This window comes from Populus alba, chromosome 12 (genome assembly GCF_005239225.2).
Source record: "Populus alba chromosome 12, ASM523922v2, whole genome shotgun sequence".
Taxonomy (NCBI): Eukaryota; Viridiplantae; Streptophyta; class Magnoliopsida; order Malpighiales; family Salicaceae; genus Populus; species Populus alba.
Genome location: NC_133295.1, coordinates 1,605,970 through 1,750,148, shown reverse-complemented (window position 1 = coordinate 1,750,148; position 144,179 = coordinate 1,605,970). Strand labels below are relative to the sequence as shown.

Genomic DNA, 144,179 nt, shown 5'->3' with positions numbered 1-144,179 from the left:
ACATGATAGAGGAGTTGGGGATCAAATGCCAAGAAAGGGAAGGATAGTGTTTCAAGAACACCCAGTCTATCTGATCCATCTACACAACCATTCTAGTGTTGGTGGGAGAAACCACTGGTGGTGGCTTTGAAACACTTAGAGGGGATAAAACACGAAGTTTTATTACAAAAACAGAAGCTTAACAATAACAACAAAGGTTTACAATACATGCCCTCTCTCTTTCTCTCTCTATCTAGTGTTTTTCTCTTCTCTCCACACTTATAATAACCTTAGCTTAGATGCCTATTTATACACAAATTCAGAACAAGAAAATTCAACCGTCATGGTGTGAAAGCTGTTGGCGGTTGATGCTGTGAATGCGGCTAGGCGGTGGCAGCTAGTGGCTGGCGGCTGGTCGGTGACAGCTGGTGGCCGGTTGGGCGGTGGTTGCCTTCCTTGACCTTCTGGATTGATTGAGTTTAGGTTCAACATCTAGGAGGATAGGAAACCGATTTCTATAAAGTTCCTAACTCTACTGAACTTTCCTTTCATTGTATCTGGCCATTGATGTTTCCCAAGGGATCGAACACAGGTCAAATAGCATTCCCAGTTTTACAAGAGCTCTTTCTCGAAATCCAGAGGTGGGCTTAATCAGTTGAGGGAAATACCTGCTTCTAAGATTCACATACCATCCATCAATGATCTTTTTCTTCTGATCCTGTGCTCCATGGAATCTAGTGCAACTTTTGAGTACTGTATGTGTTTAATTTATTTTTCCTTCACAAGTTCTCTTAACTTTAACCAGCTAATCTTTTCATTACCTAGACTAGATGTTTCTTCAATATAAAAAAACCACTGTGTTTCCATTGAGGAAGTGAGTTGTCGAAACTCTAGAAGTGGTGTTACAAGTAACTTGAAGGGAGTGGAAAACATTCCGAATTGCATTTCTCAGATTTTTCAGCTCCAATTATGAACTTCGATTTCCTGGGAAGTTTCATTTATCAATGAATTGTTTTTGCTGTTGCCGGAATTCTAGCTCGGAGTGCCCAAGCAAAGAATATCAAGTCCAAATGACATGAGTCTAGCTTGTTTTCAAGCTCAATGCCTTTCGACGTGGTTAAGAGCAGAGCCCAGGTGGACATAAGTCTGGCAAGCTTCAAAACAGACATGGGTATGGAGAGTTGCTAGATCTAATATTCTTGGGCTCAGCTACACGGTGAGCTCAAGCAAAAATAAATATGGTGATTTGCCAAACTCAACGTCCTTGGTTCAGCTATGCACTAAACCCAAACAAATATGGATTTGGCGAGCTGCTAAACCCAACATCATTAAGTTAAGCTATGTGTTGAACATAAATTAACATGGATCTGACAAGTTGTCAGTCCAAACATCCTTAGGTTCAGCTACACACTTAATCTAAGTGGACATGAGTTTGGCGAGGTTCCAAACCCAACATTCTTTAATTCAGGTAATCGATGAGCCCAAGTGGACGTAAATATGGCAAGCTATCAGACACAACACTTTTGGGTTTAGCTACTTGTTGAGCCTTTGATGAGTTGCTAGACCCCATATCTTTGAGTTCAACTACTTGTAGAGCCCAAACAGATATGGATCTAGCAAGCTGCTAGATCCACCGCTCTTGGACTTGGCATCATGCCAAGCCAAAGTGGGTTTAGGTATGGCGATCATTATAGGCCCTATGTTAGACTAAAAGGTTTCATTTGTTTATTTTTGTGATTTTTAATATAAAATGTTAAAGTTAAGGATATTCATCTTCCTATATCCTTAGGTATATAAAAGTTTTCTAAAAACCTATCATATTTTCATTGCCATTAATATTTTGTAATGGATATTTATCCCTCACTAATATTGTGCAAGGGGTATTTGTTCATCACTTAATGTTTTGTAAGAGATATTTATCTTTTATTAATGCTATAAAAAAATATCTTTCCAGTCCCTCAACTCCATTAACATAACAAAGTTCAGGGGTTATAAATACAGGTAAATGGTTTACAATCTTTATTTTTTATTTTTTATTGTATACATATTTTTTAATTATTTGCTTACAAAATCTCATTGTTAAATTATTTTTTTATTTAAAATAGATAAAGGAAAAATCAAAGTATATAAATTGAAAGATTGATAAGCAAGAAAAGTGTTTTTTTAAAACAATTATTATTGAATTAAGCATGATTAAAATAACTATTTAATTACTTTTAATACTAAAAGGATTAGTTAATTTAAGGAAAAATTAGCAACCCATGAAACACTATTTAATTCATTTAGGAAATCAATATTGCCGTGTTTCTATTCTTAGAGTATGTTAGTGTGGTGGAAGTTATTTTTTAAAATATTTTTTATTTGGAAATAAATTAAAATAATATTTTGTGTTTTTTTATTTTATAAAATTTATTTTTTACAAGAAATCAATATTGTCGTGTTCTTAGCATGTTTTTTACATCGTATTAATATATTGATATCAAGTTTTACATATTATACTCTTGTTTAGTAATCAACTAAGGGAGCTCACCTTCGTGGAGATATCTGCAAATGAATAACTCAACCCTCAGTTCCATACTTTCTGAGAAAATGAAGATTGGTTTTCCTTGTTGATGCTGACAAAGACTTTTTGGGTTGATACACATTACCAACCAAGTACACAAGGAAGGTTGATAACTTTTGGATAATTCAAAAAGATTTTTTTATTCTTTAAAATTTATTTTTAATAAAAAATAAATATTGTCATGTTTCTAACTTGTTTTTACATTATTTTAATGTAATAATATAAAAAATATAGTTACCACAAAAGAAGCTACAAAGAAAGTTCGAATGAGCACATTGACTTGCTGCACATCACTCACATGGACTTTGTTAATTTCAGAAATTAATTAATATTGCCGTGTTTCCAACGCTCCTCAGTACTCTTTTTTCGGTCGTGAAAAACGATTGATAACAAGTGCAAAGTCATTATTATTACTTTGCCTTTCATTTCATCAGATCTTGTTTGACACTGAATTTTAAAAATATTTTTTTAAAAAAATTAAAATTTTTATTTATTTTAAATTAATATATTTTTTTATTTTTTGAATTATTTTGATATACTAATTTAAAAATAAAAAAAATATTATTAATATACAAAGTAAAAACATACTATAAAAAATATAACAACATATTTCCAAACAATCTTAATTAGCAACAATTGCTTAGTAGGGGCATGATGGCTATTTTTTATTTTATTTTTTTAGCATTCTGATATATTTTTTTTTACTAATATATTTTTTTGATTTTTTTCTAATAATCTGTTTTTTTTAGTTTTATGAATTGTTCTTTTTTCTCTCTTCTTTATTTAAATAATTTCGGGAAATTAATTAATATTGCCCTGTTTTTCTACGCTCAGTACTCTTTTTTTTTATCGTAAAAAACGATATATAAGTGCAAAGTCATTAGTGCTTGGCGTAATTAGTGGGGGCATGCTTTTGCACAATTTTGAGTCAACAAGGGAAAGTGGACAGGAACCTCTTACCTTCCGTAAATAGTGATTGCTATTTTTTGAGCATTCTTTTTTTTTTTCCTTACTGATATATTATATTAATTTTTTTCAACAATTTTTTAATTTTATGTATTTTTTTTGTTAGGAAAAAATAAATAAATAATATAAATTATAATTTTTATATAATTCATATTATAACTAACAACAATGTTAATTTTCAACACACTCTTCAGTACTCTTTTTTCGGTCGTGCAAAGTTGTTAGTGCTTTGTGTAATTATTACTTTGCCTTGATGTCTTTAAAAGCATGTTTAAGGTGATGTGGTTATAATTATTTTTTAAAGTAATTTTTTTTTGGAAATATATTAAAATAATATATTTTTTATATTTTTTAAAAAATAATTTTAACATCAAATATCAAAATGATATGAAAATATTAAAAAAAAATATTAATTTGAACAAAAAAATTAAATTTTTAAAAAGTTCTTTAAAAACTTAATCCAGCAACAACACTTAGGCGGCATGATTTTGCACAATTTTGAGTCAACAAGGAATACATATTGCTTTTTGTTTTAATTTTTAAATCCTGAAAGAGGTATTATTCTCACTCAATTAATCAGTATAGCATTATGGTTTTCAATCATGGTTCGACCTAGTGCGTAGTTTTTGCAAACTATACATTTAATCTCTATAATTTTAATTGTATTTATGACTTAATTAATTATTATTTGTATTATGATCAACACTCGTCAAGTGAGTGGATTTAGCCCATGTTATGATTGACCCGTCAATACCAAACTTTAGATTTTCTATATTTTGATGGAGGTTACATGACATTACGTAATATTTTAATATTTAATCTGATTTTTTTTCACTTTCATCCATTATGTATTGTACTTAGTAGTTCATCATTAGAGAGCAATGGACTCCAAGTATTTAATTATTCATTTATAAATTTTATAAAAATATATATACACACACAATTAATATTATTTTAAAAACATGACATGGCATATGATCCACTAAAAATATTTTCTTACAATGTAGAGAAATCTAATGAAAGATAAAAATAAATTGTAAGGAAAACCAAACTTCAAAGATGCAATGAAACCAAGAAAAACCAGACATAGAGGGTAGAAGTCTCCAAGAACAGTTGTTATAATTAGAGCACAAAGTGCACGCACGTAGACTTGCTGAAAGATGTCAATTTTGGAAATTAAAATTGCCATGTTTTCCAACATTCTTGCATAGTCAACAAAGGGACCTAATTGTTATGGAAATATTTGCAATTGAATAATTCCAACCTGCAGTTCCATTTATATTGAATAATTGTTATGGGTTGCGAAGATTTGAGGTCAAAGGAGGAAAAGGACAGAGCAGAATGAAGATTGGTTTATCCCCATGTAGATGCTGGAAAAAGAAAAATCTTTTAGCACGCAAGAACCTTGAAACTCCAATCTTGAGGGCTCTGTTTTCCTGGGTAATGGTTCAGTAATGTTATTCCTACCTTTTTCACTAAATATTTTCTTTAATTTCCGGTACCGCTGCTCTGAAATTCCTTCAAGTCTAACTTGTAAATAATAGATATACTATATTTCTGTTATTCATTAATATTTTAAAATGGATATTTATTTCTTATTAATATTATACAATAAATAATTGTTTCTTATTTTAATGTTTTGTAAAAAAATGTTTATTTTTTATTATTGCTATAAAAAAAATGGCTCTTCATGTCTTCACTTGAACAAAATAAACAAAATTCAAAGGTTATAAATACTCCTTAAAATTATCAAGGTAAAGGGTTTATAATTTCATCAATTTACTGCATATATATTTTTAATTATTTGTTTACATAATCTCAAGTTAAAATTATATTTTTTAAAAAAGATAAAGGAAAAAGAAAAAAGAAAAAATCAAAGCATATAAATTGAAAGACTGATAAGAAAGAAAAGTATTATTTAAAAAATATTACTGAAATAAGCATATGATAAATGGTCAAAATAAACTATTTAATTATTTTTTAATACTAAAAGGATTAGTTAATTAAAGAAAAATAGCAACCCCTAAAACACTATTTAATCCTTTTAGAAAATCAATATTGTTGTGTTTTTATTCTTAAAGTAATGTTAGTATGGTGGAAATTACTTTTTAAAGTGTTTTTTTTTTATTTGAAAATATAATTAAAATAGTATTTTTGTGTTTTTATTTTTTTTATTTTTTAAGATTTATTTTTGACAAAAAAATCAACATTCTTGTATTGCTAACATATTTTTACATTGTTTTTAATACATTGATGTCAAGAACACAAGTTAACGCTAGACGATGCTACAAAGGAAGTTCTAATTAGCACATAGACTTGCTGCACATCACAGACTTGATCTCAACAAAAATGTTAATTTTGGAAATTAATTATTATTGTCGTGTTTCCAACACTCAGTGCTCCTGTTTAATCACCAATCCTTGCGAGGAAATATTCGCAATTGAATAATTCAACCCTTAGTTCCATATTCAGCACCACATGAAGATCAGACAATATCTAAATATCCAAGTTCCGAAGACTTTTCTGTTAGCTGCCATCAGACGAGCTGCAAAGGAAATTCTAATTAGAGAATGGACTGTATCTGTTAGCTCAAAGACTTGCTGCCAAAATGTCAATTTTGGAAATTAGTATTGCCGTGTTTCCAACACTTACTCTTTTGTGGAAATATTTGCAAGTTCCAAAGACTTGGAGGTAAAGGACAGACCAAATGAAGAGTGGTTCTCCCTTGTTGATGCTGAAAGAGAAAGACCTTTTAGGACGACCAATCCCACAGCATCCTAACTGAGTGCAGAACCTTCAAACTCCATTTTAATTTCTCCATTGTTTGGTCTGTTTTCTAGCAACCTGTTCAATAAAGCTATTGCCAGAACGTGTGTTGACTGTAGACTGGATTGAAGTGGACATAAGAAGGTGAGGATGACTCTTTAACTCTGCATTCCCCCTTCCTTAAGCTGTGAGTAAACTACGATCGTAATCTATCAGTGCATGCGAAGGGGGGTCCAATTAGTATTAAGTTTATAAGACAGCAAGGAATAATAGCGGGGTAGATGTCCCCGAGAACAGCTGCCATTAGACGAGCTACAAAGGAAGTTCAAATTAGAGCATGAACTGTATCTGTTAGCACAAAAACTAGCTGCAAAATGTCAATTTTGGGAAAATTAGTACTGCCGTGTTTCCAACGCTCACTCTTGTGTGGAAATATTTTCAAGCGAACCTTCAGTTCCATCTTGTGTGGAAATATTTGATGCCGAAAGAGAAAGACCTTTTAGGACGACCAATCTTGTTTGTCAGTTTTCTTGTAGTAACGGTTCAATAAAGCTATTGCCAGAACGTGTTGACTGTAGATTGGATTGAAGCGGACATAAGACGGTGAGGATGACTCTTTAACTCTGCATGCCCACTTGCTTAAGCTGTGGGTAAACTACGATCGTAAATTATTAAGAAGTTTTCTTCCCGATTTTGTGGCTTGAATTTCTTGGAAAATTATATATTAGTGGGGCAAACAAATCTTCGCATAAATTTCTTTGATAAATACAATTTGAAAAAACGTCTCTGAACATTCAAATTAAGCAGTCACGGATTTTATTTTTTTGATAAATACAATTCCATAACAATAAGTAATTTTTCCAATTAGAGCATGAAATGTATCTGTTAGCTCAAAGACTTGATGCCAAAATATCAATTTTGGAAATTAATACTGCCGTGTTTCCAATGCTCACTCTTGTGTGGAAATATTTGCAAGCGAACCTTCAGTTCCATCTTGAGAGCAAGAACCTTGGAACTCCATTCCTTGGTTTCATCGTTTGTGCCCTGTTTCCTGTAATGGTTCAGTATAATGTTATTCCTAAACATTCACTAAATATTTCGGTACGCTGCTCTGAAATTCCTTCAAGTCTAACCTGTAAAAAATTAGTTTGAGCGGTTCTACACCACCAAGTCTAACCTCTGAAATTTCTTTAATTTGCAAGCTGAAATTCCTTCAAGTCTAAGCTGTAAAAAATAGTTTGAGGAAACTTAATCGAAAGACTTCAGCGAAAGACTCTTAGTTTTACATTTAAGAATGAACAATCGCATGCAAAACAATTCTAGGCAAAATACATGCATGGGACTGATGAGTCAGCCTGTCCCATGCAAAGGGGAGCCTAAAAGGAAGCGAAAGGGCACAGCTGATTTCAGCTGAAAATGATTATCCTTTTCTTCCCACAACTTTCTATCCCCCACAAGATTTTTAATAGTAAAAGGATTAATTAATTTTAAGCAAATTAACAACCCTCAAAAGCATATTAATCCATTTAGAAAATTCAATATTGTCATTTCCTATTCTATTCTCATTAATAAAAATATATGTTTTGACATTCTCATTAATAAATCAATATTTTAGCCATTTTTATTTTATTTATTTATTTGACTAACCTACCTAGTTTCTTACAATAGCCTTTAAAGCTGATGTGCAACTAGAAATGTAGACTAAATTGTAAATTATTAAGAAGTTTTCTTCCGATTTTGTGGCTTGAATTTCTTGGAAATTATATTTTAGTGAGCATAGCAATCTTCGCATAAATCTTTTTCTGTATTTTTATTTTATTATAAAATTTCATAATATTAACAATTTTATTTTTTTTAATTAACATGAATATCCAGCACCTCAATTTATGAACACTTGTATTAGTGAATTAAAGGGACTTTGATTATCATTTTAATTCCATAGTTTAAATTATTTTTTATATTTAGTGCGAAGTCATTGGTACCAAGAAACAACAATTCAGTTTGAAGTCAACAGGGAATCAAGTTGATAGGAACCTTACATATTGCATATTTCCATCGATTTTTATTTCTTACTTTATCTTTTTAATTATTAAATCCTGAAAAAGGTATTTAATACTAACAATTATGTGTTCATGTACAAATTAGTCTTTCTTTGCTCCGATTCTCTTCCAGCTAAGGAAACTTGTTTAGTGCTTCAACCACTGACTTTGATTTCGTCTATAAATACTACTAATAATGCCTTTCTTTTCTTCTCATCTTAAATTCCCAGTTAATTATACTTTGAATCCTGTAAGGCCAGCCACCATGGGGTTTTCACCAATTTGTCCTCTCTTCAATCTCTCTCTTCATTCTGTTTTCTCTTCCATTTCCACTCAACAATTTCATCTCCACTCTCCTCAAATTACTCCTCCTCCTCTTCTCATTTGTGTGCTCATCGCCAATCTCTTTCTCTCCTTCAATTCAAACAATCCTTCTCCATTCAGAGTTCTCCTTTTTGGTTAGCTAGAAACTATCACTATGATCAATATCCCAAGACAGAGTCATGGAAAGAGGGTACAGACTGCTGCTTGTGGGCGGGGGTCTCTTGTGACTTGAAAACCGGGCATGTCACTGCACTGGACCTCTCTTGCAGCATGCTTTACGGCGCCCTCCTTCCCAATAATTCTCTCTTCTCTCTCCATCATCTTCAACAGCTCGACCTCTCCTTCAATGATTTCAACTCCTCCCATATTTCTTCTCGATTTGGCCAGTTCTCCAATCTAACACATCTTAACCTGAGTGGTTCAGATCTTGCAGGCCAAGTCCCGTCAGAAATCTCTCACCTCTCCAAAATGGTTTCTCTTGATCTCTCTTGGAACTACGATCTTGTGAGTGTAAGAAAGCAATTTCTTTTGACAAGCTTTTCTTTTGACGAGCTTGTTCGAAACCTAACCAAGCTTAGAGAACTCCATCTGAGCTGGGTGAACATGTCACTGGTTGTTCCTGATTCCCTGATGAATCTGTCCTCTTCTCTGTCATCGCTCAAACTCAATTACTGTGGATTGCAAGGAAAACTCCCATCCTCAATGGGGAAATTTAAGCACCTGCAGTACTTGGATCTTGGAGGGAACGATTTTACTGAACCAATTTCATTTGACAAGCTTGTTCGAAACCTAACCAAGCTTAGAGAACTCGATTTGAGTCGGGTAAACATGTCACTAGTTGTTCCCGATTCCTTGATGAATCTGTCGTCTTCTCTGTCATCGCTCAAACTCGATGACTGTGGATTGCAAGGAAAACTCCCATCCTCAATGGGGAAATTTAAGCACCTGCAAGTACTTGGATCTTGGATTGGAACAAATCTTACTGGTCCAATTCCGTATGGTTTTGAGCAACTCAGTGAGTTGGTTTCACTTGATCTCTCTTTAAACTTCTATCTAAGTCCAGAACCATTTTCTTTTGACAAGCTTGTTCAAAACCTAACCAAGCTAAGATATCTCTTTTTGGGTTTTGTAAATATGTCTCTGGTTGCACCTAATTCCTTGACGAATCTGTCCTCTTCTTTGTCATTTCTTTCCCTCATTGGTTGTGGATTGCAGGGGAAGTTCCCAGGTAACATCTTTCTCCTACCAAACCTTGAATTACTGGGTCTGTCATACAACGAAGGCCTCACTGGCTCTTTTCCTTCGTCCAATTTGAGTAATGTCCTCTCTAGGTTGGCTCTTTCTAATACAAGAATTTCAATTTATTAGAAAACAAACTTAATTAGTAATCTAAAGTCATTAGAATATATGGTTCTTCGTAATTGTAATATTATAAGCTTAGATTTAGCTGTGATTGGTAATCTCACAAACCTCACTTCTTTATACCTTTCAAGTAATAATTTTGAGCGGTCATATCCCATTCTCAATTTAAAAAAACCTAATTAATCTTTCAAATTTAGATTTATCTAATAATCAACTAGTAGGCCCTATCCATTCTCAATTAAATACCCTTTCAAATCTAAAGAGTCTATATTTATACAATAACTTGTTCCATGGAACAATACCATCCTTTTTGTTCGCTCTTCCTTCTTTACAATATCTTGACCTTCATAACAATAATCTCATAGGCAATATAAGTGAACTTCAACACGATTCATTAAGTTACCTTGATTTGAGCAATAACCACTTGCATGGTCCAATCCCAAGTTCGATTTTCAACAATGAGAACTTGCAAGCCCTTTATTCTTGCTCCAATAGTAAATTGACAGGTGAGATTTTCTTCTTCTATTTGCAAGCTGAGATACCTTCGGGTCCTGGACTTATCCAACAACAGCTTGGGTGGGTCTATGCCACTATGTTTGGGGAACTTCAGCAACATTCTTTCAGTGTTGCATCTAGGCATGAACAATCTTCAAGGCACTATCCCTTCAACATTTTCAAAGGATAATATCTTGGAATATCTCAACCTCAATGGAAATGAATTAGAAGGGAAAATACCACCGTCTATCATCAACTGCACAATGTTGGAAGTTATTGATCTTGGCAACAATAAGATTGAGGATACATTTCCCTACTTTCTAGAAACGCTTCCAAAGCTCCAAATTCTTGTCCTAAAATCCAATAAACTCCAAGGTTTTGTGAAGGGTTCGCCTGCATATAATTCCTCCTCTAAATTACAGATTTTTGACATCTCTGGCAATAATTTTAGTGGGCCATTGCCTATTGGGTATTTCAATAGTCTTGAAGCAATGATGGGCCTCGGATCAGAACATGATTTACTATGCGGGACAACAAATTACACTAGCTATGTCTATTCCATAGAAATGGACATGGAAAGGTGTAGAAATTGAGTTTACGAAGATCCGAAGTACTATCAGAGTACTTGATTTGTCAAATAACAATTTCACCGGAGAGATTCCAAAAGTGATAGGAAAGCTTAAAGCACTCCAACAGCTCAACCTTTCTCATAATTACCTTGCAGGTCATATCCAATCATCATTAGGAAATTTGATCAATTTAGAATCATTAGATCTATCTTCAAATTTGCTTACCGGAAGAATTCCAATGCAGCTGGGGGGTCTAACATTTCTTGCAATCCTAAACCTTTCACATAACCAACTCGAGGGGCCCATACCAAGTGGACAGCAATTCAACACCTTTGATGCAAGCTCATTTGAAGGAAACTTGGGTTTATGTGGATTTCAAGTACTAAAAAAATGTTATGGTGATGAGGCACCATCATTACTGCCATCAAGCTTTGATGAAGGAGATGATTCAACATTGTTTGGAGAAGGATTTGGATGGAAAGCTGTGACAATGGGGTATGGATGCGGGTTTGTGTTTGGAGTTGCAACGGGATACGTTGTGTTTGGAACAAAAAAGCTGTCATGGTTTATTAGGATGGTTGAAGATAAATGGAATTTCAAGAACAGAAAAACAAAGAAGAATGCTGGTAGATATGGTGCAAGAAGAAACTAAATAATGCAATTGATATTTTCAAGTAAGTTTTTGCAAGCATTGAGTTTTCAAATTTTATGTTCACAGTTTATGTTTAGGCTATCTTTTCTTTACTATTTCATTTGACCAATCTTACCTTTCTAATTTTGCAGTACAAACAAGATATCAAGTGGATCAACAATAGGGTGACAAATTCATAGTATTGGATATTTCTTTTTTGTAGTTTACATAATACTTCTATGAAAAAGAATTCATGCATGTAAACAAGTTTGTGTTAACTATAAAATCACTTAAATATAAATCTCTGTTTCTGGGAGTATTTTTGAAAGTTATAGAGTTACGAACGGATTGAAGTAATTCTTGTAAAGTTAATAGAGCATCCAACAAAATCTTGCTGCTAATATAGATCCTTCAATAAGGACAAGGTAGGAATGTTTAATCTTAGTTAGGAATGTTCACAAAGTACTACCTTGCTTTCATTATTAGAGTGAAACTAAATTTCACTCAACATAATCGGTGGGTGACAGCAAGTTTTAGAATAACAATGCAATAATTTTAAACCATCATTGTTTTGCTAATGCAAGACAAAGCTCAAGCACATGAGAGGCAATGCAAATGCGATCTATACTCACAGAGCTTTTGCGCATCGCCAAACCATTTGCTCATCAAATTAGAGATCCTCACATTTATAAAAACAGCTCCAGAGTCTCTGACAATAGCTTTTGCAAGCATGGTCTTCCCTGTGCCTGGAAGTCCATGTAACAATACCCCTTTTTGTGGACCAAGAAGTTTCCCGTGTGAGAAGAGCTCAGATTTCCGAAGAGGGAAGAATCACCAGTTATACAAAGCTTGCTTTGATAGATTCCAATCCTCCAATTGATTCAAAAATAAAAATACACAATTGCAGCATATTGATAAACCATTAAACCGACCATAAATTCTAAAGCCTCTATCCCAATCAATTACATTTTCAACATGAGAACATGGCCATATTCAATAGTGTTTAGAGGACAGGCTAGATTGTTACGAAGCAGTTTAAATCTTCTACAGAGCAATTGCAACCAGAAGGTTTCATAATTGAAAAGTTGGTTTCCGAATCCAAATTTCATCAGGCATAGAAAGAACTAATATCTATATTTTCCAGTTATAGCAATTATAGCAATCATGTGCCATTAGTTTATGATATAGCAGAGACTCAAATCCACTCCATATGATGGATATTTTCATATATTCAGCTGACATTAGAAACAGAGTATTTGTTGCTTGGTAGCAGCCATCAATGTATAGACAGCCTAGAAAACAAATAGCAAGTTTGAAGACACCAGGAAATATTATAACTGGATGATTGAATAAACAATGACAACAGTACTATAGCACCAGCCCAAAAGTTCCAATATATCCGAAACGAACTTGGTCCTCCAGTTTCCACCAAGCCATAATAACTCCATGCATCCAACAATAAGAAACCTAACCTTATAGTTTTTCCTCCTAGAAACAATTCCTAATGATATCTGAGAAAGATCCTGTTTTCCATGCTTCTTTCTTCTCCCTCCTGCCATAGAGTAGGTTATTTTTCCAAATTGCCGTAGATTTCATTAGAATTCAGAAAATTTGTAGAAAAGGTGTCTCGCTCTTACTGCACACCTGACACTTTCTTTCGTGTGATTAGGATTAAACTACCCTGCATCTAAATTTATCTATAGCTCAGAGCTGACAACATGGTTTAAGATGTGGCAAAAACTCAAGAACTCACGAGAGACTGGAAGAAGCTGCAAGAGATATTGAGCTGAGATGGGTACCATCATTATCTGTGAGTAAATGAGTGACTAAATCGAACCCCCAGCAATCAAAAATCTTAAAAAACAAATCAGTAGCTGCCTAAACTGTTCATTTGCTAAAACTACGTCTTTGAGGATAAAAAACTCATGTTTATATCAGATAATGCACTTTATATTCCATCATCTGGAGAATGTTGAAAGGCATGATGAAGACCAGTACATGAGGTCTCATGGCTGTGGTTGTGTCAACAAGAGGTTCAACAATGGATAAACACCACTGTGGCAGGATTTTACAAATACAATTAATAATGATCATGCTCCATGTTCAATCAATCAAGGGTTAGAATCAGGGCATCAGATTCAGGTTACTTTAAAGGTTTTACTAATACAATTAATAATGATCTCTCCTTTCTCTCCTTTCTTTTTTGACATAGCAGTTCAGGGGCTAATAGTTATATTCAACAAGACATCAGATTCAGGTTACTTTAAAAGTTTGCAGACTTCGCAAGGACATCAAGTAACCCATTTGCAATATGCAGATGACACTTTGATTTTCCTGCCAAATGATTATACCTCTCTACTGCATGTCAAGAGAATCCTCCGCTGGTTTGAGATCATTTCAGGATTGAAAGTTAATTTCTATAAAAGCTCACTTATAGGAATTAATTTGGATATCGAATACACTTCAGGTCTGGCTAACACAATTTTCTGTCGCAGTGACTCCTTCCCAGTCAGATACCTTGGGTTGCCTCTTGGTGCTAACCCAAATAGGCTCTCCACTTGGAAACCGGTATTGTCCACAATCAGAGCAAAGTTAAGCAAATGGAAAGGGAAGTTTTTAAGCATGGCTGGAAGGATATGTCTTATTAAATCTGTCTTAAATTCTCTACCTCTATACTATATGTCGGTCTTTACTATGCCAAAGAGCATTGCAAAATCAATATCCTCAATCAACTGCTGTTTTCTCTGGAAGGGCTCCTCAAATTCACATGGTATTTGTAAGGTTGCTTGGCATAAGGTAATTAAGAGTAAGCCACTTGGAGGTCTCAGGCTTGGTTCTATGCACAGTTAAAAATTCTAGCTATGATGTTTAAATGGCTTTGGAACCTTGAACAAAGGAGTGACAGGAGGTTGGCAAGAACTCATCTTATGAAAGTACCGGCCACATTTTACAAATGGCCTTCCTGTGTTTGCAGGTTCTTTATCTCTAACTTGGCGTGGCATGGTATCTGCAATTTCCTTAAATCACAGCATAGCCGCTCCCATCCAATCCAATGTTGGGTTTAAGGTGGGTGATGGAAGAAACATCAGGTTTTGGTCTGATTCTTAGCTAGGTTATGCAGCCCCTCTCCAGTTCATGTTCCCTAGGCTCTACAACCTCTCCCTACAACAATCTTTAAGCGTTGCAGAAGTTCATAACCCAACAGATAACTCAATAAATCTTTCTTGGAGAAGACCCCTTCCATCCCGAGAACTATGCTTGTGTGAAAGCTTGATAGCAGAAGTGGAACGTGGCCTAGTCTTCTCTGATGGTGAAGACAACTAGATTTGGAAACACCATAGCTCTAACAATTACACAGTCTCTTCTGGGTGTCATCTCTTTGATGGTTTTAATGTTTCAGGACATCTTCACTCCCCGCTTTGCTTTGGAAAGGGTTTGCGCCTCCAAAAATAGATGTGTTCATATGGCTTCTTTTCGATGGCAGTGTTTGTACAAAGGATTTCTTAGCTGAGAGGAGAATCATCAATTATGAGGAAGCTCTTTGTCATTTCTGCTACTATGGATTTAATAAGAAAAAGGCATAATTTTACAGTAAATTTAATACAAAACTTGGCATAAATGGATAAAGGGGTCCGGTTTATAAACCCTTAGGATCTAATTGATGAAAGTATTGTCCGGTTAATATATATATCCTGCACGTTGTCATTTTACTTACTGCTATACAAATTATTGTCCTCAGAAAGTCATTAATTTGTTTATTTTTATCTAGGTTTTGGTGCTTAAAACTCTGCATGTCCACATGCTGGAAAAGTAAACACCCGATGAAAATTGGTTGATGCTGAGAAAGAAACTCCAATCTTCTTAATTTGTCTGTTTAATTTCCAGTAGTAATTGCATAAATCCATAGTAGCCGACGATTATGTGCCAAATTGAGAGAAAGGGGCCGCTCGCCTCCGAATGTATCGGTTACTTAATCTTGTTTTTTTAATCTAAAAAAATATTAAGTTAATTTTTTAAAATGATTTTTTATAATTATGATGTGTTAATGTAAAAAAATAATATTATTTTAATATATTTATAATAAAAAAATATTTCAAAAAAATACACTCATCATTCACATGACCAACCAAGTACACAGGAAAAGTTGATAGGAACTTTTGGATAATTAAAAAAGACTTTTTGGGTCGTGAAAAACAATATATATGTGTGCAAAGTCATTAGTGCTGCTCCATTGCTTGGCGTAATTATTACTTTGCCTTGGTTTCCATCCAAGTAATTCCGATCGAAGACTTGGAGGTCAAGGACAGACCAAATGAAGAGAAAGACCTTTTAGGACGACCAAACCCCAGCATCTAATTGAGTGCAAGAACCTTCAAACTCCATTAATTCTCCATTGTTTGTCTGTACTTTTCTAGCAAATGTTCAATAAAGCTATTGCCAGAACGTGTTGACTGGAGACTGGATTGAAGTGGACATAAGAAGGTGAGGATGACTCTTTAACTCTGCATGCCCCCTTGCTTCAGCTGTGAGTAAACTACGATGGTAAATTATTAACAAGTTTTCTTCCGATGTTTTCTTGGAAATTACATTCTCAAAGTAATATTATTTCAATAAATTTGAATTATCAAAATAGAATACTCCATGTTATATTAAAGATAAAGGATAACATAGAGTATTAACTAAACTTATAATATTTGATGTAAGATTAGACATGAATAGAATTCCACTTTGTATATATTGAGTCTTTAATTAGTAATTTATAAATAAAGATTTGCTGATTTTTTCTTGAAAAAGTTGGATTTAGTATCTTGTCAGACCTATATACTCTTGAATCTAGCATGCATCTAAGTAAAAAAAAAATTGGATTTGGCATTACCCGGTTATGAACAGATTGCTGTACAAATCTACGTGTGCAAAGCAAATTAAAACAATTCTTATAAATTAAAGCAATATTTGCAAGCAAAATAAAGTAATTTTGATGACTTGTAAGTCATAAATAACTAGTAAAAAGTGTAACAAACGTACCCATCAGACGATTCATATGGTGTGGAATGCGTGATAAGAAGCAAGGAGGTCTTGGCATAGGCTCCCTAATGTAAAAAAACAGGGCTCTGTTATTTAAATCACTACAAGATTTAACAGTTTTACCGACGGAATTTTTCCGTCGGCGTAAGACACATACTCCATCGGTAATTAATTTACCGACGAAATCACCGACGGATAATTTCCGTCGGTGAATCTTTTGTCGGTAATTTTTTGTCCGTCGCTAAATCCGTCGGTAATATTATTACCGACGGATTTACTGGGCGGAACAGACGCGTCGGTAATTTTTTTTATTACCGACGGATTTTACCAACGGATTTACCGACGGAAATTTCCGTCGGTAAATCCGTCGGTAATTATTCAAAAACATTTTAAAAAAAATTCATTTTAATAAAATTATAAAATAATTAAATTAACATAAATCAACATTGTATATATATACTCAAAATGCTTGGAAAAAAGAATAAGAAAATCAACTCAAAAAAATAAAACAAAAAAATTAATTCAACTAAAAAAATTCATATGAAAAAAATGAAGTTGCAATTGCTAAAAATTTAAAAATCCTATAAATGAATCAACTAAAAATTGATCTCATATGAAAAAAATAAATCTCACAACAACATTTATACAATTATTATAAACAAAATCAATTAAAATTAAATAAAAAACAAATATAGTGAAAAAAATCATGAAAAAATAAGAAAAAAGAAAAATCTTACCTTAATATACTTGCAAGTGAAGCTAAGGAAAAAAAAATTCGTAAAGCATATTAATTAAAAAAAACTAAGAGGATAAAAGAAGAAAGAAGAAGAAGACATACCCGAGCATGGAGGAAAAGAGAAGGAGATGAGGAGAGAAAAGAAGAGAAAGAAATAGATATTGATGTTTTTTACATATAGTGAAGAAGAAGAAGAAGAAGTAGAAGTAGAAGTAGTAGAAGAAGAAGAAGAAGAAGCAGTAGAAGAAGCAGTAGAAGAAGAAAAAGAAATAATGAGTATGTCTCTTGTGAAATAAGCGGATTCAGGTTTTTTATTGGGGCGCGTTACCGACGGATTTACCGATGGATAATTTAATATTAATATTTTTTAATTATTCCGTCGGTAATATTTAATTTAAATTTTCAATTTCGTAAAAAGTTTTCAGAAACCGCCAAAAATTACCGATGATTTTTCAATCCGTCGGTGATTCCGTCTGTAATAATTAAATGAAAATTTTAAATCAATTGAATTTTTTCAGAAAACCGCCAAAACACACCGACGCATTTTCAATCCGTCGGTGATTTTGTCCGTAAAGTAAAACAATTAACAGTGCAATTGGAAGATGAACAGTTCTGGAGCTCTCTGGAAAATACCGACGGAATTTTCCGTCGGTAATTCCCTTTGTAATTGACATGAATGAACAGTGTTCACATTTTTACCGACGGATTTTTCCCGACGGAATTACCGACGGATTAATTCCGTCGGTAATTCCGTTGGTAAAAAATGACACGTAGTCATTTTTTTTGCTTTGTTTTAATTTTTTTGTTCCCACGGTAATTCCTCGGTATATACCGAGGGATATTTCCGTCGGTAAAATCCTCGAAAATTTTACCGATGGAAATATTCCCTCGGTATTTCCGTTTGTATTTATTGATTTTCTGGCAGTGAATGGATATGGAGACTTTCTTCTCCGAGCTCTGCTCTATGGAAATCCTTAATTATTAACCTGTACAGACCAGATTTCATAGAAGGGTAGAAGTCCCGAAGAACGTACAATTCCAATCAGACGAGCTGCGAAGGAAGAGCACAGAGTGTACCTTTAAGCACATAGACTTGCATGTAGGGGATTTTATCTACTCTCAACAAAAATGTCAGTTTTGGAAGGTAATTAATATGCATAATTGAATATTTCTTTAACCCAATTTGGAACAAAAGGTACGTGAAAAGAAAGTTTAAATTTTTTATTAATATTAAAATGTACTATTGAGGGATATATGCATCACCACAACCCACGCAATGCTAAAACCACCACCCCACTATAAAAATTCTATTAACCATTTGAAAAGAAACATTCCTTCCTGCTTAAAGAATATTTCTGACTCTAGCGCTAGTGAATATTCGAGCTTCAACAAGGCAAACTCTGGCGTTCGTAAAAATTCGTAGCTACAAAAAAAAATTGGTATCAATATTTTTATTCCCTACTCTAGCACCGGGTGAATGAATAAATAAAAATAAATTTATTTTTATGCATGCACATATTTTTCTATTTTTCTAGCTAAATAAAATAAAATACAACGAATAAAAATAATATAAATTTAAACCGGTATTTTTATTCCTGACTCTGGCGCCAGTGAATAAACCAATAAATTTACATTATTTTTATTTATGCATGCACATTTTTTTATTTTTTCTACTTTTTTTTATTTTTCTGTTTTTTCTATTTTTTTTTGGCTGGGTCCAGCTCAACCCATGGGGCTGGGCTGGACCCAGCAGGCCTAGTCGGGTCATAGGCTTGACCCGGCTGGCCATTTACTTTACCAGCAGGCGTGCGTGAGCAGTTCACGCACGTCAGCTATAGGAACATATAATTAAAATGCAAAAAGGGGAAGCGCAACTAACCTGGTGCTGGAAATGGCGATCCGGATTTTGCAGTCTTTCTTGATCGTCTATCCTTGCCTCAAGATCCTGTGTTCGTTCGTTTCCCTTCTGTATATGTATTCCTGCTGTCAGCTGCTCGTTCCTCTCTCCTTTTTATCTTCTTCCTCTGGCTGTGGAAGCTGACGCTGGAGAAGAGGAAGCCGATGATGATGCTGGTACTCTCTGGTGGTTCTTCCTTTCCTGCTTGTTTTTTTTCTGTCTTCTTTTGTTCACTTTGTTTGCGTTCTGGGGACTAAAGCAAAGCCGGGAACGCTGGCGTTTTGCTCCTTCCTTTTCTTAGCTTGTGCTTTCGGTCCTCCCTCTCTCGGTACCCTCTGTTTTGTTCTCTGCTCTCTCTCTATCTACTCCCTGTCTATCCTCCTGTTTATTTCTCTTCGTCTCTGTTCCCTGAGAAGAAACAAAAATTTGTTATTCTGATTCGTTCTTCTGTCTTAGTTTTCTGCCGTTCGTGGCCTTTTCTTTTTCTTTCTGGTCCCTCCCCTTGCGCTCTCTCATCTTCTCTGGCTTTATAGCCGGAGAATACCAACCATTTGAAACGGCTTCAAAGCCTTTACTGCCAGAAACGGCTCCTGAAGAAGAAGGCGAAGAAGGCGATGAACAGCTTCTAAAAACGGTGCCGTTTGTGTGATGGGAATGACCATTTTCAATCTGGTCACTAAAGTTCTGGAATCGTGCAATCAAGCCCCTGTGTAAATGTAATTAGATCCTTGCATTTCCGTGTCATTTTCAAGCTAGTCCTTGAATTTTAATGTTTGCAATTCGGACCCCAATTAAACCCCAAACTTTGATATTTCTTCAATTAAGTCTCTGATTACATTAATTAAATTAATTCCAAGCTTAATTAAGTCTCAAAACTTATCAATTTTCCGATTAAACCCTTAATTGGATTAATTAAATTAATTCCAAACTTAATTAAGTCTTTAAAACTTATCAATTCTCCAATTAAACCCTTAATTGGATTAATTAAATTAATTCCAAGCTCAATTAAGTCTCAAAACTTATCAATTCTTCTTCAATTAAGTCTCTGATTACATTAATTAAATTAATTCCAAGCTTAATTAAGTCTCAAAACTTATCAATTTTCCGATTAAACCCTTAATTGGATTAATTAAATTAATTCCAAACTTAATTAAGTCTTAAAACTTATCAATTCTCCAATTAAACCCTTAATTGGATTAATTAAATTAATTTCAAGCTCAATTAAGTCTCAAAACTTATCAATTCTTCCATTAACCCCTTGATTGAATTAATTCCAAAGTTTGATTAAACCCCTAAACTTCTAACCATGATGCCCTTAACCCAAATTTTAATTCATTCTTTATTTATTTCATTTTACTTTTTTTCATCATTATTATTTTTTTATCATCAGTTTTTATCATTTTCAGTAAATAAAATAATAATAAAAAAATGGTCAAAAATTGGGTTAGGACAAGAGTTGTGGTTGATGGAAAAGATGAGGATGATGACAAACATGTCCTCAAGTTGGAAGATGTCACACCTACACGGATATGACAAACATGTCCTCAAGTTAGAAAAGTTGAGGTGATGCTCCAGATGTGTACACGAGTGCTCCATACCTTTCTATGAGCTAGATAGATTATTAGATATAGTTACATGTTATTATATGTTATGAAAATTTTGAATAGATGTATAGTTAGTTTAATTTTTTTTTAAAAAATTATGTTGTGTTAATCACCAGTCTAAATTTTTTATTTACGATTGAATATGTTATATGTTGTTCATGTAAATTGTGTTTTGATGTTGAAAAACTAGTTATTTGTGATTGTGCGAAATGATGTTTTTTTTTTGTATGAAATTGATAACATAAAAGTCTTTCTCTATTAGAGAAGTCATAGATATTATCTCCGACATGCAAGTTGCAATTGACGTCTGAATAAATTTCTTTTTATTTTGGGTTAATGATAACTTAGTCATAATGGTTTTATAAACTAAACATTTAATCTCTATATTTTTAATTGGATTTATAACTTATAATTTTTATATATTTTCATACTATAATTTTATCTATTTTTTTATTTAAAATAGAAAAAATAAAAAATCAAAGTATATAAATTGAAAGATTGATAGAAAGAGATGTGTTTAAAAAAATATATTACTAAATTAAAGTATATAAATTGAAATACTGATAAGAAAGAGAAGTATTTAAAAAAAAAACAAAATATTACTAAATTAAACATGATCAAGATTTGTCAAATAACTATTTAATTATTTTTTAACACTACAAGAATGAATTAATTTAAGAAAATCAGCAACCCGTAAACAGTAATTAGGAAATAAAATACTGTCGTTCCTGTACATATATAGTCTCGTCAATGAAGACTTTGTAAATAGTGATGGGAATACATATTGCAGTTTTTTTATTTTTGCTTTTATTTTTAAATCCTGAAAGAAGTATTATTCTCACTCAATTTATCAGTATATCAATGATTTCCACAAATTAATATTGCTGTATATCAATGCTCACTCTTATTTATTAGTTTATTAGATATTGCAGTCTAACCGTGTTTTTAAAAAATTTTAAATATTATTTGCTTCAGATTAATTTTTTTAATATTTTTAAATTTTTTTAAAGTGTTGGTGTTAAAAAAATTTAAAAATAAAAATACATATTATTTGATATATTTTAAAATAAAAAATACTTTAAAAATCAATTTCTATATAAAAACACCAAATGACCTATGGTCTTATGTTTAAAATGTGGTCGGTCAGCATTCAGCTAAGGATGTTTCACCCTCCCATGCATAAAGCTTCCTTAGTGCTTCTCCCAGCAGTGAGAATAATTAAAGAAGTCAGTTTCCTTTAGCTTTCTTAAATATAGTTTAGTCCCTGAACTTTAAAAAAAATTATAAATTAATGCCTTGATTCTGAACAGAATTAAAAATAAATTATGAATAAAATTCCAGATTGATCCTTGAAGCATCATTAGAAATTCTTATTAGTATTAAGATTATAAGCCAACAAGGCATAGAAGGGTGAAAGTCCCCAAGAACATACAGTTTTCATCAGACGAGCTGCGAAGGAGGAGCACAGACTATATCTATAAACACATAGACTTGCTGGACATCGTATTTAATTTTAAAAAATAATTTTGAGCCTGAGTATATATTTTTTAGAAGGTTTAAAAGTAGGGTGATAATTTAATGTTTAAGTATGAGTAAAGTTTATCTTCGTATCCAAATTATTCTAGGCTTGACAAAATATCAATTCCAGATAATATGAGTTTAGCTCATTTCCAAGCTCAATGCCCTTTAAAAGCATAGCCTAAATGCAGTTCTACTAAGCTATTATTTTACATGTTGTTTACACAAATCATTGTTGTTGTTGTTTATTTTAGTTTTTTTAATAGTTTATATTAGATGTGTTGTCTGTGTTACGCCGCAGTGGGCTTGGATTCGTCTCAATAGCTAACCATGTTCTCTCTTGATGTTAGTTTTAGAGTCTGTTTAATGGTGATTATATTGTAAAGTATTTTATTTTTTAAACTATATTAAAAATAATAACTTTTTATTTTTAAAATTTATTTTTATATCAACACATTAAAATAATTTGAAAACATTAAAAAAATCAATTTCAAATAAAAAATATATATTTAAAAAAAATGCTTGTCAAGCTATTATTTCTAAACAAGTGATTCTGAAAGAGTAGAGATACCATGAAGGAGTATGTCTAAACATTCAAAGTTATAAACATATTTATTCAAGTTTGGTTTCGAGCAGAAACTTCGTTCATCGTTTCCACTTTCAAGCACCCCAACACGATTCCTTAGCATCCCAAAAGAGACAGCAACGATCTTTTTATTTTATCCATTTAGCCCCTAAAGCAAGTTTTTTATTAATATTATTGTTGTTGTTGTTTTTTTGTGCGGGGAAAACTAGAAAATACTTGCGTCCTATTACCTTATTGGCAATGCGCATCACTTCACTTTTTCAATGTCATCCTTTTATCCACTCTGTGTCAAAAATAATTGATATAATCTTCAATTTTTTTCAAGTAATGAAGGGAAAAATCCAACACTCTAACATCTAAAAAATGGCATATTTGATATTAGAGCTAACTAATTTTAGTGAAACAGATGTATGGTATATGAATTATTTAGACGTATGCAAATTAACCATTGTGGTTAAACTTATATCTCAATACTCAATTAAGCTCGATACAATATCTTTTATTAATTAGGTCCTAAATATTTCAAACATTTCTTAATTGGATTCTTTTATCAAGTTCCTTAATATTTTCTATCTACTATGCCTATTTTAATAAGAAAAAGGCATAATTTTACAGTAAACTTAATACAAAACTTGGCATAAATGGATAAAGGGGTCCGGTTTATAAACCCTTAGGATCTAATTGATGAAAGTATTGTCCGGTTAATATATATATCCTGCACGTTGTCATTTTACTTACTGCTATACAAATTATCGTCCTCAGAAAGTCATTAATTTGTTTATTTTTATGCTTAAAACTCTGCTTGTCCACATGCTGGAAAAGTAAAGACCCGATGAAGATTGGTTGATGCTGAGAAAGAAACTCCAATCTTCTTAATTTCTCTGTTTAATTTCCAGTAGTAATTTCATTGCAATATATTCACTGAACGAATTTATCGGTTACTTTTTTATCTAAAAAAATATTAAATTAATTTTTTAAAATGATTTTTTATAATTAGATGTGTTAATGTAAAAATAATAATATTATTTTAATATATTTTATAATAAAAAAACTATTTTAAAAAAAAATACACTCATCATTCACATGACAAACCAAGTAGACAGGAAAAGTTGATAGGAACTTTTGGATAATTAAAAACGACTTTTTGGGTCGTGAAGAACAATATATATGTGTGCAAAGTCATCAGTGCTCCATTGCTTGGCGTAATTATTACCCTGCCTTGGTTTCCATCCAAGTTCCGATCGAAGACTTGGAGGTAAAGGACAGACCAAATGAAGATTGGTTCTCCCTTGTTGATGCTGAATGAGAAAGACCTTTTAGGACGACCAATCCCACAGTATCTAACTGAGTGCAAGAACCTTCAAACTCCATTAATTCTCCATTGTTTGTCTGTACTTTTCTAGCAACTATTCAATATAAAGCTATTGCCAGAACGTGTTGACTGGAGACTGGATTGAAGTGGACATAAGAAGGTGAGGATGACTCTTTAACTCTGCATGCCCCCTTGCTTCAGCTGTGAGTAAACTACGATTGTAAATTATTAACAAGTTTTCTTCCGATGTTTTCTTGGAAATTACATTCTCAAAGTAATATTATTTCAATAAATTTGAATTATCAAAATAGAATACTCCATGTTATATTAAAGATAAAGAATAACATAGAGTATTAACAAAACTTATAATATTTTGATGTAAGATTAGACATGAATAGAATTCCACTTTGTATATATTGAGTCTTTAGTAATTAATAAATAAAGATTTGCTGATTTTTCCTTGAGAAAGTTGGATTTAGTATCTTGTCAGACCTATATACTCTTGAATCTAGCATGCATCTATGTAAAAAAGAAATTGGATTTGGCATCGCTCAAGAGTTTCATGGGTTTGACTTCCTTGATCTGAAAGAAGATTGATTCTCCCTTGTTGGAAATTATAAAATCATTATGTTTTGGGTTCTTTTTTTATTTGTCCATTTTTTTTATTCTTGATCACTTAAATCAATCTCCTTTTCTGGGAGTATTTTAAGATTTATAGAGTTATGAACAGATTGCTGTACAAATCTACGAGTGTGCAAGCAAATTAAAACAATTCTTATGAATTAAAAGAATAACACTCGACTGATTCTCACAACAGCAGCAATATTTGCAAGCAAAATAAAGTAATTCTGATGACTTGTAAGTCATAAATAACTATTAAAAAGTGTAACAAACGTACCCATCAGACGTTTCTTATGGTGTGGAATGCGTGATAAGAAGCAAGGAGGTCTTGGCATAGGCTCCCTAATGTCAAAAAACAGGGCTCTGTTATTTAAATGGATATGGAGACTTTCTTCTCCGAGCTCTGCTCTATGGAAATCCTTAATTATTAACCTGTACAGACCAGATTTCATAGAAGGGTAGAAGTCCCGAAGAACGTACAATTCCAATCAGACGAGCTGCGAAGGAAGAGCACAGAGTGTACCTATAAGCACATAGACTTGCATGTAGGGGATTTTATCTACTCTCAACAAAAATGTCAGTTTTGGAAGGTAATTAATATGCATAATTGAATATTTCTTTATCCCAATTTGGAACAAAAGGTATTTGAAAAGAAAGTTTAAATTTTTTATTAATATTAAGATGTACTATTGAGGGATATATGCATCACCACAACCCCCGCAATGCTAAAACCACTACTATAAAAATTCTATTAACTATTTGAAAAGAAACATTCCTTCCTGCTTAAAGAATCTTGAGCGGGTCTAAAATCCATTTGAATGGCTGTTCTTTTAGCAGATTTTCATAGACTTGCTGAACATCACTCGCATAGACTTGATCTCAACAAAAATGTTAATTTTGGAAATTAATTAATATTGCCGTGTTTCCAACACCTCTGTTTAGTCATTATTGTCTTTTGTTGGCATGGAATTTTATAGAAGACGAGGACGAGTGGTAGAAGTCCCCAGCAACGTACAGTTCCCATCAGACGAGCTGCAAAGGAAGAGCACAAACTGTATATATTAATTAGCACATGTTCATTGCTATTTTCTGAGAAACATATAAATTGTTTAACCCTTCAAGTAAACAGTCCCCTGTTCTTGTTAATAATAGCAATAATAATCTATCAGTACATGCGAAGGGTAGATGTCCCCGAGAACAGCTGTCATCAGACGAGCTACAAAGGAAGTCCTAATTAGCACAACGACTAGCTGAAAAAATGTCAATTTTGGAAATTAGTACTGCCGTGTTTCCAACGCTCACAGCTCTCCTTGTGTGGAAATATTTGCAAGTGAACCTTCAGCACCACATGAAGAGTGGACAATATCTATACATCCAAGTTCTCCCTTGTTGATGCTGAGAGAAAAAGACCTTTTAGGACGACCAATCCCACAGTATCTTGAGGGTAAGAACCTTCAAACTCCATTAATTATGATCCATTGTTTGTCAGTTTTATAGTAACTGTTCAATAAAGCTATTGCCAGAACGTGTTGACTGGAGACTGGATTGAAGTGGACATAAGAAGGTGAGGATTAGTACTCTTTAACTCTGCATGCCCCCTTGCTTAAGCTGTGAGTAAACTACGATCGTAAATTATTAACAAGTTTTCTTCCGATTTTGTGGCTTGAATTTCTTGGAAATTATATTTTAGTGAGCATAGCAATCTTCGCATAAATCTTATTGCTAAATACAATTTGGAAAAACATCTCTGAACATTCAAATTAAGCTGTCACGATTTTTAATTTTTTTTATCTTACTATAAAAATTTCACAATTAACTACCTTATTTATTAGCACTTGTGTTAGTGAATTGAAGGACTTCTCCTGGTGTGAAAATATTAGCTGAATGAATTTATTGGTTACTTAATCTTGTTGTACAGCTGCGGATTGGACATAATAAGGTGCAGATGACTTTGTTTATCATTTATTTTTTCAGTTATGCATACATAATATTTTCAATCTGCAGGCCTATAAATCTTAAAATAATCCCAGCAAAAGTATATTAAAACAAGATTCCTTGTCGACTTCAAATTGCGCAAACTGAATTGTTGTTTCTTGGCAAAGTAATAATTACGCAAAGCAATGATTTTGTGTGCGCTCGGTAATTGAATGTTTAGAGATGTTTTTTCCAAATTGTATTTAGCAATGAGATTTATAAGAAGATTGCTTTGCCCACTAAAATGTAATTTCCAAGAAATTCAAAGCCACAAAATTGGAAGAAAACTTCTTAATAAGCCACAAGTGGGCTTGCAGAGTTAAAGAGTTAAAGAGTTTAATTTTATGCAAGGGGTATTTGTTCATCACTTAATGTTTTGTAAGAAATATTTATCTTTTATTAATTAATACTATAAGAAAGAAATGACTTTCCACCCCTTAACTCCATCAAAATAACAAGGTTCAGGTGTTATAAATATTTTCTAAACCATTTACAATTTTTATTTTTTATTGTATATAGTTTTTTTAATTATTTGTTTTACATAATCTCATTGTTAAATTATTTTTTATTTAAAATAAATAAATAATAATCAAAGTATATAAATTGAAAGATTGTTAAGCAATTAAGAAAAGTGGTTTTTTTTAAAAAAATATTATTGAATTAAGCATGATCAAAATTTGTCAAATAACTATTTAATTACTTTTAATACTAAAAGGATTAGTTAATTTAAGAAAAATTAGCAACTCCTGAAACACTATTTAATTTATTTAGGAAATTAATATTGTCGTGTTCCTATTCTTAGAGTTCGAATTAGCAGATAGACTTGATCTCAGTACTCTTTTTTGGGTCGTGAAAAACGATATATAAGTGTAAAGTCATTAGTGCTTGGCGTAATTAATACTTTGCCTTGCTTTCCTTTAGTCTAGCAACAACTACTTAGTGGGGGCATGATTTTGCACAATTTTTAGTCAACAAGGAAAGTTGATAGGAACCTCACCTTCTGTAAATAGTGATGGCTATTTTTTGAGCATTTATATTTTTTTTTTTACTGATATATTATTTTAATTTTTTTCAACAATTTTTTTTATTTTATGAATTGTTGTTTTTTTTTTGTGATGACCAAAAAATAGATAACAACATAAATCATAATTTTTATATAATTCATATTATAATTAACAATAATGTTAATTTCCAGCACTCAACACTCTTTTTTCTGGTCTTTGCCTTGGTGTCTTTTAAAGCATGTTTATGAATATGGTTGCGGTTACTTTTCTTTTCATTCATAAATATATTAAAATAAAATAATTTTTAATATCAGCACATCAAAATGATATAAAAATAATAATAAAATATTAATTTTTTAAAAAAATAATCAAATTTTTATAATTTTGGAAATTAATATTGCCCTGTTTCCAACATTCTTGCATAGTCAACAATGGAAATATATTTGCAACTGATCAATAATTCAACCTGGAGTTCCATATTCAGAACCACTCACTGGTTGCGAAGACTTGGAGGTCAAGGAGGAAAAGGACAGACCAGATGAAGATTGGTTTTCCCTGGTTGATGCTCTGTTTTCCTAAACTTTCACAAAATATTGTTTTAATTTCCGGCACGCTGCTCTGAAATTCCTTCAAGTCTAACTTGTAAAATAATAGTTTGAGCGGTTCTACACCACCATGCATATTTAGGAAACTTCAGCGAAAGACTCTTAGTTTTGCATTTAAGAATGAACAATCGCATGCAAAACAATCTTCATTCATTATTCGCAAAAGAAAGGAGGCCTATTATATACATGCATAATTCAGCGAAAGAGGGGAAGAAAAAAGGACAGAAGGGCACAACTGATTTCAGCTGAAAATAATTATCCTTTTTCTTCCCACAACTTTCTATCCCCCACAAGATTTTTAATAGTAAAAGGATTAATTAATTTTAAGAAAATTATCAACCCCTCAAAAGACATTTAATCCATTTAGAAAATCAATACTGTCATGTTCCTATTCTTATTCTCATTAATAAATCAATATTTTAGCCATTTTTATTTTATTTATTTATTTGACAAACCTACCTAGTTTCTTATAATAGCCTTTAAAGCTGATGTGCAACTAGAAATGTAGACTAGAATGGTGTGCAGCTGAAATGTGGTCTAAACTCCATATGAATGGCTCTTCTTTTAGCAAATTTTCATAGACTTGCTGCACATCACTCGCATGGGTTTGATCTCAACAAAAATGTCAATTTTGGAAATTAAGTAATATTGCCGTGTTTCCAACACTCCTGTTTAGTCATCAAGTAATTAAGGGAGCAGATATTGCCTTGCGAGGAAATATTTGCAATTGAATAATTCAACCCTCAGTTCCATATTCAGCACCACGTGAAGATTGGACAATATCCTTACATCCAAGTTCCGATCGACGACTTGGAGGCAACGGACAAATCACAAAATAAAGTGTTGACGACCAATCCCACATTTCATCCAAGTTCTGATCTTATTATAAATATTTCATAATTAATTAAATATTTCATATTTCCTAAATATTTATTTTTTTTATATTCTTACTATACTAATGTTAAAAAAATCTAAAAAAAAATAATATTAAATATATTTTTAATTAGAAAACACCTTAATTGTTACACACAATTAAGGAGTACTTTTGGGCAAGGAGAAACGGGATATAAGTGCAAAGTCATTAGCGCCCCCATTGCTTTGCGTAATTATTACTTTGCCAATAAACAGCAATTCAGTTTGCACAATTTGAAGTCAACATGGAATCTTTTAATATACTTTGCCGCGTTTCACTCACTCACTCACTCTTGTTTCGTCTTTACATGTTTTAATATGTCAGTCAGTATACAATCTAAGATTACTTTGTCTATAAATACTGCTAACAATGTCTTTCTTCATTCCTCATCCCTCCCAAATATACTCTGAATCCTGTAAGGCCAGCCAAAAATGGGGTTTTCACCGCCGTCCCTCTCTTTCATTCTGTTTCTCTTCCATTTCCTTTCAACAATTTCTTCATCTCATTTTTGTGCTCCTGACCAAAGTCTTTCTTTGCTCCAATTCAAAGAATCCTTTTCCATTAATAGCTCTGCTTCATGGCGTTACCAGCATCCCAAGACAGAGTCGTGGAAAGAGGGTACAAACTGCTGCTTGTGGGATGGGGTCTCTTGTGACCTGAAAACCGGACATGTCACTGCACTGGACCTCTCATGCAGCATGCTTTTTGGCACCCTCCATCCCAATAGCACCCTCTTCTCCCTGCATCATCTTCAAAAGCTCGACCTCTCTGACAATGATTTCCAAAACTCCCATATTTCTTCTCGATTTAGCCAGTTCTCCAATCTGACACATCTTAACCTAAGTTTCTCAGTCTTTGCAGGTCAAGTTCCGTCGGAAATCTCTCATCTCTCCAAATTGGTTTCACTTGATCTATCTGACAATGACTATCTGAGTCTAGAACCAATTTCTTTTGACAAGCTTGTTCAAAACCTAACCAAGCTTAGAGAACTTGATTTGAGTCGGGTAAACATGTCACTAGTTGTTCCCGTTTCCGTGATGAATCTGTCTTCTTCTCTGTCATCGCTCAAACTCAATTACTGTAGATTGCAAGGAAAACTCCCATCCTCAATGGGGAAATTTAAGCACCTGCAGTACTTGGGTCTTGGAGGGAACAATCTTACTAGTCCAATTCCATATGATTTTGATCAACTCACTGAGTTGGTTTCACTTAGTCTCTCTGACAATGACTATCTGAGTCCAGAACCAATTTCTTTTGACAAGCTTGTTCGAAACCTAACCAAGCTAAGATATCTCGCTTTAGGTTCTGTAAATATGTCTCTGGTTGCACCTAATTCCTTGACGAATCTGTCCTCTTCTTTGTCATCTCTTTTCCTCAGTGGTTGTGGATTGCAGGGGAAGTTCCCGGATAACATCTTTCTCCTACCAAACCTTGAATCACTGGATCTGTCATACAACGAAGGCCTCACTGGCTCTTTTCCTTCGTCTAATTTGAGTAATGTCCTCTCTCTGTTGGATCTTTCTAATACAAGAATTTCAGTTTATTTAGAAAACAACTTAATCAGTAATCTAAAGTCATTAGAATATATGTCTCTTCGTAATTCTAACATTATAAGGTCAGATCTAGCCCTACTTGGTAATCTCGTAAACCTCATTTTTTTAGATCTCTCAAATAATAATTTAAGCGGTCACATCTCATTTTCACTTGAAAACCTAATTAATCTTTCAAGTTTAGATTTATCCAATAATCAACTAGTAGGCCCTATCCATTCTCAATTAAATATCCTTTTAAATTTAGAGAGTTTAAGTTTATATGGTAACTTGTTCAATGGAACAATACCATCCTTTTTGCTTGCTCTTCCTTCTTTACAATATCTTGACCTTCATAACAATAATCTCATAGGCAATATAAGTGAACTCCAACACAATTCATTAACTTATCTTGATTTGAGCAATAACCACTTGCATGGTACAATCCCAAGTTCAATTTTCAAACAACAGAACTTGAAAGTCCTTATTCTTGCATCCAATAGTAAATTGACAGGTGAGATTTCTTCTTCTATTTGCAAACTGAGATTACTTCAGGTCCTGGACTTGTCCAACAACAGCTTAAGTGGTTCTACGCCACTATGTTTGGCGAACTTCAGCAACATGCTCTCGGTATTGCATCTAGGCATGAACAATCTTCAAGGCACCATCCCTTCAACATTTTCAAAGGATAATAGCTTGGAATATCTCAACCTCAATGGAAATGAATTAGAAGGCAAAATATCACCGTCTATCATCAACTGCACAATGTTGGAAGTTCTTGATCTTGGCAACAATAAGATTGAGGATGCATTTCCCTACTTTTTAGAAACGCTTCCACAGCTGAAAATTCTTGTCCTAAAATCCAATAAACTCCAAGGTCTTGTGAAGGGTCCGACTTCGTATAATTCCTTCTCTAAATTACAGATTTTTGACATCTCTGACAATTATTTTAGTGGGTCATTGCCAACTGGGTATTTCAATAGTCTTGAAGCAATGATGGCCTCCGATCAAAACATGACTTACATGAGAGCAAGAAATTACTCTAGCTATGTCTATTCCATAGAAATGACATGGAAAGGTGTAGAAATTGAGCTTCTCAAGATACAAAGTACCATCAGAGTACTCGATTTGTCAAATAACAATTTCACGGGAGGAATTCCAAAGGTGATCGGAAAGCTTAAAGCACTCCAACAACTCAACCTCTCTCATAATTCCCTTACAGGTCATATCCAATCATCATTGGGAATTTTGGCCAATTTGGAATCATTAGATCTATCTTCAAATTTGCTTACCGGAAGGATTCCAATGGAGCTGGAGGGTCTAACATTTCTTGCAATCCTAAACCTTTCACATAACCAACTGGAGGGGCCAATACCAAGTGGAGAGCAATTCAACACCTTTAATGCAAGCTCATTTGAAGGAAACTTGGGTTTATGTGGATTTCAAGTACTAAAAGAGTGCTATGGTGATGAAGCACCATCATTGCCGCCATCATTGCCTCCATCAAGCTTTAATGAAGGAGATGATTCAACATTGTTTGGAGATGGATTTGGATGGAAAGCTGTGACAATGGGGTATGGATGTGGGTTTGTGTTCGGAGTTGCAACGGGATACATTATGTTTAGAACAAAAAAACTTTCATGGTTTCTTAGGATGGTTGAAGATAAATGGAATTACGAGGTTAGTTGGGCGTTACTTCTATGAAAAAAGAATCCATGTATATAACAGGTTTGTATTAATTGGGAGTATTTTGAAAGTTATAGAGTTATGAACAGATTGAAGCAATTCCTGTAAATTTAAAAGAACACTTGGACTGACAGATTCTGTTATCACACCAGCTGCAATATTTGCAAGTAAAATAGAGTAATTCTGGTGACTTGTAAGACATTAATGACTATCATCTCAACAGGTACAAACAATGTTCTAAAGCATTTTTTATATCTAAAGCAAAAGAAAAGCAACATAGGTTTATACAAATGCAGGGAAAACATTAAACATTAAAATAATTTTTTGTAAGATATTATCACACTTTCACAAATCTTACAGTAAACACATTGCAAGTCACTGTATAAGAAGACCGCACAAATGCAGCTTGTTTCAAGACTAAGAACTCACGATCTGTAGTACGAAGCTGCCCCAGAAAACTGTCAACCTCATCCATAAATATAATAGCAGGCTGAAGTTTATAAGTCAGGCTAAAAACAGCAGCAACTGCAACAGCATAGAAGAGAATCAACAGCAGTCAGATTATGAAAACTTCGATAGGAGCAAAAAAGCAACTATGCAGACTTAGTTAATTACTTCTAAAACTGTTTCTAGTCAGCACAGAACCAACAAGATTTGCATGGATTTAGATGCATAAAAGAATGAAATGAGGGATGGTTTCAACACAAAGATGTAGTTGCAAAATACAGTAATGACCACTTTCACAATTGCCATTCAGTTGCTTTTGCTATATCCCTGATGCAGGATACATAGAAATACCACGCAGCAACAAAAATACCAATATTGTGATCATTTCACAGTCTCATTTATCGGAGTAAGATCCATTAAATAAGCAAGCTACAGTGCCCTGTTTCTTAAAGTTAATAGAGCATCCAACAAAATCTTGTTGCTAATAAAGATCTTCAATAAGGACAAGTTAGGAATGTTCAATCTAGTTAAGAATGTTCACAAAGTACTACGTTGCTTTAATTATCAGAGAGGTCCATATAACAATACCCCCTTTTGTGGACCAAGAAGTTTCCCATGTGAGAAGAGCTCAGGTTTCCGCAGGTGAAGAATCACCAGTTCATACAAAGCTTGCTTGACAGATTCTAATCCTCCAATTAATTTAAATTCCACATCTATGTGATCAGGATTTATAACATCACATGCTATGACATCCTGTTCAAAAATAAAAATGCTTTATAAGTGAAATAATGCTTAACACACATACAATAACATTGCTAAAATTGCTAAGAAACTATACCATTCCAGTTTAGACCCACTCCAAATACTTTTGACTACGGTGTTCGTATAATTAGAAATTTTAGTTTCCAAGAAACAAAAAGCTTCAATATCATTGGAACTAACATACTTTTGCGCAGCCCCTCTTCTACAAAGACTGCCTAAATCTCTATAATTCCATGGTAGCATCTGCTTAAGATTAGAACAAAACTCATAAACTGGGCACCAGAGCAAGAACTTAGAGGGAGTCCAACCATTCCTTCTATTTCGTATCAATCTGCCTCCGAATATGTTCAGCAACCAAACCATCATTTGTATCTCTATGAATCCCTAAAACCTTGCCAAGGTGATGTGTAGCTGCCACCTCTCGTTCAGAGCTATAGCTATTGTGGGTTCAGTACAAGTTGCCAAATTTTCCAACCTTCCATTGACATTGGCAAGAGTAGAGTCCATAGAGTTGTCACTAACCTCCTTATCCATCTCTGTCAAAGTGCCTCTGGCATTCAGAAACCTAACCTTATACTTTTTCCTCCTTGAAACAATTCCTAATGATACCTGAGAACGATCCTGTTTCCCTCTGTCCAATACTCTTGTTTAGTCATCAACTAGTTAAGGGAGCTCTCCTTGCGTGGAAATATCCAGCAAAAATCTGTATCAAGGGTTGCAATATTGCCTTTTGTTGGCATGGAGTTTTATAGAAGACGAGGACGAGTGGTAGAAGTCCCCAGAAACGTACACTTCCCATCAGACGAGCTGCAAAGGAAGAGCACAAACTGTATCTATTAGCAGATATTCATTGCTATTTTCTAAGCTATGAAATGCTTTTCTTCTTCTGGGAAACATATAAATTGCTTAACCCTTCAAGTAAACAGTCACGTATTCTTGTTAATAATAGCAAGAATAATCTATCAGTACATGTGAAGGGGGATTCAATTAGTATTAAATTTATAAGCCAGCAAGGAATAATAACGGGGTAGATGTCCCCGAGAACAGCTGCTATCAAACGAGCTACAAAGAAAGTTCTAATTAGAGCATGAACTGTATCTATTAGCACAAAGACTTGCTGCAAAAATGTTAATTTTGGAAATTAATGCTACCGACGCTCACAGCTCTCCTTGTGTGGAGGTATTGTGGAGGTATTTGCAAGTGAACCTTCACTTCCATATTTAGCACCACACGAAGAGTGGACAATATCTATACATCCAAGTTCAGAAGACTTGGAGATCAAGGACAGACCAAATGAAGATTGCTTCTTCCTTGTTGATGCTGAAAGAGAAAGACCTTTTAGGAGGACCGATCCCACAGCATCTTGAGTGCAAGAACATTCAAACTCCATTCTCCATTGTTTGTCAGTTTTCTAGTAACGGTTCAACAAAACTATTGCCAGAACGTGTTGACTGGATTGGATTGAAGTCGACATAAGAAGGCGAGGATGACTCTTTAACTCTGCTGTGAGTAAACTAAGAGTGTAAATCATCAAGAAGTTTTCTTCCTATGTATTGAGGATTTTGTGGCTTGAATTTCTTGGAAATTATATTTTAGTGGGCAAAGCAATCTTCGCATAAATCTCATTGCTAAAATACAATTTGGAAAAGCTTCTCTAAACATTCAAATTAAGCTGTCACGATTTTTAAACTGTTCTACATTACCGAGCGCACACAAAGAGTAATTTTGGGTCACGAGAAACGATATATAAGTGCAAAGTCTTTAGTGCCCCCATTGCTTTGGCGCACGTATTACTCACTCTTGTACTTGAGATTTGGTCGGTCAGTGACTTCGATTTCGTCGGTATACAACCTAAGATTGCTTTGTCTATAAATATACTACTAAATATACAAACAATGCCTTTCTTTATTCCTCATCTCTCCCAAATATACTAAATCCTGTAAGGCCAAACATGGGGTTTTCACCACCGTCCCTCTCTTTCATTCTGTTTCTCTTCCATTTCCTTTCAACAATTTCTTCATCTCATTTTTGTGCTCATGACCAAAGTCTTTCTTTGCTCCGATTCAAAGAATCCTTTTCCTTTAATAGCTCTGCTTCATGGAATTGCCAGCATCCCAAGACAGAGTCGTGGAAAGAGGGTACAGATTGCTGCTTGTGGGATGGGGTGACCTGTGGAATGCAAACCGGACATGTAACTGGGCTTAACCTTGCTTGGATTCAGGTGCAGAAAAGAATGTAATGAGGGATGGTTTCAACACAAAGATGTAGTTGCAAAATACAGTAATGACCACTTTCACAATTGCAAGAGTGCATGCCATTCAGTTACTTCTGTTATATCCCTGATGCAGGATATATAAAAATACCACACAGCAACAAAAATACCAATATTTTGATCATTTCACAAGCTCATTCATCGGAGTAAGATCCATTAGATAAGCAAGCTACAGTGCCCTGTTTATTAAAGCTAATAGACCATTCAAAATAATCTTGCTGCTAATAAAGATCTTCAAAAAGGACAAGTTAGGAATGTTCAATCTTAGTTAAGAATGTTCACAAAGTACTACCTTGCTTCTATTATCAAAGTGAAACTAAATTTCACTCAACAGAGTCGGTGGGTGACAGCAAGTTTTAGAATAACAAGGCAATAATCTTAAATCATCATTGTTTTGCTAAATGCAAGACAGCTCAAGCAAATGAGAGGCGATTCAAATGCGATCTATACTCACCGAGCTTTTGTGCATCGCCGAACCACTTGCTCATCAGATTAGAGATCCTTGTATTTATAAAAACAGCTCCAAACTCTCTGATAATAGCTTTTGCACGCATAGTCTTCCCGGTGCCTGGAGGTCCATATAACAATACCCCCTTTTGTGGACCAAGAAGTTTCTCATGTGAGAAGAGCTCAGGTTTCCGCAGAGGAAGAATCACCAGTTCATACAAAGCTTGCTTGATAGATTCCAATCGTCCAATTGAAAAATAAAAATATACAATTGCAGCATATTGATAAACCATTAAACCGACCATAAATTTTAAAGCCTCTATTCCAATCAATTATATTTTCACATGAGAACATGGCCATATTGGATAGTGTTTAGAGGATAGGCTTGATTGTTACGAAGCAGTTTAAATCTTCCACAAAGCAATTGCCATCAGAAGGCTTCATAATGGAAAATTTGGTGTTCCATCCAAATTTCATTAGGCATAGAAAGAACAAATATCTATGTTTCCCAGTTATAGCAATCATATTGGTTCAAGGCCAAGTCTTCAAATTTAATTTCTTCCTACTACGAACCTGTCAAGTCAGTCACGCACGAGGCTATTACTGAACATAGCAGCCATCTGCGTTCACATAGTATCATTTTCAAAAAAGGTGGACTCATATAAATTTACCTAATAATCATGTGCCATTAGTTTATGATATAGAAGAGACTCCAATATACTCCATTTGATGGATATTTTCATGTATTCAGTTGACGTTAGAAACTTTGAGCATTTGTTGCTTGGTAGCAGCCAACAAATTATAGACGGCCTAGAAAACAAATGGCACGTTTGAAGACACCAGGAAATATTATAACGGTTTATGGTTGTATAAACAATGACAACAGTACTATAGCACCAACCCAAGGTCAACACAATAGTACAAAAGTTCCAATATATCAGAAACGAACTTGGTCTCCAGTTTCCACCAACCAAAAATAACTCCATCCATCCAACAAAACTTGAAATTTAATCATATCCCATTCAGCATGAGCAATCACTCCCCAACATCCCCAAAACTGATGGAAGCACCTATCTTCACCAAAACACCCTAATTCTCCAATCACTGTTCCCTACAATAACCCACCAAACCACACACATCCCTTATTGAAGTCTTACCCTTATGGTCCTCATCCTATTCTCACACAAAATTCAAAATTCTAGCGAATAAATGACAACTCAAGCATGCTATAACATCGACCCAGAGGCCTAAACTCCAGCACTCCAGTACAAAAGCTCAATATACAACTCAATCAGAATTGAACTTAGTTTCTACCATCACAAAACAACTTCATGCATCCCAGCAGAACTGGAAACTTAAACACACCCTATTCAGCACAAGGAGTCACTCCCCACCGTTCCAAAAACTGATTAAATTACCTATCTTCACTAAACCACCAAGATCCCTCATCGCAATCTTAATCTCATGGCCCCCATCTCCATTGTCACGCAAGAATTTGAACTTTTCATCAACCAAGAGGCCTAAGCTCCAACCCATCAGTTGAAAAGTTCAACAAATAACTCAATCTGAAATGAACTTAGTTTCAACTACCAAAAAGAAACTTCATCCATCACAACAAAACTGGAAACTTAATCCCATTCCATTTCGCACAAGCAATCACTCCCTCATATCCCAAACAACGATTAAAGCACCTATCTACATCAAAACACCCAGACCCCCCCCCCAATCCCTATTCCCTACAATAAACCACCCACATCCCTTATTGCAATATCAACCTCAACACCACTATCACAAACAAAACTCAAACTTTTGCAGATAAATGACAATTCAAGCATATAATAAAACCAAAAGCACATAATAAAAACAAAGCCTATATGCCATTAACTAACCCTATAATCCAAATTCACAAAATTCTTCGTTTCATTATCTGACCATATAACCAAAATTCACAGAATCCTCCAGAAAACAATAAACCAAAACAAACCTAAATTCCATTAATTACCCCTAGAACCAAGATTCACATAATCCTCTAAAACCAAAAAAAAAAAGAAGCCTAAATCAAAAAATGCAAAAAAAATCCAATCTTTTCTACAAAAATAGAAACTTTGACACACACACACACCTCATAAGGGTTTGTTTGGATAAAGGGACGACCCAAATGCTTAGTGATTTCTTTCTTATGTTCAAGGGCTTTCTTTGATGCTTCACGATTCGAATCAGGTTTCCGGAGCTCAGCAAACAATACCAAACACCTTAAAGCTGCACTTGCTACATATAACACTGGTTCTTGCAAAAACATGGTCTCTGAGACTCTGACGAAACCCCCTCTGATTTTGTATTTGTGTTTAAAGTACAGTGATCTCCTTGGGTTGGAGTTCTTTTTGGGTGGTTTGTTAGGGTTGTGTCGTAAATTTATGTGCTATTAGACCTGGTGGTGGCAGTTAGGGTTTGAGCTATGTTGGGTGGTTAGGGTTGGGCTGGGAAAGGACAAGATGAATTTTTGGGGAGAATCCTCAGTAAAGCCAAGCTCTCTTTCTACTTCCAGGATTAGGCAATATTTATTTTTTTAAAATTAATTTTTAAATTTTTTTGTGTTTATTTATCATTAGTAAAGTTGATTAACGAAAAACACTTTTTAATCAAAGAAAAATTTAGCTTGATTTTTAGAAAAGTGTTTTTCAAAAAAATTTAGGCGGAAAATACTTTCTAGAAGTTATGAAAAATTTAGAAATGTCCTATTATTTGCTGATTATATTAAATTTGATTCTCAAACTTTTAATAGCTATATATATTTCATTTTGAATATTTATTTTTTAATTTCATCTATTAAAATTTAATTTTTATATTAATTTTAATCCTCGTTTTTATAATTGTTATTTACTTTTCCCTTATCATTTTTTTATTGAAATTTTTCATCTATCAAATTTAATCCTTATTATTTTTATTGTTACTTATTTTATTTGAAATAATTTATGAAATGTTAATTATTATTATTTTAATTTCTTCATCTTTTATCTTTTTCATTTTTTAAATTTGATTTTTATTATTTTGATTATTATTTATTTTATTTGAGATAATTTATAAAATTATATTTTTTTTTTCAATTTCATTTTCATTCAACTTTTTAATTTGTAAGATTTGTTTCTCATTATTTTAATAAACTTGAGAAAAATAAAACATTAATAAGTTATTTTTACAGTTCATTTTCCATGACATAATCAAACACTGGAAAGTGTTTTTCAACTTATTTTTCATTACACTACCAAATATCAGAAAATAATTCACTTTCTCTGAATTCATTTTCCAAAAAAAAACTACTTTCCAGCAAACAAACGAGGCTTTAATGAAGTTTCCTTAAAAGCCTTGGGATGAATTAGTAATAATAATAATAAATAATAATAATAATAATAATAATAATACTTTTATAAAAAGAAATGATATAAGGCCAAATTTAATTTTAATCAACTAGGCTATATTTACCAAACCCAATGTATATCATTTATGGTATGGAAATTTTCTAGAATTCCATAGAAATCATATTATAAATAATAAAAAATTACAATTGACTTTCCATGTGGTTCTGGTAATCAATTTTCTTTGAACAACTTGATCTCAAGAGAAAAAACACATATGTACCCATTTATCATTTATGTAACATTTTTTTTATAGTTTTGGTTACAATTTTTTTTACAGTCTGCCAGCAGGGATGAAACGGGACAAAAAGAAATTAATCTCTAGAATAATTTGATAATGAATTTATGTAGTTTTAAAATAAAAAGGTATATGGAAACATATCTCATTTGCCCCGCTATCTCTATTTTTTTATATATAGATATAATATACATACTTTAATATTTATAAAATTATCCAAAACACTCCCGAGACATAAATTATTATTAATTACAATAATATAATTATTATATATTGTCCCTTGTTTATTTTATCCTTTGTCTTTACTTCAAGGGTAAGGTAGTATTTTTACCATGATATAAATATCATTTAAGAATTGCGCAGAGTTATTTTGATAATTGTATTTTTTTAATGCACATAAAAATTACTAATTTAACCCTTAAATAAAATAATTCAATGCTTTTTGCACAAGGATGTTTTTGTATTTTAATTTTTTATAGAACAATTGAATTACTCCATTGTCAATACAATTTTTATTTTTTAACCTTGGCTTTAGGGATTTAGTTGTAATTTCACTGTGGTTTATTTGTTAATATTATTTAGTCCAAAGGACATTTTCAATATTTTCAACTTCTAGCAGTGCCCATGGTTGACTCGAGCGGTTGCAGCCGTGATTCTGCAACATCATTTCATTCATCTTGACATTCTTTTTCTTTTTGGATGACGCGTGTATTGTGGTTCGACGTGATTTGACTGAAATTATTTTTCTTTCTTTTTTTTTCTTTTCTTTTACTCTTTTTTCTTTCTCGGATTGCATGCTGGCAATAAAAAAATTCATTCCAGTCCTTCAATTTATTTCTTCTTTTGATTCAGTCCCTCTTCTCTTATTTGTAATTATTTTATTTACATTGATTATTTCTAATTGGATTTTATTTTATATTTTATTTCTGGTCATTTGAGTTTTTTAATTTTGTTGTCAAATTTGATCCTTATTATTTTAATTTCTATTTGTTTTTTAATCATTTTCTTGATTGATTTACTCTTTTACAATTTCACCCCTATGTATTTATTTTCATAGGGTGAAAAGTGGTGGTGATAAGTCAACGAGACGAGGATCAAAATTATGAACCTGACATCTGTTCAAATGTATAGCAGCCATCGTTGGAGTTCTGATGAGTGTTGTACTACAACGCAGCCTTGCCTTGTACTTCTTTGCAGTACATAGAAAATGCTGGTGGGTGGGCTGGTGGTGCTTGAATTTAGTATAAATAAGAAAAACAATTGCTGTGTTTTTTTGCCATATAAGAAGCTTGGGTTTTTGTTCTCTTGGCCTGACATTTAATGCTCTTGATTATTGCTTTGGAAGAAGCAATATTTATGGTTTTTGGGTTTTTCTTGAAGGCCTCGAATCAAGTTCGTCTGCTGTCGTCTGTTTTTCTTGGAGAGTTTCCTTAAGTCATCTTAGAGGCTGGCCCTTGCCCATGTGTTGATTTGAATGTTTTGTTGTCTTTCTGAAGGAAGCTATATGCTCTTGCATCTACTTGTATTGATTGATGGAGACTTGTTAGTAGTTGACTGAGGAAGTTGGATTCTTCGTGTGCTTTTTGAAGCTGTGGTCGAAAGAAGAAGAGGAGCAAGAAAAAAGGAGGAGGCTTATAAGGTAATATAACTCGTGACGTTTTGTTTTTATTCAATTTTTTGTAGTTTTATCAGATTTTCTTGATGTGTGTTTAGCTTCTATAAATCATTCTATTGGATTCAAGATGATGAGTTTGGTTTGTTGATTGTATTAGTGAGAAGATTGTGATGAATATGAACATGGAAGAAATGAAAAAGATTGAGAAGGTTGGGGGAGTGGGCATGGAAGAAGTTAGAGATGAGCCAGAGGATATCAAGAGGATTGCTCCATGGACTAAACAGATTACAGTTAGGGGAATTGTTGCTAGCATAGCAATTGGGATCATATACAGTGTTATAGTTGTTGTAACCTATTTTTGGATCCCCATAAAAATAAAAATAAAATAAATAAATAGCCAAAGGAGGTTAGAAAAATAACAAGAGGCAGAAGCGCTCAGAAAGTGGTCAGAAAAATCGGTCAAGGAGGATAAAAATACAAAGATGGATTTTTGACAATATATTCTTGAATGATAAGAGCCTTGGTGGATAAAAAAATTTGATTTTTGAGGAGAAAAGTCCAAATTTGGAGGTTTATGGACAAATTTATTTTTAAGTCAATTTAGGCTTTAATTAGAAGAAATTTAAGTTCTGGGGCCAAAATATATTTTTTAGGAATTTATTGGGTCAAATCAGGGGCTTAATTGCATAAATATTGAAGTTTAATGACCAATTAGGGACTTAATTAAGAAAATCCGAAACCAGGGACCAAATTGGAAGAGGCGCGTAAATGGAGGGGCTGCAAATATTCAGTTCAGGGGCCTAATTGAAGAAATTGAAAGTTTATTAATCAACTAAGGGCTTAATTGCATAAATCAGAGGCCAAGGACCAAAGTGAAAAACGCGGCCAACTATGGGGGCGGGGACCGAATTTGGCAGGGATACAATTGAAATGAACAAGAAATGATGGAGGACTAATTTGAAGTTTGGCTCATTTAAATGAAACGGCGCGTTTTATCCAAAACGACGTCGTTTCATACATATATATATAAAAAAAAAACCAGAACGGTGTCGTTTTGAACGACACTGTTCATCTTCCACCTTCCCGCCGAATGAGCAGCAACAGGAGACGAAAACATTTTCAAACCTTCCCGCCTCTCTCTCCTCGCCCCCACCGAAGCCCCACAAGACCACCGAACGGGTCACTGGCCGACCAGCCGTTGCGTGATTGAAGACGCACTAGCAAAAGGCACACCGGTTTTTTTTTTTTTTTACTTATAAATAGAGAGAGACCGAAGGAGAGAGGAAGACCCGAGGATAGAGGGAGAAGAGAAATAACGCACGAAGGAGAGGGGAGAGCAGGAACAAACCGAAAACAAAGAAACCCAAACCGAAAACAAAAAGAAAAAAAAGAGAACCGAAACAAGGAGAAGGGAGGAGAGAGAGAGAGCGAACCGAACACTTGGAAACAGCCGCAGCGCCGCCGTCCACAAGCCACGCCACCGCAGCACCGCCAGTGCCCGCCTCCTCCACGCCAGGTAAATTTTCTTCTTCCCCCTTCGCTTTCGTTGCAGGCGTTACCTCCTCCATGCAGAGTTCTGCATGCAGGAGGCGCGGAGAAGAAAATTAATTCTTCCCCCCGCTGGGCCGAGGGTGTTGGGCCAGCCCGATGCTGGCCCAGCCTTGCAAGTCTGGGCCGGTCCTGGCCCAGACTGTAGAAGTTTTTGGGCCGAGATCGACCCAATTTCATTTTGGGCCGAGGTCGGCCGGTTTTTATTTTTTTTGGGCTGAGCCTGGCCCATTTATTTGGGTCGGCCCAGCCCCATAATATAATATATTATATATTATATATTATGATATATTATAATATATGTGTGTATATATGCTATATATATAAAAATATTTATATTAAAAGAAAATATTTTGAAAAATCTTAAAAAATATTGTTGATTTTCCTGCATATTTTTTGTCAAAAATGCTTTAATGTTGGTTTGTATTTTTATACCGTAAAGATACAAAATCAGTGTTAAAAATACTCGGTTTTCGTCAAAATATCAAAGATTTTCAGAATAAAAAATGTTTTTGCTTTTAAAAAAAAAATTCTAAAAAATCCCTAAAAATGTTGTTGATTTTTCTGTATATTTTTATTAAAGTTGATTAATATTGGATTGTATTTTTATATCGTAAGGATACAAACTCAGTATTAAAATACCCGATTTTCGTCAAAGCATGAAAAATAATATTTTCCAAAAAAATTTGTTTTTTGGTTTTAAAATACGGCCTAGTCTCTCCAATATATATATATATATTATAACATCATATTTTCACACAACAAAGGAAATTTTCAAAACAATATATGTATTAGCATGCATTTTGGCTTTAATAACCAGTTTATTCAAGCCATGAGAACTAGGCCAATATTTCAAAAATTATAAAACATTCTTTTTGTTTTCTTTTAGTATTTGGGATTACGAATTTATACGTAAAACGTATTCCTAAATATTATTAATAAAGTTTTGGGTATAGACGTTAGAACGGTTAGGATTTTACCCAATAAGATAAAGATCTCCTTATCGAGGAGGTTTTTTTCTTGAACCATACACAGACCAACAACTAGGAAAACACGAAAATACCTTAGATTTTATCAGACAATAAAACAATGTAGATTACCTTAGGTAGGGCGTATTTGGGGTGTTAATACCTTCCCTTTACGCAACCAGTCCCCGTACCCGATCTCTGAGACCAGTTAGGGTTCCTAGTGACCAAAATACTAGGTGGCGACTCCAAAGAACCAAATCAAATAAAAAATTTGCCAGTCGAACGTCGCATTTTTTTTTTTTGGGTGCAACAGAATGACGACTCCACTGAGGACATCTGTAGACTAAGCTTTGTTTTTGTCTGATTTGTTTGTGTTTTCGTGTGTTTATTGTTAATATGCCTTTCCGTTTATTTGCATATTTGTTTATTTTACGCATATTATTTATGCATTGTATAAAATTGTCTCATGCATCACTTGCTTTTATTTTGAGAAGCACACACAGGCCTTAAGTTAAGTGGGGAATTAGCGATTTACCCTAAAACTATTGGTCAGGGTTTAAATGCGTGAAACACCCAACTCATATCTGAGTGCCTGCTTGGTAATGGTGGGCATACGTGTCTTAACTGTTCCTTGCAACGCCCCCATACTGTCTTTACGAAGAACGTCACTGGGCAGATATGAGACCCTTTAAGACCAGATAGAAAAACTACCCACTCTCACTTAATAAATAGAGCTGGTCCTTAGGTTATGTATCTTATTTGCAATATTATACTCATCACGCATCACTTGTGCATCACATTTTCATCACGTATTTTGTTTTTTAATTTATCATATGCACGCCAGATCGTGAAACATAGGTCCCACACCCAGAGTCCACCAAACCCGGTCCAGATCAAGAATGGAAAACGAAGAAAGAGCCCATTTAGAGTCGCACTACCAGACCGAGTTGGAATCTGTGAAAAATAAAGTTTCTCAACTGACCAATCTGCTTGAGCAACTTTTAAGAGTCAAGAACGGGGAGGGAACGTCTACCCAACCACCTATAAGAGCACCGTCAGTTCATGTCTCGGGGGTATCTCAGAACTTGGGGGCAGATTCAGTGACGGGGCAGCACTTTGCGCCTTCCATTCCCATTCAGCCCCCTTAAGCTCACATCACTGTAGATTTAACAGCCGAGGGGCCTTCCGATAATAGGTCCATTGGTTTTATGAACGATGACAAGATATCAGCTTTGGAAGAAAGGTTAAGAGCAGTCGAGGGAAATGACTGGTTGGACCCCATGCGAGCGTCTGAAATATGCTTGGTACCAAACATCACGGTACCAAAAGATTTTAGGATACCGGAGTTTATAAGGTACACTGGGTTGGAATGCCCAAACACTCACCTTCGATCTTATTGCAATAAGATGGCTGAGGTGATTCATGACGATAAGTTACTGATCTACTTTTTCCAAGACAGTCTATCGAGGTCGGCTCTAAGTTGGTACATGAGGCTGGATAATGCCAGGATTAAGAAATGGAAGGATTTAATGGAGGCTTTTCTTAAGCAATACAAGTTCAATTTGGAAATTGCTCCAGATCGAACAAGCCTTATGTCGATGGAAAAGAGAAGCCAAGAGTCAGTAAGGGCTTATGCGCAAAGATGGAGGGACGAGGCCACGTATGTGCAACCCCCTTTGATAGAAACAGAGATGGTGACTTTGTTCGCCAATACATTCAAGGCACCCTACTATGAGCATTTAATGGGTAGCTCAGCTCAACATTTCTATGATGTTGTACGCATAGCGGAAAGAATAGAGCAAGGCATTAAAGCTGGACGCATAATTGAGCCATTAGAGACAAAGGGTTTTATTGGAAGAAAAATGAAAGGTCCCGTTAGCAACTTCGAAGGTGGGTCCAACGACAAGATAACGGATTCATATAACCCACAAATACCTACCTCTCACGTGGCCCACATAAACTTTAACAAACCTTTTTCCCCGAATTGAGCAAATGACCAGTCAAACACCCAAAACAACCACCAAAGACCAAACACAAGATACATTTCAGAACAACTACCGCCATTACCCATGCCTCTGAAAGACATGTATGCCAAACTACTGAGCATTGGACAAATAGCTCTTATCCCTACATTACCACTACAACCACCATTCCCTATCTGGTATAAGCCCGAGTTGACTTGCGAGTACCATGCTGGTATTCCCGGGCATTGTCTTGAAACGTGCTACGCTTTCAAGAAAAAGTTGTTGAAGCTCATCAATATAGGATGGGTGTCATTTGAAGACACACCCAATATCAATTCAAATCCATTGCCTGGTCATAGAGGATAAAGGATTGGAAAACCTTGGTCAAGAATCGTCAAGAAGGTGAGATCGAAGGAGAAGACAAGGAAACGCAAGTGGGGAAGGAAGATGAAGCATTGCCCCGGTTGACTTTCCACACACTAGAAGAAGTTTCAGAACGGGTTGACCCAAGAACTTCTCGTAGTTTTCAAAATGTAAAACAATTTTATTTGCCTTAGCATGTTTTTGTCATTTGCTTTTGTCATTGCTTTTATTTTCTCTAGTTGGGCAATCAGGGCTCATGATGTCAGCCAGATTTTGTATTTGTCTTTGAGCCTGCCTTTTCTTTAAATAAATGATGAGTTTATGCATTTTTTGAACAAGTTTGAGTGGTTACAAAGAAAGTATCATAAAATGGTTTAATATGAAATTTAAGAAAAGCTAACCCTAAGGTACAACCCTACATCTGATCGCATAATGAATTGCATGGATAAATGATTAAGTGGTCACTTTATAATCATCTGTAATTGTCTTTTAAAGAATAGAGTGTATCAACCATAACAATGTGCATTTTGAAATGAAAAAAAAAAATCATTATCTCTTCACTCACTAAAAAAGTTTATCACTGGCTGAATGAATTTCTTTAAATAAATGATGAGTTTATGCATTTTTTGAACAAGTTTGAGTGGTTACAAAGAAAGTATCATAAAATGGTTTAATATGAAATTTAAGAAAAGCTAACCCTAAGGTACAACCCTACATCTGATCGCATAATGAATTGCATGGATAAATGATTAAGTGGTCACTTTATAATCATATGTAATTGTCTTTTAAAGAATAGAGTGTATCAACCATAACAATGTGCATTTTGAAATGAAAAAAAAAAAATCATTATCTCTTCACTCACTAAAAAAGTTTATCACTGGCTGAATGAATTTCTTCTCTATATAAAAGCCTAGACTAGGATCACACCCCTACACTGGGGGCAAGACGAGATGTTTTATGAAAAGTTTTACGTGTTTAAAATTGGATGGAAGCCTATAGATTTGAAAACCAAGCTAAAGCATTTGACAAAAGCATGATAAAGAGGCAAATACAAGTCATACATTTTGAGAAAAGGACTACTTGAAGAAAGTCAAAGACTTCTTCTCCAAGAATATGATAGGCAACACGAGAGATGAATCCAGCATACGACTTCAAAAGCAAGTTCATGTTAAGAGGGAATCTCATGAACAAGAAGAAGAGGATGGGGCCTATGTTTCAAAACCAGGTACGAATGCATGCATTGCATCTAATCATAAATCATTGCATGTATGTTTTTTGGATCGTTACAGGAGAAGATCTTAGCGCATTCCAACAAGATTATGGACGAAGAAAGAATCATTGAGTTGATTCTAGAACAACAAGATAAGATAATGGTTTTCAAACCCTGCCAGCAGGAAGAACGACATCGATAGCATTCGGTAAAAAGGAATCACCAAATGGGATTCCAAGTTGTTGAGATCGCCAGAAGGGATCTCGTATTTCGATGGAGGTCGCCAGAAGGGACCTCAAATTTCAGCTTTTGTATAAAAGGAATCGCCAGATGTGATTCCAAGTTGTTTGGCTAAAGGAGATCGCCAGAAGGGATCTCATATTTCAATGAAGGTCGCCAGAAGGGACCTCATATTTTAGCTTTGGTAAAAGGAATCGCCCGATGGGATTCTAAGTTATTTGAGATCGCCAGAAGGGATCTCGTACTTCGACATTCATCAAGGAAGGTCGCCAGAAGAGACCTCATAGTGAAACCATTTCTTAGAAAAGCATGGAGTTTACTAAGAATTCTTCCCCCTGGGTAGGTCACCCATAAGAATGAGACCACTCTTTCCCCTTTCCACTTGGGTAGGTCACCCATCACAATGAGACCATTATATTTTCTAGGTAGGTCACCCATAAGAATGAGGCCATTCCTCCCCCTGGGTAGGTCACCCAAAGAATGAGACCACTCTTCCTTTTTCCACTTGGGTAGGTCACCCATCACAATGAGACCATTATTTTTTCTGGGTAGGTCACCCATAAGAATGAGACCATTCTCCATTTTTTTTTACCTGGGTAGGTCACCCATAAGAATGAGGCCATTCCTCCCCCTGGGTAGGTCACCCAAAGAATGAGACCACTCTTCCTTTTTCCACTTGGGTAGGTCACCCATAAGAATGAGACCATTCTCCATTTTTTTTTACCTGGGTAGGTCACCCATAAGAATGAGGCCATTCCTCCCCCTGGGTAGGTCACCCAAAGAATGAGACCACTCTTCCTTTTTTCCACTTGGGTAGGTCACCCATCACAATGAGACCATTATTTTTTCTGGGTAGGTCACCCATAAGAATGAGACCATTCTCCATTTTTTTTACCTGGGTAGGTCACCCATAAGAATGAGGCCATTTCTCCCCCTGGGTAGGTCACCCAAAGAATGAGACCACTCTTCCTTTTTCCATTTGGGTAGGTCATCCATCACAATGAGACCATTATTTTTTTCTGGGTAGGTCACCCATAAGAATGAGACCATTCTTCATTTTTTTTTACCTGGGTAGGTCACCCATAATAATGAGGCCATTCTTCCCCCTGGGTAGGTCACCCAAAGAATGAGACCACTCTTTTTTCCATTGGGGCAGGTCACCCATCATAATGAGACCACACACGCATTTTTGTTTTGGTTGTGGAATCGCCAAATGTGATTCCCAGTTTTGAGATCGCTAGAAGGGATCTCGTATTTCGATATTTGGTCAAAGGAGGTCGTCAGAAGGGACCTCATATTGCAGCCTTGGTTAAAAGGAATCGCCAGACGGGATCCCAAGTTTTGGTTAAAGGAGATCGCCAGAAGGGATCTCGAGATGACTAAATTTTGATTATAGTTTTTGGGTTGAGGAGGATTGTGATTAAGACAAAGTTTCAGAGCGATCAAGCTCCAACCAGATCGGTTTCGGGAGTTCAGTTGTGGTTTATCTTTATAAATCTTACTGCGCAAAACCCCTGCTCCGTAAGCTTTATAAAGAGGGGGCATCTGTTGTAACCTATTTTTGGGTCCCCACAAAAATAAAAATAAAATAAATAGCCAAAGGAGGTTAGAAAAATAACAGGAGGCAGAAGCGCTCAGAAAGTGGTCAGAAAAATCAGTCAAGGAGGATAAAAATACAAAGATGGATTTTTGACAATATATTCTTGAATGATAAGAGCCCTGGTGGATAAAAAAATTTGATTTTTGAGGATAAAAGTCCAAATTTTGAGGTTTATGGACTTAATTGGTTTTTTAATTGAATTTATAGAGGATTTGAGTGCAAGACAAATTTATTTTTAAGTCAATTTAGGCTTTAATTAGAAGAAATTTAAGTTCTGGGGCCAAATATATTTTTTAGGAATTTATTGGGTCAAATCAGGGGCTTAATTGCATAAATATTGAAGTTTAATGGTCAATTAGGGACTTAATTAAGAAAATCTGAAACCAGGGACCAAATTGGAAGAGGCGCGTAAATGGAGGGGCTGCAATTATTCGTTTCAGGGGCCTAATTGAAGAAATTGAAAGTTTATTAATCAATTAAGGGCTTAATTGCATAAATCAGAGGCCAAGGACCAAAGTGAAAAACGCGGCCAACTATGGGGGCGGGGACCGAATTTGGCAGGGATACAATTGAAATGAACAAGAAATGATGGAGGGCTGACTTGAAGTTTGGCTCATTTAAATGAAACAACGCGTTTTATCCAAAACGACGCCGTTTCATATATATATAAAAAAAAAAAGACCAGAACGGTGTCGTTTTGAACGACACTGTTCATCTTCCTCTTCCCCGAATGAGCAGCAACAGGAGACGAAAACATTTTCAAACCTTCCCGCCTCTCTGTCCTCGCCCCCACCGAAGCCCCACAAGACCACCGAACGGGTCACTGGCCGACTAGCCGTTGCGTGATTGAAGTCGCACTAGCAAAAGGCACACCGGTTCTTTTTTTTTCCTTATAAATAGAGAGAGACCCAAGGAGAGAGGAAGACCCGAGGATAGAGGGAGAAGAGAAATAACGCACGAAGGAGAGGGGAGAGCAGGAACAAACCAAAAACAAAGAAACCCAAACCGAAAACAAAAAGAAAAAGAAAAAAGAACCGAAACAAGGAGAAGGGAGGAGAGAGAGAGAGCGAACCGAACACTTGGAAATAGTCGCAGCGCCGCCGCCCGAAGCCGCCATCCACAAGCCACGCCACCGCAGCACCGCCAGTGACCGCCTCCTCCACGCCAGGTAAATTTTCTTCTTCCCCCTTTGCTTTCGTTGCAGGCGTTACCTCCTGCATGCAGGAGGCGGGGGGGAGAAAATTAATTCTTCCCCCCGCTGGGCCGAGGGTGCTGGGCCAGCCCGATGCTGGCCCAGCCTTGCAATTCTGGGTCGGTCCTGGCCCAGACTGTAGAAGTTTTTGGGCTGAGATCGGCCCAATTTCATTTTGGGCCGAGGTCGACCCGTTTTTATTTTTTTTGGCTGAGTCTGGCCCCATTTATTTGGGCCGGCCCAGCCCCATAATATAAATATATTATATATTATATATATTATGATATATTATAATATATGTGTGTATATTATGCTATATATATAAAAATATTTATATTAAAAGAAAATATTTTGAAAAATCTTAAAAAATATTGTTGATTTTCCTGCATATTTTTTGTCAAAAAATGCTTTAATGTTGGTTTGTATTTTTATACCGCGTAAAGATACAAAATCAGTGTTAAAAATACCCGGTTTTCATCAAAATATCAAAGATTTTCAGAATAAAAAATGTTTTTGCTTTAAAAAAAAATTCTAAAAAATCCCTAAAAATGTTGTTGATTTTTCTGCATATTTTTTATTAAAGTTGATTAATATTGGATTGTATTTTTATATCGTAAGGATACAAACTCAGGTATTAAAATACCCGAGTTTTCGTCAAAGCATAAAAAATAATATTTTTTCCAAAAAAATTTGTTTTTGGTTTTAAAATACGGCCTAGTCTCTCCAATATATATATATATATATTATAACATCATATTTCACACAACAAAGGAAAATTTTCAAAACAATATATGTATTAGCATGCATTTTGGCTTTAATAACCAGTTTATTCAAGCCATGAGAACTAGGCCAATATTTCAAAAAATTATAAAAAATTCTTTTTGTTTTCTTTTAGTATTTGGGATTACGAATTTATACGTAAAACGTATTCCTAAATATTATTAATAAAGTTTTGGGTATAGACGTTAGAACGGTTAGGATTTTACCCAATAAGATAAAGATCTCCTTATCGATGAGGTTTTTTTCTTGAACCATACACAGACCAACAACTAGGAAATCACGAAAATACCTTAGATTTTATCAGACAATAAAACAATGCAGCTTACCTTAGGTAGGGCGTATTTGGGGTGCTAATACCTTCCCTTTACGCAACCAGTCCCCGTACCCGATCTCTGAGACCAGTTAGGGTTCCTAGTGACCAAAATACTAGGTGGCGACTCCAAAGAACCAAATCAAATAAAAAATTCGCCAGTCGAACACCGCATTTTTTTTTTTTGGTGCGGCAATAGTCATGAAGCTGAATCTCACCACTGGTCTAGTCCCAAATCTCAATGTCTCTGCTGCTCTTCTTGCATTTGTGTTCCTCAGAACATGGACTAAGCTCCTCTCAAAGGCTAGAATTGTAACCGCTCCCTTTACCCGACAATAAAATACCATAGTTCAAACTTGTGCTCGTGTGTTGTTTATATTTTGAACAAGTTTTGCTAATCTTTTTAATACTTGTGTTCTTGCCAAGCGGACTAGCTATTTGATGGAAAAAGACACAACTTCTTTTTTTTTTTGTTAATAGTCGAAATTTTATTAAAAGGAAAAAGCTACAAAGATAGTAGCCTAACTTACATCAGAAGAACAAGCAGAGGAAAGGGAAGCACAAAAACTGTTGCATGAAACAGGGGATAGCAACAAAAGGAGAACAAACAAATCAAAAGAAACCAAACTCCTCCCGACTAAACATTCTCTATATTAAGCTCGAAAGAGTTGGAGTTAAGCCTCAACCATAAAGCAATACTTTGGCGCACCATGGAGAAACATATTTGAAGGTTAGGGGCAGCGTCATTAAAAATAACATCATTTCGATGAAGCCAAAGATTCCAAACAACGCATGAGAAAAGAAGTTGCCATGAGAGATTATGTTGCTTGCCTTTAACCATAGAAGACCATTGGTAGCACATATCATCAACAGATTTTGGAAAAACACTGCAAAAGCCCCGATTAGAAAGCAGTTTCATCCATATATTCCAAGAGAAGTGGCAGTGAATGAAGAGGTGACTTGAAGATTCCAAGCTTTTATTGCAGAAAGCACATCTTGACTCCTGAAGGGAGAGGTAGTCGCGTTGAAATAGGAAATCTCTTGTGGTTACTTTATCTTGGACAAGGAGCCAAAGGAAAAGCTGCACTTTTGGTGGGGTTAGTTTTATCCAAACAGAAGATTGGAATGGTTTGGCTCCACCGTAGAGTAACTGGTCCATCATTTTGGAGCAAGATTTTACACTGAAGAGGCCATCGTTGTTGAGGGTCCGGATTTTCTTATCCATCTTGTGGCAGAACATTGGTTTGGATTCCAGCAAGGATGATAAAAGTGATAGTTGTTCTTGTTCAAAATGAAAAAGAGGTTTGCGCCATTGTAGGGACCAGAGCCAGATTCCATTGCTCCATCTACCCATGTCAGCCACCAAAGCAGTTTTAGAGGAAGACAAAAGATATAGCCTTGGGAAGGCTGTTTTGAGAGGGTCGTCACCAATCCAGCTGTCTAGCCAAAAGGATGTTAAATTGCCATTCCCCACCATGAATTTGCAATGATTCGTGAAGACTTGGTGAACGTCGGTTTGAACGATGGACATAATATCCTTCCATATCTTGGATGGTGGGTTGTAGAAAATTGGGATCCCATTCTCATAAGATGGATTGTACATTGAAGAGATAATCATTTTCCATAAGCTTGTACCTGGGGAAGAGAGTCTCCAAATCCATTTTAGAAGCAGGGCTCTGTTTTTTTATATAAGGGAGCCTACACCGAGGCCTCCTTGTTTCTTATCGCGCATCACTATTCTCCATTGGATCTTGCTGAAAGATCTTTGCTTGGTACATCCACACCACAAGAAACGTCTTTGGATGGATGAAAGAAGCCTGCCTACCCCTTTTGGCATCTTGAATACAGACATAAAATATATAGGCAGGGAATTAAGGACACTTTTAATGAGACATAGACGACCAGCCATGCTAAGTAGTCTCCCCTTCCATATATGAATCCTTTTACGAAACTTCTCTATCACTGGCTTCCATGTGGAGATACGAGATGGATTGGCTCCTAATGGCATGCCAAGATATTTGCTTGGGAGGGAGTCTGATCTGCAGAAAATAGATGTAGCCAAGCGCAAGCACAAGTGATCATCGACATTGATACCAATAATGGAGCTTTTATGGAAGTTTATATGAAGGCCCGAAGACAGAGCAAACCATCTTAAAATTCTTTTGACTTGAACTAACTGATCAATATCTTCCGGGATGAATATTAATGTGTCATCTGCATTGAAGATGGCTGACGAAAATTCCTGATGCAAATTGCAGCCCTTTGATAATATTCCCACTAGATGCCCTTTGAAAGAGTACAGAGAGGCCCTCAGCAGCTATGTCAAACAGAAAAGGGGAAATCGGATCTCCTTGACGCAGCCCTCGCCGAACAAAGAATTCTTTTAAAGGAGATCCATTGATGAGAACCGAGAGTTTTGATGAAGAAAGACATTCATAAATCATGGTTCTCCATTTTCTGCCAAACCCCATATAAACCCATGATATCATCTAGGTAATCCAGGAGACTTGAGTCGAAAGCTTTATGAAAATCAATATTGAAAATCAAACCTGCCGCTTTTCGCTTTTTTAGATCATTCACCAGCTCATTTGCAATCATAAAGCCATCTATAATGTTACGGTCTGCTATAAACGTTGATTGGTTAATGCTAATGATATCTTGCATAACAGCTTTCAGTTAGATGCAAGGATTTTAGCAATGATCTTATAAATACCATGAATCATGCTGATGGGCCGAAAATCTTTAAACTCAATGGGTTCGACTGTCTTGGAGAGGAGAGTTACGTAGGTTGTATTGATTTCTTTGGGAAGCCTTCCTGTTCTGAAGAAGCTTAAGACTATATCGAGAATGTCTTGAGAAATAAAATCCCATGCTAATCTGTAGAATTTGAAGTTGAAACCATCTGGTCCAGGACATTTTGACCCATCACAACCCCATACACCGCGCTTCACTTCTTCCATTGTGATTTCTTGCTCCAACCATTCAGAGGATTCTTTAGAGAGACATTTGAAACCCAAAGGATTTAACTGCGGCTTTTTACCAGAGGGGGAGTCATACAGCTCAGAGAAATAATCCACAGCAGCCTGCTTAATTCCCTGCTGAGAGTCAAAAGTGTTGCCATTATGGTGGATTTTAAGTATTGATGATTTAGCCTTCCTGAAATTGGCAATCATGTGAAAAAACTTGTTATTTCTGTCACCCAATTTGCACCACATCTGTCTTGATTTCTGCCTCCAAATAGATTCAATGTGATTGTTGCGAACCCAGCGGTCTTTCAACAAAAAGTCTAAATGCTCCTGTTCTTGATCGGTTAAACCTTCTTCTTCACATTTTTCCTCTAGTATGTTGATAGCTGAAAGGGTTCGTTGAAGGCCAGCTTCTTGATTTCCAAATACAAGCTTATTCCATTGCCTCAATTTGACTGCAATATGATTAAGCTTTTTGAGAAATTTAAAGCGGCCAGGGTGAAGTGAGCATGCATCATTCCAGAAGCTTTCAATAATGTGCTTGGAATTTGGGTATTGAGTCCAACAGTCCAAGAAACGAAAAGGACGCCATCCATGGTCTTGCAAGAAGCTACATAGAATTAGAGGGCAATGATCTGAGAACTCTCTTGGAAGTCGTCGAAGAGATAAACTGGGGAAGTGAAGATGGTAGGTTGAGCTTGCGAACATTTGATCTAGTTTGCTCTTGGACCTTCCTCTGAACCAGGTAAAATAACCTTCTGCTAAAGGGTATTCAGTGAGCTCACAAGACTGCAGGAATCTGCTAAAAGAATTTGAGCCTGCAGGATGACAAATTCCATTGTTTCTGTCTTTCTGAGAGAGCGTTTCATTAAAATCTCCTGCTATTATCCATGGAACTTCAAAAGCATGCTTCAGAAGAATGAGATCCTCCCAAAGTTTTTGTCTGTCCTGATAGTTACAAGGAGCATAGATGCCAATAACAAAGTAATGAAAATCACTGTGAACATGTTTACCATATAAACCGATCCAACCATGACCATATTCAATATTAGAGACTTCAAAGTTAGTGTTATTGGAAAAAGACACAACTTAATCTCGATTAATGCATTATCCTCTCCTAGTTCCGAGGATTAAACTGTTATTGGCATTTAATTCTTCTAAAATACCAATTCACCATTTCTCACTCCTCCTCCTTCTCTTTTAATTCACTCATTCTTCTAAAATCTTACTCTCTTTTTTTATCTCTGTAATTGTAATCACTTTTATACAGTTTTCTATCAACGGGTCCTAAGAGGCACTTCTTCGTCCTTGAAACCTAGGAAACCCAAGCCTCTGCATAAATTTCTTTTTTATTTGAGTTAATTATAACTTAATCCTAGTACGTAGTTTTGCAAACCATACATTTAATCTTGAGGACAAAGCAGATGAAGATTGGTTTTCCCTTGTTGATGCTGGAAAAGAAAGATCTTTTAGGCCTACACTAACTTGTTAATCTTGAGGGCAAGAACCTTGAAACTCCAATCTTTGTCAGTTTTGGGAGGCTGCTCTGTTTTCCGGTAATGGTTCAGTAATGTTATTCCTAAACTTTCACTAAATATTTTCTTTAATTTCCTGTACGCTGCTCTGAAATTCCTTCAAGTCTAACTTGTAAAATAATAGATATATTATATTTTTGTCACCATTATATATTTATAATGGATATTTATTTTTTATTAATATTATGCAATAAATATTTATTTTCTCGTTTAATATTGTGTAAAAAATATTTATTTTTTATTATTGCTATAAAAAAGAAATAACTTTTCAGGCCCTCCACTTCAACAAAATAACAAAGTTCAAAGGTTATAAATACTCCTTGAACTATTCAAAGTAAAGGGTTTATAATTTTCATCATTTATTGCATGTATATTTTTAAATTATTTGTTTACATAATCTAATAGTTAAATTATTTTTTTTATTTAAAATAGGAAAAGGAAAAAGAAAAAAGAAAAAATCAAAGCATATAAATTGAAAGATTGATAAGAAAGAAAAGTATTTTAAAAAAATATTACTGAAATAAGCATGATTAAAATTGGTCAAATAACTATTTAATTACTTTTAATACTAAAAGAAGTAGTTAATTAAAGAAAAAATAGCAACCCCTAAAACACTATTTAATCCTTTTAGAAAATCAATATTGTTGTGTTTTTATTCTTAAAGTATGCTAGTACGGTGGAAATTACTTTTTAAAGTGTTTTTTTTTTAAAAATATATTAAAATAATATTTTATGTTATTTATTTATTTTTTAAGATTTATTTTTCACAAAAAAATCAACATTCTTGTATTGCTAACATATTTTTACATTGTTTTAATACATTGATGTCAAGAACACAGTTAACGCTAGTCTAGCTATAAAGAAAGTTCTAATTAGCACATAAACTTGATGTGCATCACTCACATAGACTTGATCTCAACAAAAATGTTAATTTTGGAAATTAATTAATATTGTCGTGTTTCCAACACTCAGTGCTCCTGTTTAGTCACCAATCCTTGCGAGGAAATATTCGCAATTGAATAATTCAATCTATATATCTAAGGTCCGAAGACTTTTCTGGACCATTACCTATTGCTTTCTGACCTTGATATAAAATTGACACTTCACGAGAGTCCCAATTTTACTGCAAGATCGGTTAGTACACTACAACAGCTATGCACTGCACTCCTTCAGATTTTTCTTCGTATTAACACAAAAAACAAAACGAAGGTGGATTTATCCAGCAAAAATCTGTACCAAGGGTTGCTTTGTTGTCTTTTGTTGGCACACAAAAAGTATGATCCATATGACGAGCTGCAAAGGAAGAGCACAAACTGTATCTATTAGCACATATATATTCATTGCTATTTTCTAAGCTATGAATGCTTCTTCTTCTTCTCGGAAACACATAAATTGCTTAACCCTTCAAGTACACAGTCACATGTTCTTGTTAATAATAGCAATAATAATCTATCAGTGCATGTGAAGGGGTAGATCGATGTCCCCGAGAACAGCTGCCATCAGACGAGCTGCAAAGAAAGTTCTAATTAGAGCATGAACTGTATCTGTTAGCCCAAAGACTTGCTGCCAAAATGTCAATTTTGGAAATTAGTACTGCCGTGTATCCAACGCTCACTCTTGTGTGGAAATATTTGCAAGTGAACCTTCAATTCCATATATATTCAGCACCACATGAAGAGTGGACAATATCTATACATCCAAGTTCCGAAGACTTGGGGGTCAAGGACAGAACAAATGAAGATTGGTTCTCCCTTGTTGATGCTGAAAGAGAAAGACCTTTGAGGACGACCAATCCCACAGCATCTTGAGGGCAAGAACCTTCAAACTCCATTCCTTGGTTCATCGTTGTGCTCTGTTTTCCTGTACGCTGCTCTGTTCACTAAATATTTAGGAAACTTGTAAAATAATAGTTTGAGCGGTTCTACACAATATACAAATAGGAAACTTGTAAAATAAGCATATTTAGGAAACTTCAGCGAAAGACTCTTAGTTTTGGATTTAAGAATGAACAATCGCATGCAAAACAATTCTAGGCAAAATTCACCATATACATGCATGAGGACTGATTTCAGCTGAAAATAATTATCCGTTTTCTTCCAACAACTTTCTATCCCCCCACAAGATTTTTAATAGTAAAAGGATTAATTAATTTTAAGAAAATTAACAACCCCTGAAAAGATATTTAATCCGTTTTAGAAAATCAATATTGTCATGTTCCTATTCTTATTCTCATTAATAAAATATCTGTTTGACATTCTCATTAATAAATCAATATTGTAGCCATTTTTATTTTATTTATTTATTTGACTAACCTACCTAGTTTCTTATAATAGCCTTTAAAGCTGATGTGCAACTAGAAATGTAGACTAAATTGTAAATTATTAAGAAGTTTTCTTTCGATTTTGTGGCTTGAATTTCTTGGAAATTATATTTTAGTGAGCATAGCAATCTTCACATAAATCTTTTATTATTATTATTATTATAAATATTTCATAATTAACAATTTAATTTTTTTTTAATTAACATGAATGTCCAGCAACTCAATTTATGAACACTTGTATTAGTGAATTAAGGGACTTTGATTATCATTTTAATTCCATAATTTTAATTATTTTTTATATTAGTGCGAAGTCATTGGTGCCAAGAAACAACAATTCAGTTTGAAGACAACAAGGAATCAAGTGCCAAAAAATATTTTTTAATTAAAAATACATTAAAATAATATATTTTTCAAAAACACAAAAATAGCATCGACATATTAAAAAACATTGAAAATCATATAAAAAACATCAATTTTGATGCTTTTACAGCCACCACTAGACGAGCTAAAAAGAAAGTTCTAATTAGCATTATAGGCCCCATGTTGGGCTACAAAGTTTTATTTATTTATTTTTATGACTTTTGATATAAAATGGTATAATATTGTGCAAGTGATATTTGTCCCCAATTATATAAAAGTCTTCCTAGATATTTGGCACAATCTCATGTTTAATAAATTTCAAATCATTGATAAATTTGATTTGAAAAATCAACTTTTGATGTCAACATCATGATCATCTTGTTCAATAGATGGGATTAATTCATCAATTTCAACTAACATCTTCCATCATTCCTAGGAGTATAAAAATATTCTAAAGGGTTACATTTTTTCATCACCATTAATATTTTATAATAGATATTAATCACTTATTAATATCATGCAAGAGATATTTATTTATCACTTAATGTTATGTAAGAATTATTTATCCTTTATTATTGATATAAGAAAGAAATGACTTTTTAGGTCATTCACTCCAGCAAAATGATAAGGTTTAGAACTGCGGAGCCAGGGGGTGGCAAGCAGGGGCCCGGGCCCCTGCAAAACATTTTAAAATTTCTTATTATTTAATATTTTTAATTTAAATAAATAAAAGTTTTAATAATATATATTATTATATTAATTTTTAGCCTTCCCTGTAAAATATACCTCGCTCCGCCCCTATTTAGAAGCTATAAATACTCATTAAACCATCCTGGTAAAAGGATTGCAATTTTTATTTTTTATTGCATTCATATTTTTTAATTATTTTTTTATATAATGTAAAAGTTATTTTTATTTATTTAAAATAGAATAAGGAAATAAGAAAAATCAAAGTATATAAATTGAAAGATTGATAAGCAAGAAAAGTATTGTTTTTTTTTTTTAAAAGTACTACTGAAATAAGCATGATTAAAATCAGTCAAATAACTATTTAATTACTTTTAATACTAAAAGGATTGGTTAATTTAATAAAAATTAGCAAACCCTAAAACACTATTTAATCCATTTTAGGAAATCAATATTATCATGTTTTTTGAAAATGCTTTTTTGTTTAAAAATGTAAATCAAAATAATATTTTTTTGTTTTTTTTAAAAATTTATTTTTTAAAAAATTTCAATATTCTCAATGTTCCTAATATGTTTTTGAAAATCAAATAACATTTTGATGTGTTGAAGTAAATAACACTTAGTTAACGTCAGACTAGATACAAAGAAAGATCTCAACAAAAATGTTAAAAGGAAATATTCGCAATTGAATAATTCAACCCTCAGTTCCGCATTCAGCACCACATGAAGATCAGACAATATCTAAATATCCAAGTTTTGAAGACTTTTCTGGACCTTTGCCTATTGCTTTCTGACCTTGATATAAAATTGACACTTCACGAGAGTCCCAAATTTACTGCAAGATCGGTTAGTGCACTACAACAGCTAAGCACTGCACTCCTTCAGATTTTTCTTCGTATTAACACAAAAAACAAAACGAAGGTAGATGTTGTATGTAACCGCAGATTTATCCAGCAAAAATCTGTACCAAGGCTTGCATTGTTGTCTTTTGTTGGCATGGAACTTTTGTTGGCACACAAAAAGTAAGATCCATAAGACGAGTTGCAAAGGAAGAGCACAAACTGTATCTATTAGCACATATTCATTGCTATTTTCTAAGCTATGAAATGCTTCTTCTTCTTCTGGAAAACACATAAATTGCTTAACCCTTCAAGTACACAGTCACCTGTTCTTCTTAATAATAGCAATAATAATCTATCAGTGCATGCGAAGGGGGGTCCAATCAGTATTAAGTTTATAAGCAAGCTAGGAATAATAGCGGGGTAGATCGATGTCCCCGAGAACAGCTGCCATAAGACGAGTTGTAAAGAAAGTTCTAATTAGAGCATGAACTGTATCTGTTAGTGCAAAGACTTGTTGCCAAAATGTCAATTTTTGGAAATTAGTATTGCCGTGTTTCCAATGCTTACTCTTTTGTGGAAATATTTGCAAGTGAACCTTCAGTTCCGAAGACTTGGAAGTCAAGGACAAACCAAATGAAGATTGGTTCTCCCTTCACACTCCATTAATTCTCCATTGTTTGTCAGTTTTCTAGCAACTGTTCAATAAAGCTATTGCTAGAATCGTGTTGACTGGAGACTGGATTGAAGTGGACATAAGAAGGTGAGGATGACTCTTTATCTCTGCATGCCCACTTGCTTCAGCTATGAGTAAACTACGATCGTAAACTATTAACAAGTTTTCTTCCTATATATTGAGGCTTGAATTTCTTGGAAATTATATTTTAGTGGGCAAAGCAATCTTCGCATAAATTTCATTGATAAATACAATTTGGGAAAACGTCTCTGAACATTCAAATTAAGTAGTCACGATTTTTTATTGTTTTTATCATGCTATAAATATTTCATGTAAAATTCGGCATTCATAATTATCTACCTTATTTATTAGCACTTGTGTTAGTGAATTAAGGGACCTCTCCTCGCGTGGAACTATTCGCTGAACGAAATTATTGGTTGCTTAATCTTGTTGTACAACTGTGGAATGGAATGGATTGGACATAAGAAGGTGAAGATGACTTTGTTTATTAATATTTTATTTCAATTATGCATACATAATCCCATAGTTTAAATTATTTATTATTTAGAATAGAAAAAGGAAAAATCAAAGAATATATCAATTGAAAGAATGAAAAGAATTTCTAAAAATCAAAGTAAATAACGCACCGATAATACCGGGCGAGCTACAAAGAAAGTTCTAATTAATTAGCACACAGACTTGCTGCACTTCACTCAAATAGACTTGATCTCAACAAAAATATTAAAGAAAATATTCGCAATTGAATAATTCAACCCTCAGTTCCATATTCAGCACTACATGAATACTCTTCTGGACCATTGCCTATTGCTTTCTCTTGTTTAGTCATCAACAAATTAAGGGAGCTCTCCTTGCGAGGAAATATTCGCAATTGAATAATTCAACCCTCAGTTCCACATTCAGCACCACGTGAAGAGTCGACACTATCTATACATCCAAGTTCCGATCGAAGACTTGGAGGTCAATGACAGACCAAATGAAGAGTGGTTCTCCCTTGTTGATGCTGAAAGAGAAAGACCTTTTAGGACGACCAATCCCACTGCATCTAATTGAGGGCAAGAACCTTCAAAATCCATTAATTCTCCATTGTTTGTCTGCACTTTTCTAGTAACGGTTCAACAAAGCTATTGCCAGAACGTGTCGTCTTACCTTCGGTGAAAACAGATCTAGGAAGTGTAATTAATGTGAATGAGATTGCAATAGTATAAGAAGGCATATTGTGATAAAATTATAAGAAGGTGCTGATTGGAAAATGAAATTAAAACATGGCCATGAATTCACGTGAATGAGATTATAATAGTATAAGAAGGCATATTGTGATAACACAAAAAAACAAAACGAAGGTGGATGTTGCATGTGACCGCAGATTTATCCAGCAAAAATCTGTACCAAGGGTTGCATTGTTGTCTTTTGTTGGCATGGAGTCTTATAGAAGACGAGGACGAGTGGTAGAAGTCCCCAGCAACGTACACTTCCCATAAGACGAGCTGCAGAGGAAGAGCACAAACTGTATCTATTAGAACATGTTCATTGCTATTTTCTGAGAAACATATAAATTGTTTAACCCTTCAAGTAAACAGTCCTATTAGCACATATTCATTGCTATTTTCTAAGCTATGAAATGCTTCTTCTTCTTCTGCGAAACACATAAATTGCTTAACCCTTCAAGTACACAGTCACCTGTTCTTGTTAATAATAGCAATAATAATCTATCAGTACATGCGAAGGGAGCATGAACGCTGCAAATGTCAATTTTGGAAATTAGTACTGCCGTGTTTCCAACGCTCACTCTTGTATGGAATTATTTGCAAGTGAACCTTCAGTTCCATGAAGAGTGGGATCACAAAATGCAGATTCGTTGTTTTTGCTGCCCAGATTACTTTCATGGAAAGGGAGTGATAGGGATAGAGGGGGAGTGATAGGTACATCCTGCACTCGTTTCTACACGATAAAAGAGTGGATGAAAGGGAGTTATCATTTTTCAGTCAATACGAAATCCTCAGCATCAGAAGGCAACCGCATCAAATAAGAAAGGCCATGTCTGCAGTGAGGAGCTTGTTACTAGCACTGTTAAATTGTTCTTTATACCCTATGAAACTTACTCCTACGCGTACCAGAAAGAGTACGAAAGCTGCTTAAAATGGTTGAGGACTTGAGGTCCCCTCCCCCTCTATCCCTATCACTCCTTTCCATGAAAGTAATTCCTTGCTGATGCTGAAATTAAGAGAAAGACCTTTTAGGAGGACCAATCCCACAGCATCTTGAGGGCAAGAACCTTCAAACTCCATTAATTCTCCATTGTTTGTCAGTTTTCTAGTAACAGTTCAATAAAGCTATTGCCAGAACGTGTTGACTGGAGACTGGATTGAAGTGGGCATAAGAAGGTGAGGATGACTCTTTAACTCTGCATGCCCACTTGCTTCAGCTGTGAGTAAACTACGTTCGTAAATTATTAACAAGTTTTCTTCCTATTTTGTGGCTTGAATTTCTTGGAAATTATATTTTAGTGAAAATTATAGCAATCTTCGCATAAATCTTATTGCTAAATACAATTTGGAAAAACATCTCTGAACATTCAAATTAAGCTGTCACGATTTTTAATTTTTTTTTTCTTACTTTAAAAATTTCACAATTAACTACCTTATTTATTAGCACTTGTGTTAGTGAATTAAAGGACTTCTCCTCGTGTGAAAATATTAGCTGAATGAATTTATTGGTTACTTAATCTTGTTGTACAGCTGCGGATTGGACATAAGAAGGTGAAGATAACTTTGTTTATCATTTATTTTTTCAATTATGCATACATAATCCATAGTTTAAATTATTTATTATTTAGAATAGAAAAAGGAAAAAATCAAAGTATATTAATTCAAGGAATGATAAGCAAGAAAAGTGTTTTAAAAAAAACAAAAATATTACTAATCAAGATTTGTCAAATAACTATTTAGTTATTTGAAAACTAAAAGGATTAATTAATTTAAGAAATATTAGCAACCTCTAAAACACTATTTAATCTATTTAGAAAATTAATATTAGTTTTTAATATTTTTTATGATTTTAATAAATTAATATTAAAAATTAAAAATAAATTTTAAAAATCATCACATTAATATATTTTAATTAAAAACATCGCTTTACGTTACCAGGCGCGCACTCATAAGGTGCCAATAAACAATTTAGTTTGCGCAATTTGAAGTCAATTTGATAGAACCTTGCATATTTCCATGGGTTTTACTCTTACGAGAGAGAATATTTGAGATTTGAGATTTGCTATAGTGCGGTTGTTAGTATGGTGAGTTGGTGCACCTGAAGCTTGTAACCCTCTTGATTACTTCTGGATTGATCATCCAACTACGGTTGGCTCGATCTAAAAGTAGATTTTCTATTAGTAGTTCTGCTTTCAACACAAAAAATAAAAAATAATAGAATAACATGCATATTAAATATATATTTAAATTTGCAATTGATATAAAATCAAAAAACCTACCATGCATACTAATATTAAAATTAACTATACTTAAATTAAAACAAGTATATAAATTGAAAGAATGATAAGCAAGAAAATTATTTTTAAAAACAACATATTACTAAATTAAGCATAGTTAGGAAATAAATATTAATTTTTTTTAAGTTTATTTGTTTTTTATTTTATCCATTAATATTTTATTATTTTTTTGTATTTGTTTTTTTGTGAATTTATTTTTGAAAGTGACAAAGATGTTATCACACCTTTTTATTTCGATCTTCATTGAATCTTACTTTTAAAAATATTTTATTTTAAATTAAATTAAATTAATTACATGAGAGGAAGCAAATTTTATTCAAACAAGCTATTGCCAGAACGTGGACATAATAGGTGAGGATGACTCTTTAACTCTGCAAGCCCACTTGTGGCTTATTAAGAAGTTTTCTTCCGCTTTTGTGAATTTGAATTTCTTGGAAATTACATTTTAGTGGGCAAAGCAATCCTCTCATAAATCTCATTGCTAAATACAATTTGGAAAAACATCTCTGAAGAAAGTCATTGCTTTGCGTAATTATTACTTTGCCAAGAAACAACAATTCAGTTTGCGCAATTTGAAGTCAACAAGGAATCTTGTTTAATATACTTTGCCGCGTTTCCAACACTCACTCACTCTTGTACTTGAGATTTGATTTCGTCTTTACATGTTTTACACATCCAATGTCCGTATACAATCTAAGATTAGTTTGTCTATAAATACTACTAAGAATGTCTTTCTTCATTCCTCATCTCTCCCAAATATACTTTGAATCCTGTAAGGCCAGCCAAACATGGGGTTTCCACCTATTTCATCTCTCTCTTTCATTCTGTTTCTCTTCCATTTCCATTCAACTATTTCTTCTTCTCATTTATGTGCTCCTCACCAAAGTCTTTCTTTGCTCCAATTCAAAGAATCCTTTTCCATTAATAGCTCTGCTTCAGAGCTTTGCCAGCATCCCAAGACAGAGTCGTGGAAAGAGGGTACAGACTGCTGCTTGTGGGATGGCGTCACCTGTGACATGAAAACAGGGCATGTCACTGGACTGGACCTTGCTTGCAGCATGCTGTATGGCACCCTTCATTCCAATAGCACCCTCTTCTCCCTGCATCACCTTCAAAAGCTCGACCTCTCTGACAATGATTTCAACTTCTCCCATATTTCTTCTCGATTTGGCCAATTCTCCAATCTGACACTTCTTAACCTAAATTACTCAGTCTTTGCAGGACAAGTTCCGTCTGAAATATCTCATCTCTCCAAATTGGTTTCACTTGATCTATCTGACAATGACGATCTTTTTCTAGAACCAATTTCTTTTGACAAGCTTGTTCGAAACCTAACCAAGCTTAGAGAACTCGATTTGAGTTGGGTAGACATGTCACTAGTTGTTCCCGATTCCTTGATGAATCTGTCCTCTTCTCTGTCATCACTGAAACTCAATTACTGTGGATTGCAGGGTAAACTCCCATCCTCAATGGGGAAATTTAAGCACCTGCAGTACTTGGATCTTGTAAGGAACAATATTATTGGTCCAATTCCATATGATTTTGATCAACTCACTGAGTTGGTTTCACTTGATCTCTCTTTCAATTACTATCTGAGTCTAGAACCAATTTCTTTTGACAAGCTTGTTCGAAACCTAACCAAGCTTAGCGAACTCGATTTGAGTTGGGTAGACATGTCACTAGTTGTTCCCGATTCCTTGATGAAGCTGCCTTCTTCTTTGTCATCACTCATTATCAATTCCTGTGGATTGCAAGGAATCTATCCACTTGGAAACCTTGTACAGCTCACCGATTTAGACCTCTCAAGTAACAATTTGAGCGGTCAGATCCCATCATCACTTGGAAACCTTGTACAGCTCACCGATTTAGACATCTCAAGTAACAATTTGAGCGGTCAGATCCCATCATCACTTGGAAACCTTGTACAGCTCACCGATTTAGACCTCTCAAGTAACAATTTGAGCGGTCAGATCCCATCATCACTTGGAAACCTTGTACAGCTCACCGATTTAGACCTCTCAAGTAACAATTTGAGCGGTCAGATCCCATCATCACTTGGAAACCTTGTACAGCTCACCGATTTAGACATCTCAAGTAACAATTTGAGCGGTCAGATCCCATCATCACTTGGAAACCTTGTACAGCTCACCTCTTTAGACCTCTCATCTAACAATTTGAGCGGTCAGATCCCATCATCACTTGGTAATCTCACACATCTCACCTCTTTAGACCTCTCATCTAACAATTTGAATTGTGAGATCCCATCATCACTTGGAAACCTTGTACAGCTCACCCATTTAGACCTCTCAAGTAACAGTTTTAGCAGTCAAATCCCATCATCACTTGGTAATCTCACACAGCTCATCTCTTTAAACCTCTCAAATCTCTATTCCAATAAATTTAGGGGTCAAGTTCCAGATTTTTTGGGTAGCCTAGTCAATCTTTCATATTTAGATTTATCCAATAATCAACTAGTAGGCACAATACCATCCTTTTTGTTTCTTCTTCCTTCTTTAGATTATCTTTATCTCCATAACAATAATCTCATAGGTAATATAAGTGAACTCCAACACGATTCATTGAGATTCCTTGATTTGAGCAATAACCACTTGCATGGTACAATCCCAAGTTCGATTTTCAAACAAGAGAACTTGCACGTCCTTATTCTTGCGTCCAATAGTAAATTGACAGGTGAGATTCCTTCTTCTATTTGCAAGCTGAGATTCCTTCGCGTCCTAGACTTGTCCAACAACAGCTTGAGTGGTTCTATGCCATTATGTTTGGGGAACTTCAGCAGCATGCTCTCAGTATTGCATCTCGGCATGAACAATCTTCAAGGCTCTATCCCTTCAACATTTTCAAAAGATAATAGCTTGGAATATCTCAACCTCAACGGAAACGAATTAGAAGGGAAAATACCACCGTCCATCATCAACTGCACAATGTTGGAAGTTCTTGATCTTGGCAACAATAAGATTGAGGATATATTTCCTTATTTTCTAGAAGCGCTTCCAGAGCTGCGAATTCTTGTCCTAAAATCCAATAAACTCCAAGGTTTTGTGAAAGGTTCGACTACATACAGTTCCTTCTCTAAATTATGTATTTTTGACATCTCTAACAATAATTTTAGTGGGCCATTGCCAACTGGGTATTTCAATACGCTTGAAGCAATGATGGTCTCAGATCAAAACATGATTTACATGGGTGCATCAAGAGGTGCATCACTATACGAAAGAGAGTACAATTCCATAAGTTATGTCTATTCCATAGAGATGACATGGAAAGGTGTAGAAATTGAGTTTACAAAGATTCAAAGTACTATCAGAGTACTTGATTTGTCAAATAACAATTTCACCGGAGGGATTTCAAAAGTGATAGGAAAGCTTAGAGCACTCCAACAGCTCAACCTTTCTCATAATTCCCTTATAGGTCATATCCAATCATCATTCGGAAATTTGACCAATTTGGAATCATTAGATCTATCTTCAAATTTGCTTACCGGAAGGATTCCAACGCAGCTGGGGGGTCTAACATTTCTTGCAATCCTAAACCTGTCACATAACCAACTCGAGGGGCGTATACCAAGTGGAGAGCAGTTCAACACCTTTACTGCAAGCTCATTTGAAGGAAACTTGGGTTTATGTGGATTTCAAGTACTAAAAAGATGTTACGGTGATGAGGCACCAGCATTACCGCCATCAAGCTTTGATGAAGGAGATGATTCAACATTGTTTGGAGAAGGATTTGGATGGAAAGCTGTGACAATGGGGTATGGATGCGGGTTTGTGTTTGGAGTTACAACAGGATACGTTGTGTTTAGAACAAAAAAGCCTTCATGGTTTCTTAGGATGGTTGAAGATAAATGGAATCTCAAGAGCAGAAAAACAAAGAAGAATGCTGGCAGATATGGTGCTAGAAGAAACTAAATAATGCAATTGATATTTTCAAGTAAGTTTTGCAAGCATTTGAGTTTTCAAATTTTATGTTCACAATTTATGTTAGTCTATCTTTTCTCTACTCTTTCGTTTGATCAGTTTTACCTTTCTAATTTTGCAGTACAAACAAGATATCAAGTGGATTTGACATTGAAACAACAGTAGGGTGGCATATTCCCTTTACTTTTTTCTCTCTTTTTTTTAAGTTTCAAGGTTAATTGGGTGTTACTTTAATGAAAAAGAATCCATGTATGTAATAGGTCAAGCATGCAAAGTTATAAAGCTATGAACAGATTGCTTACAAACTTACGAGTGTGCAAGCAAATTTAAGAATTAAAACAATTCTTATAAATTTTAAAGAACAAAACTTGATTGATCGATTTTGTTCTCACAACAACAGCAATATTTACAAGCAAAATAGAGTAATTCTGATAACTTGTAAGTCATGAATGACTATTAAAAAGAGTAACAAACCCATCTCAAAAGGTACAAACAATGTTCCACAACTCTTACACAAATCCAAAATCATCAACAAAATCAGTCAACATTTTTTATTGACAAGTTTATATCTAAAGCAAAAGAAAGCAAGATAGGTATTAATACCATGTTAAGAGCTCTATGCTACAACAAATCTACAATTCTGAGTCGCCTAAAAACAACATATTCTACTTAGAACATTTCAGAATTGGAAAAAATTAAAATAATTTAAAATACAATTTCTCTTGGCCTCATATTAAGGAAAAAAAAAACAAATGAATATTTCAAAGGTCCTGATTATCCAACTGAAGATTCAAGATTTGAGATACTACGAGTTTAGAGAGTCCATTAGTTGTGGCTTGAACCTGATAGTCATCTAACTGCCTTGGCCACCCAGGTGAATGAGAGCTTGACCTAGTCTTAGTTGGTGTGCCATGAACTCTCTGCAAGTCTGTCTGGCACAATGGCCTTGGATAGAGCACTGTTAGGATACTAGTATGCAAACTCGACAAGATAAAAAGTAAGGCATATGATAAAATGAGAAATAAGACACAAGAATTTACGTGGTTCACCCAATTAGGCTACGTCCACAGACAAGTATAAAATGATTTTACTAAGTAATATGGGAATTACAACCTCTTTCAAATAATAGGAGAACAACTAAGAATCTTTGTATTACTAAGAGAAAACACATCACTTACTCTCTCACAAATACCTCACAACTTTATAGGATTACTCTGTATTCACTCTTCTCTTCTTCTCTCTATCTTTGTATGCATTTAAGGCTTGGATGCATTGCCTATTAATTTATAGGCAAGAGTTAGGGGACAAAGACCAAAGATCATGACACCAATTATACCATAAATTATGCTAACAACTCATTTCCACTCATACTCCATCAATTATGCCAACAACTCATCTTCCATTTATTTTTGTCTAACAACTCATTTTCCACTAATTATGTGGATTTAATTAAATGAAATTAAGTGGCTTCACAAGCACAATAGGCAACAATTACCAAAACTTTTCCATGACACCCTCAGGCATGCATGGGATTTCTATGCAAATTTTACAAATCAATAAAAATACCTTGAAGAATTAGCTGAGAATATAACAAATCACAGATGAGAACTATATTGTTCAATATACTATAAAATAACTGATGGAAGCATGGAACAACACGATGATAAATATATACTTACACTAGATTTTTCCCCTTTGTTCTCCTCATCCAATAGGTCCCTAATAGGAAAATAAGCTGCTTTCTTGCAAGGTTCAAGAAGATCTGAACCAGTGGAGCCCTCACACAAAATTGCTATGCAGTCAAAGTCAATTTTGCTTTTGCTTTTCTCCCCTTTCAAAACAATCTTCAAGATCTCAGCCCTCTCTCTTTGATCAGGTATCCCAATTTCAAAGGCCTGAGGAAGACGCCGGAGGATTGCTTCATCGAGTTCTTAAGGTCAGCTGGTTGCAGCAAGTAACATCTCTTGTGCGTTCTCTGTAAAAATAGTATCACTGAGTCCACTCAGGCCAGGCCCATGAATAAATCACACTTCCACAAATCTTACATAAAAACACATTCTAGCAAGTTACTGCATAAAAAGACTACACAAATGCAGCACTTGTTTCAATAGTAGGAACTCACGATCTGTAGCAAACCCATCCCATAATGCCATGAACTCAGTCTTCATGTTGTTACAAAGCATTTGCAATCAGAAGGTTTCATAATTGAAAAGTTGGTTTTCGAATCCTAATTTCATCATAATAACCCAATTACAATCGATTTGATGTATTCAAAGTAATTTAATAATATTTTTTAATATTAATCTCAAAATTTGAATATATTAAACAACTTTATTATACTTAATCTATCTCTGACAAACTCCCTCTGGCGTTAACAAACCTAACCTTATACTTTTTCCTCCAAGAAACAATTCCTAATGATACTTGAGAACGATCCTGTTTCCCTCATGTTTACATCAGATAATGCACTTCATATTCCATCATCTTGAGAATGGCCTCCTAACGTTGAGAAGAATAGAGAAGTAACGAATTATTCTCACAATATTACTCTGTTTTACATGGATTTCCAATGCCAGAAGAATGTAGCAATGGCGAGGCACCACCATTACCGCCATCAAAGTTTATTGCAGGAGATGATTCAACATTGTTTGAAGATGGGTTTGGATGGAAAGCTGTGGCAATTGGGTATGGATGTGGGTTTATGTTTGGAGTCATAATGAATATGTCGTGTTTAAAACAAGAAGACCTGCATGGTTTCTGAAGATGGTTGAAGATCAATGGAGTCTTAATGCAAGCAGAACAAAGAAGAAAGCTAGTAGAAATGGTGCAAGAAGAAACTAAACAATGCAGTCAGTATCTTCAAAGTTCGTTCTGTAAGTTGTTTCCTTTCTGATTTTTTATAAGTAATCATGACTACAGTTATATATTGTTTTTATTGCAGTGTTATTTCAATGAAGGTTGTGCCTCAAGTGATACCGAGTGGAGTTGGCTTTGGAACAACACTAAAGTGGCAGATTCTACTAATAGTTAAATACTACTAATAATGCCTTTCATTATTTCTCATCTCTCCCAATTATACTTCGAATCCTGTAATGGGGTTTTCACAACTGTGCCTCTCTCAATCTCTCTCTTTCATTCTGTCTCTCTTCCATTTCCATTCAACAATTTCATCTCCACTCTCCTCAAATCACTCCTCCTCCTCCTCCTCTTCTTCTCATTTGTGTGCTCATCACCAATCTCTTTCTCTCCATCAATTCAAACAATCCTTCTCCATTAATAGATCTGCCTCATTGGAGTACTGTCAATATCCTTTTCCAAAAACAGAGTCATGGATAGATAGTACAGACTGCTGCTCGTGGGATGGGGTCACTTGTGACATGAAAACCGGGCCTGTCACTGGACTGGACCTCTCCTGCAGCATTCCTTATGGCACCCTCCATTCCAATAGCACCCTTTTTCTTCCTGCATCATCTTCAAAAGCTCGACCTCTCTGACAATCATTTGAAAAAGATAGAATTTGAGAATGTGAATCTCTGTTCTCCTTATCTCTAAGGTCAGAGAGTAAATCATATATATATATATATTGTTTCTTAGAAGATGGTTACAGAAGAAGGGGAAACCAGCTGTCTTATAACCGTAAACCTGCTATGAACAAATTCTAGAGCTAGGCAGTTATAACAAATCAGTAACAATAAATCCAACAACATCAAGTTGGGTAAATCACGTAACAGACTATTCTAGCATTGGCTTACCTTAACCATTTACAGCAACCCTAGTCTTAGTTGATGAGCCAAGAACTCTCTGCAAGTCTGACTGGGACAATGCCCTAGGTGCCTTGTAAAGGGTTAAAAAATCCACAGCAAGCTCAAGCAAATAAAATCCTCCGGATAATATTTTTGTAGTCCATAAAAACACTTTGTTTAATTTCTTCTAGTTCTCTTGAGGAACCATACTATCTTCTATCCATTGCGATGGAAGTCATTGGATTTGGATAGAGCACAACAGGCAACAATTACATAAACTTTTCCATGACACCCTCAGGCATGCATGGGATTTCTATGCAAATATTACAAATCAATAAAAATACTTTGAAGAATTAGCTGGGAATATAACAAAGCTTAGTTGTAAGTTCATCATGGTTTGTTTGTTAATATTGTTTAGTTTAAAAGGACATTTTCAGTTATTACACTAAAAAATATAAAACAAAAGGCAGCTAACATGTGTCTCGCAAGTGTTAGACGCTTCACCGCCTTCTAGCGGCACGTGCAGCTGGCTCAGGCAGTTGTAATCGTGATTACACTACATCATTTGATTTTATCTTGGCATCCTCTTCCTCTTTATGTGACACGTGTATAGTGATTCGATGTGATTTGACTTGAAATTTCTTTTCTTTTCTTTTCTTTCTTTTCCTTTTTTTATCCTCGGATTGCATGATGGCCATGAAAAAATTCATACCAATCCTCCATTTTATTTCTTCTTTTGATTTAGTCACTTTTTTTTTATTTGCAATTATTTTATTTACATTGATTATTTCTAATTGGATTTTATCCTTGTTCTTTTGATTTTTTTAATTTATATTTTTAATCATTTCTTTATTAATTTATTCTTTTCCAATCTCATCCCTAGGAATTTAGTTTCATTTAATTTTTATGTCAAATTTGGTCATAATTCTTTTATTTGCTATTTTTTTAATCATTTTCTTAATAGATTTGTTTTTTACAATTTCATCCCTAAACATTAGATTTGATTTGTTTTTTCACCTAAACATTTAATTTCATTTAATTTTTATGTCAAAATTAGTCCTAATTCTTTTAATTGCCTTTTTTTTTAAATGTTTTTTTATTGATTTTTTTTTGCTCAATTCCATCATTCAATGTTTCTTTGATTAAGAATTTTGCTTCTTTGTTTTTTTCAAGTTTGTCTTTTGATGAGGTTACCCTAGTCTCATGACTTGGGTAATAGATTTGAAGAATTAGCCTAATTCAACTTTCATCTTTTTTTTTAAATCATTTTTAAGTTTTTTTTGTTAGTGTTTTTTTAGATTTTCTATTTATAGGGTCATCCCAATTTCATGTCCTAGACCATGTGTTTGATTTGTTGACTCAGGCTAGCTATAAAGTTCATTTGAGGTTTTTTTTGTTATCTTTGTTTTTTGTTTTGACAAGTTTTTTAAATTGGCTTATAATAAAATTCTTAATGGGACCCGGAACTAGGGTTTTATAGGTTATGACCTTTTTAAGATTGATCATCTTGAGGATGTTTGTCTAAATCTCTGTAATTCCATGGTAGCATCTGCTTAAGATTAGAATAAAAGTCATAACCTGGGCACCAGAGCAAGAACCCAGAGTGAGTCCAACCATTCCTTCAATATATTTCATATCAATCTGCCTCCGAATATGTTCAGCAACCAAACCATCATTAGTATCTCTATGAATCCCTAAAACCTTGCCAAGGTGATGTGTAGCTGCCACCTCACGTTCAGAGCTATAGACTATTGTGGGTTCAGTATAAGTTGCCAATTTTTCCAACCTTCCATTGACGTTGGCAATAGTGGAGTCCATAGAGTTGTGACTAACCTCCTTATCCATCTCTGTCAAACTGCCTGTAACGTTTTGAATTAAAGAGTTAGGAAAAGGCTATGAAACTCTTGAAGGCTTAGATGTAGGAATAAATGAATGAAGGGTTTGTGGTAATTCAACAAAACTTGATAAATATAAATAAAAAAAAAGAAAGAAAGAAAAAAAGAGATCTGCAATTAAGAGTGAAAAACCGGGAGAAAAAAAGAAAAGGCCGAAGAAGAGAAAAGAGGGAAAATATAAGAGAATTGAAGAAATAAGTTTAAAGGTATATAATTATGTATAAATATGTGTTATTTAAGCTTTAAATTTCTGTTTTGGTTAAATGTTAGGGTTTTGAAGATTGTGTTTTGGGTTTATTGATGAATTAATTTGAATGTTATAGGATTGATAGTTGTGGATAATGGATTGGTAATTGATTTTGAGAGATTGTAGGTAAATATATATTGATTATTATCCTTGTTATGATAAAGCATGATCAATTGTTGAATCTGAATTCTTGATATGAACTAGTATATATTTTGAATTGACTTCTAAATTGATAGGTCCTTATTTGATTGATGTCATGAGTTGAGCCTTGAGATATGAATATGTCTGTTTGATTATGATTATGAACCTATGGTATGTTAGTTAGAATACCCATGCTAACAGGGTAGTGTTAGTCTTTGTGCACATCGTATCTGAATCCTAGTTGGTCGGGGGAGTCACCAACCTATGTGTACTGATCATCCCACAGTACGGAGCCTCATGCTCATTGCATTTTGATTTTCTGACGAGTTTTACCATATGATCTTCTTATTATTGCCTATTTGAGAAACCTTTCTATAAGAACCTAGAGCCATAATTGAATATATATTATCATTGTTGTATTACCTCGTGTGTGTGTATTGAACGCAAGGTTGTCAATTCCATTTCGGTAGGTGTTTTGTTTTTTCAATTGGATTGGAATGTTTCAGTTTCGGAGTGTTTCGGCGTGCCGTTTCGGGGTTGTACTATATATATATATATATATAAATTCAACAAACATAATTCAAATTTAAGATAAATTAATTATAAATTATGCAATACAAACACAATGCCAAACAAATATAATTTCAAGATTTAAAATATTTCTAAATAGTCAAGATTAAATATATTTTTAACTTAAAGTAATTCAACTTAAACAAAATATCAAAATATTATGAAAGTAAAATGTTTTAACAAAAATATTTTAAATATAAAAATTAGGTCAATGTTATTAAGGCTAATGAAATCTAAAGCATCCATTGTTTTGCTTAAATTCCTACAAAGTATAAACATGAAAAAAACAACATGAATATAAACAATATATATTAGTGATACATCTAATTTTAAAAAATTAATATCATTGTTAATGAAAATAGTAATAATAATTTTCAATATTATTATTAATATTATTGTTATTGAAAATAGTAATGAAAAAGAACTTTTTATAATTAGGTGGTTTAATTAATTAAGGTTCAATTTGATTCAATGGCTTTTCAAGAGCGGAACGGATCATGTGGAATGAAACCGGAACGTTCCGGGTGGAATTTAACTAAAAAATCCGGAACGGACTGAGATTTAAAATGAGATGAAATTTGTTCCGTTTTGTTCTGTTTTTTGAATTGGTATGGAATGTTTCGGTCATTCCGGGCGAAACAAAACGAAATTGACAACCTTGAATTTGAACGTTATCTTCTCACTGAGTTATTGAACTTACTCTCTCATTATTTATCTTTTCAGGCTTATAGCCTGTTAGCGGGTTATTTTTGTTGAACCTTCCGAACCTACTTTTGGTTGTAATTTGTACCTTTTGCTTTATGTCTAGTTAGTGCTCCAAAACTATGAATCCATTTGAACTCTTGTATTAAGACAATTAAATTATATTATGAAGTTAATTTTGTTATTAATGCTATGTTGAACTCTGATTGAGTTAGGAGAAATTTGTATGTAAGTTTGGATTCACATAAGTATGGAACCTTGGAGGGAAACCTTGTCTATGTGCCGGTCATGGATATGGGAATCAGGTGGTGACACTGCCTCTGGCAATAAGAAACCTAACCTTATAGTTTTTTCCTCCTAGAAAACAATTCCTAATGATACCTGAGAACGATTCATGTTTTCCATGCTTCTTTCTTCTCCCTCCTGCCAGAGAGTTGGTTCTTTTTTGAAATTGCCGTAGATTTCATTAGAATTCAGAAAATTTGTACAAAAGTGTCTCGCTCTTACTGCACACGTGACACTTTCTTTCGTGTGATTAGGATTAAACTTCCCTGCATCTAACTTTATCTATAGTGTTGTTACTCAAATTTTGACCCACCTTTTTGATAAAATTTTCGGAAAATCCAAAAATAGCGAAAAACAAAAAAAATCCAAAAAAAAAATATGTTTTTAATATATTTGCATCATTTTTAGCATTTTCAACGTCGTCTAAAAAAGAATTTTAATTTTCAAAGGTTTTTTTCGAACTCGTTCGACTTTTCACACGTCATTTTTTAAAATCATCGATTTTCCTCATCGAGTCGACGTTGATATTGCTCGTTTTCAAAAAAAATACAAAAAAAACAAGAAAAATCAAATTTTACAAAAAAAAGAAAGTTGAGGGACCATTTTTGACATCCGGGCAACATTTTGCCTATAAATATGGGTTGAAAACTCAAAGGCAGGGGGGGCAATTTTGAAATTTTGAGGGAGAGGCAGCTGAAACCCTAAAAGCTTAGCTTTTTCTCTCCCTCACCGAAAGAGGCAGCCGCCCCCCACCCTTGATTTTTTTTCTTTCGAAACCAGCCAAACAACTTGCACCTCCCGGACTTGATTTTTTTTCTGACAGACCCGACCAAAGGTTCTGCTCCCTCACCAGCACAACCCCGGACCCGGCATCTCCCTCAGCCTAAACAGACTCGTCGTCCCCTGTTCCCTTGATTTTTTTCTTCTCTCGCCCAAACCAGCCACCGCAGCTATCCTCTTCCTTCTTTCTCCTACAGCCCGATCTTCCCCCGCTTCCTCACAAGACGACCCCCCCATTTTGATTTTTCTTCTTCTCCACCAGACCAAGCCGAAAGAGGAGCGGCGCCCCCTAGATTGATTTTCTTCTCCTTTCTCGGCCGACAACCAAGCCTCCCCTGGTTTTGATTTTTGGCCGGCTGCGAGAGAAGCCTTCGGCTCTCGGACCCATAGCCTCCCAGACCCGCACGGCCAGCCTCATCCCCACCGTCCCGCTCCTCTCTCAGTCGACAACACAAGCGCCTCCACTGCCTTCAACCGTCCACCGAACAACAACTTCAGCAGCCACGGAGCAATCGCCCGATCTGCCACCCAAAGCAGAGGAGAAGAAGACGAAACCCACGCACGGCTGCACCTGCAGCTGCGATCATCCGATCTGCCATCCATCCATTCCCTCACCGCCAGAACTGCCTAGCTTCGGCCACCGAAGCCGGGCAGCAGCCGGATCTGTCACCAGCAGAGGAAAACAAACCGAAAAAAAGAAGAAGGGAAAAACAAATCTAAAAAACTAAGAAAAAACTTAAAAATCAACTGCCATTGTGTTGTGTTTTTTTTGGATTTACAGGTGACAGGCGGCAGGAGATTGAAGAAAGGAGGAGTCCATTACAGCCCCCTCACGCCGCCTGGATTTCGTGGCGGCGCGTGAGCTCACGCGCCGCTAGTGGCGGTGCTGCGTGAGGTCCACGCGCCGCCACTGTTCCGCAGCTAGAAACCTTGCTCAACACTGTTCCGGCTTGCAGAGGGGCATTCATGTAAATTTCAGATGGTTTTGAGGCCCTTATTGTAATTTTTAGGTAGTTTATTTATTTATTTATTTATTTTTGTTTTGAATTTGTATTTTTGTATAAATGTGATGTAATAGAAAATAGAAAAGAAAAATGAAAAATAAATAATAAAAAGAAAGTTGTGTGTGTGTTTGTTTATTTATTTATGCTATTGAATTAAAAAAGAAAAGAAAAGAAACAAAAAATATAGCAAAAATGAATGTGGTTGTTTGTATTTTGTTTGATTTATTTTTATATATTTTGTTATGATGAAATTGCAAGGATTAAAGAAGAATTTAATATTTTGATCGGATCATGGTTAAGAATTATTAACTTATACGTAAGTGATATTTCTAATTTCCGATGAAAAGACAATTATTAAAACTTCTTTAACACGTCAAAGCCACGAAGCAGCTTACCTCAGGTAGGGTGCGTTAGGGGTGCTAATACCTTCCCTAACCACAACCAGTCCCTTACCCGCGAATCTCTGACAAGACCAGTACATCCGGTTTCCTAGTAGCCTTCAATAAATTACTAGGTGGCGACTCCAACGAACCAAATTCAAGCAAACAACAACAACGAGACTTAAATAGCCAGCAGATGCCGCGCGCTGATTTTTTTGGGGTGCGACAGAATGGCGACTCCGCTGGGGACGGTATTGTTTCTGACATTATTGGAGTAAGCTTTGTGTATTTGATGTGTTTAAGTTTTTGCATTTTTATCTTTTTTGTTAATATTTATTTTCATGCATTTTATAGAATTGTCTCATGCATCACCTGTATTTATTTTTGAAAGCACACACAAACTTCTAGGTTAGGTGGGGAACTAGCGATCTGCCCTAAGACTATTGGTCAGGGTTCAGATGCGTGAAACACCCAACTCATATCTGAGTGCCTGCTTGGTAATGGTGGGTATACGTGCCTTAACTATTCCTTGCAACGCCCCCACACTGTCTTTACGAAGAACGTCACTGAGCAGATATGAGACCCTTTTGAGACCAGATAGAAAACCTACCCATGTTCACATAATGAATAGAACATGTCCTTAGGTTGTATGTGTTATCGTTATTTGCATAAGGGCAAACCCTTCTTGAAGCATCTTGAACTCAAGACTTGTGGGTGACACATTGGCCGTCACTTCGAAAATTTTCACTGTAGAGTTTGGGCAAAAATCACGATTCTTGTTCCATCATACAAGAGTTACGACCATATTGTCACCCCTCGAAGGGCGAGTTCATCATATAGATTATATGTTCATACATTTATCATGCATGTACCGGGTTGAAAGGTAGGTCCCATGTACAAGCTGTGCTGCACGTGATTGAAGAAAGATGAGGGAAGTGAACAAAGGAGTCAGATAGAGGCTATCAGTTTAAGGTTGAGAGCATCAAAGGTGAAGTAGCTGGGACTCAGATCTGCTCGAACAAGTGTTGAGTAGCAAATGGAAAGAGAGTGTCTGCATAGTATTCTGTGGGAACACTGCTTGTTCACGTCCAATTGAAGCTGTATCTCTCCTTTTCAATCATGAACAACAACAACAATGCCTTCAGTCATCAACTAATGACAACTCTGGTTCTTGTCCAGTTGCACTGTTAGATGTTCATCGCCTCCACATCACCTAATGGAACCAAACAACTACCGGTCTTTTGTACATGGTGCATTAGTCTTCTTTGAAGCTACCCCAATTATGAGCTCAATTCCATTTCAGCAGCACAAGATGTTGGTCTGAAAAACCATGATTAGACACTGAACTTCTACATGGCAGAGCTCTCTCTATAAAGATTTATTTGTGGATCTGCCAAATGGGAAATGCAAAAGGGGATGTATTAATTTCATATGCTTTGAAACTTTTTTTTCCCACCAGTGGCATGAGCAAAACATCGTAGTAGGCAAAGGAGTCAGGCCTGGTATGAAAATATGAGTAGTCGTCGAACTTCAACATGATAGAGCTCTCTCTACAAAAATCTGTTTATGATGATGCAACTTGAGAGTACAAGAGGAGATTTACGAATTGCATATGCTACAAATATTTCTCTCATCAGTTTCAGCACGAAGAAACTGTAGCATGTTGAAGAGCCAGATTTGGTTTGAAAAACATGGAGCAGACATCAAACTTCAACGTTGCAGAGATCTCTCGGCAGGAATCTATTTGTGGATCTATAAATGGGAAATCCAAGAAGGGATGTAGTGGTTTCAGATTGTCCATAATTTTCTCCTACCAGTATTGGCATTAAAACGCAAAAGTGGTTGTTTGCTGCACCGTCAGTGAGGAATCAAAGAGGAAATAGAGGAGTTGTGGATTCATCAGTTTCTCTTCCAATTTTGACAATATATGATTCCATACATTTTTGTTTTTGCGCACGGCCAGGATTACCTAGATATTGACGAGTTTCCAACAATCCTAAAACAACAACAATAACATTGGAAGATTGACATGAAGTTGCGTGGATTGCAAAAAATTAAACAAGCTATCAAGATGAGAAAGATTGGTTCTGCCAAGGATTCCAGAGAAACAATGAGAGATGAATCAAAAGAAGACTTTGACGGCGGAAAACCTTAATTATGCTGGTCTAACCAAGTCTTGTTGTATCATCGACTACTCCAATGTCTTTACCAAAGATAGACATTGTTTTGCTATGTTGGGTTTATTTACCAGAATCTGCTGATTCTAGACTTTTACCTGACTCCGACAAATCCCATGCAACCACTGTGTTCTAGGTGGTATAATCCAGACAAGAGATATGATGTCATGGTGGGGGTCCTCAACCATTTCAAGTGAACAGTTGCAAGAATGGCAAGAATTGAGTCTGAAAGTTGGTGAGTAAGAGACAAGTAGAGTTTGTGAAGGAGGGTGTCATTGGCTATATTGTCTCCCGAACATCTTCAGAATGACATGTGATCGAAAGTGCTTGGCAAAACACAGATATTGCCAAAAAATCTGATTCAAGAATGGTGATGAATTGGCAATCATATTGTTATGGAATTCGACATTTTGTTTTAGGATCACATCTCATCCTTCACCGAAACATGTTTTGCTTTTGTCTCTTTGTTGTTTTGAAATCAACAGATGTTTAACATTTTATTCTCATAAAATATTTTGATCAAACTCCAACATGCGATAAAGGCTAATCAATCCTGAAGATTAAAAGTGTTTTGATTGCAGAAATGACTTGATTCTTGTTGAAATGACATGAGGTGACTGAAAAAATTTTGAGCTCACACTTGAAACTGAACCACACATCATATAGCTAGGTTTTAGCAGTATGCATAATGACATGTAGTGGATTCGGTAGTTATGGACTCGTGAATCATGATTCTTACAAGTCCCAATCATTAAACTAGATGAGGTCAAAATTTATCGGTTCTAACCGACCTTGCTTGAAATGAGAAAAGGCCATCTTTGATATTCCTTCACTTTCTAAAGATTATATCCCTTGTAGTCCCATTTTGAGCTGGATAAAATACCTTTTCATGAAAACCCTGACTAGGATCACACCCCACACTGGGGGGCAGACGAGAGATATGTTGGAGACATTGATATAATTAATGGATAAAGGGGAAGGCTTAGAACAAAGGTCCAATGATTGAGAGAGAGCTAAAAGAAAAACACATAGACTGGGGGCATATGGGAAATTTTTAAGGAAGGCTATGATAAAAAAAAAAGAAAAAAAAAGAGAAGAAGTTTAAATTGCCTTCACTTAAAGACAAGTCAAAGATAAAGGAAAGAGAACGCCTATCAAGTCTATGAAGAGCAAAAGAAATTTCAATCAAGGAAATGCGCAACAAAAGTCAATACCAGAAAAAAGACTAAGTTATAAACGTGACTTTTGGTGTCCATTACAAAGCCTATGATGTTATCAGATGATTAAGGTTGGTTATTCATCAAAGAAAGGTGGATTTGCATTATAACTTATGTTAAGAAAAGTCTGAACTTTGAGGTTAACAAGGTTATATGTCGTTTCCTCTACAAAGACAACAATAGAAAAGAGTTGATGAATAGTTGATGTTGATCCTAGGTGTTTGAAACCCTCAAACACCTTTTGAGCCTGTGAAATTCCTTTCTTTCATAGCCATGAACCATAGCCTACATTACGTGTTTTTTTTTAAAGCCCTTTTTAATCAAGCAAGCAATTTGAATCGATAAATGGCGCTCTCAAAACTTGAAGAGCTTTTCCATAAGGGTCGTGACTTCATGAATTAAGCTACTGGTTATTATGCATGCTGATAAAATAAATGCTAAGAAACAACCTTTCTTGATAAAGCCTGAGCATCTTGTTTTTGAAATTCATAAAAATGTCACCTCATCACAGACCATCAAAAGATATACCCAAAATCAGAGTTTAAAGTGGATAGAAAGAACCATGGGAAAAACCATTTTAATCTTACAACGGGTCGATTTCTGTTTTCAAAATACAAGACAATCAAAGGACTGCGTATTTCGAATAACGTGTGTTGGGTCTTTGATCAAAAAGCTTTATTTTCAAATGATTTTCAAAAAGGACATCTCTGATTTCATTTCAACAAACTAGACTTTGAATAGACATGATCTTTGAAATATGAGAGTTGATTCCAGAACAAGGAAGATTATCAAACACAGAAGAACATCGATTGAGTATGCAAAATCGTTGATAGAAATGACATTGAAGTCCTTGACACTCCTTGAAAAGTTGAGCAGCTGGGGGCAATATAGTAGACCTTGAAAAGGAAAAACAAGCAGTGCTTAGATCAGCTATGAGGCAATGATTAAATGATGAATCAGTGAACTGAAGACAATGATGTTCAAAGACAGATAATCAATGAACAAGCACATTCAGATCATACTCGGGGCAATGTCATTCCAAAATGGCCCATGCTCTAGTGAACCCTGTCGGCAATGGAGAAACAAAGATGCACTTGAAGGACACTTTCATATCATCATCTTTTGAAACACGACTAGCAATCGATGAATATACACAGATGAATGTAATTGAATGGTGAAAAGATGCACACCACCAAGACTGACTGTGGAACAATGCTGCACTTAAAGGACAATCTCATATTGTCATCCTTTGAAACATGGTTATCGACAGACGTTACCACGCAACTGCATTGAATGAATGTCAGAAAGGCACCCACCTCGAAGACTGACTGTGGGATAACTTGTTTGGAAGCCAGATGAGCGCTTCACCGCATGAGTATGAGTGATAAAAGCAGCATCATTGATGAGGCCAAGACATTTCTTTTCACAAATCTGATTAGAAGAGTTGAAAGGAATCTATTGAGAAGAACACTGAGCATACAACCATGAGCCTTTGTACTGCAAGCTATGAGATGCATGACTGGATGACTGAATGAGTTCCAAGAAGGCTGATGATAACATGTACTTGAAGAGTACTGTTTCAACTAGAGGCAAGTTCATGATTGATTAACAATCTTGATGGGTATTGGCATGATGCACACAATCAATCAGAGGATAATTCTCAGAAGAAGCCAGGAGAGAAAATCCTTCAGGATGAATCAAGCAGTACCACACTTGGGGGCAGGGTCAAGCTTGATGAACGATGCAAGCAGTAATTGTCGAAGACAGCCCGGGATGGGCACTGCATTTACAGTTGAGTGAATGGCTAGCACATGAATGAGCCAATGCATCGGAAGAACAAAGAAAGCTTTGGGATGCAAACAAGGGCACCCTATGACGATGGAGCATCAAAGAGGGGGGGACCTATATTTCAAATCAGGTAAGGATGCATGCATATCATCTAACCTCAAAAAAAAAAAAAACCATTTGCATATATTTTTGAATCATTACAGGAAAATCCTTAATGAGGTCCAGCAAGATGGTGGAAAAAGAAGGAAGCATGGTGGTGATAATAATAAAGAATCGATTTTGATCATGGAATAAAAGGGCGATGGGATGAACCCTGCCATTAGGAAAATCCCAAAGAAATGAAGAGATCAACCTTGCAATCGGGAAGCCTTGAGTTTTCAACTCTTGCAGTCAGGAAACACCGAGTTGTCAAATCCTATGATAGGAAATTATCAGGAAGCACCAAGTTTTCCAGCCCTTCTTCTGTCATCCCCTCAAAGACTTCGCCAGGTAAGTCCTATTTTTCACACTTGTCATATCACATCGTCCACTTGGGTTGGTCACCCCTTTACAATGAGATCACACTTCATATTGTTTCCATCTGGGTAGGTCACCCATGATAATGAGACCGCACTTCTTCATATTTTTTCCATCTGGGTAGGTCACCCATTACAATGAGACCACACTTCATATTTTTTTCCATTTTTGGGTAGGTCACCCATTACAATGAGACCGCACTTCACATTCTTTCCATCTGGGTAGGTCACCCATCATAATGAGACCGTTTTTCATATTCTTTCCACTTAGGTAGGTCACCCATTGAGACCGTTTTTTTTTCACATTCTTTTGTTTTGGTTAAATGAGGTCGCCAGATGGGATCTCATGTAGCTTTGGTTAAAGGGAATCGCCATATGGAATTTCAGGTTGACCAAGCTACACACAAGATTTTTGGTTCCGGTTAGAGGGGATTGCCGAAAGGAATCTCAGTCTATCCCAACCACACACAGGATTTTGGTTCTGGTTAGAGGGGATTGCCGAAAGGAATCTCAGTCTATTCCAACCATACACAGGATTTTGGTTCTGGTTAGAGGGGATTGCCGAAAGGAATCTCAGTCTAGCCCAACCCTACACATTCCTTGGTTATGGTTAAAGGGGATCGACGAAGGGATCTCAGTTTAACCTAACTGGAAAGGATTTTGGTTCTGGTTAGAGGGGATTGCCGAAAGGAATCTCAGTCTAGCCCAACCCTACACATTCCTTGGTTATGGTTAAAGGGGATCGACGAAGGGATCTCAGTTTAACCTAATTGGACAGGATTTTGGTTCTGGTTAGAGGGGATTGCCGAAAGGAATCTCAGTCTAGCCCAACCCTACACATTCCTTGGTTATGGTTAAAGGGGATCGACGAAGGGATCTCAGTTTAACCTAATTGGAAAGGATTTTGGTTCTGGTTAGAGGGGTTTGCCGAAAGGAATCTCAGTCTAGCCCAACCCTACACATTCCTTGGTTATGGTTAAAGGGGATCGACGAAGGGATCTCAGTTTAACCTAATTGGAAAGGATTTTGGTTCTGGTTAGAGGGGATTGCCGAAAGGAATCTCAGTCTAGCCCAACCCTACACATTCCTTGGTTATGGTTAAAGGGGATCGACGAAGGGATCTCAGTTTAACCTAATTGGAAAGGATTTTGGTTCTGGTTAGAGGGGATTGCCGAAAGGAATCTTAGTCTAGCCCAACCCTACACATTCCTTGGATATGGTTAAAGGGGATCGACGAAGGGATCTCAGTTTAACCTAATTGGAAAGGATTTTGGTTCTGGTTGAAGGGGATCGGCGAAGGGATCTCAGTTCAGTCTAACTACACAATTCCTTGGTTATGGTTAAAGGGGATCGGCAAAGGGATCTCAGTTTAACCTAATTGGAAAGGATTTTGGTTCTGGTTGAAGGGGATCGGCGAAGGGATCTCAGTTCAGTCTAACTACACAATTCCTTGGTTATGGTTAAAGGGGATCGGAAAAGGGATCTCAGTTTAACCTAATTGGAAAGGATTTTGGTTCTGGTTGAAGGGGATCGACGAAGGGATCTCAGTTCAGTCTAACCACACATTCCTTGGTTATGGTTAAAGGGGATCGGCAAAGGGATCTTAGTTTAACCTAATTGGAAAGGATTTTGGTTCTGTTTGAAGGGGATCGACGAAGGGATCTCAGTTCAGTCTAACCACACAGACCTTGGTTATGGTTAAAGGGGATCAACGAAGGGATCTCAGTTTAAACATAATTGGAAAGATTTTTTGGTTCTAGTTGAAGGGGATCGGCGAAGGGATCTCAGTTCAGTCTAACCACACAGACCTTGGTTATGGTTAAAGGGGATCGGCGAAGGGATCTCAGTTTAGCCTAATCACGCAGAATCACTAGATGAGATTTCAGGTTGATCGAGCTACACACCGATTTTTGTTCTTGTTAGATCGCCAGATGGGATCTCAGGTAAACCCAATCAAAAGGGAAGGTCGCCCGTGAAAATAGACCAGTGTGAGTGTGTGGGCAGGTCGCCCCTGAAAACAGACTAGAATGAGTATGTGTGGGCAGGTCGCCCGTGAAAATAGACCAGTGTGAGTGTGTGGGCAGGCCGCCCCTGAAAATAGACCACTTTGAGTATGTGTGGGCAGGTCGCCCGTGAAAGTAGACTAGTGTGATTGTGTGGACCGGTCGCCCCTGTAAATAGACCACTTTTCTTCAAAAGGGGCATGTCGCCCAAGATAATAAGATCATTTTCTTTTTGTTTTCTTTACAAAGCTTACTATGCAAAATTTTGAGGAGTTTTGCTTCGTAAGCATTGTAAAGAGGGGGCAACTGTTGTTACTCAAATTTTGACCCACCTTTTTGATAAAATTTTTGAAAAATCCAAAAATAGCGAAAAACAAAAAAAATCCAAAAAAAAATATGTTTTTAATATATTTGCATCATTTTTAGCATTTTCAACGTCGTCTAAAAAAGAATTTTAATTTTCAAAGGTTTTTTTCGAACTCGTTCGACTTTTCACGCGTCATTTTTTAAAATCATCGATTTTCCTCATCGAGTCGACGTTGATATTGCTCGTTTTCAAAAAAATACAAAAAAAACAAGAAAAATCAAATTTTACAAAAAAAAAAGAAAGTTGAGGGACCATTTTTGACATCCGGGCAACATTTTGCCTATAAATATGGGTTGAAAACTCAAAGGCAGGGGGGCAATTTTGAAATTTTGAGGGAGAGGCAGCTGAAACCCTAAAAGCTTAGCTTTTTCTCTCCCTCACCGAAAGAGGCAGCCGCCCCCCACCCTTGATTTTTTTTTTCTTTCGAAACCAGCCAAACAGCTTGCACCTCCCGGACTTGATTTTTTTTCTAACAGACCCGACCAAAGGTTCTGCTCCCTCACCAGCACAACCCCGGACCCGGCATCTCCCTCAACCTAAACAGACCCGTCGTCCCCTGTTCCCTTGATTTTTTTCTTCTCTCGCCCAAACCAGCTACCGCAGCTCTCCTCTTCCTTCTTTCTCCTGCAGCCCGATCTTCCCTCGCTTCTTCACAAGACGACCCCCCCATTTTGATTTTTCTTCTTCTCCACCAGACCAAGCCGAAAGAGGAGCGACGCCCCCTAGATTGATTTTCTTCTCCTTTCTCGGCCGACAACCAAGCCTCCCCTGGTTTTGATTTTTGGCCGGCTGCGAGAGAAGCCTTCGGCTCTCGGACCTATAGCCTCCCAGACCCGCACGGCCAGCCCCATCCCCACCGTCCTGCTCCTCTCTCAGTCGACAACACAGGCGCCTCCACTGCCTTCAACCGGCCACCGAACAACAGCTTCAGCAGCCATGGAGCAACCGCCCGATCTGCCACCCGAAGCAGAGGAGAAGAAGACGAAACCCAGCGACCACCGACAGCTCCTCCCCCACGCACGGCTGCACCTGCAGCTCCGATCATCCGATCTGCCATCCATCCATTCCCTCACCGCCAGAACTGCCTAGCTTCGGCCACCGAAGCCGGGCAGCAATCGGATTTGTCACCAGCAGAGGAAAACAAACTGAAAAAAAAAGAAGGGAAAAACAAATCTAAAAAACTAAGAAAAACTTAGAATCAACTGCCATTGTTGTGTTTTTTTTGGATTTGCAGGTGACGGGCGGCAGGAGATTGAAGAAAGGAGGAGTCCATTACAGCCCCCTCACGCCGCCTGGATTTCGGGGCGGCGCGTGAGCTCACGCGCCACTAGTGGCGGTGGTGCGTGAGGTCCACGCGCCGCCACTGTTCCGCAGCCAGAAACCTTGCTTAACACTGTTCCGGCTTGCAGAGGGGCATTCATGTAAATTTCATATGGTTTTGAGGCCCTTATTGTAATTTTTAGGTAGCTTTTTTATTTATTTATTTATTTATTTATTTTTGTATTGGATTTGTATTTTTGTATAAATGTGATGTAATAGAAAATAGAAAAGAAAAATGAAAAATAAATAATAAAAAGAAAGTTGTGTGTGTGTTTGTTTATTTATTTATGCTATTGAATTAAAAAAGAAAAGAAAAGAAACAAAAAATATAGTAAAAATGAATGTGGTTGTTTGTATTTTGTTTGATTTATTTTTATATATTTTGTTATGATGCAATTGCAAGGATTAAAGAAGAATTTAATATTTTGATCGGATCACAGTTAAGAATTATTAACTTATACGTAAGTGATATTTCTAATTTCCGATGAAAAGACAATTATTAAAACTTCTTTAACACGTCAAAGCCACGAAACAGCTTACCTCAGGTAGGGTGCGTTAGGGGTGCTAATACCTTCCCTAACCACAACCAATCCCTTACCCGCGAATCTCTGACAAGACCAGTACATCCGGTTTCCTAGTAACCTTCAATAAATTACTAGGTGGCGACTCCAACGAATCAAATTCAAGCAAACAACAACAACGAGACTTAAATCGCCAGCAGATGCCGCGCGCTGATTTTTTTGGGGTGCGACATATAGCTCAGATTAAGGTTTAGTAAAATAGAACCCACGGAGCTGACAACATGGTTTAAGATTTGGCAAAAACTCAAGAACTCATGAGAGACTGAAAGAAGCTGCAAGAGATATTGAGCTAAGATGGGTACCATCATAATCTGTGAGTAAATGAGTGACTAAATCGAACCCCCAGCCATCAAAAATGTTAAAAAACAAATCAGTAGTTGCCTAAACTGTTCATTTGCTAAAACTACGTTTTTCAGGATAAAAAACTCATGTTTATATCAGATAATGCACTTTATATTCTATCATCTAGAGCATGTTGAAAGGCATAATGAAGACCAGTACATGAGGTCTCATGGCTATGGTTGTGTCAACAAGAGGTTCAACAATGGATAAACACCACTGGGGCAGGATTTTACTAATTCAATCAATCAAGGGTTTGAATCAGGATTTGAGGTAATTGGGAGCTTCAGTTCCCAACACCAAATTCAATTGCATTCTAGACAAATGTAAAGGATTTGGTCTTGCAGACAACTTGCAGCTATCAATTCAGGAGTTTAGAACAAATCCATTTCTGGTAATTTTCTTCCCACTTTTGTTGATACTAGGTATAACTATTATAAGAATAACATATGAGGCACTATTTTTAGATTTCTCGGGTGATCTGGAAAAATGAAACCAGCAACGCATTCAGAGAGAGAGAAATGCATCTCTCATGTGAATTCAAGCATCGAGTAATGTTAGAATTTATGAGAAGCAGCACAAGGCTTGCAAGTATACTTGCCTCCTTTGGGGAACTTGGCTAACATCCTCTGGCATTTGTTTATGAACCTCTTCCCTTCTCCCATCCTCTTGTTTATGAACATGCACAAGGAAGAATAGACATAGCATTACCACCTCTCCGGTCTTAACTTGAAGAATGATCAAAGCTTCCCCTTTCATACCATTATTTGGCATGCTGTTGCTGTCAGCGTTACCAGCAGAGGCACCAAACATCTCACAATGAAATGCGTACAAGGAATCCAAAGAGAGAGAGAGGTGACATTCTTCCATAACCACTTATTACAAGAGTTAAACTTATTGAGATCAAACACAAAAAGAAGGATAGAATTCTAAATAATATGTATATTATGAATGCATAGTCTTAACCTAAATACAAATAAAGTATATATAAGTTAAACTAAAAGTACTATTCTACCCTTAATAAATAAGACTACATAAATATAATTTAACATCTCCCCTCAAACTCACGATGCAACAGCTACAAGCATCGAGAGTTTGCCAACCAGAAAACAAAAACGAGAGATGGAATGCGCCTTGGTAAAGAAATCTGCAATCTGCAAGGAAGAAGGAACAAAAGGCAAAGTAATGGTGCCATGCTTGAGATGATGACGAGTAAGATGACAATCGATCTCAATGTGCTTAGTTCGCTCATGGAAAACTGAGTTGTGAGCAATCTGAATACAACTCTGGTTGTCACAATACATAGGAGTAGGATGAGAAAAGCAAATTCCCATATCAGCAAGTAACCAACGTAATTAAACAATCTCTTTAGTGGTAGATGTCATGGCACGATATTCTGCTTTAGTGGATGATTGAGAAACAATAGATTGTTTCTTGCTCTTTCAAGAAATAAGAGAATCACCTAAGAAGATACAAAACCCGGTAACAGACTTACGATCTGTGGGATCACTACCATGATAGTAGTAGTCATTTTTGCAACCAGGGCAAATGTCTCCTCATAGTTCATACCATACTGTTGAGAGTATCCTTTTGCAACCAGCCTAGCTTTGTATCGCTCAATAGACCTGTCGCACCCCAAAAAAATCTTGGCGCACGGCATCGACTGGCGATTTTTATCATCGTTGCGTTTGCTTTGAATTCGTTCGTGGGAGTCGCCACCTAGTAATTCATTGAGGGCTACTAGGAAACCTGATGTACTAGTCTTGTCAGAGATCGTGGGTAAGGGACTGGTTGTGGTTAGGGAAGGTATACCCCTAACACACCCTACCTAAGGTAAGCTGCTTTGTGTTCTGATGTGATTTGAAAATTTAAAATATTAATTAAATTCTAAGGCTTGAATAAATCAGTTATTAAATTCCCGAATATATGTAGAAACTTGTTCTCACATTTTCATGGAAAATACAACTTGATTTTATTTGTCCTTGAGATATTTAACCATATTTAAATTAACAAATAATTCTTTTTGTCCTTTTTGATTTTTAATTCAATAACATAAATAAATAAAAAAACAAACATACAAGCACACACAAACATTTCTATTTTTTGTTATTTATCACTTTCTCTTTTCTTTTCTTTTCTTTCTTTTCCTTTTCTTTTACATCCACAAAATACAAATAATAAAAATTCAAAATTACAGAAAAGACATTACACAAATAAAAATTACATAACAACCCCTAAAAAATCTAGGAAACTGCTGGGAAGGCTCTGGACCCGCATGAACAATGGCGGCGCGTCTTCCCACGTGCCACCGCCACTGGTGGCGTGTGGGTTCACGCGCCACCTCAGAAAAAACAGAAACAAGGGGGGTCTAGATCGACTCCTTCCCCTCGCCCTTTCCTCGCAGGTGTTGACCTGAAAAAACAATAAGAAACGCAACCAGCAAGTCTATTTTAGGCCAGATCCATTCTCGGATTTTTTTCTTTTTTTGATCTGTGAACCGCTGTCTTCTTTCTTCTTCTTGGCTGACTGTTCTTTCAGGTCAGTTGTTTTGGGTTTCGTCCTCTTCTCCTTTGCTTAGGATGGCAGATCGGGCGGTGTAAGTGAGGAGGCGGCGTTGCTGCTGGCGGATTGGTTGGAGATCGGTGGCGGCGAGGTTGCTGCAGGAAGGGGATGCCTTCGATGCTGACTGGGGGCAGATCCGTGGTGGTCTGCGGAGATGATGGGGACTGCTCTGTGGTGGAGGAGAGACCGATGGTCCGGAGGAGGATGGTCTGGTGCCGGCCGGCCGAAGAAGGGCTGCTGCTAATCGGTTGAAGGAGAAACGGCTGAGAGGGGAAGATTTGTGGGAATCGGGAAGGTCCCTCTGATTTTCAACCGAAAATAGAGGCGTGGCCGAGAGAGGGGCGAGGGAGACAGTGAGGGCTGTGATGAGGGGAGAAGGGGTGGCGCTGGCTTTTGATTTCAAAAGGAGAAGGAGATGATCGGCGGCTGTTTGGAGAAGAAGAAAATGGTTCCGGTGTTGAAAGAAAAACAAAAAAAAAGCAGAGGATGGGGGCCGGTGTTGAGAAAAAAGCATTCAAAACCAGGGGGGAGGCCGACTTGGTTTCGGGTGACCAAATAAAAAATCAAAACTCCGGGGAAGGGGGGGCTGTGTTTGGGATTTGTTTTAGGAAAGGGGCGGCTGCTGTGTTTTTTAGGGTTCTTTGTGGTTTAGGTTTTCTTTTTTGTATTTTTTGGTGTTTCCAAAATTAACCCCCCTTTTGCAAGTGTTGGAAACTAGTATTTATAGGCAAAAAATATTGCCAAGTTTTCAAAATTGGTCCCTTAACTTTCTTTTTTGTAAAATTTGATTTTTCTTGTTTTTTTGTATTTTTTGAAAACGAGCAATATCAACGTCGACTCAAATGCGGAAAATCAATGATTTTAAAAATGACGCGTGAAAAGTCGAACGCGTTCGAAATACCCTTAAAAATTTAAATTCTTTTTTAGACGACGTTGAAAATGCTAAAATGACGAAAATATATTAAAAAACATATTTTTTGGATTTTCTTTGTTTTTCTCTATTTTTGGAATTTTTTTGAAAATATATCAAAAACATGGGTCAAAAATTTGGGTAGCAACAAGACCCATCAGAATTAGTCTTGATCTTATACACCCAACGACAACCAGCAACACTCTTACCAGGAGATAGAAGAACTAGATCCCAAGTATCTGTCTTATGCAAAGCAGAAAGTTCCTCATCCATTGCTTGCTGCCAAAGCGAATCAAGAATTGCCTCTTTATAGGAAGAGGGCTTAAAAAGACAATGAATAGAAGCTAAAAAGGAAGTAAATGATGAAGAATAACAAGAATAAGCAAAATCTGGTAGTTTTGTAGACTTACGAATATGGATGGACTGACGTGGAGGTGGATCCACAATCTCAGACGAAGCTTGAAGGGCTATAGTTGAGAATTGATCTTCAGGTGTGTTAGAGAGTAAAGTACCAGTACCTGCAGAGTTATGAGTACAAATTGATCGAACATGGGGAGAGATATCATTATCAGAATCCTCAGAAAATGGATCTACACTAATAACATCAGATTTAGTCAAGTTATGAGTAGTGGATGGAATAGAAAAGAAAGGTATATGCTCAAGGAAGACAACATGACAAGACACATAAAGTTTCTGAGTTATTGGATCAAAACAACGATAACCCTTTTTACATTCACCATAGCCTAGAAAAACACAAATAGCGGATCGAGAGGATAACTTACTTCGTTCTACATGAGGATGAAGAACGAAACAAGTATAACCAAAGACTCTAAATGAGGAATAATCAGGAACATACCCATATAACTTTTCAAAAAGAGATAGACCCGAACTATGAGAAGATGGAATTGTATTAATTAAACTTACAGCAGTAAGAATAGCTTCTCCCCAAAACTCACTAGGAACAAATGTAGACAACAAGAGAACGAGCAGTTTCAACAATGTGCCTATGTTTTCTTTCAGCAACACCATTTTGCTCAGGAGTATCTATACAAGAAGTTTGGTGGATGGTTCCATCTAGGGTAAGCAATTTGCAAAATTTATTAGAGGTGTATTCCCCACCCAAATCACACCTAAAACATTTAATCATAGCAGAATGTTGAGTTTTGATAAGAGCTCGAAAAGCTGCATATATCTCAAAGAATTCAGAATGATGTTTCATTAAATAAACCCAACAATAACGAGTATGATCATCAATAAAAGAGACATAATATCGAGACCCTCCTTTTGTGGCAACAGGAGAAGGTCCCCATACATCAGAATGAATCAAATCAAATGGTGAAGAAGAAACAGAAATACTTCAATTAAAAGGTAAGGCGGAAAATTTTGCCAATTTACATCCACTACAATTAGAAATGTCACAAGTTTTCAAATTTCCTAAAGCTCCTGTGGATGCTAAAAATCTCAAACGAGAAGATGAAACATGACCTAGACGAGAATTCCATAAATAAAAACTAGAAGATGAAAGACTCAAATGAAAGGAAGACAAATCAACGGTAGTAGCAGCAGCAGCGACAACTGGCACTTTTAACTCATCCAAAATATATAGTCCATTCTCTCTATAGCCTGTCCCAGTCAGCTTCTGAGACTGCAGATCCTGTATACAACAAAACGAACCAGAAAACATGACTAAATAATCACCAGAATCACATATTTGACCAACAAACGCAAGATTCAATTTGAGTTTTGGAATAATATAAACATTAGGGAGAGACAAGTGAGGTGTGACAATAGAACCAACACCTGCTAAGGGCATAGGAGTGCCATCAACAATCATAACAAGAATGGAAGACAAAGGGGACATAGAGGTAAAAGATGAGGAATCTGGAGACATATGATGAGAAGCACCAGAATCCAAGACCCATTTAGAGTGTGACATACCTGAGGAACTATGAGGCAACTGACCTATGGAAAAAGAAGCAGACATTGCTTGTGGCTGCAAAGAGAGAAACTTCTGAAATTGTTCAGCCAAAATATTAGGATCGGTAATAAAGCTTGAGGAAGCTACTGCTGCAGTATTGTGGTGTGGTGGTTTACAACCCTAAGGTGGTCTATGAGCATTAGATTGTGACTGATTGCTAGACTTCCAAGCTTGATTATGTTGTCTCAACTTAGGACACTGAGCCTTCCAATGCCCTTTCTGCTTACAGAAGCTGCACTCATCAAAGCCAACCTTTGTGTAAGGCTTATTCTGATGATTAGAGAATGGCTTAGAAGGCACTGCTAATACTGAAGGATTTGAAGCAGAAAGAATTCCCTTTTCAGAATAAGACTGAAGACGTATTTCTTCAGCCAATAACTCACTAACAACAGAGTCAACACAAGGCAGTGGAGAATGATGTAGAATTGAACCTCTAAGTCCTTCGAAATCACTGTGAAATGCTGTTAAAAACTGTACTAATCGTTGCTGCTCTCTACGCTCAATATAGGCACCACATGCCTTTAATTCTGCCAATTCTGTAAGAGCTAATTGATCCCAAAGATCTGTCATAGCAGAATAAAACTCTTGAATACTCATATTCTTTTGATGAAGAGCTCGTATGTCATTCTCTAATTGATATTGTTTTGCAAAATTTGATTGTGTGAATAACCTTTCCAAATGATCTCAAACCTCTTTTGCTATCTCATACTTTGCCAACTACATACCTATCGAATGCTCAATAGAATTGTTGATCCAAGTAATAATCTTTGCATTATTTGCTTCTCATGTATCTATCAAAACAACATCCCCCTCCTCAATATTCTTAGGTATTATATAAGTTCCACTAACATACCCCCACATCTTCTTACCCTTAAGAAAATTTCGCATTACATAACTCCAATACGAATACTTCTTCCCATCCAACCTCACACTCACAGACTAAAGTGAATCATCTCTTTCAGTAGCCATAATCAATAGTCACAAGGAACCAGAATGCAAAAGCAGCGGAAAACTAAATGCCAATTTGCAGAAACTGAATTGCAGAAAACTAAACAAATATCTTCTCGAAATTATACGATTACTCCAAAACACAAAATAAATTTGCAAAAACTGAATGCAAATACCAAATTGCAGAAGCTGAAGGGAAGACGAAATACCAAAATAATTGCAGAAACTGTCGAAATACCAAAATAATTACAGAAACTATCGAAATACCCAATTTTGCAGAAGCGGAAGACAAAACATCACTCCAAAAAAAATTGTCGTTTCATAAAACCAGCTCCAAAAAGTTGGATCCGCGAAGCTGTATTTGGGATTAAGCCTCGTTTCATAAAACCAGCTCTGATACCATGTTAAACTTATTGAGATCAAACACAAAAAGGAGGCTAGAATTCTGAATAATCTGTATATTATGAATTCATAGTCTTAACCTAAATACAAATAAAGTATATATAGGTTAAACTGAAAGTACTATTCTACCCTTAATAAATAAGACTACATAAATATAATTTAACAAAAAGAACCAAGAGGTTGGCAGATATTTACATTCATAAGAGATCATAATTTATAAGATCCTATGCTGATTTACTCCACACATGAGAAACTCTGTACTGCAAAGATAGTTACTGAAATCTTACTATTTTGTTTATCTGTAATTGTAATCACTTTTATACAATTTGCATAAATTTCTTTTGTATTTGAGTTAATTATAACTTAATCCTAGGACGTGGTTTTGCAAACTATATAACATTTAATCTCTATAGTTTTAATTGTATTTATGACTTAATTATTATTTTCGATTATTTATGTTTTTGAATACGATAATTTAGTTTTATTCATAATACGAAATGCTGAAGTAGAGGACATTCCTAGCTATCTTCAATTTTCTCATACTAGCTAGAGATAGTAATTAGTGGTTGTTATTGCCAATGCTGAAGTACTTGCATGGAATCTAATGTGATGCATGCGCTTATCTAACCACAAATCTTGTAAACGCATCCTAGATATAAAGGGAGTTTGTTTTCTAACATTCTCAAAGTTATATTATTTCAATAAATTTGATTTTATCAAAATGGAATACTCCATAGTATACACTACAAGATTTCACAGTTTTACCGACGAAAATATTACGTCGATGTGTGATTAGGAGTTCATCGATAACTTATGTATCGACTATATTACTGACGGAATACGTCCGTCGACCTTTTTTTTGTTGATGATTCCACATTCCGTCGCTATATCGGTCGGAAAAACAAAAAAACCATTTGCTGATGGTTTTACAGATGGAATTTGCACGCAAAAAAAAAAAAAGTTTCCCGCTTGAAATATACCGACGGATTTTATTCCGTCGGTGATATCGTGTATTACCGACAGCCAGTTACCGTCAGTAAATTTGTCGCAGACGGATGAATTCCGTCGGTAAATCCCTTTGCAATTGTTTTTTTTTAATTTGTTTTTTAAAAAATTATTTAGAATACATAATATAAAATGATATAAATTAATGGTAATAAAAACCAATTATGCAAATAAAATTTATATTAAACATCAAAAACAAAAAATCAAAGTTAAATAATATTCATTACAAAATGACTGTGTTTCAAAAAAATATTAAACGAAATTTTAAAGGTAAATAATGTTTATTACAAATTAATATAAAGGTGGAGCTGGAGGAGGAGGAGGAAGAGGAGGAGGCTGGTGGTCATACGGCCAAAAAGGATTAGGTGCAGATGTTCCACCCTGTGTCATGTTCATGACCATTTCACGAAGCTGTTCATAGACCGTTCTTTGTTGTTCAAACTCCGCTCTTTATTGTACTTTGAGTTGTGTGTACGCCTCTGAAAATAAGGTTTGATCCTGCTAGGCTCCTTTTAATAGAGGATATTCCTAGCTATATATCTGCAATTTTCTCATACTAGCTAGAGATAGTAATTAGTGGCTGTTATTGCCAATGCTGAAGTACTTGCATGGAATCTAATGTGATGCATATCTAACCACAAATCTTGTAAACTCATCCTAGATATATAGGGAGTTTGTTTTCTAACATTCTCAAAGTTATATTATTTCAATAAATTTGATTTTATCAAAATAGAATACTCCATATTATATTAAAGATATAGGATAATGTAAGATTAGATATGGAAGAATTCCACTATATATATATTGAGTTGCGTCTTTAGTAATTAATAAATAAAGAGAAAGTTGGGTTTGATTTCTTACTAAACCTATATGCTTTTGGGCTTAACACAAAGCTAAATTAAAAAAAAATAGATTTGACATCCTACCATACTTTTCTAAATTTGATTTCTTTTGAGTTTTTGTATGCGTGGACTATCTTTTTCTGGGCTCATATATCCTTGGGTTTTTCAAGTAAGTGGATTTAGTCCATACCATGATTGAACCGTCAATACCAAACTTTAGATTTTCTATATTTTGAGGGAGGTTACATGATTTTACGTAATATTTAATATGGCTAGCATAGGGATCCTGATTTTTTTCATTTTAATCCATTATGTATTTTACTTAGTTCATCATTAGAAAGCAATGGACTCCAAGCATTTAATTATCATTTATAAATTTTATAAATATATATATATATACACACACACAATTAATATTATTTTAAAAACATGACATGGCATATGATCCCCTTAAAAATATTTCTTACAATATAGAGAAATCTAATGAAAGATAAAGTAAATTGTAAGGAAAACCAAACTTCAAAGATGCAATGATACCAAGAAAAACCAGGCATAGATCAGGGGTAGAAGTCTCCAAGAACAGTTGTCATCGGACGCGACACAAAGGAAGTTATAATTAGAGCACAAATTGCACGTACGTAGACTTGCTGGAAAAATGTCAATTTTGAAAATTAATTTTGCCGTGTTTCCAACACTCTTGCATAGTCAACAAAGGGACCTAATTGTATGGAAATATTTGCAATTGAATAATTCAACCTGCAGTTCCATACTGAATAATTGTATGGTTGCGAAGACTTGGTGGTAAAGGAGGAAAAGGACAGACCAAATGAAGATTGATTTTCCCTTGTTGATGCTGAGAAAGAAAGATCTTTTAGGCCTCCACTAACTTGGAAATTAATTTTGCCGTGTTTCCAACACTCTTGCATAGTCAACAAAGGGACCTAATTGTATGGAAATATTTGCAATTGAATAATTCAACCTGCAATTCCATACTGAATAATTGTATGGTTGCGAAGACTTGGTGGTAAAGGAGGAAAAGGACAGACCAAATGAAGATTGATTTTCCCTTGTTGATGCTGAGAAAGAAAGATCTTTTAGGCCTCCACTAACTTGGAAATTAATTTTGCCGTGTTTCCAACACTCTTGCACAGTCAACAAAGGGACCTAATTGTATGGAGATATTTGCAATTGAATAATTCAACCTGCAGTTCCATATTGAATAATTGTATGATTGCGAAGACCTGGAGGTCAAGGAGGAAAAGGACAGAGCAGCTGAAGATTGGTTTTCCCTTGTTGATGCTGGAAAAGAAAGATCTTTCCAATCCCACACTTACTTGGTAATCTTGAGGGCAAGAACCTTGAAACTCCAATCTTTGTCAGTTCTGGTACGCTGCTCTGTTTTCCTGTAATGGTTCAGCAACATACAGTTCCTATCAGACGAGCTGCAAAGGAAGTTTTAATTAGAGCATGAACTGTATTTAGCACAATAACTTGCCTGGTTTTGAAAATATATTGAAAATAATAAAAACAATTTGTTAAGATTTATTTTTGATATCAATATATTAAAATGATTTAAAAACATTAAAAAAAAAATTTAAAACAAAGAAAAAAATATAAAAAACAGAGAGGCTTGTCAAGCTATTAATTCTAATCAAGTTAGTCTGAAAGAGTAGTCATACCATGAAGGAGCATGTCTAAACATTCAAAGTTGTAAACATATTTATTCAAGTTTGGTTTCGAGCATAAACTTCGTTCATCGTTTCCACTTTCAAGCACCCCAACACGATTCCTTAGCATCCCAAAAGAGACAGCAACGATCTTTTTATTTTATCCATTTAGCCCCTAAAGCAAGATTTTTATTAATATTATTATTGTTGTCGTTATTTTGGTTTACAAAGATAAATTTTAATTAATTTTCCTTTGAGAAAACTAGAAAATACTTGCGTCCTATTACCTTATTGACAATGTGCATCACTTAACTTTTTCAATGTCATCCTTTTATCCACTCTGTGTCAAAAATAATTGATATAATCTTCAAATAACTACTTATATGATACACTTGTTTTTTTCAAGTAATTAATGAAGGGAGAAATCCAACACTCTAACATCTAAAAAATGGCATATTTGATATTAGAGCGAATTAATTTTAGTGAAACAGATGTAGGACATATGAATTATTTTGAAATAATTCATTGTATTTTTTTTATTTATGAGTCAGGATATCTTCTAATAAGCTTTCAAAAATAAAGGTTAACTTCTAGACGTATGCAACCCATTGTGGTTCAACTTATATCTCAATACTCAATTAAGCTCGAAACAATATCTTTTATTAATTAGGTCCAAAATATTTCACACATTTCTTAATTGGATTCTTTTATCAATTTCCTTAATATTTTCTATCTGCTATGCTATGCCTATTTTAATAAGAAAAAGGCATACTTTTACAGCAAATTTAATACAAAACTTGGCAGAAATGGATAAAGTCATCAATTTGTTTATTTTTATCCAGATTTTGGTGCTTAAAAGTTAAAACTCTGCATGTCCACATGCTGGAAAAGTAAAGACCCAATGAAGATTGGTTGATGCTGAGAAAGAAACTCCAATCTTCTTAATTTGTCTGTTTAATTTCCAGTAGTAATGTCATTGCAATATATTCACTGAACGAATTTATTGGTTACTTAATCTTGTTTGTTTTATCTAAAAAAATATTAAGTTCATTTTTTTAAATGATTTTTTATAAATTGTGATGTGTTAATGTAAAAAAATAATATCATTTTAATATATTTATAATAAAAAAAATATTTAAGAAAAATACACTGATAATTCACATTACCAACCAAGTAAACAGGAAAAGTTGATAGGAACTCTTGGATAATTAAAAAAGACTTTTTGGGTCGTGAAAAACAATATATATGTGTGTGCAAAGTCATTAGTGCTCCATTGCTTGGCGTAATTATCACTTTGCCTTGGTTTCCATCCAAGTTCCGATCGAAGACTTGGAGGTAAAGGACAGACCAAATGAAATGCTGAAAGAGAAAGACCTTTTAGGACGACCAATCCCACTGCATCTAATTGAGGGCAAGAACCTTCAAACTCCATTAATTCTCCATTGTTTGTCTGTACTTTTCTAGTAACGGTTCAACAAAGGTATTGCCCGAACGTGTTGACTGGAGACTGGATTGAAGTGGACATAAGAAGGTGAGGATGACTCTTTAACTCTGCATGCCCCCTTGCTTAAGCTGTGAGTAAACTACGATCGTAAATTATTAACAAGTTTTCTTCCGATGTTTTCTTGGAAATTACATTCTCAAAGTAATATTATTTCAATAAATTTGAATTATCAAAATAGAATACTCCATGTTATATTAAAGATAAGGATAACATAGAGTATTAACAAAACTTATAATATTTTGATGTAAGATTAGACATGAATAGAATTCCACTTTGTATATATTGAGTCTTTAGTAATTAATAAATAAAGATTTGCTGATTTTTCCTTGAGAAAATTGGATTTAGTATCTTGTCAGACCTATATACTCTTGAATCTAGCATGCATCTAAGTAAAAAAGAAATTGGATTTGGCATCGCTCAAGAGTTTCATGGGTTTGACTTCCTTGATCTGAAAGAAGATTGATTCTCCCTTGTTGGAAATTATAAAATCATTTATGTTTTGGGTTTTTTTTTTATTTGTCCATTTTTTATTCTTGATCACTTAAATCAATCTCCTTTTCTGGGAGTATTTTAAGATTTATAGAGTTATGAACAGATTGCTGTACAAATCTACGAGTGTGCAAGCAAATTAAAACAATTCTTATGAATTAAAAGAATAACACTCGACTGATTCTCACAACAGCAGCAATATTTGCAAGCAAAATAAAGTAATTCTGATGACTTGTAAGTCATAAATAACTATTAAAAAGTGTAACAAACGTACCCATCAGACGTTTCTTATGGTGTGGAATGCGTGATAAAAAGCAAGGAGGTCTTGGCATAGGCTCCCTAATGTCAAAAAACAGGGCTCTGTTATTTAAATGGATATGGAGACTTTCTTCTCCGAGCTCTGCTCTATGGAAATCCTTAATTATTAACCTGTACAGACCAGATTTCTTAGAAGGGTAGTAGTCTCGAAGAACGTACAATTCCAATCAGACGAGCTGCGAAGGAAGAGCACAGAGTGTACCTTTAAGCACATAGACTTGCATGTAGGGGATTTTATCTACTCTCAACAAAAATGTCAGTTTTGGAAGGTAATTAATATGCATAATTGAATATTTCTTTAACCCAATTTGGAACAAAAGGTATGTGAAAAGAAAGTTTAAATTTTTTATTAATATTAAGATGTACTATTGAGGGATATATGCATCACCACAACCCCCGCAATGCTAAAACCACCACTATAAAAATTCTATTAATTATTTGAAAAGAAACATTCCTTCCTGCGTAAAGAATCTTGAGCGGGTCTAAAATCCATATGAATGGCTGTTCTTTTAGCAGATTTTCATAGACTTGCTGCACATCACTCACATAGACTTGATCTCAACAAAAATGTTAATTTTGGAAATTAATTAATACTTCCGTGTTTCCAACACTCCTGTTTAGTCATTATTGTCTTTTGTTGGCATGGAATGTTATAGAAGACGAGGACGAGTGGTAGTAGTCCCCAGCAACGTGCACTTCCCATCAGACGAGCTGCAAGGGAGGAGCACAAACTGTATATATTAATAAGCACATGTTCATTGCTATTTTCTATGCTATATATGAAATGCTTCTTCTTCTTCTTCTTATTCTTCTGAGAAACATATAAATTGCTTAACCCTTCAAGTAAACAATCACCTATTCTTGTTAATATTAGCAATAATATTAATCTATCAGTGCATGCGAAGGGGGGTCCAATTAGTATTAAGTTTATAAGACAACAAGGAATAATAGCGGGGTAGATGTCCCCGAGAACAGCTGCCATTAGACAAGCTACAAAGGAAGTTCTAATTAGAGCATGAACTGTATCTGTGAGCACAAAGACTTGCTGCAAAAATTTCAATTTTGGAAATTAGTACTGCCGTGTTTCCAACGCTCAATCTTGTGTGGAAATATCTGCAAGCGAACCTTCAGTTCCATATTTAGCACCACAATATCCATACATCCAAGTTCTGAAGACTTGGAGGTAAAGGACAGACCAAATGAAGAATGGTTCTCCCTTGTTGATGCCGAAAGAGAAAGACCTTTTAGGACGACCAATCCCACAGCATGTAATTGAGAGCAAGAACCTTCAAACTCCATTAATTCTCCATTGTTTGTCAGTTTTCTTGTAGTAACGGTTCAATAAAGCTATTGCCAGAACGTGTTGACTGTAGATTGGATTGAAGCGGACATAAGACGGTGAGGATGACTCTTTAACTCTGCATGCCCACTTGCTTAAGCTGTGGGTAAACTACGATCGTAAATTATTAAGAAGTTTTCTTCCGATTTTGTGGCTTGAATTTCTTAGAAATTATATATTAGTGGGCAAAGAAATCTTCGCATAAATTTCTTTGATAAATACAATTTGGAAAAACGTCTCTGAACATTCAAATTAAGCAGTCACGAATTTTTTATTATTTTTTTTATAAATACAGTTCCATAACAATAAGTACTTTTTTCAATTAGAGCATGAACTGTATTTGTTAGCTCAAAGACTTGCTGCCAAAATGTCAATTTTGGAAATTAGTACTGCTCATAGCTCTCCTTGTGTGGAGATATTAGTGCTGCCGTGTTTCCAACGCTCACATCCAAGTTCCGAAGACTTGGAGGTCAAGGACAGAACAAATGAAGATTGGTTCTCCCTTGTTGATGCTGAAAGAGAAATACCTTTGAGGACGACCAATCCCACAGCATCTAATTGAGTGCAAGAACCTTCAAACTCCATTCCTTGGTTCATCGTTGTGCTCTGTTTTCCTGTAATGGTTCAGTATAATGTTATTCCTAAACATTCACTAAATATTCCGGTACGCTGCTCTGAAATTCCTTCAAGTCTAACCTGTAAAAAATTAGTTTGAGCGGTTCTACACCACCATTGCATATTTAGGAAACTTCAGCGAAAGACTCTTAGTTTTGCATTTAAGAATGAACAATCGCATGCAAAACAATTCACCATATACATGCATGAGGACTGATGAGTCAGCCTGTCCCATGCAAAGGGGATTATTATTCCCACACCAACTGCATGACTGGCCGGGAGCCTAAAAGGAAGCGAAAGGGCACAGCTGATTTCAGCTGAAAATAATTATCCTTTTTCTTCCCACAACTTTCTATCCCCCACAAGATTTTTAATAGTAAAAGGATTAATTAATTTTAAGAAAATTAACAACCCCTCAAAAGATATTTAATCCATTTAGAAAATCAATATTGTCATTAATAAAATATCTGTTTGACATTCTCATAAATAGTAAAAGGATTAAAATATCTGTTTGATATAGCAATCTTCGCATAAATCTTTTTATTATTATTATTATTATAAATATTTCATAATTAACAATTTTATTTTTTTAATTAACATGAATATCCAGCACCTCAATTTATGAACACTTGTATTAGTGAATTAAGGGACTTTGATTATCATTTTAATTCCATAGTTTAAATTATTTTTTATATTAGTGCGAAGTCATTGGTGCCAAGAAACGACAATTCAGTTCGAAGTCAACAGGGAATCAAGTTGATAGGAACCTTACATATTGCATATTTCCATCGATTTTTATTCTTACTTTATCTTTTTAATTATTAAATCCTGAAAAAGGTATTTTAATACGAACAATTATGTGCTCATGTACAAATTAGTCTTTCTTTGCTCCGATTCTCTTCCAGCTAAGGAAACTTGTTTGGTGCTTCAACCACTGACTTTGATTTCGTCTATAAATACTACTAATAATGCCTTTCTTTTCTTCTCATCTTAAATTCCCAGTTAATTATACTTTGAATCCTGTAAGGCCAGCCACCATGGGGTTTTCACCATTGTCCCTCTCTCAATCTCTCTCCTTCATTCTGTTTCTCTTCCATTTCCACTCAACAATTTCATCTCCACTCTCCTCAAATTACTCTTCTTCTTCTCATTTGTGTGCTCATCACCAATCTCTTTCTCTCCTTCAATTCAAACAATCCTTCTCCATTCAGAGTTCTCCTTTTTGGTTTTCTAGAAACTATCAATATGATCAATATCCCAAGACAGAATCATGGAAAGAGGGTACAGACTGCTGCTTGTGGGATGGGGTCACTTGTGACCTGAAAACCGGGCATGTCACTGCCCTGGACCTCTCTTGCAGCATGCTTTACGGCGCCCTCCTTCCCAATAATTCTCTCTTCTCTCTCCATCATCTTCAACAGCTCGACCTCTCCTTCAATGATTTCAACTCCTCCCATATTTCTTCTCGATTTGGCCAGTTCTCCAATCTAACACATCTTAACCTGAGTGGTTCAGATCTTGCAGGCCAAGTCCCGTCAGAAATCTCTCACCTCTCCAAAATGGTTTCTCTTGATCTCTCTTGGAACTACGATCTTGTGAGTCTAGAACCAATTTCTTTTAACAAGCTTTCTTTTGACGAGCTTGTTCGAAACCTAACCAAGCTTAGAGAACTCCATCTGAGCTGGGTGAACATGTCACTAGTTGTTCCCGGTTCCTTGATGAATCTGTCTTCTTCTCTGTCATCGCTCAAACTCTATTACTGTGGATTGCAAGGAAAACTCCCATCCTCAATGGGGAAATTTAAGCACCTGCAGTACTTGGATCTTGGATGGAACAATCTTACTGGTCCAATTCCATATGGTTTTGAGCAACTCAGTGAGTTGGTTTCACTTGATCTCTCTGACAACAACTATTTGATTCTAGAACCAATTTCATTTGAAAAGCTTGTTCGAAACCTAACCAAGCTTAGAGAACTCGATCTGAGCTGGGTGAACATGTCACTAGTTGTTCCCGATTCCTTGATGAATCTGTCCTCTTCTCTGTCATCCCTCAAACTCTATTACTGTGGATTGCAAGGAAAACTCCCATCCTCAATGGGGAAATTTAAGCACCTGCAGTACTTGGATCTTGGAGGGAACAATCTTACTGGTCCAATTCCATATGATTTTGAGCAACTCAGTGAGTTGGTTTCCCTTCATCTCTTTTCCAACCAATATCTAAGTCTAGAACCAATTTCTTTTGACAAGCTTGTTCGAAACCTAACCAAGCTAAGATATCTCGCTTTGAGTTCTGTAAATATGTCTTTGGTTGCACCTAATTCCTTGACGAATCTGTCGTCTTCTTTTTCATCTCTTTCCCTTGTGGATTGTGGATTGCAGGGGAAGTTTCCAGGTAACATCTTTCTCCTCCCAAACCTTGAATCACTATTTCTGTCATACAACAAAGGCCTCACTGGCTCTTTTCCTTCGTCCAATTTGAGTAATGTCCTCTCTCAGCTAAGTCTTTCTAATACAAGAATTTCAGTTTATTTAGAAAATAACTTAATTAGTAATCTAAAGTCATTAGAATATATGTCTCTTCGTAATTGTAACATTATAAGATCAGATCTAGTTGTACTTAGTAATCTCATAAACCTCACTTATTTAGACCTCTCAAGTAATAATTTGAGCGGTCACATTCCATTCTCATTTGGAAACCTTGTACACCTTCGTTACTTATATCTCGATTCTAATAAATTTATGGGTCAAGTTCCAGATCCTCAATTAAATACCCTTTCAAATCTACAATATCTATATTTATCCAATAACTTGTTCGATGGAACAATACCATCCTTTTTGTTTGCTCTTCCTTCTTTATATTATCTTGACCTTCATAACAATAATTTCATAGGTAATATAAGTGAACTCCAACATGATTCTTTGAGATTCCTTGATTTGAGCAATAACCACTTACATGGTCCAATCCCAAGTTCGATTTTCAAACAAGAGAACTTGCAAGCCCTTATTCTTGCGTCCAATAGTAAATTGACAGGTGAGATTTCTACTTCTATTTGCAAGCTGAGATACCTTCAAGTCCTGGACTTGTCCAACAACAGCTTGAGTGGTTCTACGCCACTATGTTTGGGGAACTTCAGCAACATGCTTTCAGTGTTGCATCTAGGCATGAACAATCTTCAAGGCACTATCCCTTCAACATTTTCAAAGGATAATATCTTGGAATATCTCAACCTCAATGGAAATGAATTAGAAGGGACAATACCACCGTCTATCATCAACTGCACGATGTTGGAAGTTATTGATCTTGGCAACAATAAGATTGAGGATACATTTCCCTACTTTCTAGAAACACTTCCAGAGCTTCAAATTCTTGTCCTAAAATCGAATAAACTCCAAGGTTTCGTGAAGGGTTCAAATGCACATAATTCCTTCTCTAAATTACGGATTCTTGACATCTCTGGGAACGATTTTAGCGGGTCATTGCCAACTGGGTATTTCAATAGTCTTGAAGCAATGATGGCCTCGGATCAAAACATGATTTACATGAATGCAACAAATTACATTGACTATGTCTATTCCATAGAAATGACATGGAAAGGTGTAGAAATTGAGTTTACGAAGATCCGAAGTACTATCAGAGTACTTGATTTGTCAAATAATAATTTCACCGGAGAGATTCCAAAAGTGATGGGAAAGCTTAAAGCACTCCAACAGCTTAACCTTTCTCATAATTACCTTGCAGGTCATATCCAATCATCACTAGGAAATTTGACCAATTTGGAATCATTAGATCTATCTTCAAATTTGCTTACTGGAAGAATTCCAACTCAGCTGGGGGGTCTAACATTTCTTGCAATCCTAAACCTTTCACATAACCAACTCGAGGGGCCCATACCAAGTGGAGAGCAATTCAACACCTTTGATGCAAGCTCATTTGGAGGAAACTTGGATTTATGTGGATCTCAAGTACTGAAAAAATGTTACGGTGATGAGGCACCATCATTACCGCCATCAAGCTTTGATGAAGGAGATGATTCAACATTGTTTGGAGAAGGATTTGGATGGAAAGCTGTGACAATGGGATATGGATGCGGGTTTGTGTTTGGAGTTGTAACGGGATACGTTGTGTTTAGAACAAAAAAGCCTTCATGGTTTCTTAGGATGGTTGAAGATAAATGGAATCTTCAGAGAAGGAAAACAAAGAAGAATGCTGGCAGATATGGTGCTAGAAGAATCTAAATAATGCAATTGATATTTTCAAGTAAGTTTTGCAAGCATTTGAGTTTTCAAATTTTATGTTCACAACAAGTCTTTTCTTTACTATTTCATTTGATCAGTTTTACCTTTTTAATTTTGCAGTACAAACAAGATATCAAGTGGATCAACAATAGGGTGGCAAATCCATAGTATTGGATTATTTTTTTTTATATATAGTTTACATAATTCAAGGTTAAATGTACATTACTTCTATGAAAAATAATTCATGTATGTAACAAGTTTGTGTTAACTATAAAATCATTTATGTGTCATTTTCTTATTCGTGATCACTTAAATCAATCTCTATTTCTGGGAGTATTTTGAAAGTTATAGAGTTATGAACAGATTGAAGCAATTCTTGTAAATTTAAAAGAACACTTGACTGACAGATTCTGTTATCACAAAAGCAGCAATATTTGCAAGTAAAATAGAGTAATTCTGGTAACTTGTAAGACATGAATGACTATTAAAAAGTGTGATAAAACCATCTCAATAGGTACAAACAATGTTCTAAAGCATTGTTTATATCTAAAGCAAAAAAAAGCAAGATAGGTTTATACAAACAATGTTTGATACGGAAAACGTTAAAATAATTTTTTGTAAGATATTGTCACTGAGTCCGGCCAGGCCAGGCCCATGAATAAATCACTTTCACAAATCCTACATAAAACACATTCTAGCAAGTCACTGCATAACAACTCCGCATTAATGCAGAACTCAAGATCTGTAGTACGACGCTGCCCCAGAAAACAGTCAATCTCCTCAATAAATATAAAGGCAGGCTGGAGTTTATAAGCCAGGCTAAAAACAGCAGCAACTGCAACAGCATAGAAGAGAATCAACATCAATCAAATTATAAGAACTTCAATAAGAGCAAAAAAGCAACTACGCAAACTTAGTTAATTACTTCTAAGTCTGTTTCTAGTCAGCACAGAACCAACAAGACTTGAATGGATTCAGATGCAGAAAAGAATGTAATGACTAATGAGGGATGGTTTCAACACAACGATTTAGTTGCAAAATACAGTAATGACCACCTTCACAATTGCAAAAATGTATGCCATTCAATTACTTTTGTTAAATCCCTGATGCAGGATATATAGAAATACCACACAGCAACAAAAATACCAATATTTTGATCATTTTGCAATCTTATTCATTAGAGTAAGATCCATTAGATACGCAAGCTACAGTGCCCTGTTTTTTAAAGCTAATAGAGCATTCAAAATAATCTTGCTGCTAATAAAGAAAAGTTAGGAATGTTCAATCTAGTTAAGAATGTTCACAAAGTACTACCTTGCTTCCATTATCTGAGAGGTCCACATAACAATACCCCCTTTTGTGGACCAAGAAGTTTCTCATGTGAGAAGAGCTCAGGTTTCCGCACATGAAGAATCACCAGTTCATACAAAGCTTGCTTGATAGATTCCAACCCTCCAATTAATTCAAATTCCACATCAATGTGATCAGGATTTCTACCATCACATGCTATGACATCCTGTCCAAAAATAAAAATACTTTATAAGTGATGCATGCAATAATGCTTAACACACATACAATAAAATTGCTAAAATTGCTAAGAAACTATACCATTCCAGTTTAGACCCACTCCAAATACTTTTGACTAAGGTGTTCGTATAATTAGAAATTTTAGTTTCCAAGAAACAAAAAGCTTCAATATCATTGGAACTAACATACTTTTGCGCAGCCCCCCTTCTACAAAGACTGCCTAAATCTCTATAATTCTATGGTAGCATCTGCTTAAGATTAGAACAAAATTCATAAACTGGGCACCAGAGCAAAACTTAATTATAGCAATCTTCGCATAAACCTCATTGCTAAATACAATTTGGAAAAACATCTCTGAACATTCAAATTAAGCTGTCACGATTTTTAAACTGTTATACATTACCCAGCGCACACAAAGAGTACTTTTGGGTCACGAGAAACAATATATAAGTGCAAAGTCTTTAGTGCCCCCATTGCTTTGCGCACGTAGTGCTCACTCTTGTACTTGAGATTTGGTCGGTCAGTGACTTCGATTTCGTCAGTATACAATCTAAGATTGCTTTGTCTATAAATATACTACTAAATATACAAACAATGCCTTTCTTTATTCCTCATCTCTCCCAAATATACTACTAAATCCTGTAAGGCCAAACATGGGGTTTTCACCACCGTCCCTCTCTTTCATTCTGTTTCTCTTCCATTTCCTTTCAACAATTTCTTCATCTCATTTTTGTGCTCATGACCAAAGTCTTTCTTTGCTCCAATTCAAAGAATCCTTTTCCATTAATAGCTCTGCTTCATGGAATTGCCAGCATCCCAAGACAGAGTCGTGGAAAGTGGGTACAGATTGATGCTTGTGGGATGGGGTGACCCGTGGAATGAAAACCGGTCATGTAACTGGGCTTAACCTTGCTTGGTTTCAGGTGCAGAAAAGAATGTAATGAGGGATGGTTTCAACACAAAGATGTAGTTGCAAAATACAGTAATGACCGCTTTCACAATTGCAAGAGTGTATGCCATTCAGTTACTTCTGTTATATCCCTGATGCAGGACATATAAAAATACTACACAGCAACAAAAATACCAATATTTTGATCATTTCACAAGCTCATTCATCGGAGTAAGATCCATTAGATAAGCAAGCTACAGTGCCCTGCTTATTAAAGCTAATAAAGCATTCAAAATAATGTTGCTGCTAATAAAGATCTTCAAAAGGGACAAGTTAGGAATGTTCACAAAGTACTACCTTGCTTCCATTATCAAAGTGAAACTAAATTTCACTCAACATAGTCGGTGGGTGGCAGCAAGTTTTAGAATAACAATGCAATAATTTTAAATCATCATTGTTTTGCTAAATGCAAGACAAAGCTCAAGCACATGAGAGGCAATTCAAATGTGATCTATACTCACCGAGCTTTTGTGCATCGCCGAACCACTTGCTCATCAGATTAGAGATCCTCATATTTATAAAAACAGCTCCAAACTCTCTGATAATAACTTTTGCAAGCATGGTCTTCCCGGTGCCTGGAGGTCCATATAACAATACCCCCTTTTGTGGACCAAGAAGTTTCTCATGTGAGAAGAGCTCAGGTTTCCGCAGAGGAAGAATCACCAGTTCATACAAAGCTTGCTTGATAGATTCCAATCGTCCAATTGAAAAATAAAAATATACAATTACAGCATATTGATAAACCATTAAACCGACCATAAATTTTAAAGCCTCTATTCCAATCAATTATATTTTCAACATGAGAACATGGCCATATTGGATAGTGTGTTGAGGATAGGCATGATTGTTACGAAGCAGTTTAAATCTTCCACAAAGCAGTTGCCATCAGAAGGCTTCATAATTGAAAATTTGGTTTTCGATCCAAATTTCATTAGGCATAGAAAGAACTAATATCTATGTTTCCCAGTTATAGCAATCATATTGGTCAAGGCCAAGTCTTCAAATTTAATTTCTTCCAACTATGAACCTGTCAAGTTAGTCACGCAGGAGGCTATTACTGAACATAGCAGCCATCAGCGTTCACATAGTATCATTTTCAAAAAAGGTGGACTCATATAAATGTAACTAATAATCACGTGCCATTAGTTTATGATATAGAAGAGACTCAAATATACTCCATCTGATGGATATTTTCATGTATTCAGTTGACGTTAGAAACTTTGAGTATTTGTTGCATGGTAGCAGCCAACAAAGTATAGACAGCCTAGAAAACAAATGGCACGTTTGAAGACACCAGGAAATATTATAACGGTTTATGGTTGTATAAACAATGACAACAGTACTATAGTACCAACCCAAGGTCAAAACAATAGTACAAAAGTTCCAATATATCATAAACGAACTTGGTCTCTAGTTTCCACCAACCAAAAATAACTCCATCCATCCAACAAAACTTGAAATTTAATCATATCCCATTCAGCATGAGCAATCACTCCCCAACATCCCCAGAACTGATGGAAGCAACTATCTTCACCAAAACACCCTAATTCACCAATCAATGCTCCCTACAATAACCCACCAAACCACACACATCCCTTATTGAAGTCTTACCCTTATGGTCCTCATCCTATTATCACACAAAATTCAAAATTCTAGCAAATAAATGACAATTCAAGCATGCTATAACATCGACCCAGAGGCCTAAACTCCAGCGCTCCAGTACAAAAGCTCAATATACAACTCAATCAGAATTGAACTAGTTTCTACCAACACAAAACAACTTCATGCATCCCAGCAGAACTGGAAACTTAAACACACCCTATTCAGCACAAGGAGTCACTCCCCGCCGTTCCAAAAACTGATTAAATTACCTATCTTCACTAAAACACCCAAATCCCCTAATCCCTATTCCCTACAATAACCCACTAAACCACCAAGATCCCTCATCGCAATCTTAATCTCATGGCCCCCATGTCCATTGTCACACAAGAATTTGAACTTTTCATCAACCCAGAGGCCTAAGCTCCAACCCATCAGTTCAAAAGTTCAACAAATAACTCAATCTGAAATGAACTTAGTTTCAACTACCAAAAAGCAACTTCATTCATCGCAGCAAAACTGGAAACTCAATCCCATCCCATTTGGCACAAGCATTCACTCCCTCATATCCCAAACAACGATTAAAGCACCTATCTACATCAAAACACCCAGACCCCCCCAATCCCTATTCCCTACAATAAACCACCCACATCCCTTATTGCAATATCAACCTCAACCCCACTATCACAAACAAAACTCAAACTTTTGCAGATAAATGACAATTCAAGCATATAATAAAACCAATAGCACATGATAAAAACAAAGCCTATATGCCATTAACTAACCCTATAATCCAAATTCACAAAATTCTTCGTTTCATTATCTGACCATATAACCAAAATTCACAGAATCCTCCAGAAAACAATAATCCAAAACAAACCTAAATTCCATTAATTACCCCTAGAACCAAGATTCACATAATCCTCTAAAACCCAAAAATAAAAAACTCAAATAAAAAAATGCAAAAAAAATCCAATCTTTTCAACAAAAATAGAAACTTTGACACACACACACACCTCATAAGGGTTTGTTTGGATAAAGGGACGACCCATATGCTTAGTGATTTCTTTCTTATGTTCAAGGGCTTTCTTTGATGCTTCACGATTCGAATCAGGTTTCCGGAGCTCAGCAAACAATACCAAACACCTTAAAGCTGCACTTGGTACATATAACACTGGTTCTTGCAAAAACATGGTCTCTGACGAAACCCCCTCTGATTTTGTATTTGTGTTTAAAGTACAGTAATCTCCTTGGGTTGGAGATCTTTTTGGGTGGTTTGTTAGGGTTGTGTCGTAAATTTATGTGCTAGTAGACCTGGTGGTGGCGGTTAGGTTTGAGCTATGTTGGGTGGTTAGGGTTGGGCTGGGAAAGGACAAGCTGAATTTTTGGGGAGAAGCCTCGTTAAGAGGGTATTTGAAAGTGTGGTAACGGTTGTTTTTAAATAGTTTTTCATGTCGAAAAGCATGCCAATAAGATTTTTTTATTTTTTAAAAATCATTTTTGATACCAGCACATCAAAACGATCCAAAAAGTACAAACCGCACTTAATTTTAACAAAAAAAAAAAAATTGAAATTTTCCGAAAAGTAGGTTGGACCGCAGTGCCAAACGAGCACTAAAGCCAGGCTCTCTTTCTACTTCTAGATTTAGGCTTTATTTTTAAAAAAATTATTTTATGTTTATTTTTTATTAGTAATATTGGTTAATGAAAAATATTTTTCAATCAAAGAAAAATTTAGTTTAGTTTTCAGAAAAAGTATTTTTCAGAAAAATTTGGACGAAAAACACTTTTTGAAGTTGTGAAAAATTTAAAAATGTCATATTATTTGCTAATTATATCAAATTTGGTTTTCAAACTTTTGATAGGTATATATATTTTGTTTTAAATATTTATTTTTCAATTTTATCTCTTAAAATTTAATTTTTATATTAACTGTAATCCTCATTTTTATATTTGTTATTTACTTTTTTCTTATCATTTTTTTATTGAAATTTTTTATCTTTATTTTTTTTATTGTTACTTATTTTATTTGAAATAATTTATGAAATGTTAATTATTATTATTTTAATTTCTTCATCTTTCATTTTTTTATTTTTAAAGTTGATCTTTATTATTTTGATTATTATTTATTTTATTTGAGATAATTTATGAAATTATATATTTTTTTCAATTTCATTCTCATTCAACTTTTTAATTTGTAAGATTTATTTCTTATTATTTTAATAAATTTGAAAAAAAATAAAACATTAATAAGTTATTTTCCAGTTTATTTTCTATGATATAACAAAAATACTAGAAAATATTGTCCAACTTATTTTTCATTACACTACCAAACATCATAAATTAATTCATTTCCCCTGAATTCACTTTTTAAAAAAAAAACTATTTTCCAACAAACAAACGAGGCGTTAATGAAGTTTCCTTAAAAGTCCTATGATGAAATAGTAATAACAAGAATAATAATAATAATAATAATAATTTCAAAAAAAAATGATATAAGGTCAAATTTAATTTTAATCAACGAGGCTATATTTTCCAAACCCAATGTATATCATTTATGGTATGGAAATTTTCTAGAATTCCATAGAAATCATATTATAAATAATAAAAATTACAATTGACTTTCCATGTGGTTTTGATAATCAATTTTCTTTTGAACAACTTGATCTCAAGAGAAAAAAACAAATATGTACCCATTTATCATTTATTTAACATTTTTTATATAATTTTGGTTACAATTTTCTTACAGTATGCCAGTAGGGATGAAACGGGACAAAAAGAAATTAATCTCTAGAATAATTTGATAATGAATTTATATAGTTTTAAAATAAAAAGGTATATGAAAACATATCTCATTTGCCCCGCTATCTCTATTGTTTTTTATAGATATAATATACATACTTCAATATTTATATAATTATCCAAAACACTCCCGAGACATAAATTATTATTCATTACAATAATGTAATTATTATATTATCCCTTGATTATTTTATCATGTGTCTTTACTTCAAGGGTAAGGTAGTATTTTTACCATGACATAATTATCATTTAAGAATTGTGCAGGATTATTTTGATAATTGTGTTTTTTAATGCACATAAAAATTACTAATTTAACCCTTGAATAAAATAATTCAATGCTTTCTGCATAGAGGGTGTTTTTGTATTTTTATTCTTTTATAGAACATTTGAATTACTACATTGTCCATACAATTTTTATTTTTTAACCTTGACTTCAGGGGCTTAGTTGTAATTTCACCGTGGTTTATTTGTTACTATTGTTTAGTCCAAAGGACATTTTCAATATTTTCAACTTCTAGCAGTGCTTGTGGTTGACTCGAGCGGTTGTAGCCGTGATTTTGCAGCATCATTTAATTCATCTTGACATCCTATTTCTCTTTGAATGGCATGTTTATCATGGTTCTACGTGATTTGACTGAAATTACTTTTCTTTCTTTTCCTTTCCTTTATTTTCTTTCTCGGATTGCATGCTGGCAATGAAAAAATTCATTCCACTCCTTCAATCTATTTCTTCTTTTGATTCACTCCCTCTTCTCTTATTTGTAATTGTTTTATTTACATTGATTATTTTTAATTGGGTTTTATTTTTTATTTTATCTCTGGTCATTTGAGTTTTTTAATTTTGTTGTCAAATTTAATCCTTATTATTTTAATTTCTATTTGTTTTTTAATCATTTTCTTGATTGATTTACTCTTTTACAATTTCACCCCTATGCATTTATTTTCATTTAATTTTTATGTCAAATTTGGTTTAATTATTTTAATTGCTATTTTTTAATTATTTTCTTAATGGGTTTATTTTTTACAATTTCATCCCTAAAGTTTTGATTTGATTTGATTTGATTTTTACCAAAACATTTTATTTCATTTAATTTTTATGTCAAATTTAGTCATAATTCTTTTAATTGCTTTTTTTTTTTTGTTTTGCAATTTTTTTGATTGATTTTGTTTTTCATTTTTATCCTTCAAAGTTTGTTTGATTAAGAATTTTGCTTCTTTGTTTTTTCAAGATATTTTATTAATAGTTTTTTCAACGATTGCAACTTTCAAAATTAAATTGGATGACATTTAAGTTTTTTAATTGAACTCGGGTTCATGATTTAAAAAATTATAACTTTTTAAATAAAACTAGGTTTAGGAGGTTCGTCTAGGTTTGCTTGGTTTTTATCTTTCTTTTTTAAGCCAATGTTTTTTTTTTTTTACTTTTTTTTTCTTGGATTTTTCTTCAATTAGATTAGCATTAGGTTATTTGATAATTTAAATAGGCTCAGGTATGGTTTTTTTTTTTATCAGTTTATTTGTTGTTGTTGTTTTATTTTTGTAAATATTTAAATTGTCAATTTTGTCGCACGTCAAAAAAAATCCGCGCGGCGTCGGCTGGCGATTTTTCGTTGTTGTTATTGTGTTTGCTTTGATTGGTTCGTTGGAGTCGCCACCTAGTAATTTATTGAAGGCTACTAGGAAACCGGATGTACTAGTCTTGTTAGAGATCGCGGGTAAGGGACTGGTTGTGGTTAGGGAAGGTATTAGCACCCCTAACGCACCCTACCTGAGGTAAGCTGCTTTGTGTTCTGATGTGATTTAAAAATTTAAAATATTAATTAAATTCAAGGCTTGAATAAATCAGTTATTAAATTCCCGAATATCTGTAGAAACTTGTTCTTACATTTTCGTGGAAAATACAACTTGATTTTATTTGTCCTTGAGATATTTAACCATATTTAAATTAACAATTAATTCTTTTTGTCCTTTTTTTTATAATTCAATAACATAAATAAATAAAAAAAACAAACACACACACACACAACTTTCTTATTTTTCTGTGCTTTTCTTTTCTTTTACAAAATACAAAAACTCAAAACTAAACGAATATTACATTAAACAAAAATTACATTAAACAATTCTAAAATTACAAAACGACCATTCAAAAACTCCATAACAGTGCTGGGACAAATTTTGTGAAGCCAAAGGACAGCAAGAACAGTGGCGGCGCGTCTTCCCACGCATCCTCGCCACTGGCGGCGTGTGAACCCACGCGCCGCTGCTAGTAACTGGAAACGGAGGGATCTGGTTCGGCTTCCCTCCTTCTTCCTTTCCTCGCCGGAGGTGACACCCACCGTCACCTGCAAAAGCACGAAAACCCAACAAACAGTCGATTTTAACCCATTTTAGTTTAGATCTGCTTCTCTCCCTTCTCATTTTCAGATCTGCTCATCTCTGCATATTATTTGGGTTTCCTCCTCTTCTATTTCAGACGGCTGGAGGTTGTAGGGGGGAGCTATCGGTGGTCGGTTGAAGGAGGAGACCGACGGCGGTGCTGAGGAGATCGGGTCTATGGCCGGCTGTTATGGTCGGCGGTTCGTTAACCCGGAGAGGGAGGCCGATAGGTCTGCTGAAAGAGGAACGGCTCCGCCTATCCTCTGGTCAGTGGGGATGAGGTTGTTCTGTGGCGCTGCTCGTGGTCGATTTCTCTGACCGCCGCTGCTAGAGGCCGAACGGAGGCCATGGGTTTCTGGCAAAGGGAGGGAAGGCTCGATCTGGAGGCGGCTGGTGGTTCCGGTGAGGGAAATGGAGAGTGAGACTTGACCGGCTGAAGGGAGAAGAAACCGAAAATAAAAAAAGGGGGGGTTGGCTGCAGAGAAGATGAAAATGGCCAAGGGGAGATGATGGGGAGATGGGGGAAAGGGTTGTGGCTGTTGGCAAGCCAGCCGGGGAAGAGGAAGAAGGAAAAAAATTCAGGGGGAAGGCTGGCGGCTGCCTTTCGGTGAGGGAGAGAAAAAGCTAAACTTTTAGGGTTTCAGCTGCCTCTACCTCAAATTTCAAAATTGCCCTCATGTATCAAAATTGCCCCCCCTTTGTGTGAGTTAAAGACCAGTATTTATAGGCAGAATGTTGCTAGGTTTTTCAACTTGGTCCCTTAACTTCTTTCTTTTTTGTAAATTTTGATTTTTCTTATTTTTTTGTATTTTTTGAAAACGAGCAATATCAACGTCGACTCAATAAGGAAAATCAATGATTTTAAAAATGACGCGTGAAAAGTCGAACGCGTTTGAAAATCATTTAAAAATTTAAATTCTTTTTTAGACGACGTTGAAAATGCTAAAATAACGAAAATATATTAAAAAATATATTTTTTGGATTTTCTTTGTTTTTCTCTATTTTTGAATTTTTTTTAAAAATATATCAAAACATGGGTCAAAAAATGGGTAGCAACAGATGCCCCCTCTTTACAATGCTTACGAAGCAAAAATCCTCAATGTTTTACATAGTAAGCTTTGTAAAGAAAAACTTGTCTTTCTATTTGCTCAATATCCACTTCATCTAAAAACCTTACTCTGTTCTTTTTTTTTTCTCTTTCTCTTTTTTTTTTCATTATCCTGAGATCCCATCTGGCGACCTCCTTTAACCAAAACCAAAGAATGTGTGTAACTCGGTCAACCTGAAATCCCATATGGAAATTCCCTTTAACCAAAGCTACATGAGATCCCATCGTTCATCCAGCTTGACCCTGCCCCCAAGTGTGGTACTGCTTGATTCATCTTGAAGGACTTTCTCTCCTGGCTTCTTCTGAGAATTATCCTCTAATTGATTGTGTGCATCATGCCAACACCCATCAAGATTGTTAATCAGTCATGAACTTGCCTTCGGTTGAAACACCATTCAAGTATGTATGGTCAACAGCCTGCATGGAACTGCCAAGTCATCCAGACATGAATCTCATGCTTTGCAGTAAACAACTCATCATTGTAAGCGTGATGTATTTCTCTATGGATTCCTCTTAGCTTGTCAAATCAGATCGTGAAAATAACTGCTTTGGCATCATCAATGATGTTCATGTTATCACCCATATTCATGCGGTGAAGTGCGCATTTGAGCTTCAGAATAGATGGTCCCATAGTCAATCTTAGTGGTATGCATATGTTCGATGTTCATTCAAATGCACTCACCCGATAACATCTGTCAGGAGTCATAGCCATGTTTTACAGGGTAACCCAAGATGAAGATATGAAAATATCCTTCTAGTGCAGTGTTACTCATCAATTGTTGTTGAAGTGCACTAGGTCATGGATTGTCTTTGAACAACATTGCCCCCAATATGATCTGAAGGTTCGTTCATCGGTTTATACTCAAGAAGGTTTTTTCTTTGTCATTGTCAGGAGCTAAACATAACTCTGATGAACTTTGACGACTCATCATCTGATTCTTTCTTTGCCCCCAGCTGATCTGGATACTGTCTATTTTCCTTCTTAGGGTCCACTGTATTGCCCCCAAGTGGTCAACCTTTCAAGGAGTTTTGAGAAGAGTTGATGTCATTTCATGTCAAGGATTCCGCAAACTCAATAAATGTTCTTCTTTGTTTGACAATCTTTATTGTTCTAGAATCAAATCTCATACTTCAAAGGTCATGTCTATTCAAGTCTAATTATTGAAATGAAATCAGAGAGATATCAGTTTTTGAAAAGTTTTTTTTTTTTTTTTTTAAAAATAAAATTCAAGCTTCTTTGGTCAAATACCCAACACACGTCATTCAATGTAGTCCTTCGATTGTCTTGTATTTTGAAAACAGAAATCGACCCGTTGTAAGATTAAAATGGTTTTTCCCATGGTTCTTTCTATCCACTTTAAACTCTGATTTTGGGTATATCTTTTGATGGTCTATGATGAGGTGACATTTTTATGAATTTCAAAAACAAAATGCTCAGGCTTTATTAAGAAAGGTTGTTTCTTTTCTTAGCATTTATTTTATCAACATGCATAATAACTAGTAGCTTAATTCATGAAGTCCCGACCCTTATAGAAAAGCTCTTCCAGTTTCGAGAGCGCCATTTATCGGTTCAAGTTGCTTGCTTGATTAAAAAGGGCTTTTAAAAGCACGTAATGTAGGCTATGGTTCATGGCTATAAAAGAAATGAATTTCATAGGCTCAAAAGGTGTTTGAGGGTTTCAACGACCTAGGACCAACATTAACTATTCATCAATTCTCTTTCTCTTGTTGTCATTGTAGAGAAAGTGACATATAACCTTGTTAATCTCAAATATCAGAATTCTCTTAACATAGGTCATAATGCAAATCCACATTTCCATGATGAATAACCAACCATAATCATCTGATAACATCAGAGGCTTTATAATGGATACCAAAAGTCACGTTTATAGCTTAGTCTTTTTCTCTTTTTTTTTTTTTTGGTATTGATTGAAATTTCTTTTGCTTTTCATAGACTTGATAGGCGTTCTCCTTCCTTTATCTTTAACTTGTCTTTAAGTGAAGGCAATTTCAACTTCCCTTTTTTTTCTTCTCTTTTTTTTTTTCTCATAGCCTTCCTTAAAACTTTCTTATATGCCCCCAGTCTATGTGTCTTCTTCTAGCTCTCTCTCAATCATTGGACTTTTGTTCTAAGCCTTCCCCTTTATCCATTAATCATATCAATGTCTCCAACATATCTCTCATCTGCCCCCAGTGTGGGGTATGATCCTAGTCAGGGTTTCTTTTTGAAAGAAAATATTTCACTATGCTCAAAATAGGACTGCAATGGATCATATTTCAAGAAACGTGAAAGGATAACAAAGATGGCCTTTTCTCATTTCAAGCAAGGTCAGTTAAAACCGATAAATTTTGACCTCATCCAGTGTAATGATTTGGACTTGTAAGAGTCAATGATTCACGAGTCCATAGCTACCGAAACCACTACATGTCATTATGCATACTGCTAAAACTTAGCTAAATGATGTGTGGTTCAATTTTGTGTGTGAGCTTAAAATTTGTTTGGTCACCTCATGTCATTTCAACAAGCATCAAGTCATTTCTGTAATCAAAACACTTTTAATCTTCAGGATTGATTAACCTTTATCGCATGTTGGAGTTTGATCAAAATACTTTGTCCGAAAAAAAATGTTAAACATCTGTTGATTCCAAAACAACAAAGAGACAAAAGCAAGGCATGTTTCGTTGAAGGATGAGATGTGATATCAAAACAAAAATGCAAAATTCCATAATAAAAATGCTTGACAGTTTAACTCCTTCTTGAATCAGCTTCTCTGGCAATATCTATGTTTTGCCAAGCAATTCCGATCACTTGTCATTCTAAAAATGATGGACGACATCATCTTTCACAAATTGAGCTCGACTCTTGAAACTCTTGCATCTGTTTAACTAAAACGATCGAGGACCCCCACCATGACAACACATCTCTTGTCCAGATTGAACCACCTGGAAAATAGTGGTTACATGGGATTTGTCGGAGTCAAGCAAAATTCTGGAATCTGGCAGATGCTGGTCGACAAACTTAAGTGGCAGAGGAATGTCAATCTTGGCAAAGACATTTGAGCAATTGATGCTATCGTGAGACCTGGCTAGACCACATAATTAAGGTTTCACACTGTCAAAGTCATCTCTTGATTCACCTCTCATCATTGTTCTGGAATCCATGGCAGATCCTTTAATATTTCCTCTCTTCATAGCTTGTTCAATTCTTCGGCAAATCCTCACAACATCATTTCAATCTTCCAATATTGTTGTGGTTGGTTGAGGATTGTTAGAAAACTTTCCAACAGCTTGGTAATCGTGGCAGTGCCCAAAAACTTGTAGTATCGCCACTACCGACACGTGGAATCATGCCTTATCTTTTCTATAGGAGAAAATGATGAACATGAATCTCCTCTATTTCTTCTTCGATTCCTCTTGAACTGTGCAGCAAACAAGCACCAATAGAGGGAATTCTGCTCTGTGGAAGTTTCAGTCTTTTTCATGTTTTTTAGTCTAGGCATGTCTCTTCTCTCTACTTTTGCGTTTTAATACTGACACTGTTGGAGAAAAATCATAGATGATCTGAAACTACTGCATTCCTTCTTGGATTTTCCACTTGCGGATCCACAAACAGATTCCTGCCGAGAGAGCTCTGCTACGTTGAAGTTTGATGTCTGCTCATATTTTCTAGACCAGGTCTGGCTCTTCTGCCTACTACAATGTTTTGCTGGTGGGAAAAAGTTTCACTGCTACGTTGAAGTTTGATGTTTGCTCATATTTTTCAGACCAGGTCTGGCTTTTCTGCCTACTATAATGTTTTGCTGGTGCCATTGGTGGGAAAAAGTTTCAAAGCATATGAAATTAATACATCCCCTTTTGCATTTTCCATTGACAGATCCACAAATAAATCTCTACAGAGAGAGCTCTACCATGTTGAAGTTCAGTGTCTGATCATGGTTTTTCAGACCCACATCTTGTGCTGCTGAACTGGAATTGAGCTCATAATTACGGTAACTTCAAAGAAGACTAATGCACCATGTACAGGAGGCTAGTAGTCGTTTGGTTCCATTAGATGATGTGGAGGCAATGAACACTTAACAGTGCAACTGGACAAGAACCAGAGTTGTCATTAGTTGATGACTGAAGGCATTGTTGTTGTTGTTCATGACTGAAAAGGAGAGGTACAACTTCAATTGGACGTGAACAAGCAGTGTTCCCACAGAAGACTATGCAGACATTCTCTTTCCATTTGATGCTCAACACTTGTTCGAGCAGATCTGAGTCTAGCTACTTCACCTTTGATGCTCTCAACCTTAATATGATAATGAGCCTCTATCTGACACCTTTCTTCACCTCCATCATTTTTTTTCAATCACGTGCAGCACAGCTTGTGCGGGGGATCTACCTTTCAACCCGGTACATGTATGTAATCTATATGACGAACTCACCCTTCGAGGGGTGACAATATGGTCGTAACTCTTGTATGATGGAACAAGAATCGTGATTTTTGCCCCAAACTCTACAATGAAAATTTTCAAAGTGACGACCAATGTGTCACCTACAAGTCTTGAGTTCAAGATGCTTCAAGAAGGGTTTGCTCGGATGCAAAATAATAGCACATACATCCTAAAGACAAGCTTTATTCATTTTACATGAGACAAAAGGTAGGTTTGCTACTTGGTCTCTAAAAGGGGTCTCTTATTGTCCCAGTGATTGCCCTCGTAAAGGCAATATAGGGGCCCAGTAGGTAATGGGTTGGCACGTGTACCAATATTTACCAGTCTAAGCACTCAACAAAGAGTTGGGGTTTACACAAACTTAAACCTTGACTCAAGTCGTAAGGTAAGCTGCTAGTCCCCCACCTAACCTAAAGCTTGTGTGTGCTTTCAAAAATTAAAACATGTGATGCATGAGAGAATTTTATACAATACATGAATAAAACATAAATAAAATAAAACAAAGCACAAAAAAAAACTTGAACACATCAAAACACAAAGCTCAGTCCGATAAAGTTGAAAACAATACCTCTCCCTAGTGGAGTCGCCATTCAGTCTCACGTCGAAAAATCCACGCGCGGCATCGGGCTGGCGATTTTTCTCGTTGTTGTTATTGCGTTTGCTTTGATTGGTTCGTTGGAGTCGCCACCTAGTAATTTATTGAAGGCTACTAGGAAACCGGATATACTGGTCTTGTCAGAGATCGCGGGTAAGGGACTGGTTGTGGTTAGGGAAGGTATTAGCACCCCTAACGCACCCTACCTGAGGTAAGCTGCTTTGTGTTCTGATGTGATTTGAAAATTTAAAATATTAATTAAATTCTATGGCTTGAATAAATCTGTTATTAAATCCATGAATATCTATAGAAACTTGTTCTTACATTTTCGTGGAAAATACAACTGGATTTTATTTGTTCTTGAGATATCTAACCATATTTAAATTAACAATTAATTATTTTTGTCCTTTTTTTATATAATTCAATAACATAAATAATAAAAAAAACAAACACACACACACACAACTTTCTTATTTTTCTGTTCTTTTCTTTTCATTTAAAAAATACAAAAACTCAAAACTAAACGAATATTACATTAAACAAAAATTACATTAAACAATTCTAAAATTACAAAACGACCATTCAAAACCTCCATAACAGTGCTGGGACCAATTTTGTGAAGCCAAAGGACAACAAGAACAGTGGCGGAGCGTCTTCCCACGCGCCCCCGCCACTAGCGGCGCGTGGGTTCACGCGCCGCCGCCAGTAACTAGAAACGGAGGGATCTGGTTCGGCTTCCCTCCTTCTTCCTTTCCTCGCCGGTGGTGACACCCACCGTCACCTGCAAAAGCACGAAAACCCAACAAACAATCGATTTTAACCCATTTTAGTTTAGATCTGCTTCTCTCCCTTCTCATTTTCAGATCTGCTCATCTCTGCATATTACTTCGGTTTCCTCCTCTTCTGTTTCAGACGGCCGGAGGTTGTAGGGGGGAGCTGTGGGTGGTCGGTTGAAAGAGGAGACCGGCGGCGGTGCTGAGGAGATTGGGTCTGTGGGCGGCTGCTGTGGTCGGCGGTTCGTTGACCCGGAGAGGGAGGCCGATGGGTCTGCTGAAAGAGGAACGGCTCCGCCTATCCTCTGGTCAGTGGGGATGAGGTTGTTCTGTGGCGCTGCTCGTGGTCGATTTCTCTGACCGCCGCTGCTAGAGGCCGAACGGAGGCCGTGGGTTTCTGGCAAAGGGAGGGAAGGCTCGATCTGGAGGCGGCTGGTGGTTCCGGTGAGGGAAATGGAGAGTGAGACTTGACCGGCTGAAGGGAGAAGAAACCAAAAATAAAAAAAGGGGGGGTCGGCTGCAGAGAAGATGAAAATGGCCAAGGGGAGATGACGGGGAGATGGGGGAAAGGGCTGTGGCTATTGGCAAGCCAGCCGGGGAAGAGGAAGAAGGAAAAAAATTCAAGGGGGAGGCTGGCGGCTGCCTTTCGGTGAGGGAGAGAAAAAGCTAAACTTTTAGGGTTTCAGCTGCCTCTACCTCAAATTTCAAAATTGCCCTCATGTATCAAAATTGCCCTCCCTTTGTGTGAGTTAAAGACCAGTATTTATAGGCAGAATGTTGCTAGGTTTTTCAACTTGGTCCCTTAACTTCTTTCTTTTTTGTAAATTTTGATTTTTCTTATTTTTTTGTATTTTTTGAAAACGAGCAATATCAACGTCGACTCAATAAGGAAAATCAATGATTTTAAAAATGACGCGTGAAAAGTCGAACGCGTTTGAAAATCGTTTAAAAATTTAAATTCTTTTTTTAGACGACGTTGAAAATGCTAAAATGATGAAAATATATTAAAAAACATATTTTTTTAGATTTTCTTTGTTTTTCTCTATTTTTGAATTTTTTTGAAAATATATCAAAACATGGGTCAAAAAATGGGTAAGCAACAAATTTAATCCATAACTTGGGATTTGGATTTTTTTAACCTATCACTTTTTTACATTAAAAAAATTATTTAATTTGCAGAGCATTCTCGTTATATTTTTTTCACGCATGCAATGCATGATTAACTCTATTTTTTTGTTTGTTAAAACAAGTATGCTATAGCAAATTAATCATGATTTGTTTTTTAGACCAGGACATGTAATTAATGCTTTTAACATGAAAGAAATTAAAACAAGAATGCTCCTTCTTTTAAATTTTTATCACTAATCCACAATATAATTGATTCTCGAATTTTGAAGTTGGAAACCACAATAAATTAATAGCTAACTACCATATGCAGTAACCTAATTTTAAATGCAAAGGCCTTCAGCTTCAAGTGGCATATATATCATTTCATATCAAGTTAAACTTTTTACATTACATGTAACCATATAATTGAAGAATTAGGGTTCTTCATTACCTCCACAACTCCAACTCCACTCAACCATTCTTTGTTTTAAAAAAAGCTTATAATATTTTTTTAAAAAATAAGCTGCTAAGTAAAACATGAAATCATGCTCTTAACATGAAACTAATTATGAGTTGGAATCCACATAATTAGCTTATAATGCGTTAATTTCATTTTAAACGACATGATCTCCAACCTCTAGTGGCAAATAATTTGTTAACATAGATATATATTCGTATAAAGTGAACTTTCACAGGCTTAGTTTAATTTGTTGGTAAATATTAAGTATTCTCCATATTTTTATATTTGAATGCTCGAATTGTTCCGATAAAATAATTAATTTCTTGAAAAATATATAAGTCCGAACATGGATGTAATTTTTTTAGTGCAATCAAAAGCTTATCCAAACATCCTATTGTACAAAAAAAATGTTATATGAACATCACTAAAGTTGATTTGAAGATATTGATCATGTTATTAATTTTTTTAACAAAGAAATCCAATCGAGCCCACTGTCGATACACGACGTCGGGCGACGGCTCCGCTCTTTTGTTTTTTATTTAACAAAAATATTTTTTATTAAGGGAAAATAGATTTTATTGGAGTCGCCATCTAGTAATTTGAGGGAACTAGAAATCCCAAATTAGACACTGGTCCTAGAGATTCAGGTACTGGGTTAGTTATGATTAAGGGAAGGTAGACACCACCCTTAAAACATCCTTTCAAAAGAAAGGTTACCCTTACTTGTGTGTTTTTATATTTGATTCAAATGCTATTATATTTTAAGCTTATTTGCAATTTTTGTTTTTTTTATAGAATAGTTAACATCGGTCCCTAAAATTTGGAGACACGTTAAAAATGACATCAGTCCCTAAAAATAGGAGACTCGTTTAAAATATTGACGTTTAACCCTAAAAAGGAGAAGTACGTCTGAATTACCAAAAAAACTATGGACATAATCCATATTTGGTATTTAAACTTTTGACATCGGTCCTTTTCTGACAAAGAGACGTGTCGATAAAATATCCGTTTATAAAATAAAACTATTTTGATATCGTTGAGATATGGGTATAACTATATTTGAAAATTGGGCTTTGAACCCACGAATGATGACATAATACGATGGGTGTTGGACCCGCGTTGTTATTCTTTTTTTTTTTTTTTTTTTACAACATGCAAGAAAATTTATATACAAAATAAAAAAAAATATTAGCAATCTAAAAAAATTACATGAGTGACACAGTATAGGTAAAAGACTGAAATACCCTCAGATTTATCAGAAAATTACGAAAATGCCACTAAACACAACCAAAAGATTGATGTCTTCTCCCAAGTGCAGGAGTGTCGAAGTAATAAATAACCCGGCAAGACCGGGGTCGAACCACAGGGAGGTTAATTGTATAAATTATAAATAACAACACGATAACAACAACAATAATAACAACAACAGTAATAGTAATATTAAGAGTAATAATATAATAATATTCAGTACGTGGCGTTGTTTATACCTGAGAATGATCTAAAAGATCAGGTCACAGGTTTCCAGCCCATATACTGAGTTTATAAAAAATATTAAAGAGATATATTATATTATATAAACAGATTTCTGATGCAAATGAACAAGGCAAGACCAACAATGTCAGGATCCTTGATCAAACACAGAGCATACTTAACGTACATATAATATAACAAGAATGTAAATGATAATAATATTAGTAGTAATAATAAAGAGAGCTTTGAGAGGTAAGGTTGATGTAAGCATTAAACAATGATAAAACAGATGTCAAGGTTAGAAGATTCACTAATGGTATTTCAAATAAATATAATATAAACTCTTTTTATTACTCAACTGGAAACCACACACAAAGGAGGTTCCAATCGGATGATTTATCGTTATTAGCTCATTTAACATGATTATATTAATTATCTTATCTAAGTAACACCATACTTATAAATATCATCAGGCATTCATGTTGCTAGCTTATGTTAACAACAAATCAAAGTTCATATCATAATAATGATGTCGGCCGAAAACTATGAAGGATCAAGCATTTGATGTACCAAGTGTTATACAACACAAATCTTAGATTAACCATTAAGCAAGGTATTAAGAATTAGTAAGATAAAAAAGATAAAACATGTAATAACAGTCTTTCTTGGATATAAACATTAAAGTCCATGTTGAGTTTTATATTATATCTATTCTAACACCACTAGTGAAACCTTTTCACCTTGACATAATTAACTTAGCTAAACATAATGAAGAAGAAAAACATAAATAAACAATATAAGAACATAAACATAATATAAGTTAACTAAGTATAGGAAAGGAAATGAAAAAGCATAAACAAGATATTAATATAGCATGAAAGAAAACTTGAACATTACAAAGAGAGAAAGCAAGAAGATGATTGTGATCTGAAAAATAACATATGTAAATACATGGCAAATGCCTCATTTTATAGGCTAAAAATTAGAAATATTGATTGGTGGCCATCCATTGATTTTGTGGCTGGTTCTTGACATTGTTGGCTGCTGGTTCTTGATATTGTTGGGTGGTTTGGTTTCTGGATTTTGATATTGTTGGCTGGTTTGGCTGCTGGTTTTTGATATTGTTGGCTGCTGTTTTTGATATTGTTGGCTGGTAAAAACGTCATTTCTAACATCAGAATTAGAGCCTTTTGTTCCATCAAAGCTGTGGGCAATTGTCTTAGCTTTACAACAAAAAAAACCAGAGCTCATTTGGACTTCTAGAACTCAAGATATGAGCTGAAAACCGAACAGTGTCCGAGCTGCAGGACAGGTTCCGACTTCTCTGTTGTTCCTAAGATTTGAACTTGAAAACGGCAGATTTGAGTCTTGGACTCTTCATGAAAGTTGTAGGTCTATGTCTTAGCTTTTCGATTCATATAAAGTAGACCTAAATCTGAGTTCTACAACTCCAGTTATGATCCAATAACCGAATGGTGTTCGAGTTTGGAATTGAACCAGCATCTCTTCTCTTAGCCTAGTCCTCTTTTTGTCTCTTCACTTTCAATAGTTAATCACATCAATAAATCCTTTGAATTGTGAGATATACTTGCATTCAAAATAAACATTTACCATAAATTAAAGATATATTATATTATCAGACTTGTTATTATAAAACATGTTGTAGTTAGGGAATTTAATGATACTTTAGTGCAATACGATGATATAAAAACCTTAATGAGAATGCACTTTTTAAGTACTAATCACACCCCCAACCAGCTTATTACTAGTCCCTAGTAATCAAAGCGTTAAAATAGAAAAATAATTTGCAAGTTCCACAAAGCAAGGCATTCATCATTCAACTTCCATTAATCTATCCAGATAAACAAACTCTTATTAAATTTATATATCTGCTTCATACTTCTTAAACAAAATATTAATAAACCTTCTTTTTATGTGCTCAATGTATGAAAACATAAATTATGGGGCTTTTATTGGAAGAAAACAATATTATGTTCTAATGTTTTTCTAAGGTTAACTTCCTTGGGTTGAGATTATTATCTTTTTTTTTCTTTTTCTTTTTTTTTTTTTGGTATATATACATATAACTTAAAACACAATGCATCATTAACCCATATAGCGAGCTTTAAGCTAATGACTCACAGACCAGTTGGTCTTAGGGCATCAGGTGTTGAGACACCCCTACGAGCTTAGTAACTCGGGTTGTAGATACTGATATGTAGATAGTGCAATGTTTGATTCCCTTAAGCTTTCTCCTCAACCCATATAACAAGCACTGGGCCAATAGCTCCCAAGTCAGTTGACTTTAGGGTACTAGGTGTTAAAACACCCCTTCGGGCTTAATTGCTTAAATCAAGGAGGTTACGAAACCAAACTTATCTACTTCTTTTTTTTTTCAATTTGTTTTTTTTTTTTTTTATTATATACTATCCCTTTCCCTTAGTTGTTACCTTTAACAAAAGAACATGAATAATGTAATAATCCAATATGCAACCCACAATCATATGTTAAAGTGTGTGTGTGAAAATGAAGGTTTAAGAATACTTATTAAATGAGTATATAAGCAGAATTAAGTGATAACAATGTGAGAGTTTGTAAACCTGAATATTTCAAGAAGTATTATGATAGACCTTGGTAATGATACTTACTAAGATGCGTCTCTAGAGTCAATAAAATTTCCTCCTTACTCTACCATCCTAATAAAGATACTTACTAAGATGTGTCTCAAGAGGTAATAAAACTGACTCTATACTCTGCTATCCTAATAACAATGTTGTCAAATGGTTTTAATAATAGAAAACACAGTTAGTTAATAATTTTTTTTTTTTTAATATTATTAACTACCCCTCTCCCCCCAACCAAAACGAGACATTGTCCTCAATGTGCTAAGGCAGAAAGAAAGAGTATAGAAGACATTACCTGAAACAACAAACACTGACAAACCTGAAACACACTTAAACAAATATAAGAAATAACAAAACATAATAATAAAAACAAAAGACACAAAGTTTTTACAAACTAAGGCTCAAATCCAATTTAAGCTTTTTACGGCTTTCCGTAGTTGACCAATTTAGGCGACTCATGGAGGGATCAATTACAGGGATGAAAGATTGTAGTTGGTCAATCAATTGTTCAGCGGTAGCAGCGGAGATTATGATTTGTCGTGTCGAAGATGTTAGAAATTCCTGTTCCACAGCTTGATCAAGGAAAGACAGTAACTTATCATAAAAACCATTGACATTTAACAAACCTATGGGTTTATGGTGAATGTGCAGTTGGGCACAAGAGGAAATATGAAAGATCTCTTCCAATGTGCCCAGACCACCTGGTAAGGCAATGAAGGCGTCAGCATGGTTAAACATTGTATTCATCCGATCAGACATTGTGGGGACCCGTACTTCCTCTCCAATTGTTTTTCCAATGAAGTCCCCTTGTGCTAAAGTTTTGGGGACAACCCCCAAAACTTGACTGCCTCCCATTAATGCAGCCATTGACACACCTCCCATTAACCCAAGGCTACCTCCCCCATAAACTAAATGAATCTTTCTCTCAGCTAGTACCCGACCAAGATGATTTGCTGATTCTAAAAACTCTTTTTCTTTCCCAGGACTGGATCCACCAAAAACACAAATATTTCTGATGTGATGACTTGAGGAACCTGCCATTTCTACACACTTCTATGTTTGATGAATGTATGGGTTGAGTAGAAATGAAGGGAAGGAAAAGAAGAATGTATAGATGAGAATTTGAAAATGCAATCATACCACCTATATGTAGGCCAGCTGTAATCTCACTCACTCTCTCTCTCTCCTTTTGTTCTTTTTTTTTTTTTTGAAAATAAAAATAAAAATAAAATATGTATGTACAGGCAGTTGTGATTGTGGCACACATCTTCCCTTGGTTTTATGTCCAAGAACGGCTTAAACGCCCTCTATGGGTCGGGGATAGGCTTCCCATCCAGTTTTCTTAAAAACTGGCAAACAGGGTCTTTTTTAGTCAGATTCCCAAGACTAAGTCGATCATGTTCTTTATGGAATTGTGGCCATAAATCATGAATGACACGATGCACATCTCCACTAGGATGCGTCTCAAGGGTCAACAAAAGATTATCTAAGGACCCCTTACTCAGGCCATCCTTAATGAATTGTATCTTATCTTCACGGTTTACAGATACCATTCCTAAAGAACGACATGTCACATTACAAGTCCATCTGGCACATCTGTGACAGACTTTCAGTCGTTTTGCATGACGTTTCTTTGCAAAAGTGCTTGTACCTGTTCCAGGCATGTGTGAAATGAAAGAATTAGAGGACTCACCTGATAATCGAACCTTTGCTTCAATTAACCAGCGAATATCTTCAGGAATTCCATGATTCATTAACAACCTCAATCTTGCACACCTAGCACGGTAAATTTTTATAATTGCATTTAAAGGCAGAGCGGGAAAATATCTTTTCAACTTTTCAAGAGTGGTGTCCATTTTCAAATGAGAATTGGGGAAAAGATTCAAAGAAGGGAGAAAGAGCAGAGAATTGTACAAAGATATACAAATATCAATTATTTGGGAAATTGAAAGAACCGACTTAAGTCACGGAGTACCGTTATCCGCCATTTGACCGGGGTGAAAGAGAGACTAGCAAAACAAAAGTTACACCAAAACACAAAACAATGTGAGAAAAAGAATCAATCTTTATATACAGGATCACTCAATTCAATAGAGTCATGTTCAACTGAAAAATTGTCAAAATAAAATTTCAAACGATGCCCATTTACTTTGAAAACATTGCCATTCTTTGGATTCTCAATATCACAAGCCCCATATGGATACACATGTTTCACAATGAAAGGACCGCTCCATCTTGATCTTAGTTTTCCAGGAAATACATGGAGTCGAGAATTATAAAGCAAGACTTTTTGACCAACATTAAATGTTTTTCTCAGTATTTTCTTGTCATGAAAGTCTTTGATTCTTGCTTTATGAATTCTTGAATTGTCATATGCATCATTTCTTATTTTCTCAAGCTCATTTATTTGCAATTTTCGCAGCTGACTAGCATCATCAAGGTTTGAATTGAAAGCTTTAATAGCCCAATAAGCTTTATGTTCAATTTCCACAGGCAAGTGACAAGGTTTCCCATAAACTAGTCTATAAGGTGACATACCTAATGATGTTTTATAAGCAGTTCGATAAGCCCAAAGTGCATCATTAAGTCTTAAAGACCAGTCTTTCCTATTAGGGTTAACTGTTTTCTCCAAGATTTGTTTGATCTCCCTATTAGAAAGTTCTACTTGTCCATTTGTCTGGGGGTGATAAGGGGTGGTAACTTTGTGTGTAATTCCATATTTCTTCATTAAAGACTCAAATGGCTTGTTACAGAAATGTGTTCCACCATCACTTATCATGGCCCGAGGGATTCCAAATCGACTCAAAACATTTTCTTTTAAAAACTTGATCACTGTTTTATGATCATTATTACGACTTGGAATTGCCTCTATCCATTTTGAAACATAGTCTACTGCGACTAATATGTAAACAAAACCAAATGATGGAGGAAATGGACCCATAAAATCTATACCCCAACAGTCAAAGATTTCAATGACAAGAATAGTATTTAAAGGCATCATGTGACGTTTTGAAATAGATCCTAACTTTTGACAGTTTTCACAAGTTTTACAGAATGCATGCGTATCTTTAAACATGGTGGGCCAATAAAATCCACATTGTAAGATTTTTGCAGTTGTCTTTCTTGATGAGAAATGACCCCCACAGGCCTCAGAATGACAAAATTTAATAACACTACTTACCTCATTGTCGGGAATGCATCTTCGAAATATTTGATCAGGACAATATTTGAATAAGTAAGGGTCATCCCAATAAAAGTTCTTCACTTCGTTCAAGAACTTTCTTTTGTCTTGAGTACTCCAATGAGCTGGCAAATGTCTTGAAACAAGAAAATTAACAATATTAGCAAACCAAGGCATTATAGAGATGGAAAGTAAAGATTCATCAGGAAAGTAGTCATTAATTGGTGTGATGTCAGATCTTGAATCAGTTGTCAATCTTGACAAATGATCCGCGACAACATTTTCGGTGCCTTTCTTATCCTTGATTGTGATATCGAATTCTTGAAGTAACAAAATCCACCGCACCAATCTAGCCTTAGAATCCTTCTTAGAAAGAAGATATTTCAACGCTGCATGATCGCTAAAAACAATAACAGGTGAGCCAACAAGATAAGATCTGAATTTTTCACAGGCAAATACTACTGCAAGTAATTCCTTTTTAGTGGTAGTGTAATTCATTTGAGCACTATTTAAAGTTTTACTTGCATAGTAAATCATATAGGGTTTCTTGTCTTTTCTTTGTCCTAAAACAGCACCCACGACATAATTACTAGCATCACACATTATTTCAAAAGGTAATGACCAATCAGGAGATTGAATGACAGGAGCAGAAGTAAGCAAGCTTTTAAGTTTAACAAAGGCTTCTTCACAATGTTCAGTCCATTCAAAAACATTATCCTTTGTTAGAAGGTTACATAATGGCTTAGATATTACACTAAAATCTTTGATGAACCTTCTATAAAAACCAGCATGTCCTAAGAATGATCTAACATTTTTAATAGATTTTGGTGCTGGCAAGTTGGCAATTAACTCGATTTTAGATTTATCAACCTCAATTCCTATTGATGAAACAATGTGACCAAGAACAATACCATTTGTTACCATAAAATGACATTTTTCCCAATTCAGCACAAGATTCTTCTCTTCACACCTGTTCAAAACATTTTCCAAGTTATTTAAACAATCATCAAATGAATTACCAAAAACAGAAAAGTCATCCATAAAAATTTCAAGAAAACGTTCAACCATATCACTGAATATGCTAAGCATGCATCTTTGAAACGTGGCTGGTGCATTACATAATCCAAAAGGCATCCTTCGATATGCAAACGTACCAAATGGACATGTGAAAGTAGTTTTCTCTTGATCTTCAAATGCAATTTCAATTTGATTGTAACCTGAATAACCATCTAGAAAACAATAAAATTCATGACCTGCAACTCTTTCTAGAATTTGATCCATGGAAGGTAAAGGAAAATGATCTTTTCTAGTCATTGAATTAAGTTTTCTATAGTCAATGCACATGCGCCAACCAGTAATAGTCCTCGTTGGAATTAACTCATTCTTCTCATTTGTTATCATAGTAACTCCAGACTTTTTGGGTACAACTTGGGTAGGACTTACCCATTTGCTGTCAGAAATAGGATAAATGATTCCATTATCTAGAAGCTTAATGACCTCATTTTTCACTACTTCTTTCATATTAGGATTAGGCCTTCGTTGCATTTCTCTAGATGGTTTAGCATTTTCCTCCAAATAAATCTTGTGTGTGCAAATCAAAGGGCTAATTCCTTTTATGTCAGCTATGGTCCATCCTAATGCATTTTTGTGCATTTTCAGAATCTGTAATAACTTACCTTCTTGATGAACATTAAGTTTGGAAGAAATTATTACCGGAAAAGTTTCATTTTCTCCCAAAAATGAGTATTTGAGATTAAATGGTAATGGCTTCAAATCGGGTTTTGGTGGTTGAACACTTGAAGGTATGGACTCAATTGATCGTGGTGGCAATTTCTCAATTTTTGGTCTCCAACTATTTGCCTTTGACTTTTCCTGAAAATAAACCATTTGCAAATCTTCAGATTCATTAAACTCAGTTTCACTGGAAGAATTTTCAAATTGATCATAGATTAATTTTTTAATAAAATCTACTTCCTGTAAATCATTATCATCTCCAGGTTGCTTGTAAATGTTAAAAACATTCATCTCCAATGTCATGTTTCCAAAAGATAACTTCATCACTCCATTCCTACAATTAATTAATGCATTAGAAGTTGCAAGAAATGGACGTCCTAAAATAACAGGAATTGGATTGCATGCTTCAACAGGTTGTGTATCCAACACAATAAAATCCACAGGAAAGATGAATTTATCAACTTGTACTAACACATCTTCAACTATTCCTCTAGGCACTTTTACAGATCTATCAGCAAGTAAAAGAGTTACAGAAGTAGGTTTCAACTCACCTAGATTGAGACTTTGAAAAACCGAATATGGAAGTAAATTCACACTAGCTCCAAGATCAAGTAAAGCTCTGTCAATTTTATCTTCTCCAATAAAGCAAGAAATTGTAGGACAACCAGGGTCTTTATATTTCAAAGCATTATCATTCTGAAGAAAGGCACTTACTTGTTCGGCTAAAAAGGCTTTCTTTTTCACATTCAGTTTTCTTTTCACAGTGCACAGATCTTTCAAAAATTTAGCATAAGACGGTACCTGTTTAATAGCATCTAACAAAGGTATATTGATCTTTACCTGTTTGAAAGTCTCAAAGATTTCAGAATTATGATTGACTTTCCTTTGTTTGGTCATGGCATGAGGAAATGGAAGTGTTGGCGGTGAATCAGCCTTTTCTTTGCAATGTTCAGGTTCAACCCCTTCCTTACCCTCAGAGATAAACTCTTCATCTTTCTCACAAGGTTCAAGAGTGGGTTTTTCAATAACCTTACCACTGCGGAGAGTAGTGACTGATTTGACTTGATCCATATGTTGGTTTCCGGAACCACTTGCACTTGAATTGTATTTCCCTTTGGGATTTTGTTGGGGTTGAGATGGAAACTTACCTTTCTCCTAAAAACTAAGAGCAGATGTGAACTTTGCAAGAGTATCTTTTAGATCTGCCATGGTTTGAGCATTTTGAGTGTTGATTGTCTCTTGCTTTTCAATGAATGTATACAGTGTTTCCTCAAGATTTCTTCTAGGAGGGGGAACATAAGGAGGTGCATATCCATGAGAATTTTGAAAATTATGGTGTGCTTGAAATGGTGGTTGTGAAGTTTGTGCATTATTGTTATCATTCTTCCAACTGAAATTTGGGTGATTTCTCCAACCAGGGTTGTATGTTTGTGAGTATGGGTTATTACTTGGCCTTTGAAAACTATTTAAAGCATTGGCTTGTTCATGGAGACATTCCTTAAAAGAAGGCAAAGTTGGACAATCATTGGTTGAGTGTTCATTAGTTTCACAAATTTGACACACAATTTCTTGAACAGATTTTAACTGACCACTCTTTTTTAATTCTAGTGCCTCAACTTTTTTAGCTAAAGATGTAAATTTGGCTTGGAGGTCATGATCTTCCCTAAGGTTGTACATGCCTCCATTAGATGTATGAGGTTGAGTTTTACCTGGTGCCTCACACGTGCCTGTGGTGTCCCAATTTTGAGCATTTTCAGCTAACAAGTCTAGGTACTCCATCGCTTCATCAGGGTCTTTATCTTCAAAAGTTCCATTGCACATCAATTCCACCATTTGCCTATCTTTAGGTGTTAACCCTTCATAAAATTGTGAAACCAATCTCCATCTTTCAAAACCATGATGAGGACAGGTGTTAAGCAAGTCTTTATATCTATCCCAACACTTGTAAAATGTTTCTCCTGGTTTTTGAGTGAAAGTGGTGATTTGTCTTTTGAAAAGAGTTTGTTCTATGAGAAGGGAAAAAACTTCTTTAAAAACTGTTGTTGCATTTCATCCCAAGCACGAATGGATCCTGACCTAATATTTTGTAGCCATGTTTTAGCTTTATCTTTTAATGAAAAAGGAAAAAGCTTTAATCTGATGGTGTTCATGCTACAATTTAAGTCATTATAGGTGTTACAAACTTCTTCAAATTCTCTTAAATGCAAGTATGGATTTTCTAATTCTAAGCCATGAAAAGTGGGTAAAAGTTGAATAATACCTGGCTTAAAATTAAAATGAGATGCATCAGGAGGAAAAACAATACATGATGGTGCACTTGTTCTTATTGGATTCATGTGATCTTTAAGTGTTCTCACACGATTATTCTCATTATTCTCATTATGAATTGACTGGTTATCTTCTTCGGCCATGTTTTCTAAAGAAAATGAGGATTTCCTAGAAAGTCTACCACTTAATGTACGTGTCCAAACTCTCATGCAAGTGCAAAGAAAAGAAAAGAAAAAGAAAAAAGAAAAAGAACAAAAATTAAAAAAAACAAATAAAAGTAAAAACAAAAGAAAATAAAAGAAATATATAATTTATACAATACTTACCGTCCCCGGCAACGGCGCCAAAAACTTGACACGACCAAAAGATTGATGTCTTCTCCCAAGTGCAGGAGTGTCGAAGTAATAAATAACCCGGCAAGACCGGGGTCGAACTACAGGGAGGTTAATTGTATAAATTATAAATAACAACATGATAACAACAACAATAATAACAACAATAGTAATAGTAATATTAAGAGTAATAATAATAATATTCAGTACGTGGCGTTGTTATACCTGAGAATGATCTAAAAAATCAGGTCACAGGTTTCCAGCCCATATACTGAGTTTATAAAAATATTAAAGAGATATATTATATTATATAAACAGATTTCTGATGCAAATGAACAAGGCAAGACCAACAATATCAGGATCCTTGATCAAACACAGAGCATACTTAACGTACATATAATATAACAAGAATGTAAATGATAATAATATTAGTAGTAATAATAAAGAGAGCTTTGAGAGGTAAGGTTGATGTAAGGATTAAACAATGATAAAACAGATGTCAAGGTTAGAAGATTCACTAATGGTATTTCAAATAAATATAATATAAACTCTTTTTATTACTCAACTGGAAACCACACACAAAGGAGGTTCTAATCGGATGATTTATCGTTATTAGCTCATTTAACATGATTATATTAATTATCTTATCTAAGTAACACCATACTTATAAATATCATCAGGCATTCATGTTGCTAGCTTATGTTAACAACAAATCAAGTTCATATCATAATAATGATGTCGGCCGAAAACTATGAAGGATCAAGCATTTGATGTACCAAGTGTTATACAACACAAATCTAGATTAACCATTAAGCAAGGTATTAAGAATTAGTAAGATAAAAAGATAAAACATGTTAATAACAGTCTTTCTTGGATATAAACATTAAAGTCCATGTTGAGTTTATATTATATCTATTCTAACACCACTAGTGAAACCTTTTCACCTTGACATAATTAACTTAGCTAAATATAATGAAGAAGAAAAACATAAATAAACAATATAAGAACATAAACATAATATAAGTTAACTAAGTATAGGAAAGGAAATGAAAAAGCATAAACAAGATATTAATATAGCATGAAAGAAAACTTGAACATTACAAAGAGAGAAAGCAAGAAGATGATTGTGATCTGAAAAATAACATATGTAAATACATGGCAAATGCCTCCTTTTATAGGCTAAAAATTAGAAATATTGATTGGTGGCCATCCATTGATTTTGTGGCTGGTTCTTGACATTGTTGGCTGCTGGTTCTTGATATTGTTGGGTGGTTTGGTTTCTGGATTTTGATATTGTTGGCTGGTTTGGCTGCTGGTTTTTGATATTGTTGGCTGCTGTTTTTGATATTGTTGGCTGGTAAAAACGTCATTGCTAACATCAGAATTAGAGCCTTTTGTTCCATCAAAGCTGTGGGCAATTGTCTTAGCTTTACAACAAAAAAAACCAGAGCTCATTTGGACTTCTAGAACTCAAGATATGAGCTGAAAACCGAACAGTGTCCGAGCTGCAGGACAGGTTCCGACTTCTCCGTTGTTCCTAAGATTTGAACTTGAAAACGGCAGATTTGAGTCTTGGACTCTTCATGAACGTTGTAGGTCTATGTCTTAGCTTTTCGATTCATATAAAGTAGACCTAAATCCGAGTTCTACAACTCCAGTTATGATCCAATAACCGAATGGTGTTCGAGTTTGGAATTGAACCAGCATCTCTTCTCTTAGCCTAGTCCTCTTTTTGTCTCTTCACTTTCAATAGTTAATCACATCAATAAATCCTTTGAATTGTGAGATATACTTGCATTCAAAATAAACATTTACCATAAATTAAAGATATATTATATTATCAGACTTGTTATTATAAAACATGTTGTAGTTAGGGAATTTAATGATACTTTAGTGCAATACGATGATATAAAACCTTAATGAGAATGCACTTTTAAGTACTAATCAGCTACTGTTGGTGGCGACGAGATTTTCAGTGGAGATTTCTGGCAAACCGATGGTCGATTCTGGTAGATCTGAGGTCGAGGATTCTGTTGGTGGTGGTCTTGACGGTCGTTGATGGCTGACGAGGGAGAATCGTCGACTTGAAGCTTCGGTGGCCGGCGAGAATCGCGGCCTTTTTCCGGCCAGATGAGGCGGCGAAAACGGTTAAAACCGCCGGGGGTTTGTTTTAAACCAGTGGATCAACCTTTCTGTGGTGTTTCGGAGGCTTGATATGGCCGGAAAGTGGAGATCGGATGAGAGAGAGGGAGTCGCCGGCGAGAAGAGAGAGAAGCTCTGAGTCACGCTATGGTGTGAACGCGCACACGGTACACCTGTACCGCTAAACTCTATACGCCGTTGGATCTCGGATGAAATGATCGGATGGCTGTGATTGGCTTGATCTGCAAGTTGATCGGACGGCCCGGATTGTCTGGGTTTGGATCCTGTGTATCTCGGTGCACCGAAAGCTCGGTACACCGGATGACGTGGCGCAACAGGATCCAATCTCATATTATTTCAACGGCTGAGATTTGTTGGGATATGTTCGGTATTTTCCAAATTGTTTTTTTTTAAATCAATATCTTACTCTCGTGGAGAAAAAGCAAAACAAAAATAAATAGTACCAAATATAAATCAATTCTTTCACTTCTTTTCTCCCTGTGTCCCCTCTTGTTTTTTTCTCCTTTCCCCCTAATTTCCCTGGCTATTTATAGCGAATTACGAGGGGACAGCGAGCATCTTCTTTAAATAAAAAAACATATTAACACAACTGCTCCCAACTGCTCCGCTCTGCTCCGTTGAAAATTTTTGTTGTATTATTTATTTTTTTTGTTTTATTATATATAATAATAAATATTTATACAGGTAAAATTAAAAATTCAAATCAGTATTAGAAAAAGCCCGTTTCAACCGCAAAAAAAAAAATGGAATACCAAAAAAACATTTGATGGGTATCGACCCGGTTCACCGGGTTTTGGTCTGAAATGACGGTTTTGACCCGAAAGAGCCCGAAACTCATTTTTTACCCTGGTCGACATGTTTTGACCCGTATTATCCCCGTGAACTCGGTTTTGGTAGGAAATGACGGTTTTGACCCGAAACAGCCCGAAAATCATTTTTTACCCTCGTCGACATGGTTTGACCCGGTGGACTTGGTTTTGATGGAAATATGCGGTTGACTCGAGAAAAATATTTTTTTGAATTTTAAACTTTTTTCTTAATTTTTTTTGGATTTTTATAAATAATAATAGAAATAAAATAACATTCAGAAAAATCTTGGTGAATCCAAAATTGGGTTACAACAGTTGCCCCCTCTTTACAATGCTTACGGTGCAAAGGCATTGGAAAATTCATTTTCTTTTGACTTTGCATAGTAAGTTTTGTAAAGAAAAACGATGGTGGTATTGAAAAATATACAGATTTTTAGTTGGTCTATTCTTTTAGGCGACCTGCCCAGGTGAAAAACATGAAAGTGTTTTCAACAATGGTTTAGTGAAATACATGAAAGTGATTTCAATAATGGTTTTGTGAAATACGTGAAAGTGATTTCAATAATGGTTTTGTGGAATACGTGAAAGTGATTTCAACAATGGTTTTGTGAACTGACCCGTTTGTGAAATACATGAGAGTGATTTCTAATTGTTCCAGGCGACCTGCTCGATGATAAAATGCTAGGAAACTCGCAAGTGGTCTAATTGTTCCAGGCGACCTGTCCGATGAAAAAAAAAAATGCGAGGAAACTCGCAAGTGGTCTAATTGTTCCAGGTGACCTGCCCGATGATAAAATGCGAGGAAACTCGCAAGTGGTCTAATTGTTCCAGGCGACCTGCCCGATGAAAAAAAAATGCGAGGAAACTCGCAAGTGGTCTAATTGTTCCAGGCGACCTGCCCAATGATAAAATGCGATGAAAATCGCAAGTGGTCTAATTGTTCCAGGAGACCTGCCCGATGAAAAAATGCGATGAAAGTCGCAAGTGGTCTAATTGTTCCAGGCGACCTGCTCGATTGATAAAATGCAAAGAACTCGCAAGTGGTCTAATTGTTCCAGGCGACCTGCCCGATGAAAAAATGCGATGAAAGTCGCAAGTGGTCTAATTGTTCCAGGCGACCTGCCCGATGATAAAATGCGATGAAAATCGCAAGTGGTCTAATTGTTCCAGGCGACCTGCCCGATGATAAAATGCGAAGAACTCGCAAGTGGTCTAATTGTTCGAGGCGACCTGCCCGATGATAAAATGCGATGAAAATCGCAAGTGGTCTAATTGTTCCAGGCGACCTGCTCGATGATAAAATGCGAAGAACTCGCAAGTGGTCTAATTGTTCCAGGCGACCTGCCCAATGATAAAATGCGATGAAAGTCGCAAGTGGTCTAATTGTTCCAGGCGACCTGCCCGATGATAAAATACGAGGAAACTCGCAAGTGGTCTAATTGTTACAGGCGACCTACCCGATGAAAGAAAAAAAAAAAGTGAGGAAACTCGCAAGTGGTCTAATTGTTACAGGCGACCTGCCCGATGATAAAATGCGAGAAAACTCGCAAGTGGTCTAATTGTTCCAGGCGACCTGCCCGATTGATGAAATGCGAGGAAAATCGCAAGTGGTCTAATTGTTCCAGGCGACCTGCCCGATGATAAAATGATTGAAAGTGAATGAGCTTCAGGGTTGATGAAAACTTCTAAAGGAAGTCATACCTGTACGGTTGAGATTTGATCTGTAAATCGATCTCAAAGATGATGTAAGCTTCTCACGAAAGTCGTATATGTACAGCTGAGATCTGATTTGCAAATCAATCTCAAAGACGACGCTCAAGAAAGTCTTATATGTACAGCTGAGATCTGAGTTGTGAATGGATCAAGAAAGCTTCTTAAGGAAGTCCTGTATGTACGGTTGGGATTTGATCTTCTATTGAAAATGATGGCAGGAGCAAATTCCCTATAAATCACGCAGTATTGGGCAAAAGAAATCATCAACTTCTCACATTTTCAATACTCTCAGAGTTCTCAACTTTTGAAGTTTTAACCATGTCTTCCTCTTCTTCCAATGCTAATCCAAACCTTGCTCCTGCGGCAGAGCCTGTAGTTTGGCGTACTACTTTTGAAGTGAATGGTCGTCCAGTTACAATAGAGGATACTGTAATGGACAATGAAGATATTGTTGTAGCCGTTGCTAGAGACATGCTCCTTCCTCGTGATGAATTAATACTGACAGCCAGGACCGATATTGAAGCAGTGAATCAGTCACTTGCTCTCAGTATCAGAGCTACTTCGTCTTTGGTGAACATGGCGGAGCGTCTTCATGCCAGAAGACTTGAGTTGAATACTCAAATTCCTGAGCTCCATAATCAGATTGAGAATTTAAGGAAAAGGCTCCATGATGAGAGACGTTACAGAAACGACTTGGAGAGGAGAAACGAAGAGCTCAATGCACGTGTTGACTTTTGGAGGGACTATGTTAACACACGACACCTCGAGTTCGAGGAACAGATGGAACGCATAATTAACCAGTTTGAGGAATTTCAAGTAATGATGGATCATCAGCGAGCTGAAAATATCCTTAATCGCCCTCGTAGTGTTTAACGTTTGTACTTGTAAACCATTATGCCCATGAATAAAAATCCATCTTTCTCGTCTTTATTCATGAATTTTGCTTTTATGGAATTGCCACATTTGATATGATTTAAAGAACTTCAATTCATCTTTGTCTCGTTGGATCCCGTGAGGAGTTTTGTTTTGAGAGATATCTGCAAAACAAATATGCGATGCTTGTGAAGTGAGATGATATGCAATGTATCTTACCTGTTTTTGAAATATAGATCCCCATTCATCTTGTTTGAGGGTTTTGACTTTGAGTGAGCTCTTTTGATTTACGCGTACTTCAAGTCTACTCAAGCTGACCCATGTTGTCCAATTTCTAAGATAAACATTGTTTGAGTTTCCCAACAGTCACTGCACGTTTCTCTATTGGTAACTTCACTGAGAGAATCAGCTTCTCCATGGCCCGACATTGTTCTATAGGCAACATTCCCATTATTGAAGATTCTTTAACCAATTTATATGGTCAATGTAAGAGGATTATCCCGCTTCACCTGGGATTTCATCTACATTCCTCTTACTGAAGATGTATCAGTTATCTTGTTGTCTAACTGATCATATTGTGAGTGTCAACAATCTCCTTTCATGGACACTGTAAATCATACTATTTTAGTCCTCATGCTAGAAGAAGCCCACAGTTTATCACATGTATTTTCCACTAAGGAAGCAAATTTCTTTGTGCCATTACGGATCTGGTAACTACTTCTCTGCCCCCTGGGAGAATTAACTGTCTCATTTCATTTCCTCCTTTGCTCTTGTTGTCATTAGAATCTCTGATTTTCTAATGGTGCCTCGTAGTGTGCCATATATTCATTTTTCTTACAAAGAAAACCTTTTTTCAAAAATGATTTTTTAAAAGATCTGTTTTGTTCCAGAAAACTGAAACTCTCAATGTCTGTTTATAACAATGTTCAGGCAACTCTGGGGCTTTATGTCAAATCTCCTGGTAAAAGTAATCTAAGATAAAGGTAAGTGATGAGATGACCTTCTGCTTTGGTTTTCAAAGTATTCAAGCGATTGCTTGAAGGTATTTTGAGACAAAAGAAGCAATTTGCCTTTTATCTTTAGAAACACTATTTTTAACAGCATGAATAATAACGAGTAATTATTTGCTACGCCATGACTCTTGATGAAAAAGTCTCTTATATTTTGAGAACGCCATTTATTGATCCAGGTCGCTTACTTGATTAGAAAGGACTTCAAAGGCACGTAATGTATTTTATGGCTCAAGGCTATAAAAGAAAGAGTATTCCATAAGCTCAAAAAAGTGTTTAAGGGCTTATAAACTATAGATCACTATTATCTTGTCTTAGCATTTTCTTTTGCTACCTTGACAACAAAAATGATGCTAAATATTCCAAACGAGGAACTTCTGTTTTCTTTTTGTTATTCCCATATTTGTTAGGAATTCTCTCAATTGTTTGGAATTTAATTGAATTCTTTGTTGTCAGACTTTCTTTATAAGCTCACATGCCTTCAAGAC

General features: G+C 35.3%; 5 protein-coding genes and 2 pseudogenes across 6 annotated transcripts; 4 read left to right on the top strand and 3 right to left on the bottom strand.

Annotated features, from left to right (window-relative positions):
• Positions 1-7,150: 7,150 nt before the first annotated feature.
• Positions 7,151-20,001, top strand: LOC118058040 (receptor-like protein 9DC3). The gene is made up of 7 exons (XM_073403679.1): positions 7,151-7,375; positions 8,758-9,865; positions 10,636-11,074; positions 11,295-11,689; positions 14,669-14,783; positions 19,446-19,528; positions 19,886-20,001. Exons 1-7 carry the CDS (start codon positions 7,151-7,153, stop codon positions 19,999-20,001), a joined length of 2,481 nt encoding a protein of 826 aa, XP_073259780.1.
• A 9,919-nt stretch (positions 20,002-29,920) lies between these two features.
• On the top strand, positions 29,921-32,722 carry LOC118058045 (receptor-like protein 9DC3). The gene is made up of 2 exons (XM_073403678.1): positions 29,921-31,027; positions 31,574-32,722. The coding sequence occupies exons 1-2, from the start codon at positions 29,921-29,923 to the stop codon at positions 32,720-32,722; spliced, it is 2,256 nt and encodes a 751-aa protein (XP_073259779.1).
• Positions 32,723-35,538: 2,816 nt separating this feature from the next.
• LOC118058048 (uncharacterized) lies at positions 35,539-39,148 on the bottom strand. 2 transcript variants are annotated; one of them, XR_012167569.1, is made up of 3 exons: positions 38,755-39,148; positions 36,640-36,778; positions 35,539-36,082 (listed from the first exon to the last, which is right to left on the bottom strand). XR_012167569.1 is itself a non-coding variant. In XM_035070765.2 (3 exons), the coding sequence occupies exons 1-3, from the start codon at positions 38,929-38,931 to the stop codon at positions 36,009-36,011; spliced, it is 471 nt and encodes a 156-aa protein (XP_034926656.1). In that variant the 5' UTR covers positions 38,932-39,148; the 3' UTR covers positions 35,547-36,008. The 2 variants fall into 2 exon arrangements, 1 of the variants encoding a protein (XP_034926656.1); XM_035070765.2 differs by having other exon boundaries at positions 35,547-36,082; positions 36,640-36,859.
• Positions 39,149-65,742: 26,594 nt separating this feature from the next.
• Positions 65,743-69,195, top strand: LOC118058041 (uncharacterized). The gene is made up of 2 exons (XM_073412822.1): positions 65,743-68,927; positions 69,036-69,195. The coding sequence occupies exon 1, from the start codon at positions 65,768-65,770 to the stop codon at positions 68,903-68,905; it is 3,138 nt and encodes a 1,045-aa protein (XP_073268923.1). The 5' UTR covers positions 65,743-65,767; the 3' UTR covers positions 68,906-68,927; positions 69,036-69,195.
• A 480-nt stretch (positions 69,196-69,675) lies between these two features.
• On the bottom strand, positions 69,676-117,384 carry LOC118058043 (uncharacterized). Its single transcript, XM_073403677.1, is given in 12 exon segments — positions 69,676-69,872; positions 70,596-70,889; positions 71,037-71,085; positions 94,900-94,909; positions 108,518-108,617; positions 110,720-110,967; positions 111,258-111,270; positions 111,658-111,666; positions 112,765-112,780; positions 112,862-113,155; positions 116,792-117,001; positions 117,355-117,384. Coding segments are annotated over 12 exon segments (1,470 nt in total).
• Positions 117,385-123,883: 6,499 nt separating this feature from the next.
• LOC140954349 (uncharacterized) lies at positions 123,884-136,233 on the bottom strand (annotated as a pseudogene).
• Positions 136,234-136,414: 181 nt separating this feature from the next.
• LOC118058054 (small nucleolar RNA R71) lies at positions 136,415-136,526 on the top strand (annotated as a pseudogene).
• Positions 136,527-144,179: the final 7,653 nt, after the last annotated feature.

Excerpts from the sequence above, each read along its gene's own strand:
- LOC118058040 (XM_073403679.1), top strand. The coding sequence starts at position 7,151 with ATGTATCTGTTAGCTCAAAGACTTGATGCCAAAATATCAATTTTGGAA. Across the intron at positions 11,075-11,294 it reads ATAGAAATGGACATGGAAAG|AATTCCAATGCAGCTGGGGG; the intron begins GTGTAGAAATTG and ends GCTTACCGGAAG. Across the intron at positions 19,529-19,885 it reads GGAAGCCGATGATGATGCTG|CCGGAGAATACCAACCATTT; the intron begins GTACTCTCTGGT and ends CTGGCTTTATAG.
- LOC118058045 (XM_073403678.1), top strand. The coding sequence starts at position 29,921 with ATGGGGTTTTCACCGCCGTCCCTCTCTTTCATTCTGTTTCTCTTCCAT. Across the intron at positions 31,028-31,573 it reads TTTCTAATACAAGAATTTCA|GTCCTGGACTTGTCCAACAA; the intron begins GTTTATTTAGAA and ends AGATTACTTCAG.
- LOC118058048 (XM_035070765.2), bottom strand. The coding sequence starts at position 38,931 with ATGTTTTTGCAAGAACCAGTGTTATATGTAGCAAGTGCAGCTTTAAGG. Across the intron at positions 36,860-38,754 it reads TCCAAACAAACCCTTATGAG|CAAGCTTTGTATGAACTGGT; the intron begins GTGTGTGTGTGT and ends GAATCTATCAAG. Across the intron at positions 36,083-36,639 it reads CGGCGATGCACAAAAGCTCG|GTCACCCCATCCCACAAGCA; the intron begins GTGAGTATAGAT and ends TGCATTCCACAG.
- LOC118058041 (XM_073412822.1), top strand. The coding sequence starts at position 65,768 with ATGGGGTTTCCACCTATTTCATCTCTCTCTTTCATTCTGTTTCTCTTC.